The sequence below is a fragment of the Galleria mellonella genome, unplaced genomic scaffold (assembly GCF_026898425.1).
Source record: "Galleria mellonella isolate WM207_F2 unplaced genomic scaffold, CSIRO_AGI_GalMel_v1 utg23, whole genome shotgun sequence".
NCBI classification, from domain to species: Eukaryota; Metazoa; Arthropoda; class Insecta; order Lepidoptera; family Pyralidae; genus Galleria; species Galleria mellonella.
The window spans coordinates 1,378,217-1,522,395 of NW_026442045.1; the positions used below are offsets into that span (position 1 = coordinate 1,378,217).

The 144,179-nt window shown below is 31.9% G+C and overlaps 5 protein-coding genes across 18 annotated transcripts; 2 read left to right on the forward strand and 3 right to left on the reverse strand.

Annotated features, from left to right (window-relative positions):
- The first annotated feature begins 36,054 nt into the window (after positions 1-36,054).
- LOC113512974 (uncharacterized) lies at positions 36,055-43,664 on the forward strand. 2 transcript variants are annotated; one of them, XM_026896959.3, is made up of 3 exons: positions 36,055-37,315; positions 40,110-40,241; positions 40,528-43,664. In XM_026896959.3, the coding sequence occupies exons 1-3, from the start codon at positions 36,263-36,265 to the stop codon at positions 40,603-40,605; spliced, it is 1,263 nt and encodes a 420-aa protein (XP_026752760.2). In that variant the 5' UTR covers positions 36,055-36,262; the 3' UTR covers positions 40,606-43,664. The 2 variants fall into 2 exon arrangements, with proteins under 2 accessions (XP_026752760.2, XP_031766930.2); XM_031911070.2 differs by having other exon boundaries at positions 40,531-43,664.
- Positions 43,665-44,499: 835 nt separating this feature from the next.
- LOC113511539 (nuclear factor related to kappa-B-binding protein) lies at positions 44,500-62,105 on the reverse strand. 4 transcript variants are annotated; one of them, XM_052894759.1, is made up of 23 exons: positions 61,362-62,105; positions 60,959-61,249; positions 60,758-60,874; positions 59,787-60,163; positions 59,579-59,706; positions 58,953-59,210; positions 58,545-58,657; positions 57,314-57,489; positions 57,048-57,164; positions 56,506-56,712; positions 55,448-55,594; positions 55,002-55,146; positions 53,728-54,489; positions 53,309-53,398; positions 52,723-52,809; positions 52,290-52,383; positions 51,916-51,983; positions 50,855-51,772; positions 50,482-50,655; positions 49,535-49,613; positions 48,998-49,053; positions 48,531-48,578; positions 44,500-47,113 (listed from the first exon to the last, which is right to left on the reverse strand). In XM_052894759.1, the coding sequence occupies exons 1-23, from the start codon at positions 61,791-61,793 to the stop codon at positions 46,988-46,990; spliced, it is 5,010 nt and encodes a 1,669-aa protein (XP_052750719.1). In that variant the 5' UTR covers positions 61,794-62,105; the 3' UTR covers positions 44,500-46,987. The 4 variants fall into 4 exon arrangements, with proteins under 4 accessions (XP_052750719.1, XP_052750718.1, XP_052750721.1 ...); XM_052894758.1 differs by having other exon boundaries at positions 48,998-49,056; XM_052894761.1 differs by lacking the exon at positions 48,531-48,578.
- A 1,656-nt stretch (positions 62,106-63,761) lies between these two features.
- On the forward strand, positions 63,762-83,357 carry LOC113512822 (serine/threonine-protein phosphatase PP1-beta catalytic subunit). Of its 4 annotated transcripts, XM_052894727.1 has the most exons (8): positions 63,775-63,913; positions 64,442-64,507; positions 65,795-65,926; positions 79,185-79,400; positions 79,895-80,086; positions 80,200-80,351; positions 81,463-81,597; positions 81,958-83,357. In XM_052894727.1, exons 1-8 carry the CDS (start codon positions 63,865-63,867, stop codon positions 82,054-82,056), a joined length of 1,041 nt encoding a protein of 346 aa, XP_052750687.1. In that variant the 5' UTR covers positions 63,775-63,864; the 3' UTR covers positions 82,057-83,357. The 4 variants fall into 4 exon arrangements, with proteins under 4 accessions (XP_052750688.1, XP_052750685.1, XP_052750686.1 ...); XM_052894728.1 differs by lacking the exon at positions 64,442-64,507 and having other exon boundaries at positions 63,762-63,913; XM_052894725.1 differs by lacking the exons at positions 79,185-79,400; positions 79,895-80,086; positions 80,200-80,351; positions 81,463-81,597; positions 81,958-83,357 and adding an exon at positions 68,337-72,452 and having other exon boundaries at positions 63,762-63,913.
- Positions 82,696-85,737, reverse strand: LOC113512821 (uncharacterized). The gene is made up of 3 exons (XM_026896750.3): positions 85,515-85,737; positions 85,083-85,292; positions 82,696-84,153 (listed from the first exon to the last, which is right to left on the reverse strand). Exons 1-3 carry the CDS (start codon positions 85,625-85,627, stop codon positions 83,829-83,831), a joined length of 648 nt encoding a protein of 215 aa, XP_026752551.2. The 5' UTR covers positions 85,628-85,737; the 3' UTR covers positions 82,696-83,828.
- A 4,279-nt stretch (positions 85,738-90,016) lies between these two features.
- LOC113512800 (uncharacterized) lies at positions 90,017-101,069 on the reverse strand. Of its 7 annotated transcripts, none has more exons than XM_026896719.3 (8): positions 100,914-101,069; positions 97,439-97,554; positions 96,856-97,092; positions 94,060-94,302; positions 92,784-92,948; positions 91,791-92,021; positions 91,526-91,610; positions 90,264-90,356 (listed from the first exon to the last, which is right to left on the reverse strand). In XM_026896719.3, exons 2-7 carry the CDS (start codon positions 97,527-97,529, stop codon positions 91,540-91,542), a joined length of 1,038 nt encoding a protein of 345 aa, XP_026752520.1. In that variant the 5' UTR covers positions 97,530-97,554; positions 100,914-101,069; the 3' UTR covers positions 90,264-90,356; positions 91,526-91,539. The 7 variants fall into 7 exon arrangements, with proteins under 7 accessions (XP_026752522.1, XP_026752525.1, XP_026752520.1 ...); XM_026896720.3 differs by lacking the exon at positions 100,914-101,069 and adding an exon at positions 100,668-100,892; XM_026896721.3 differs by lacking the exon at positions 91,526-91,610 and having other exon boundaries at positions 90,017-90,356.
- Between the last annotated feature and the right edge of the window lie 43,110 nt (positions 101,070-144,179).

The following is a 144,179-nucleotide window of genomic DNA, read 5'->3' on the forward strand; positions in this document are numbered from 1 at the left end:
CGTATAAATAGTAAAGCATTATAATCCTCAAACCCCAAACTTTATAACAAAGACACAAAACTCAAAATGAACAATTAATAACATAAGTATGAGATATTTCTTGATGATATTAACATTATTTATGCAACTTAGAATAGCAAACAAGCTGACGGCCCACCGGATGGAAAGTGGTAACCGTCGCCTATAGACATGAACAGTACCATGGACGTAACAGAGTATACTGTCTCGCCTATGATATCCCCCATGCGTTGCCATTCCTAAGGACTAAGGTATGCTCTCTACCCTGTAGATTCACTGCCATATCCTACACTTCAAACCGAAACACAGCTATGCAAACACACCTGCTTTATGGTAGAAACTTGAATGAGACAAAGGTACCCAAGCAAATCACTTTTGTACAAAGTCTCTCTTTGGTAACATCAGATTATTGGAATATAAGTATCACCCATAGATGATAATTAAACAAACATTGGATTTGAATAAAACATACATAAAATCGTTATACAAAATTAAATGCAAAAAATAAATTATCTGCAAGTAAAATGTATTTAGACACATAACAGGTATAGGCTGGTGTGTACCTAAGTTGCTGTTGTATGATTCTTTATGAAACAGGTTTCCTGTCCGTAACGCCCGCAAGTCTGTCTCGCCTCGCCCAAATAACGTTCCTGCACATAAACTATGTATATGTATGTATGTATTTTATACACACGTGTCACTTTAAAAGAATAAAATCTCTTATCCTATGATGTTTAATATTTTTTTACAATATTGATTAATACAATCAAATAGTTATTAAAAATACTCTAAATTCTTGCCAATATAAACGATAAATCTATAAATGTCTATAAATAATGTATATTTTTATAATTTGCAAACCAGGAAAGAAAGAGCAAAAAATAGACTAATTAAAATGTGGCAACCTGTCCAATTCACATTAATTTATCCTTTATTATATACTTTGGCATTTGCGTGAATAATAATCACAATAAATACGACTTTGTTTGCATCTATAACAACGTATTAAAGTGTATTTGAATAACCAGATTCTGCTTCATAATAAAATAAAAGCAATCAAATAACAACTGAAGCGAAACAAGCCTTTAAAATATAAATTGAGATAATTAAATGAATATTAATACAATTAAACAATTCGTTTTACGAAAACTACAATTCTATTTCCAACTTACAATTCTATAACTAACTTACTTAACTGTGGTAAAATAAATTCTAAATAAGAATTAAAACATAATGCAAGGACTGTTTTTGAATGGAACATACTAAGTTGCAGGAGCTTTATCTGGATACTCATGTTGTATATATATTTTTTAAGTGACTCATATTAGTGTCTTATTTTAGCAAAAAAAAAACTGGCTCAGCTGATATATATGTCTCAGTGCAAGTATACAGCTGCACAGCGCTGGTTTTCAGATAGTCCCACTCTTAACTTTTTTTTTTATTGTAGTCTTAAATTAGCGGCTTCTTTATACTTATTGGTACATTATCTAATTTCACTGTATCTGCGAAACAATCATCATCAGCCTTTAACTGTCCACTGCTGGACATAAGCCTCTCTCTTAGGGGGTTTTAGCTGTAGCTACTACGCTTGGCAGGCAGATTGGCAACCGCAGTTAAGCTTTGAAAATGTTTTAAGAGGGACGCTGCTTCCCATCCCTCGCCCTCCTTTAGTCGCCTCTTACGGCACTCACCGGAAAAGAAAGGGTGGCCTATTCTATGCTGGGACCACATGGCGAAACAATAGATAGCATATTCCGTATACGTGTTTTATTATTATTATCATCTATTAAACAAGTAACAATAACCACAACAAATTAATTACTCAGAATCTTTTTCGTAGTCTTATGAAATTTTGTAATAAATATATCTATGTATTGAGTAAAGTAAAATACTAATAGCAACGGAACAACGAAACTACGGTGACGTAAGATGACACTAAATGCCAATACATTCACGATTGCAGCTATTGATCGGCGCGCGTCATAAGATACAGGTTTTCATAAGTAGGTTTTTCCCAGACGTTGCGAAGTGAAATTTTTCAGACCTTGACTTTGTGCCTGTTTCTACGGATGGTAGATTACATCACTTGTGTAACACTGTACCATGTACACTGTATCACCTTACAAAACCATAGCTGTGGTGCTTTGGTGTTGTATCGCTGCATGAAACGTGCTTAGAAGGCTAAATTCTGACCCATGGCACAGTACGTGCAATCACTCATAGCGAACGTTACACTGAATGTTTCTTAGTGAATTTAGTACTTGAAAATGATTTAGTTTATATTACAATGTATATTCGATAGATATGACTTGTATCGATTCTACCTTTATAAGTGCCCTTTTTGTTTTTTTTTGCTATGTAATTAATTAATTTTGTAATTTCTTTATTATAGTTTTTAATCTTTTTTTAATCCCTGCGTGGGTGTTGTCGTATATTTTGTAAAATTTCTTTCTTTCAAAGTAACAAAAACTTAATAAATAGTACATTATTTAAATATGTACTATAATATTTAAAACTAGCTTTTTAACTGCTACTTTTGGGGTGGGAAAGAATAACTACTAATGCGGACAACCAGTCCAATTATAGTCATAGTCCCTGTCAGGTCGGCCTACACGCGGTCCCCCCTAGAAACCATCGTGCTGAATGCCAAGAGTATTCTTCACGATGGGCTAACTGACCTATGCTTTCATTCTTACCTATTACCCCTCACTAGTGCCCCGCCAGCGTATGCCGTTAAGGCAGGCGAGGTAACCATTCCATTATTATCTATTAAAAAAAGCCACTACTTCTGCATGTATAATATAGATACTGAATGTCCTCGATTTTTTATCCGACTTCAAAAAGAAGGGGGTTCCCAATTCGATTGCATTTTTTTTTAATGTTTGTTACCTCGTAACCCCGTCAGTTGTATAGCGATTCGAAAAATTCTTTTTTTTTATCTAAAAGGATATAGCCACCTCTGTGGAATAAAAAAAGCCTCATGGAAATATTATCGGTTCAGTAGTGTAGTTTTTTTTAATTAAAGTAACTAAATTTGCCACAATTGAAGTCGGATTTTTTTGCAAAATACAATCTTAATTATCATAACTTGATATATTTTTTTAAGTATTAGCTTTACTTATAAAAAAGTATTAAATTATGGGAAACTGACACGGTGATATACCTATTAATTATTGTATTAAACATTTGCTAATTTATTTATTACTAACAACGTTCATTTCATAAATATTGTGTCGGTTACTCCAAATAGTCGGTATCAAAAATAAAAAAAAAAAGATTAAACACGCCAGAGAGTTATGCCATAGTTAGATAATGCAATGGGGGCAACGATAATGAAGTGAACTAATGTCACTATGTTACTAACTGACATTTTCTCGCATTGCCACATAATTGTATTCGTATTATACAACTTCAACATATCTAGGTTTTTTTAATGAATTAAAATGTAATGGTAACCTCGCCTGCGCGGGGGGAAAGGGATTGTTAGTAATGGAGACTAAGAAACTCATTGCTAGCAATATACCCAACGTATAGTGTCGACCTCCTCGCGATCTCTTCCCCCTGGAAACTATCATGGTTAATTCCTGATGAATTCATCATGATGGGCTAACTGGCTTGTTTTCATTCTCATCAATCACCCTTCACTGGTGTTCCGCCAGCGTATCCCGTTAGCGCAGGCGGGGTTACCATTCCATTTTCACCTATAAAAAAAAACGCCTGCGCTATCGGTATACGCTGGCGGGGCACCAGTGAGGGATGAAAGGTGAGAATGAAAAGGCAGGTCACTTAGCCCATCGTGATTAATACACCTGGAATTTAACACGATAGTTTCCAGGGGACCACGTGGAAGTCGACCTGTCAGGGTATATTGCAAGCAATGAAACTGGTAGTCCGTATTACTAACAATCCTTTCCCTCCACTTCAATATATCAGCACTGTTACTGAATATAGGCCTCGTCCATAAGAGGGGTTTTACCAACAGTTACTACACTTGGCAGACGGGTTGGTAACCGAAGTTAGACTTCTAGTGATGTTTTAAGAGAGACGCTGCTGCCCATTCCTCGACCATTAAGTTCGCTTAGTCGCCTTCTACGACATTCACTGGAAAGGAAGGGGTATAATATACCTTATTTTAGGAGAATTTGCGCTAAAAACTGTAATTAACTCGCGAGAAGTTAATTAAAATTACTAATTATCTATATATTTTAAAGCGATTTAAAAAAAGAGATTAGTATTCACCTAATTTTTTGTAAGTTTTTTGTTTTGTTCTCAAATATGAATTAATTTTTATAATTTTCTGATTGCTTCAGATAAGATTTGCTCCCTCTGTTAATCAATGTCTTAAAACATAATCGTAATAGTGTTTACGAATCATACAAAGAAAAGATAGTAATGTTCTAAGTAGGTAATATACGAACAATGATTCCTCATAACATAGTGTATCATAGAACAAAGATATTAAAGACCGGACAATTGATGTGTGTAGCATAAAAAAATTATGGATGATAATGTAATGGTAGCCTACGCTATTGGTAAACGCTGGCGGGACATCAGCGATAGATAATAGATAAGGATATAAGTAGGTTAGTGAGCCTATAGTGACGAATTTAATAAGTTTAATAAGAATTAACCACGATAGTTTCCAGGGGGAACAGCGTGGAGGTCGACCTGATAAAGTATGTTGCTACCAATGGGGCTGGTTACTAAAAATTCCTTCCCCCCCCCCCCTAAAATAAATACATAAAAAATGTTGATAATAAATAAATACTGTCCACTTAAAAGTCTTATCTGCCATCGATAGCTGCCTATTGCCACAGTAACTTACAGGAAAACTCTGTCTTATGTTACCGCGATTTTTTAAACACACAACGTGAACCTTTAAACATATTATTCATTCAATAGTGCCTAATACAACAAAGCATGCTTTGATGAATGGTTCATACAATTAAGGACCCAGACTCTAAAGTGTAAATACTTGTTACAATGTTTCAAAAAATAAGCACCTATTCAAGTCCGAACTGGTTTGTTCGGAGAATCAATTAGAAAAAAAAAATATATCGCGTCTACATATCAACTACATATGTATGATATCAAAATGTATTAACAGTATTAAATACATTTTGGTTCTACTAATTACAAATAGGTACCAATACCACGTTCTAGCTTTTTCTCAAGAAGATAACTTATTATTTCTGTTCTGTAACTAATGCTGATTACATTATGCCCAGGATAGTAAATAACCAGCTGATGCGGCAAAACGTTTACGCAAACAACCGTATTAGCTTTCCTGCTTAGATTGTTATACTGCACAGAGCCGTAATTCAAAGAAGTTAGGCAGGTAATACTTTTTAGATGAAGTAAAAAATACTATAAATAATTATTTATAATTTTTAATTCATTAGACACTTAGCAAGTATATTTATTGAAAATTCTTTAATAAATATTATTATATATATTTTTTTTTTTTATTTTATACTTTATTGTACACACTGAAATCCGTTTGTACCTACAAAAATATGACAGAGGTAGTAAATGTATAAAGTTTACCTTTAAAAGAATTATTATGAAAGTATCTTCTATCTAGCATATTACGTATTAGAAATATATACTCGTGACATTACTAATAGAAACATATTTTGTTTAGAACATGAAATATATTTTACTAATATATATATTCCTCAATGGTCTAGAGAGACTGACTATACAAAACGAACAGCCTCTGACATGTTTGTACTGATTTCTTTTATTAATTTTTAATTCTAAATGATTTACTAACTGTATCTCGTGGCTTTTCCTGATGAATTAAGATAAAAACACACTATTTTAATTTAAAATATGGCCTGTCTGTACTAAATCTAATTTGAATCCATTTACCCGAATCATCATCATCATATCGGCTTTTAACTGTCTACTGCTGATCATAAGCCTCCTCCTTGAGAATTTGCCAGTAGTTGCTATGCTTGGTAGACGAATTAGCAACCGAAGTTAGGCTTAGGACATGTTTTAAGAGGGCGCTGCTGCCCATCCCTCACCCTTCCTTAGTCGCCTCTTTACCCGATTATCACGCATAAATAAATAACAAACATCTAAATATTTTTACTTATCTTCACATTTATAGTAGGTATTATGTTTCTTAATTAAGATTTATTAAAATATATTGAATTCAAAGTGAAATTACAAAATAAAATGTTGTTTAAACATGTTACTGAATACGAGCCTGTACATCGTTGAGCTGACACCTGGGGACCGGTCGCACTCGTTTTGCGAGCCCACGCACCGCCTCAACCTCTACCAAAACACCTGACACTTCACACGACTTACCCACAAACGGAACGACAACCATTACATGTAAACTGTTCATTACACTTTTTACATTGTAACATTATGTATAATAGTATTGAAAAGTAGCGATGGATACTCTTTTATTTGTTTCAACATTATAGGATAGGACTTTAAAATGCAGGTTTTCGAGGGGATACCTAATAACCGCATGTTAGATATCAAATTTACATCTGATGGTATTTTTCCATGAAATATCAAACATGCAAATTGTATTGTGAGCTGGAAATCTATTACTAAAGTGTATATAGGAGATCTACGTAATATTATTACAATAAATGGAGTAATGTTCAGCAGTGGACAAGTAATGGTTGAGATAATGATAATAAAACAGAGTAGGCCGATATACGAGTATAATATTTTGCATACCAATTTGTACCAGCTGAGCTTCTTAATCTAATATTTGTAGCAGGTATTTGTAAGGACTTTGAGTAGATTAAATCTACTTAAAAGCACTATGCTTATTGAAATATTACATACGATCCGCCAAACTACAAATAAATTAATATCCTTTATAATGAAAGGTAAACGACTTTATCAGATAAAAATATTCCTTTTTCTAATAATATTTGCAATACTCTAGCCCTTGATAGGGTGAACAAAGGCAATATCGTCAAGCGACCGTGGTGAACGTAACATTCCAATTGTCCACATTTATTTATTAAAAAATATCACAGAAGAGGGCGAGCATACTATCATTTCGTGTATGAAATAGGTTCATTAAAGGTATTCATATCACAAGAGAGTATATATTATAGACGAAATATAGTTACACAAAGCTTGATTTGTCAGCTAAATTAAATAACGTTTTAAGATTCTCAATTTTAAGCCCTTGACAAGATTTATTTTAAATTAATACACAAATTTTTAAAAAACTACTTATGCTCGAGGGGTCGAACCGTATGTAATAACTTCATTCCATTAGCTACGTCAAAGGGATTCATGCTGGAAGCGAAGAACGCCATTCTTTCATGAATTGTAATACATATGATGTTTGTATATTACAAAGCTATAACATACTGTCCAACATATTAATACAAAATTATTTATATTTTAAGTACTTAAATAAAAGCCATTTCTTAAAGTTAGTAAACGTTGTATTTTGTTATTCAATCTTGTTTCAAAAAAGACTGAATGTATTTAAATGAAATGCACTTGGACAAACTTCGGGATAGCAGCTAGTAGAACATAAAGTTATAAAAACATAAGTAAGATATTAACATGTTTGTAAACAAGAGCGTGTCTGCCTGCATGCCATCACAATTAACATTATTTACAACAAAACTATGCAGGATGCACTACCAACGCCAGTAATTGGTGCATAAATCAACTACCACCATCAGCTTTGCTGGTGGCTAGTTATAATAACAATTCTTGATTAGGTTACAATTCATTAAATAGATTAAAAAATATTTTATTATTTATTGTTGGTAGTCTTGATGTTATATCTGTTAATGAAGTAGATGGAGAGAATAAACATTACCTTTTATTAGTATTTTTTTTTAGTTGTACGAACATGTTTATTGAATAACATAATTGAGTACCTGTTTCCCGAGTCTTTATCAATGTGAATGTGTATATAATACATTGTATGTGGTAAGGGAGAAACTATCCGTACTGTGTATAAATTTCATTGAAATCTGTTTAGCAAATTAAGAGTGATTGAAACATACATATAAATATCCAAACATCTTTACATACTTTCACATCCTATTATTATTATAAATGTGCAAGTTTGTAAGGATGGATAGATGTATGAATAGATAGTTGTATGGATGTATGTTTGTTACTGATTCACGCAGGTGAAATTGCAGAATACAATTAGATATTTTTTTTTATACCACGATTGTGGCAAATAAGCATACAGCCCGTCTGATAGTAAACGGTTACTGTAACCTGTGGACTATGTAGTTTATAATATTAGTAGATTAGTAGAATAACCTTAGGTCGTATTATAACAAAATAATGTAAAAAAATACTTAACACAAATATGCCTGTAACATCTGGATACTACACTTTTTGCATAAATTTAAATCATTTTAATTACAATTATTATCGTCACTTTCAACAAAAAACAATGGAAATCTATGCAACCAATTTGTAAATTTTACACAATAAAGTAACTATATCTTTTATGATGCTTATCAATATTGATTTTCTGAACACAAGCGTATTATAAATAGCTGTACCACACTATAAATATTCATTTATTGTGTTGCTACGTCTAGGTAGTTGCATAAATTAATAATTTTCTAGTTTCGGAAATATAGAAGCAATGCCAACTCTTAAAAAACTAAGTATTTACTTGCTCTGCGATTACATAAATAAAGATCATAGATTTTTAATAATACCCGGCATCTCTTTCAATTATAAATATAAACGCCTACAACTTTACAATTGTTCAAAGAGATATCTAGTCCATGTCTAAAAAAGAGCTTCAATATTTATTACCTACACATAAAATAAAAAATAAGAAGACACGGAAATGTCCAGTAAAATATAAATGACTCTTATTTTAAACGATCTGCCATACACATAAGGCATAGTGCACAGAGGCCGGTCGGAAGTGCGCGCGTCGTCTTCCGGGCGGAAGCACCCAGCTTCCTGACGATGACTGACTCCCGAGGTCTCTGTTCCGCATTTGTCACACCCATTCCATTTTAATCATAGACATTATATAGATGGTGCAACTGCATGTACTTTAATTGGCAGTTTTGACTCTAACTAAATTACGTTTTGTACAATATAGCTCACTATATTTGGATTCGAAATTACAACATAAAAGGTTATAACAAAGTAGGTATACATAATTAAATAAATCAATGATATATTTGGTAATAAGATCAGGAGAAAAAAAAATCAATGCAGCAAACTAACATATACTTAGAAGCTAGAATCATTACTAATTTAAAATAAAAATCAATTCCTATAATGATCAGAACGATAATTGATTTAACACTTAATTAAAAATAAATACAAATAAACAAAGACCTGTGGTCTTCCCCGAATATGTAGGTACCTACGTATTTTATATCGGACAATACTCGTGCCATAAACATTGACGTAGAATTAAAATTTACAAAAATATGAAGTCGAACACCTTGAAATTAAACGGACGCATGCACTATAATCGTAACGTAAGCTAAATGCGTCATATTTTTAGTTCGACCGCCCGCCGACCGCTCACAAATATTTATCAGATATTTCTGGTAAATCGACAAAGACGCACATACCTATTCCGCAAAACTATAAGTGCAATGAACTTTCATAACCGAAATGCTCTTTTGATATTTAATAATGTTGCGCATTATGTTACTACCGTCATATAAATTTGTCAAACTGGCAAAACTACATAATTCTACTAACAAGAGTAGTCTTCTTAATTCTTATATTCATATTATTAAAAAAAATAGGTTATTCCTCTTAAAAATAGTTAAATGTATTTTTTTTATTTAATAGATACCACAAATGAGTATCAAATTACATTAAATTTTATTATATTATAGAAAAGCTTATGCATTCCTATCCAATTTGACTATAAGTTATATAATATTAAATTTCACAAAATTACAGAAAATTGTTTCCGTGAAATATTTCGTCTTCCAAGAAATGACGGTTCGAATTGTGGCGGGTAGGTATTTGTATTAGTGTACTAAAAGTTTGTTATTCAAGATTCACCACAAACGATTTACAATTACGACAATTTACGATCACAACGACTCAAAAACAAAGTGCTCCGTCCTCTCAATTCGGACCAAGTTCTACTTCGGCCTTTTTAAAATTCTAATCAGAACTACCGTATACTTTTGTTACATTATAAATTACAAACGAACCTAATAAGCATTTTGCTTTAATACTGTTGCCATTTATTGTAAAATAAGTGTAGTTATTGTATTGAAGCAGAAATATAAAAATAATTCTCATATTAATTAATTTAATTTTAATAATAAATCCTTTTTAATATATATATATATATATATATATATATATATATATATATATATATATATATATATATATATATATAATTTATGACTTTCATCTGAAAGTTTCAATAATATTTTTACAGAATCTCTTCACTTTACACATTTGCATAATAATAAATAAAATGAACAAACATTCCGTTTTATTTCTCTTGGAAAAAAGAAACAGTATTTATACGTCATATCCGTCTATATGAAATATTATAACAAAAATATAAATCAATTATTTTGTTATGAGTACACATCAATAATTAAAAATCTAGTATTAATGTTATGTATTCATGTACATAAATTCATATATTATGTATTCATATATTAGTAAATTGTAACACAGTTTTGAAAGCCTTATCAGACTATAAAATAAAATCAATTTTATATATATTATTATTATATATATATATATATATATATATATATATATATATATATATATATATATATATATATATATAAAATAATGATAATTATCTGTGCTATTGGTAAGAGTATAGGTTGTGAGGGTATGTTAGGTGAAGATGCAAGCAGATCAGTTATAAGAGTTTCAACCACGATAATTTCAAGGGAGAACCGCGTGATGGTCCACCCGATAGGGTATATTGCTAGTAAAGAGCCTGTTTGATCCAAATATTAATAAACTCTTTCCTAGACATACACAAATTTCCTTAATGTTTACTAATTTCACATAAATTCTACGTAATAACTTTAGCCAGTAAAGCGAAGCAAGCGCAGATCAAGTTTCATATTATACAGGAAATCGTGTCATGACGCAGCATTCACCATTTGACTGAGTATACGATACAATCTACAATGCAAGCTTTAATCTTATCGACCACGTGTAATGTAAAGAATACGCATCGAATTCTATCAGAGAAGTCGATTTTATGTCACCCACGTTCGGTTACATTCGATTCGACGAATTTATTTGCATAAGCTTGTTACAAATAATTAATCGTATTACAATCGTGGAATTTGGCGCTGATTGTATGTATCAAATTTGAATATATCTGTGCCTCTAGTGAGAAAGGGTTCAATTCAAAATGGTCACTTTTCAGGAGAGCCAAAAAACTATTTTAAATAAAGAAAAAAAATTCTGCTGCTTTTATTATTTGCTAATTGAACAAGTCAATGATTGCATTTATAGTAATTTTTCTCCTCTTTCTTATGAAATTGTGTTTTTGTGTAAAACCTATAGTTTTAAAAATAATTCTATTATACCTAATCACACTTAAGAAAAATATTAAAATTATGATGTGAAAATAGTTTTAAGTTGAATTAAAACTATTTTATTGAAGTATTGAAGAAAAACAATGTTGTGTATTTTACGCTATAAAAAATAATCGCTATTAAATGGTATAAAAGGGTTCAAATCGAACTGATTCATTTTACAAAAATAATTTTTGTAAAATATTGTAGTTTTATTTCTAATTATGACTTTTTTACCACAAATATTTTGTTAATTGTAGCCTTTTACATGTTTACTATCTCTATTGTTTTTATTCTTATACCATTCGAAAGAGAAAAATTTGCTTATTTAAATAAGTTACTTTCTCACTGAAGATATTTCATAAATATAAACTTGAAAATATTCTGTGAGGTGCATGGTGTTGTTCATGTATATATAGACGACGGTTACCACTTTTTATCAGGCAGGTCATCAAATTTCATTTGCCATTCTAAGTACATATCATATAAAAAAATATATTGATGTCAAATTGTAAGTAAATTAAATTGCACAAGTCTATAAATGCAAGTCAGATCCATATTTTGACAATCTGTTGTAGTTTAAAACTATGCAGGTTGAAACACCTCTTTACACGAAATTAATACGATTCATATCGTAAAACCCACCAAGTGTAATAGGTATCTCGCGCCGAAGGCGTAATATTAACATGGCTGTACAGTTTCGTTGGTAGATTATACGAAATTCAAGGTACTTGTTTATTATGATTCGTTTAAAGCGGCTTATTTATTCCCTATTTTCAGCAATGGACAATGAATAACTAAAATGAAAATAATGCTAAATTTGGTAAAAAATATTTTCAATAAAGTACGTAAGAGCGACTAAAGGAAAGGCTAATATATAAAAAAAATATAACTAATTATTAAAAATGGTACTTCAAATATATCTTTTTGAACGGTAAACAAAGTAAGAAAAGAAATTTATATGAATAAATCGTTTAAGATTTATAACAGATACTTTGCTGCAATATTAAATTTATCGTCGCAGTCTTAACAGATCTCCATCAAATACAGTAATAAAAAATAATGTTGGATCACGACCATATGGAATCATTACCACATTACCACAGACATATTTAGGCAGCAACAAAATAATTAATTGAACGTATGGATTGAACAGACTAGAGTACAGCTCAATAAATCCATATGTTTAGTTTGCACACTCTATTTTAGTGTTCCAGAGAGCTCAGTCAGATAAGACGGCCATTTGCCACATCCTTATTCCAAGGACAGACAACTCGCTGTCGGCGAATCGCCAACGAAATGCTAATTCGTTCGCTACGGTGAATACCTTATGCGATCTTAAAAAACTGCTATACCTACAAGCCGAGTTGCTAAGTTGCTGTAGGAAAATGCCGCAGATAAATGCGTTATGATCACATACTGTAACTGTATGATACAGGTTACTATTGCGAATTTTGCAAGATTTTCTATACTACTATAGTGGCAAACAAACATATAATCCGTCTGATGGTAAACGGTTGCAATAGCTTACGAACGCCTACAATGCTAGGGATGTCATGCCAACGTTACTAATCCTGAAGAAACCTTATTACGTCATTTTTTAAATAAACTAAGTAGGTAAATATATTTTATCCAAGAAAATTTTAAGTCTATTTATAGTATTTATCTAAATTATGAATAAATTTGTAATAAACCGTCGAATCAAAGACAAAGGAATAGTTATGAATGATTTAGCTACTATACGAGCAATGTTTACTACAAAGTGTAATCCATTAATATCTATCGTCTGACTTCGCTCCCAGAAACATAAACAAGACTCGGAAACTTTAAAAGCAGGTCGTTGGCAACAACAGCGGACGGGATCCGCCAAAAATAAAGTCCTTGACCTTCGTGGTCCGAGTTTATCTCGTACGAAAATAAGACTAGCCATGAACTTCTTAAATGAATTATACTAGTACATTGCTTGTGTATGTAGGAAACACGCTGTCGCCGATCCGGTCGACCTTCGGTGGTTCACGAACAAGGCTCCTTTGTGTCAGCTTCTTATAGGCTCAGCGATTCAGGGCACCTCAACTACACTACGAGTATACGCTAAGCACGCATGTTTGTAGCTTTTAATAGTACAATGAAAAATATTGTTGTAAAACTCACATACCTACATGTTTCATTATTTGTATCAACATTTCTCTATACATACAGACAAATGCGATGTGTTACGACCGACTGAAGATACAACTTCAGGGAGTTGACTAATGTGGATTGCAATTGATTCGATTTTGAGTGGAAGTCTATGAGAACATCTATCTTTAGCATTGACTTTAGCAGAACACTCAGTGTATAACTAAATTAAATGACTAAAGAAATACTAGATTTTTTTTAAATAGTCACTATTACTTACATATACAAAAATGAATGGCCGGGGGATGGACAGCAGCGTCTCTCTTTAAACATCACCAAAGCCTAACTGCGGCTACCAACTTGCTTGCCAACGCAACTGCCACGCAGTTACTGGCAAAACCCCTCTTAATGGGGGAAGCCTATGACAGATAATTTAAATATACAAATTTACCGGTCATATAGCATTAAACATGCATTCAATATTATTGAAATCTAAGAAGTATTAATATATAATAATGTATATAAATTTCTAGGGCATAATATCAAGCTTGCACAAAATACGCAATACCGTCAATCTATTCTAAGATAAACAGATATATTAAAGCAATAAATATTGCGTTGAACTATGCTGCATAAACTATCCAATCTGAATATATTCATTCGATAATGTCATTTAACAAGTTATACTGGACAAGTCCCAGTAATCAGTGAAAATGTTTCAATAGTGGACATTGTCCGAACAAGTCCTAAAGAGCAAGACGACTTACCTCATACTTATTTAAAACCAATTAACGATGAAAAATGTTCGTCCACTTATAATGTTCTTGGAAGCTGGCGGCACCAATTAACTTTTGAGCTTCGTCTCTACTCACAGACAGTCGGGCTTTTGTTCCCAAACATTTGGCACGAGTCAGCTATTTACGTAAATACTCGTATAATACAATCTTGAAACTTTAAAGTTTTTCTTTTATTATATCATAATTTTAATAGTAAGATATGAAAATATGTATGTATGTATAGTTATATACCCATATTAAGTAATACTTGCCTGAATTTTGTCTTACACAAACAGGCTAAAGGCTAATTGCATTACAGAATCTAATATACTTACTCATACTTCAGCAAAGAATGACTGCACAAAAGTCATCTACTTGGATATCTCTATTTCTATTATAATTCTACCGCTAAGTAGCTGCACTTCAATGACTGTGTTTTGGTTAGAAGGGTGAAATTATAGCAGTTCCGAAGACCATTCTTCAGGACTGAAAAAAATGTTTCATGCGTTGCCATCAATTCATTCAAGTATGAAGTTTTTTTAATAGACGCTAAATTGAATAGTAACTCCGCCGATGCTATTGACTTATGCTGGTAGGGGATCAGTGAAGAATTATAGGTGAGAATGAAAGCAGGTTAGTTGACCCATCGTGACTAAATATTATTAATTTCTATAGATGACGGGAACCACGTTCCATCAGGTGGACTGACAGCTTATCTGTCATCCGATTTCATAAAAAATTATACCGAGAAAACCAATTACGTAGCATTCGTAAATATACCCTGCTGTAACAAAAGAGTATATAGATGATCCAATAGCTTCAACTTGAGACATCGTTGAAATGCTCGTTTAAATCTATAGCTATCTCATTATTGTGTACTATAGATACTATACTTCAATGTTTGCTTTTTGATGGCATTACTTGGGTATGTGAAATCTACTGCATTCGACAAACAATGATTGTGCCAAATATATATCATTACGCAATGATTTCACTAGAACGTTTAATTAATTTAAAATTAGATAAATTGTTACTTTTACTATTACTTAAGTGCAACCAGATTACTATTTTTATAGAAAAATTACCAACGTAAAACGAGAAACTCCAGAGATAACTAAGCAGTTTAACTTATTAGCTAAGTGGAATCCGCAGTTTTCGAGCTTGCACACTCTTGGCCGGCATCAAAGAGTGCCGCCAGTTGTGAAACCGGTTAATGGGTCCTTCTCGCCTTGAATAGTACATAATGCCTAATAGTCTTTAACAACAACGCCTAAGGCTGACTCCGCTACATTAGAAAATAGGCAATTCCTAAAAACGCTTCCTCTATGAATAATTTTTTTAGGAATATAATCCTGGTTTTTAAAACAGGAAGGAGGGAGGATATTCTTCAATAAAACAGCAATAATAAAAACCTATTTTTGTTAAGTGACTTTTTTAAAGTCATATCAAAAACAGTTAAACATACTGGTTATACTTAATCAGCTGAGGTCCTTAATAAACTCTAGTCGTTTACTAAAGCCACTCCCATGACATTGATACTGGCCACACTTCTGTTGAAATTTCCAACTAAATCTCTGAGGGTATACATCCTTGAAACTTTACTTTTAAGTGGTCTTATATATTCTTAAAGTTTTAAATATAATTATCTAAAAAAAGTCGAAAATTAAATTCGTTACTACAATAACAGTTCTGACAAAATGTCTTAGACAATCTCAACTGGGAATACTGTTGGAAGAAATATTCACTTTAAGTGACAAATAATTTTTACGGAATTAAAACTAATAAGTACAGTAGCTATCACTCTTCCTCATATATAATTATACGAGGCCGTCCGCTCTTCCTGATCAGTGAATAATAAGCTACCTGTCTATATAATGTAACAACTACTTGCTAAGTAGCCACTTATTTATTTTACGTCATCCGAAGTTGCAATCGGCAATTCAGAAACAGCATTATAAAGTCTGATTGAATTTCTATATCAATCATCAATCAATTACTATATCAATAATCAAATCAATCATTATTTTTTACATAAAGGCGTAAAAAAGTAGAATATTATTATTTTTAGGATGCGTATTTCTATTATGGATTTAACTCTGTAATCATCATCATAATCTTTTTCGTATCTTAAGTGTCTTATAGTAAACGACGTCATAAAACAAAAATATAACAAAAATAAAAGAATCCAAAACTAAAGTCTGACAATTTGTAAAGATTTTTATATCCCAGAATGTAAAATTTACTTGTACAATAAAATGTTACAAACTAATAAAATTTTTAGGTTAAACAAGAAAAAGACAATGTACATGGCCATATATACAATATATTCAAATAAAACAAGTTAAATAATGGGTTAATAAATAATTTTAAACTATGTAAACATAAATACGAAGACCGACAGGTCTATTTTGATGGCACGGTGTCAATGATTCTGCCTTGACATTTTCGATTATGAATACAGATTCAATCTATTGAAAATTATGAGATAATTTACCTTATATCGAATAGAATTTAATACATGGTTAATTTAATTTCTGCGAAATAACACAATAGAATAAATTGATGATATCTTTAGAGTAAAAAAATCTGGTTGCGAGTTCGATTCTTGATTAAATAAATCTATTAATCAATCTGTTTTGTACTGTCCTGGGTCTGCATATTGTGAGCACTAAATTTGATCGTAACATAGAGTACATAAATACAATGTTATTTTAGAAATTTATTTGCAGATCAGTTGAAAGAAAGACGGTTACTGAAAGTTTTATATATAAACAAACATCTTTAAATAACAAGTTAGAAAATTTACATTTTTATTTTACACCTTACTTATATTGGTTCATTAATTATGCCTTTATCTTAATTTTTATTATCTACTTGTCTTAACTTCTTTACATATACATATGTATGAGTATATTTAATACAAGCACTGAACAAAGGCAATAAATCTACTACTACCTAATTATCATTTGTATACAAACTCATATTATGTCAAAAACACTAGTTTTTTTTTTGTTTTTTACATAAACGTAGATACATTCAGAAGATGCTCCGTCGTCTCGTCTGGTCGAGACTCGAGACAATACAATGGGACGTGTTTAGGGAAGTGCGTGACCAGCTTCACAATTTCCAGTGTCAGATAGTGCAGGCTTTGTGTCACCCACGATGTTCCTTATTTTCTTAAGGAATTGACTATTTTATATATACCTATGTATGGAATTTTTGACAATTCTACATATTGTATATGTACTACCTACCATAAAGACCCAAATAGCAAAATAGCATTTTAAAACTGATTGATATATACCATATTAAAAAAAAAAACTATTTATGATTTATTATGCTCATGCATGAAATACTAAGCCCGTATAAATAGTACTGGTTTTATAGTCACCTATGTCAACTACACGGATAGTTCGGAACACTCTATACAACTGTCAATTCGATTGTACATCAGCCCTTTTTAAAAGAGCAAATATATAAATATAAACCTAATACTATAATAATAACCATTATTAACATTTCAAATATGAAATTGAAATTAGAATGCCCATGGGATAATGGTGTTTAATACTCTTGACGGCTACAGTTTACTTCTTTTGAAAATTGACGCTCTTACCCTTCAGACAGAAATATAATGCGAGCATTGTCTTGTACGACAAAAATAGGTAAGATTTACTTACAGCGATTCATAATCAAATATATTGAAATAACTAAATAATATAAGGGAAACGATACCTTGAAATCCAAAAATGCAATGATAACTCTAATATTAGATACTATCGTATCCATGTATATGAAGTAAGAGTCCTATTATAAGGATGAAGTTTGACATTCGGTTTTATCTATCTAGCCTGCTTTGTAATGAGACCTAACTATGGGTTGTAAACTCATAGTAAAATTTTATAAAATCAAAAATTTTTATCTAGCATGCGCTAAAAACTTTGAATACTTCTTAATATAGATGGCAGGTAACAAAATATCGTCCTCATAAAACATTCAACACGATGAATAAGAATCCGACACAGATGTAATAAACTTTATGATTATTTTATTATTTATTAAACTAATTATATCGTAAGTGACAAATCGACTGCTAACATCACTTGCAATAGATAAACTTTACGTGCGTGCATAAAGGTAGGTTCTGCATGTACTGCTCCTGGAAGTCATTCTACGTCATTGGACAGTAAAGCTCAACTCGTTTTCTAGCGTTAAAGAACTATAATAAAAACATTGTTTACATATCTACTAGATTAAAATTAAAAAAAAATTGAGACATAACCGTAAAGTAGACTGTGTAGAAGGAAAATAGTTATTTATTATGAACTTTTTTTTTCTCTTACTAACAACCATACCCAATGTTGTAAGCTAGTAGGTAACATTAATCAAATAAAAAGACGATAATAATGTAAAAAGTCTGTAAATCTACAAGATAGAAAGAAATGTTTTAAAATAATAAATAATAATAGTATTTTCTGACAAGCTGTATCCCGCGGCTTATGTGCTAAATGTCCTATGTGCTAAGATAGGATATTACCTACCCGTGTACCAAATTTCATTCAAATCCGTTCAGTAGTTTTTGAGTAAGAAAGTACCAAATATCCATCCAATTCATCCATCGTTACAAACTTTCGCATTTATAATATTAATAAGATTAATACTGTATTTGTAATAAATTTAACAAAACCTGCTTATCTTTTCATTTAATAAATTATTGATTGATGTAATAAGTTCCATTGAAGCGGACTATACCTATTGATTGTTGTTTACTAAACCAACAAAAGTTGCGTAAAACATTATTGCAGGAATAAAGACATCCGGTGTCTATATTGTCAAGTTAATTTAAGTAAATACGCACACAACTAGGTACTTTGTATGAATAGCAAAATAAATAATTTATTTTCAAAGCGTCGCTGGGCTTGTCTCTTGTCATGCGCGAGCTCGTGTTTTACATGCGAGTCGCGACCTCTGTGCTTCTCCGAAATAAAACAAAGGTTTCATATACATACTCGTAAAATACTATGTGTATGAAGATGACATATGAAGTACATTATAGGAATTAGTAAGATGGATTAAAATTATCGTAATTATTACAACTGCATAGTTCAACAGCACCCTTATTTAAATAATGTTATCGATTGAAATTAGTAATATAATACAGTTACGTAACAGATATTCCATAACTTTAACTTTATTCCGTATTGTATAATGTATTTAAAAAAGAAAAAACGAACAGAGTTTCGTATCTCTACTCAAACTGTTTATAATACCTCTTCTCCAACTGTTGGTTGCCTGAAAGAGATCGCTCTTAGTGATAAAGCCGCCCATTGTTTTCTTTGTGTAATATTTTCTTGGAATTGTTTGTATTTATAATAAATTTTCTATTGTAATCTTATTAAGGAAACAATAAAGAGTATCTATCTATCTATCCTTATTTAAATAAAAAAGGATATTGCGAAAAAGGCTTTAGTGCTAATAGTCCTTACTAATATTATAAATATGAAAGTGAGTTCGTTTGTTACCTTATAGCGCCTTAACAGCTAAACCAATGAAATGAAATTTGGTATACACTTAAACTTGGTAACACTTAAACTTTTACTTGGTTAAAGGTAGCATAATATAAAAAAAAATTATAAACTACAAAGTGAAAAAGCAAATAAGCTCTGAAAATGATAACGGTCGCCTATATACTCGTACATACATGAACATCACAGAATACTACTTACACAGTATACTACTTATACGATATTCCTAAGTACTAAACTAAGGTGTTATGCCGCCGTACCGTGTATTTTAAACTTAGATTATATAGATAGAGCATCGAACCTCAAAACGTGTCAACTTTTTGTCTGCAAATTTTTCAATTAGCTGACTCATTTTTTTAATTAATGTTCTATATATTTACGCATTGATAGGCATCTTGACGTATTTCTATTTAATTATTTAATAAATAAAATGAGATTTTGCGCATTAATAAGTTGCGGAATTTATAAGATAGAATAAATATAAAAGATATAAAGGAATAAAAATAAAAAGTTGACCCGCGTTTCTCGAAGCATTTGTATGGAGACACTCTATATACGTGTATATAATCTAATACTTTAAAACACAGCGAATGGCAATACAAGCACAGATGCTTGGAAGTGGAAACATAAGTGGTACAGAGATTCTCTCTAATAAACTCTGCATATACGAGTAGATATATGTATTACTAGCTGTATCCCGCATCGTCACCTACATGAATCAGTATATAAAGTGTCCTATGTACTAAGTATATAACGTTCAATATTTGTGTAACAAAAGCACACCTGTTCAAAATTAACCTTTTTATATACATTGGCAATTGTAGATTTTTATAAAAAATAAAATTTATAAACAATAGAACAAAAATATACATACAATACATCAAGTCAACAGACAGCAATTTTATTACAATTAACATAATGTAATTAATGAATATGTAATATATAATAACAAGAACCAGCATATTTTACAAACAACACCCATCAATCGTTACAAACTTTGGCATTTATTATATTAATAGGATAATGTTCATGAGTTTGCAGAACTGTCATTTGGACTTTATATCATTACGAAAATATTTAGAGTAGGTATATGGAAATGCAACTGTATTATGTACTTATAGTTTCCTTAAGTTACATAATTATTGATCATGTCGATCGGATTATTTTGAGAGAAATTTCCGAATTCTCAATACGATCACGATGAAATAGAGTTACCAAATACTTTTCCGTGGATTTATACACCTCATTATGTTCTGACATAAAGCCAAACCACGTACAAACATAATCAAAGAGATCCGCTTGCAAATACGTGATCGCATTTCACAAAAGAACTTATTTATTCCCTTGTAACAATATGTCGTGGATGTACGACAAATTGTTCCTTGTTTTTGTTAAGGACTATGACATCGTTGGCATGACTAGAGCTTTGGACAATTAACAAGGTAAAAATTAACCTATATATGTTCCATGCCAAATACTATGTTACATGACAATTGGCTAACCTGTTAAGGCGACAAAAGGTTGCAAACTAATAAACAAACTTAAATATATATTCATACTTAAAATATTATAAGTATATAAGAACTTTAAGAATCATTCACTTGTTACTTTTACAATTGAATCCCAGTATTAAATGAATGTATGTATTTACTTAATACTTTAGAGTTCTCTTTTATTTAATCTATATACTTTGTAAAAGTAGATTATATCTTAATCATAAAGAAATAAAGCCTTCATAGCTCAATTACGCTCTTTTTTATCGTTAATCATCGATGTTTAGTAGTGTTAACTGTAGTTATCTCCTAAATGGGTAACCAACCATATACATATATATAAACTTTAACGTTTTCATGCGTCTAAACGCAAGTCAATATGACATCTTTGGCCAATATCTAGGGATACTTATCTATCGTAAAAACAAATCAGAGAATACTGACAAATGTAAAACGACAAGGAATACAAGCTCTTTGTATGTACTTAAAAATTACAAAAAATATTGAACTTCTTAACTTATTACATACACGTGTATATAAAATGGAACTTTCCTTAATTGCCAATACAAAATAGCAAGAAACCATTTCTTTCTGTCAAGTGGTTATTTATTAGAAACCACGCAGCCATATTTATGGACCATTAGGAGTCCCAAGCGCACTCAACAGCGAGAAATTTCAAAAGTTGTTCTTAAGAAGGGATTTTGAAGTTTTTTCGTTGTCACCACATCAATGCCGTATTTTTTGTTGAACCCGTCAACCCCACTCATTTCAAAACAAAACACGACTAGTGTTGGGATCTAGTCTTGTAGGCAAAAGGAAGAGTAGAATAGTTTAAATAAAAAACTTTAATGAATTGTGTTTAAAAAAGTATTTGAATATTACTTTACCTATTAATGTAAGTACCACAATGTATATATATTATTAAAATTATTAATAAATACGTTCGGTGTATGTCCATGAGGACTATTTTAAAATATTATGCGTTATACATATATATTAAATATTAACACTTCAAACAGGCAACATCAAGGGCATTACCTATTACAAAATAATAAACTTCAGTACCCACCTACACAATATTTCATATTCATCATCTTATACCAAATATGGAAATAACTTACGATAGATACGCAACCTCAGATAATAACAATTTTTGTTTGCTAACGTCGATGTGTGATTACCCAATCACATTAATTATTTTATTGATGATAAATAAATTTATGATATTTATATTACTGAAATTAAAATCTACTATCAAAATTTTTAGTGCATACTTGTACAGACAGTTAGTAGAATTCTTCACTGTTTTTAAGTCGCGTTAATACAAAAAGTATACACTTTTAGTATTAACGCGATAATAGTATTTTCGCAATATATATGAAAATAAATATAAATAAAACCAACTGACATAAACAAAGGCACTAAAATAAGTTTCTACAGGTTATGGCTAACATATTTATTTTACACTATCACTGCTGTGTGCCTAAAGCAATCTCACTAAAATTCCATCTAACGACACCACATTTATAGATATTTCCTTTTTTGAGCAACTGAGTAAAATATTTAAGTCATCACAATTTAGTCACATTTAAAATAAAACTTATTTAGACTTTGTTTAATAAATTAAACATAATACCATTTTACTAAAATACTTATGTATCGATAAGGATATATGTATAAATCGAGCACAACACTATGTGTCGGCGGGAGACAAGTCACAAGTGCAGAGTTGGGTTAGGTCAGGTGCCACGCTGCTGCACATATACGGAACCCAACATACAAACAATACGTTACGACCTGACTTGTTTGTAGTGTATTTTTAGCTACTACAAATTTTTCAAAAGGAATACTGACAAACAAATCCAAGTCATATGATCTTAAATGCTACTGAATAAACAGCTAAATGAAAAGAGGGTTCGCTAACGTATCGTATTTCAAAAAGCGAATGAAGTAGAGAATCTGGACGAAGCCGTATAAACGTCGTGTCGAGATTTTCGATACTCTGCAATTTTAGATCGACCTCTTAATTGCGGAGGGAAGCATGCATCGATAGATTTTAATTAAACAATTTTAGGTATTTGTTTATAAAATGATTAACAAATTAAAATCTAGATTGTACTATAAATAATGTATAAGTATTGTAATGGTAAAGATTAATTAGCATTATTTTATTATAACGTTTAATTGTTCTCTAATGCCGATACATATGGAATGAAGGGTGACCATCTACGAAGTGGAAAACACCAACCTAAAATTCATTGCGTCCACCCATCGACTATCTACAAAACTGCTCAATTTTCAACTATGGATGACTGAAATAATGATGATTTTGATTAGTGGATGATGTAAGATGTGAAAGTTTCTCTGAATAGTATTTTTTTTAATAGTAGATAATGTAATGGTAACCCTACTTATGCTAATAGTACATATATGCTAGCGGGTGCCCTGAAGGATGATAGATGAGGATGAAAAAACAGATCAGTTAGCCCATCGTGATAAATAAATAATCTGGGATAAAGCATGATGGTTTCCAATGGAGATCATGTGGAGGTCGACCTGACAGGGTATATTGCTAGCAATGGAACTAACTGTTATTCCGCATTACTAACAATCCCTTCCCCGCCAATAATATTATATTAAGTATTCCCTAACACAGTATGAACTATAACTTAAACTTTGTGGTAAGTAATACCGACGTAACAAGTGCGTGCGTGCATTGTACGCCACATATTCTATTTAATATTTCATTAATCAATTATACATCGCTCAATTAGCGTTAAGCCGTCACTCCTGAAGCCCTAAGCGTGAACATGGCGCACGAAAACCCGGGAGGTAAATAATCACCAGCGAAACTTGAGCTACACAATCTAGTATTGTTATGTATTAGCAGATAATGCTAATGGAAATGGACGGTTCAACTTACAATGGGCAACACCACATGGTGTACCGTCAAGGGGGCAAAGGGGAGGAGGCGTACGTGGGAACATCGCCGGCGCACATATGGAGCGCAGCTTTATCTTACGCGTGTAATAATAAAAACATAGTTAACACAATCTGCATATAACTCATAATTATCCAGTTATACTATTTAGATTTTAAAGTTACATTTTTTAGAAACAAAACTGTGATGTCGCCAGTCCTTTGATCAGTTTTATCATTACTTTGAATACTCTTGCAGCAGCAGAACTTTTGGGTAATAACCCAAGAGTTCTGCTTACTTATACTACTATATAATAGGGAATGAAATAAATTCTATGTTTCTTTAACTTTTTTAAACTTTAATATATAAAATATGGGACACAATATCCCATATTTTTTTATATTAATTTATTTATCAACTTACGAAATGTATGCAAAATATAATGGCATTATCAGTCAAACAAAATACTTAATTGGCGAATTTTGATTATATCCTCTTTAAAAAATAAACTTTTATACATATGTGTATATACTCGTAATTGAATAGTAAAATATAAAATAAATATTAGATAACTTACTATAAATTTAATATTATACAAATATTTACAATATTTGTAGAGATAGTCCATAGACATTAAAATCTAAAGCACAAACGTACAGACAATATCGATGGGGCAACATATATTTTTTTAATTTGTTTTTTATGGTTCTATGGTATATTCAAAATAAAACACATGCTTTCTCTATATCGAGACGTCATATCATTTACGATATGAAACTTTATGTTTAAGTATAAAATAGTAGCCCTCATAAAGAGGTATACGACAATATTTTTACGGACCTTCACTGAACTTTAGTAATTCAGATGAAATAAAAATATAACCATCCAATTTCATATCAAACTGCACGTAACTCTTTCACGAAATATAAGTACTAGATATATTAACGCCTCCATATTTTGGGCTTTGAGTATGAAAATCGCAAGATCATTTCAGTCCTTTTGTCATTGACACTTAATTTACAAATATAACTATTACAATGAGCGATCAATTCTAATTCTTATTATTAATGCTTATACAATACTTTCTTGGTAGTCTTTTAAGTCTCAACGTATATTTATAATAAATGAAAGTGATTATCCTTACTTATAAATAACATCACATATCGTAGCGTTAACCTACAGATTGATGTGATATCTGCCGACCCTGAACTTTTCCCTTGAGGTGCTTTGATAGCTTAGACCCACAAAAATACAACTTTACAATAACTAAAGGATAAAATGAAAACACACTATGTATTTCAAGCAGTTTTTTAACTGTTACAATTCTGTGCAGAGATAGAATTTTTGTTTACAGCGAACGATACTATGTATTACTTACTACACAATTATTAATTACTACTACTAATGTAATAAATGCTGTGTAGTCCTGGCATATAATAAGCTACCCTTTCCTTTCCCATGGGTGTCATAAGAGACAACTAAGAGAACTTAATGTTCGAGGGATAAGCAGCAGTGTGCCCCTTAAAACATCACCAAAGTCTAACTGCGGTTGCCAACCTACCAGCATGGCAACTACTGGCAATACCCCTCAATAGGGGGAGGCCTATGTACAACAGTGAACAGTTAACGACTGATATGGTATGGCGTCAAGTTTCTATCGCTGTAATTCCTTTACATTGACACGCTTTTTGATGTGGGTATAACTACTACGCATATTTGTCTACTATAACTCACTGAATAAATTTTGAAATAAAAGTCACGACTTCGTGACTAGGGTCTTAATTAATCTTAATTATAGAAGGGCCTCGTGGAAAAATATCTTAGTATTTTTAAACATGAAAGTCAAATGCGACTTTACTTGCTGTTGTGTATGACATAGATTGTTCTTAAGGTTGTGCTTCATATTTTTACTTAGTAGAGACATACAACACAGAAGAAACAAACTGACCGTCATAGTCAATGTAACTGAAAGACAAGATTTCTCCAATAACTACCCAGTAGAGGCAAATATAGTGTAGATCTATATGGGAAGATGATCTCAAAGTGAGAGTCATTAGATGCAGATCTTTTATGATAGTCGGTTATAATTTCGGTTGCTTGTTAATTTTACAACAGTTAACAAGTAATGGATAAAAATATGAATATTGTTTCCAAAAATTTAAATCTTTGATTAGTTTCACTACTCCATAAATCTCATTTCTCGTAAATTACAATAATAGCGTTGCGCCAATTCACAGAAATAAGCCAATATTTCTAGTCTACTCTGTCAGTAGTGAAGACATAAATTTATATCTTATATCAATGTCAATTAACAATGTTAAAAAGTATACAAATAGAAGTTTGACATTATGTCTACTTACAGTGTTTTTAGGATGTCAGTCACATTTCACAAGTCCTACGTTTTTACGTCAAAATGTCAATGAACGAAGTCAAGTCCAAGGTAGAATAATTCGAATGATCTCACCTAAATGCCTGGCTGTATTCCAACATATTTTTTTGGACTTTTTATTTTACTAGATTTTACAATAATGCAGCTACTTGATCGTAGAGGCCCATTCAATTCATAACAGAGATTGTACAAAATCATCTAAATAAGTACCATTATTGTACCGTGTCATGGCTGCAGACGCCAAACTACAGTCGTTTGGGGAGGAAGGGATTGTTAATAATGCGGACTACTAGTCCCATTGCTAGCAATATACCTTGTCGGGACGACCTCCACGTGGCCCCCCTTGGAAACCATCATGCTGAATTTCAGATGCATTCATCACGATGGGCCAACTGATATTCCTTTTTATTCTCACCTATCATACCTCACTGATGCCATGGTTACTATTTCATTATCACCAATTAAAAAAAGACTGCGCTTCCAGCACAAAGAAAGAATATAATTATAATTTATAATGGCATCACATGAAAAAGTACGGTTGGTCGTCACAGTGTAATCTGCAATGACAACGGTACTATTATTTACTCTTAATAATGTTATTCTTTTCTATAAATAGATCAATAGCTCGTATGCCATTCCATGTCATCTCTACTAAAAAAAATATGAAGGAAATAAAAAACAAATGAAAATTTTATAACCCAAATAAAATTACTAGATAAATATATATATTTACATAGATGTAATTTCTCCTTTAAAACAATTTACATAATGACTTTAGTATAATCAATAGCTAATGGTGAGAATAAAGAACAAAGAAAAACATAATGAAAACAAATACATTGGTGATGGATGTGGGGATGTTTTGCTTATTATTGTTAACTGACTTTGGTTCAGATCTATATACCTTAATTTATTTTTCTTTCTCTCTATTCAAGATATCTAATGCCTTTGCTGTTACTAAAGCTGTTTTTTTTTTAATGTATCCTTAACTTTAAAAACGCATTAACATATCGCTCTTAGGCACAAGTCTGCAAGCTAAGCATGTTGGTATATTTATTAATTTATTTGCAGTATCTTGGAAATGAAAAATGTGGTAATACATTGTTATTTTTTATATACTTACATTAATTTCAGGCATTTATATATTTGACAACCAATTTAAGCTCTACGGGAAATATTAAACAGTTCAATGCAGTACAATGCACTTGCACTTTCGATCACTTCCGTTACACATCGGTTCAACGTCCTGATTCCTGAACCTATGCCAATGTCAAACTCCTAGGCTGCCAATATCAATCAATTTGCTATAAGATAGTTCGTGCACTATACTGTTTTGACTGCGCATTACTTATTTAAGGCATTCCATATAATTCTATTAAAGTTGAAGTATTGTCTATCTTCATACCAAATCCTTGGCGGGACAGACAGAGAGCATCAAGTGGCAAAGACCTCATCCTTATATACATATCTTGCATTAAGCACTTTGATAACTTGTTTCATGTACACAGGCCCGTTCAGAAGACTGTTCCATCAAACTGACTGACTGTTCTTGCCTGTTCCATTAAATAGAACGCGGTAAGTTAGTCTAGGTCTTCGCCGGTACCTACATCTATCCATTTTAAGTTATATGATTACTATATTAAAAGTTAAACTGTCTATGTAAATAACGGAAACTTGTTAATTAGAAATTCAAATTCCGCATCTCAAAATTTTAAGATAAAATTATTGCGAGCCGTGAAAATTAGATAGATATTTCTGGCAATATCCATCAGAATGTACTCATAAGTACAGTTTTCGGAGAATGATGATGTGGGAACGATGCGGAAGGGTCTAAATCTTGGCTGGGTGCCCGTTGTATGGCAGATATATCGTGGCATTGGGCCAGCCAGGGTCAGGAGCGGCCGATGCACTCACATGCGTCACCGTCAATCATCAAAATAATGGATCCATGCTATTTTATTTCTTCCGTCACCGAAATCTTCAATATAATAGACACGTTTAAGGGAAACTCATTTTAAAAAATTTATGACGTATATATTAAACTTTGCATCAATTTTTTCTATTGTATGATAAACTCAAACGATACGCACAGACCATAACATACTGATAATATTTTCCTGTTTTTGTTATTAACTATAGAGTTATATGAACGTGTGAATCCTTTTAACATAAATTACAAATAATATACTAGAAACAGCCAAAGTCTGATATTATCTCGAGCATACTCCGAAAGTTGACTCCTTTGTAGATAAGATAAATGGAGAGGGTTTGTTTAAAGTCCCCAGGGATGAAGTAGGCAATTAATATTTAGAAAGCGCTGTTTGGCCAAAACAAAAAAAAAAACAAAAACCATGCCTTTTATAACGCAACAGGTAGTAAAGTTTCTCTCAAATAAATTGTCTTGTTAGAAGATGAAAGAACAATATTCTTTTGGCAATAATAGCGCTTTTATGACGAGAAGGTTCGGTCGCTGCAATCCGGCGGACGATGGCTTGCTACATTACCGGCCTCAACACGTGTTCGTCCAAATGTTTATTTAAGCAAAGTCGTAAACGAGAAATGACAGGATGTGCTTTGAACCCTCAAGGTTGTGAAGGTTATTTCGAATAGTTATTGTTTTGGGTAAATGTCCTCGGTTGAAATTGGCGACATTTTTTATTAAAAAAAAAAAACATTTACGTAGACTACATTTTAAAACCTGTTAATGTTTACGATTATGACGTTGATTTCATACACATTTTACAATGTTGTTGTAATCACGCGATCACGATGTTAAACCGGACAGCTCAAGAGTCACCATCTATCAGCACATTTTATACGACTCCTACCAGTTTTGTGCTAGCGATATTATCCGTACATAGCTTCCTACCGTGGGGCAATACTAAATTAGTCGAAATGGGTCCGAAGAGAGCGCAGCGTGCATTTGTCATGTGCGTTTATTTACGCGATGCCCCGCGGCGCTGGCCGTGTTCCAGGAGCTCACGAAAATAGCACCTTTGTCGATGTCATTGTACTAGGCAGACGAAGCCCTACTACACACAAACGATACTGCATTGTCCACTCCAGTCCATCGGCACATACACAAGATTGTATTAAAGTGTTTACTACAGGTCTCTGCCGCCCATTACGATGCGATACTTGACTCTCCATACAACAATAACAACATGAACCCGTTTTGCCGGCTTTTAATTAACATCGTTCATATTAGTTTATTTTTAATTTCTCATCCATTTGTTGGATTCCTTTCCATTTTTATTCACTTTTTAATTTTATCAAGTAAAGGTGAAGTAGAAGTACCTAGGTCCTTACTATTTTTTTTATGATGAACTAACTTTTTGCCTATTACTTGATATGAATGGATTTCAGAAGTAGGAAAACCAATAAAATATACGACTTCCAGCATATCAGAATAAAATATACACCAGCTTTTAAGTTAGGCCTTCAGAACTACACACACGAACGTACGAACACGACTGTAAATATCGCATTTAATTTGATACATAATGTCGAAACAAACATAGGTACGGACAAATGGAAAGCAGACAGGCAAAGTTTCTAAAAATTATTATTTTGGTATCTACTGGTCTTACCTATTAAGATGTTAATTTTTATAAAATATCTCCAAACATCGTTCAGTTACAATTATATTATATTAGTAAGATAAAATAAGTATTTTGTATACCTAATATAAATTATATTAATATTATCTTTAAAGGCATTCCGCTAAAATTAGTAATTACAATTAAAATTTTGTCAATATAACTTTTCGGTACGTATTCAACAAAGGTTTATTCTTTACGTTTGTTGCTTTCATTCTCCGGACACTAATCTTACAGTTCTTTTACAATACAAAAATCAATTGTCACCCGCACAATATTACAATGCGCAAACGCTATCCGATTCTAGTCATAATGACAAATGCAAGAGATAAATGTGAATAATATACTTAAACGAGAATTGTAATTTCATTGTGGTAAAGCGGCGAGTAAAAAAGTAAGTGAATAATATATTTCCTGATCAATTCTTACTTGAACATAAAAGGCCGACTACGTAAATGAGCAAAACATTAGATTCCGGAAGACGGAAATGTGTCTCTATGGTTCCGATTTCCTTACCTATACTATTTAAAATCTGTACTAATATTATAAATGTGAAAGTGAATGAGTTCCTTTGTTATCTCTTAGTGCCCTAACGGTTGAACCAATCAGCATGAAATTTGGTATACACATACTATATGGTACGAAGAACAATATTAACCTTATATCCCGCTTACGCAAACTAAGTCGCTAAAAGCTAGTAACATGTACATATAATTGTATGTAATTCTCAATTAAAACATCAAAGCTTGTAGGAGTGCCGGTTGTATTATTTATAATTTAGTAACATTATTTATGAATAATAATATATTATTTTTTTGTAATTTTAAGTAGACAACAATTTTGAAGAAAGAAGGAGTAAAATAGCATAAATCATAGCAACATTATCATCGTTAACACGTGGTAGTGATTTCATTACACCTAAAAAACAAAAGTTGACTCCTTAATTCGAAAAGACTAAAAATATAATTAAGGGGTTAAAATAATCACATCTTGTACTTGCTTTTCCATTATTATTATTTTTTTATGTTATTTTCGTACAAACAATCATTACAAAAAAATTATAATTACATTTTGTTATGTTATATAAAAAGGAAATATATACAATAGTAGAAGTTTATGTAGGTAATTGACAAAATTGAAACATACACGTATAAAGTAAGTATATACAGGAATGAAAAAAGAATAAAACTTACAAAAAAGTAATACAGTAAAAACGGATACATACAGAGTTGTAGAGAATTGGCATATATGGTATAACAACAAAAAAATTCTTGAAACATAATAACTAAATATAATATCAAAGTGAGAACAGGAAAAGAAAAAGTCTTAACTACTAAAAAATGTCAAGACAATCCATACAGACATTAGAAAAAAATTAACGTTTAAATAGTTTCCAACAAGATCCAGATAGAAACATGTGATGATGTCAACAGAAAAAAAGAAATATGCAAAGAACCAAAGAAGAATACAAATTTTATTTTATTACTGCATTAAAGGCTTTACTTAATGCCAAATCTCGCTAAAATTTTAGTTAGTAATACAGCCAGTATTATTTGCAAATGAATTATGTAGATATTTTATACAATGTGCATGTTATTTCCATATTTATATTTAAAGAAAATAAAAAATATATATCATATAACTACATTTTATTTGGCATATACAAAATATTTTTCATATTGTTTGCACAGCTATTATAGTTAACTTATAGTCTTATTATAAACTACATTAATCACTTACTTTGACAAAAGGAAACTATAAAAAGTTGCGAAGAAAAAAAAAAAAAGTAAATAACACTAAACCTATTAGACAGCGCCATCTAGTGGTGATGTACACAAAACAATTATAGAGCAAAAGTCATTTTTTATCATATAATAAGATAAAACTTATATTATTTAAGAACATAGTTCATAAAATGCATAAAAACCTTCCAAAATATAGAAACAGAAGAATTTACAATAAAAATTTTTATTGTACGAGAATCGAACTCACAGCCATCAGAATGTCACTAAGGTCGACATAAATATGTTATATTATAAAACAATTACAATTAATTCATAAATAAATGTTACTACATCAACGTAATATTAGCCAAATGCTTTATAACTCGTGAAGTCTCAAATTGAAAGTAGAAAAAAGTGGGTAACCGATAAAAAACGGGACGATTCGTTCGAGCAACCCTTTTATTTTGTTCGGCCGTTCTCTTTTTACTTTTATTCTAAAAATATCGCATTCACGAACCAATTTCGAAAGGAAACGTGATTTTGTTCAAGGTCAAGTGAATTAGTATTCGTGTAGTGTATTCGCTGTTTGACCGGACGCAAAAAAACTAGTTAATACTCTCAAGTTTTTTCCCCATCTTGATTAGGAAAGCTAGCCAGTCTTTGTGGCTGATTTAATAATATGCGCTTAGGAAGTTTATCAAATTCGGAAATATATACATATTTTTATGGAATAACTAGGTACTGATCTTACTTACGTGTAATTAGATTGAAAAAGCTCGATTAGTTATAGAATCAATTCGTAATCCTTAGTCATGAGCTACTGTGACACTAGCATAGGCCTGACTGCATTACATTACATTAAAATATAATGTGTGCTTACGAAATTTTTAACAATAAAATATACACATAGGAAAAAAATTTGTTTGTTGTTGATATTTGTTGTAATAGCTACTGGAAATCACAAACAGTGGATGCCTACACGGTATATGTGCCTAATGGCAAACGCAGCGGAGCGGTCTAGAAATTTTTAATACCAGAGGGTGACACCTTCACACAATTTATCTTCTATTAATATCCTTACAGTGAAAGTAAGTTTCATTGTTAACTTGACGACTTAATCGGTTATGAGATTTATCCATCTATTTAGCAAGAAAGAGGATACAGTGTCCCAGTTAGGACCGTCTAGAATTATACCAAATGAGAAGAAGCTATGTACGAAAAGCGATTGCATTTATAATTTATACCTTTCAGCCAATCCTGACTTCACCTTAGATTATAAATAGACATTTATAGTCACATTTTTTTTTTTTCTCATACCGTCCTCATACAGCCCATATACCACATTAATATAATAAATACTTACTAATATTATAAATGTGAAAGTAAGTTTGTCTGTTTATTACAACTTAGAGACTTAATGGTTTAACCAATTTGAATAAAAGTAAACGTAATTTTTATATCTACTCTAATATGAACGTTAAAGTAATATGTACTATAAATATAACTAGACTTCAAGAAGGTTCCTAGACGACTTACCTTACAATGCTACAGACAGACATACAGTACTATAGTACTTATAACCTTCCTTTTGCGACAGAGAGGAGGAAAAACAGGCAGACGTCTCAATTAAAAAGAATGCATTGTAGCATTGTCACAGAATAGTATCTAATAGCAGGTGCGTACTATTTTTTAATATTTAAAATTATATATATAAAGGAAAATACCTGTGTAATCAATGTTAAACGTGCATTATTACCGTAACTGCACATGCATCAATCCTGTAGGTAATCATATTACATAGTTCCTGTCATATTACAAAGCATTATGTAGCTTGGAGAACAAAATTAGCAGTCAATTGTACCTAAGTAAAAAAAAAAAATTATGGTATATTTAAGAATAGAAAAATAAAGATAGATTCATAAAAATAACAAAATTGTCACAAACCTATTTTACTGTTTTCTTACCTTTTTTACTTTCCTATTGTATTATTTACTTATTCTTTTGAGTTAAATTCTCAATTTGAATGAAAGTGACAAAACACTGTAATAGTCAAAGTTTGTAATAGTTTTGGTTTGTAGGAGGTTTTAGTTTTTTTTTATGAATAAGGAAAATAAATATATTATATTAAAAAAAAACATGCTTTTCAATAATAGGTACATATTTTTTTCATTTATTTTTATGGAATTAAACATTACTACATATCTCATTATTTATTGAAGAAGTTTGTCGAAACAGGTTTTATATCTTTGTTTATTTACAAATTTGTCCGAAAACTTTATCCTCCTACTAATCCTTTCCTTATTTATAATAAACGGGAAAATGAGTTTGTTTGTTTGTTACTTATATCGCCTTAACTAATTACTATGAAAATTGATGTTGAAAGATTGAATATGAAAATATATACGTTCTAAATGGAAGGAAGGAAGGATATAGACTACTTTTTATCCCGGTCAATCAACAGTTTTTGGTCACGCGGATGAAATCGCGGGCAAAAGCTAGTATTATATGTACGAGTATAAGTAAGTTTGTAACTCAATACCTCTTACACGATTGAATGTGTTTGAAAGAAGTTTAATACACACATAGGTTATATTCTACTTTTTCTATTTTTTTTTTATAGAAGTTGGTCATAGTGACCACACCCCACCTGATGGTAAACAGGTAAGGTTATTCAAATATGAGAGATGTATTATAGTGTATTATATATAGGTGTATGTATGAATGAGAGAGTATGCAAATCATACTGTGTTGACAATCGTCATATTGACAGCCTGCATATATCTCTTTACGCTCCACTTAAATTATAGATAGGAGGCTAAAGACATAAACGGGAAGAGAATTCCAAAATATAAATAATAATTCGACAGAGGTATGAACTCGCGAATCTTTTAGTACGCACAGTCAACGTTTATTTAACACATAATCCTATGTGTTGAATGAATGTTTAAAACTTTATAAGATTCACGCGGGTAAAGCCACAGTAAACAACTAAGAAGTAATATTTATGGATACTTCCATAGATATAATAAGTTTATGTTAATGCTTATTTTTTATATCATAAACAATTTATAAATAAATCCATATTTGTATTGGATGCAATTTATAATCTAAGGTCAATTATGAGTTTTATGAAGAAAACTTTTCCGCTTTATTTTAAATATTTTATTAACTATCGCATTTTATGGGCTTTTACTTACCAAGAAATGTGAGTCATGTAACAGATAGTATTTTATGCAGAAACTTAAACCCAGACATGAGTTGATTCACTCCCTATTAGAAGTACTTGCCTACCTACTTTTAATTTCATTTTTGAACGAGTTATATTACCTTAAATGAGAATTTAAAAAGTTAATTACGTAGCATCATCGTAAAATTTCGATAATTTAAAGTAAATAATTTGTTTTTTTATAATATTATTACTTAAAGTTAATACATTGTAGTGAGGGGGTCGCGACACTAAAAAGGTTAAGATGCTCTACGCAATCTTTTAACCTCCTGTTTACATTCACAAATGCCCTTCCTTAATGAATGTCTATTTTACGAAATTATTTGTCAATTTTCATAAATAAATTTCAAAGAGGTCATAGGTTTTTATTTTACATAAATATAAATCAAAATTAATACATAAATGAGTGTTATTTAACCCGAGGCTATTTTACTGCCGTAAATAAACCTACTACGTATAATCTCTAGTAAACGTGTCTCGTGTTCCTTCTTTGTAATCAGTTATTTTCTCTAATTAATTTTCTTTAAGAGTTAACTTGTTTAAAGACTACTTATATTACATATACATAACCTTCTTATATATAAAAATATTATTCAATTCACTAGTAGTTGATTGTTATTAACATGATACAATAAAGTGAAGCCGGTACTGTAATCATAACCTCAAAGCTTGGGGTCGCCTATCGGCTGGGCTATAGGGAAGCGCGCAGCCGCTCAATGTTGTCACGCATGCGCAATGACACTACCTACCACCAAATAGCGAACTAACAACGCTTTTCACAACCAGAGAAATAACGATGTCTCGTATTCAACCATATCGGTATTAATGGTCCGCGTAACTGAGACAAGTCCGCATTTGTGTGATATTTGAATGCATGCGAGCATGCTATCAGAACACGTGTGACTAAAAAACGTAGTGATATTTTTCGTGATATCTAGCATCAACTAACATGTACAAGACAGTGAGACACGGTGAGAACAGTCTCCAATACACCATCCTTCCGCAAACGGAGGAGGTGCTCAATAACAGTGGCCTAAAAGGTAAAGGTAGAGACTACAGCCCGTCGATCCATGTGCGACGGTCTCGAAGGAAATCTACAGTTAAATATGTATTGCTGATAATATTTGGAATAGTTGTTGCACTCGCGCTAGCTTCCGTTCCATTATATGTTATGAATGGAGCATTATATACTCGAAGGAGTCAAAGAGAGCAACATGAAATTGTTACTACAGCCCCCTTAGCACCAACAGGACGTGAAATAGCAAAATCTAGGAAAAAGGAATTAAAGATTTCACCCGGAATTTCATCAGTTCTTGTATCAAAGTTGGAAAAGATCAAAGATACATCTTCAGTTGCACCCACAACCACTTCTTCAACTGCTTCCACAGTAATAAATGAGAGAACAACGACTCTGCCATGGATTGTTCCTGCTTTGAATTCTTGGAAAGGTTTAATTTCTTCCACTACGATCCAACCAATTCCAACAGAAGGAAATGAAAAGATACCACTTATCGGTACACCGTCTGGCAGCATACGATTACTTGACAACTACATGTCAATGAAACCTTGGGATAAAGATATAATAATACGACCAAGCATTACACCCGAGGCCGTCACTCTTCGTAATATCTTCAGATATTATTCACGCTCATTTCCACCTTCTGAAAAATTAACTACTGCCAGTACAAAGTTATTTGAAGACGTTTTAATAACCACTAAAGCGACTACTACAACAAGACCTTCAGTTACTACAGAATTTGCGACAACTAGCGAAAAATCAAACCTCAAAGATTTAAAAGATACTATTCTTTCAGTAGATGATGATGACGAATTTAAAGAATCGTTGGAAGTGGATGAAGTTTTCTCACTACCGCCTTCGAAGCCCGATTCTTCATCATCAGGCACTGATTCTGATGAAGTCACCATTTCAAAAGCTGGTGATAGTGAATGGTACGGAGCTAGGTGGCCTTTCGTTGACACTTCTTCATACTTCCAATGGACGGTAAGCAAAACACTCATTTTATCCAGCTTATGTAATAAATAAATACGTAATATTCTGCGACTTAGCTTACGAATAAGATACAAATATAAATCTTTAAGAATATGTACATTCATTATTACTTATATAATTAAAGACTGTTTCCCACATAAAAAGCCGACTTCAATTGTGACAATACCAGTTATTAATTTAAATACTGAACCAATTTTGATAACATTTCTATTGAATCAATCTGTAATTATATCCTTTAAGATAAAAGAAATATTTTTCCAGATCGATTTAGAACTGACGAAGTTATGTGGTAACAAACATAAAAAAATACAACCGAATTGAAAACCTCCTTAGTTTTGAAGTCCATTAAAATGCAATATAATTATGTCAATTTTAAAAACCCACATAGCTTATGTAATCTAAGTATGCATATAAAATTATCTACTGATCAATATACAACCGAAACTTTACATAATGTAAATTATGCATTAACACAAAACTTCCCGAAATTCTTGCGGAAGTGGCAGATACAGGCTTTTACGCATGTAAATCCCCAGAATATGGTGATACTTTAATAAACAGGATTAAACTTGGTTGGACAAGATCCGTGAAGCCACGTCACATTTTCTCAACTAAACTCTTAAAGTTTGAAAATAAAATTCTAACCAATGCGTTTTACTGTTAATGACACCTACTGGCTGCTATCTTACTTATCGAAACTAAAATACAATCTACGCTGCTTACCATATGAGGAAGTTTCAAAAGATGAAAATGTTTGCTGAAAATCCAAAGTGAAACAAACGCAATAAGCATTCTGTTCTCAAACAACATTTAAAGTGGGAAGCCTATTTCAGGAGTAGACATTTTAAAAATGATGATTATGAAGATACAAAATTGTATGGTCTAAACTCTCATTCCGTTACATACATACATACCAAAGTCGTGTATCAAACTTTACACATACGAGTACTGTCTACAATAAAATGAAAAATAATTTTCTAACAAGATCCAATATTCAAATTAAAACATTTCCATCAGTTACCTATAAAGGTGAGGGTTACATTGCTACTTATTCAACATCCATTATTTATCTTCTTCTTCCAACCCTTAATCTCAAGACTGTTTAGGGTCGGATCTTCTTGTACTGCGCTGCCAGGATGCTCCATTCTGGATTGTTGTTAGAAGCTAAATTCTGTGCTTTCGTCACCTTCTCAGTATTGAAATACCATGTAGCGGGAGGGAAACTGATGTATATTATACCCTCTTTTAATAATAATGTAGCATAATTATATCTACCTACATATATATTAGTAACGGGAGACTTGATGCGCTATCAGTAATAAACCAGTATTCTTTCATACCAGTTGTTATCACTTCGCGGACCATCCTTAAAACATATCAGAAACCCTTTTTTTATATGGTCATACCATCGAAACTTCTTTCTTTTAGTTTATTCATTATTCGTGTAACTCTGAAAGATCCTTGCATACATTACATTACATGCTTGTTACATATTTTGTCCATACCGCCCATCCAATGTAACATCTTCATTTCAGCTGTGTGATATTGCTATTCAGGCTTCTTTGTTGTTGTCCAGCATTTTACTCCAAACATCATTGCGGGTCGAACAGTCAACTTGTAGACTTTGCCTTTATTATTATTATTACATACATTGTACATAGATGAAAACATTATTGAATTGACAACATAGAATCTCCCTCTTTTCATAGTCGATTCGAAAACAGAAATACTGGCCCGCTTTGAATAGTATTATACAGGTCGCGGGGAAAATAGCAATTAACGCCGTCGTTTGTTTAAAAAGGACTTTAAAATCACTTGGAAAGCACTCGACTTCGCCTTGTCATTTTAAATTACCTACTCGACCGTCAATTGCATTATTTCCGGCCTCGGCCCTAATGTATTATAAACCTACCTACCTATTAATAAATATTGTGAACACTAATGATGTGACTGAGAATATGACTCACCATGCAAATGTAGATAAATTAGTATAGACAAATGTAGATAAATTTGCCATCTACTAAAAGAAATAATATCACGTCAAGTTTTATTAACAGTTTTTAAGAATATTTGAATAGTCGTTACATAATTACGTTTAAACTACTGTTGCGACTACTAACTTACAACTACTGCGGAAATAAATAGATAGAAATGATAAATACTCTTTATTAAAATAATAGATAGATAGATAATCTTTATTGAAATTATAGATAGATAGATACTCTTTATTGAATGCCGCGTGCTGTTATCAATGTAAACTTAAAATGCAAAATCGAACACCAAACACTGCAATAAGAATGGTGAAAATTGATGCAGGATGCGCGACGCAATGACGTAACATAATCGTAAAAAAACAGAACGTATTAAGAATCCGTTACTTAAAAAATGGCACTAAAATACTAACTACTCTGTACATGATATAAATCATAATAATGAGTCCACAGACCGCTTTTATAACTGTATCATATTTTGTAATCAACGTGCCAAAATGATCTTACAAATTTAGTACAAAATTTGATGTAAATAATCAATTCCACTCATGTTCTGTCCTACGGTAATGAGTTTTTTTTTTTATTTATGTTCTGGAAATATTTATTTATATATTTTTTATTCACCACATAACAAAGAAATGTTTGGTACAGACGACACACGTAATATTAATACATTTAATATATTTTAGGTGTAATTTTTTAATGAAAATGTGAATTTAGATTTTTTTATTATCTATATACAGAATATTATATTATCTATAGTTATAGCTAATAAATATTTTTGTTATATTCAGGGTTACTCACCGGGAGACAACCTCCTCTTGCCACTGTTGGTGGCAGCTCTATCGTCGATCGCGTTGGTACTGCTTCTAGCATTAGCCGTGAAACGCCGCAAAAGGACACATGTCGCGTCCGCACAAATAGGGGTATGTTATAAATAATTACACACATAATTACCGGTACTATTACGATATGCACCACAGCGGCATGGGACCACAGTACCCAAAAAAGAGAAACAGGCAAACATTAGTCATATTATGTAGATAAAATACTTACCAATACTTTACAAAGACAGTTTGTCTATAGAAAAGTATGCATTGGTGCTGTTCTCTTGGCCTGTTTTCTTCGACATCTTACTCCTTATTCATTTCTTTCTTACTTAATAACATACCACACATAACAGCCGCATAATTCATACACCCATTGTTCCAGAAGTTGACTGCCGATCTTCAAGCCGACGACAACACTAACTTGTTAACAGCCGAGAATCCTGAAGATGGGGAAGAGTGAGCTACCGCGCTTATAGCTTGTTCAAGAGCCCAACGCAGAATGTCTGATGTGCACGCGTTATGTTGCTCTCTTGTGAAAGGAATACGGGGTACCTACTATTATATTCTATGCTGATCCAATGCTTGCACTTAACAAATACTCGCCACCAAACATATAAATAAAAAATTCGCCCAGATGTATTGAATTAGGTAATATCTTTGAAGGAATAACATGAACGCACATTAGGCATTCCATGCACCTTGTAATGATTTAGCATCCAATTGTAGTTTCTTGAATGCAACCACATTACAAGACCTGTGTGTTCGTCATGTAAAACAAGTACCCATCATATTTCAAACTTTCAGTGCCTATTGTTTGTATATAATGTACGATTTGGTAGCCCTCTAGCCGCGAGAGCGCCGGCCTATAGAAGGATTCCTGATGTTCAGAGATACGATATAATATGTAAGTGTATTTTGTAAACGCAATAGAAGATCGACTGTAAATTAGATATTATATTCGTTAAATGCCAAATTCGCCAAAATTATTTTTGTTACATAAAATTAGTCTACAACGTATTTACAATTGTCATATACCGTCGCAATGTGACATATAATTAGATAGTAGTGCCCTAATGAGCTTGCTAGTAACGAAGACATCGTGAATTGTTTTCAAATATAAAACTAGATCATTTATAAAACAGTACCTACATATGTTTTTGTAAGTAGGTGCCCGCGGACGTCATTCACGAACAGATACTAAATCCAATCAAAACATTGCACCATATGGCACATAATTGGTCTGGTCGATTAAGGTCTGTGCATACGGGGCCGTCTGGTGACGAAATAAGAATACAATGTGCGACCACTACTTTTTATTCCTGGGATATTCCCAGGATAAAGCATAATACCTGGGTATCGTACTCTATCCCGCAAGATGAGTACTAAGTCGCCTTGCCTGCATAGTAATTGCAGTTTTTTTTTAATGGGTGAGAACGAAATTGTAACCCCGCGTGTGCTATCTGTATACGCTGGCGAGGCACCACTGAAAGATGATAGGTAAGGATGAAAGCTGATCAGTTAGCCCATCGTGACGAATGTCACAAGAATCAACCACAATGGTTTCCAGGAGGAACTGCGTAGAGGTGATAGGGTATATTGCTAGTAATGGGACTATTAGACCCCACTGCTAACAATGCCTTTCTCCAAGCATAGTAGTGGTAAATTATATCATCCTTTTAAAAAGAGATATACGTACCCACTTGTGTGTAACAGTAAAAGGTCGTTACGATGATGAGACGAGGGACAGTGTTCGGATTATTCTATGCTCGTCAAATATACAGAATAGATTATAAATATAATAGATGACTGCATTATATAACAAGAACGAGTTAAAGTTATCGTGCGAATCATAGTAAATTTTATCCTCCGTCCCTCGTCTAGGAAAGTTTTCAATGTTACGTGGTGGTAGGTACGTCGGTTATAAATGTTCATGAAATGTAGATACCTATATCATATCTCTGAAAATTCGATATTATGACTCGTCAGTATTAACAAACCCTGTGGTATAAATCATCATAATAGACTTATTTATTTTTGTTGGTGTAGTCTGAATAGGATAAGATGAAATATCAATCTCTGTGTAATGTACTATATGTTTGGACGTAATTGAAATTTATTATAACTTGAGCTATTCTCTTTAATTACATATTTAAATCATTTAAATATAGATATAAGACTGAAGTAGGATTGGGTTGTTATGGATCCACACAGATGGATATGTAACAATTTGCATTTATTAGCTTTACACTCAACGCAAAGCAACGAGTGTCATAAATTAATGTTTAGTGATTGTAATAGAAATCTGTTAGAAAACTAAAGCTACCAGATCAATATAAATTTGAATTTTTGGGAATCTAACACTGTCAAATAAAACGTATAAACTTTTTAATTAATATTCAATGTCCTGATTTGAAATACGATTTAATTTATTATATAAAAAAATCATATTAATGATATATATATATACAAAATATATAATGAACCTAAGTTGCAATGGAATATCCAACAGTTTTTTTTTTTTGAGAGGCCAATCTTGAATTACTTGGCGAGATATCGTGTCAAATTTTGTGATGTTTCAATTATCTATTACTTCTGTATTTTATACTTATGTACTCAAAACATTTCAAAATAAATCACGATTTTAATACGATGGTAAGACAAATATACAGCTGCTAATTAAGGCTCCCGGATGGTCGCGAAACTAGTCGAACTTTCACGACTATAATACACGTAAGATAATCTGGTAATTATTATTTTAAATTCATATGCAAGAATTGTTATTTTTATTACTGATCTCTATTAAATCACTAATTACTATTTTGTGACACTGGTTATTCTGCAATGAAATATATTCTTTCGTAACGGCACTATTCATTTGAAATTATATTGATACCGCCAGTCTCTGTGTGCTATTATACCTAGATATCCATATTAATTACTATGTATTTCAATGTTAGCTATATGAATGTACAACAAATGAACAGTGGGGAATTATAACGACGGTAAAATATTAAATTGTGATACTTCCGTAGTATTATCCAAGTTATAATTCCCCTTTATTTAATGGAATTGTATGACAATGTCATGGGAGAATATTTAATCAGGATAAACTTGTGTGATATAGGGAAGCTTCAGCAAAGTTCTGAGAAGGTGGCGCCACTGGAAAAATCGCACAGACTGATTCAGGAAACTTTCAAAACATTAGAAAGAAAAATATTTTGCCTTTCACTACAGACTAAAACAGAGATGAAATTCGATTATGTTACAATATAAAGGCGCCACCATCGGGACAAATTGGCAGTAAGCTTCCCTATTGAAAATGTAATTGGATTATACAGATGGATGTACATTTTATTTCATGCGAAGTCGAAGCACAGTGTGTAACAGTAGAGATAAGTTTTAGTTAGCTTTTACGATAAACGTTAGTCGCTCTGTGGATGCCTTGAGCGGTGTGATTATTTCATATTTGCTGTTAACAACACCATGTAAATACGTAATAAATTATGTTTTCCCACCCAATATACTTATTATTTCACATTTAAAGTGTCTAAACTGAGTAAATTAATGAAAGTTATTGATCCCCTAAAAAAAATTCAATAATATAAAGAGTATAGATATACAATGATGATCAAAGATTACAACTACGTTCGTGGTTACAAATAGATAATTTGTATTGAAAATGTCAGGCATAGTTACCTCTAGTAGACGATTTGAAACTCAAAATTTCACATAATAAGTTAATTTTTCAATAATTAAGTTTCACCATTTCAATTCCAATAAAAAATCATAATAATTTTAGATTATTTTCACAAAACGACATCAACCTGGATAAAATGAAAAGGGGACTAACATAGAAGTAAATTATAGTAAAGATTTCCAATTAAAAAAGAAGTAACCATGCACATCATAAAATCATATCGAATTGTGAATTAAATTTTTAATCAGTTTAAAAAAAAATCATTTTTTTAAACATAAAAGCGTGTGCACCGATTATTACGCGTGACTATAAAACTGACTCCGATATGTATCTACTTAAAAGGCGAATGACCAATATGACCTGTTTATAATGCAAAAGAAACGATTAATTTAATAATACAATGGTTGTACAACATAGAAATTAAAGTTCTTTGTTAAATCGTCAAATAATTAATATAAGGAAGTAAGCCTTATCGATCGTAAAAAGAATCATTAAAATCTGTTTTTACGTATACACAAAAAAATCCGCCTAATTTGAGTAGCTCCTATTTGAAGTTTCTTAATTAATGATATATGTAGTATAACATACTAGGAATTAGCAATAACTACCTACTATAACCAAGTAATAAAATTAATAGATATGAAATAAAACAAGGTATTATATCAATTGACTTAGGTATATTTCAGTGTTCATCAGACCTATGTAACAATTATATACAATTAAACATTGAACAGAACATAATATGTCAATAATTATTTTTTCCTTTGATTTATTGCATCTAACATAAATTTAAAAATAATAATTGTTTCACGTTACAATGTCTGTGTCATACACATGAATATCTAGATACAAAAATTCAGTATTATAATTAATGCCCCTTCCAGCCCCTCTCAGAATTTTATGTCAATAAACAATTCTAAAAGAGCGCACCTGTAGACTAGTGACGTTTGTCGCTAATACAATCTGTTAAATTTAAAAAACAATTGTGGTTCTGTAGTATATTAAATCGTAATAAGTCAAAATTCTCGTGATTATAACACCAAAACAATATTTGATGGTAAAAATATAATTGAAAATTTAAAAAGTATTTAATTAGCTTTTAAATAATCTCAAATCTCTCAATTTTCTTTTAAGAATAATAGGAGCTTATTATTCAGTATTTCAAAATTTGGTCCCACAATCGACTTCAATCTTGACAAATGTGATAAGGGTTTAAAAAATCGCACGATATAAAAAAATCCTGAAAATAAAGTCAAATAAAATGTCGAATCTGTTACAAAAAATAATATATTCTTTTAAGAATATTTTCCTTTTTTGAGACAATTGAAATTAATGCTAAAAAAAAGTAGTAGTTCTCATTTTAACAGTATTTTTGTGCAACTTTTTTAATTGAATTTATTTTGTTGAAATCTTGAGGAACCATTTATACTACTTTTATTAAAAAGGAAATAAAGACAATGTGTAATTATGTATAGTATAATAACAAATTTGTAAACTGATCACCATTTCAACGCCTCAAAGAGTCATTTTAACAAACATTTTAAATTATTTGCATGAATTGAATAAAACATCACGTCCATGTTGCCAGTACTAAAAAATGCACTCTCATAAATAAAAAAAAAAGATTCTTCAATTTCAATAAAAATACTCTTTTTTTTTTAAATCAAATTCTTATTTTGTTGTCAATGTACATCGAATTTCAGTACAACGCCTATTGCATAATACATTTTCTACTCACACGTTATGATTATCGATTTCGTAATAACCACCCAACTTATTTATTTATATTATGTTTTAGTGAATTAGGGCTATCTCTCAATGAGACATGTCCAAATACAAATGACTGTTAAAAAATGCTTTATATACAATAATGCTGCTAATACTAATTGAGTACCGCATATATGTACATAAACATTATTGCAAAATATACACAAGAGTTATAAAACTTACACTAATATTTTTTCTAGTCTATGCTAGTTTTAGAAATTAGTATTTTTATACCCCGACTTTTATAAATACAAACTCAGATAGCACTAACATGCCGAAGTTCTTGCAATTTTTATAAAAATTTACTGTGTAATGTGTATATTAGTACACGGAGATATGTGAAGGGGTTTAAGACGAAAATTATTCGAGGTACATATTATGTATATTATAGTTATGAATATTTTATATATTCTATAAAAAAAATCCACTACATTCATGCCTCGTCTTAGGATAAATACTTTTTTATTTTAATTAATGATAGTTTTAAATAAAGTGCGACTGTTGGTGGATTTATTTTTTCCTAAATTTATGAGTTTAAAACCTTATGAAATTTTCAACAAAATAATAATAACGTTAACTGTACAATTGCATCAGCATATAAATTTTCCATTACTGTGATGTGTAAAGGAAAAAAAAAATACTAGTACATACTTTGTTACCATGACATTATTCAGTGACAGTTCAAATTTTTAAAACAATACAAACTATAAATATATATAATGCAACAAAATACAGAAGCAACACATTACTACACATGACTATACTGTAATTATGTAATTACCTACAACGTATACTATATAAATAAGCTGAATTGATAAGTTATTTTTTTCTTTATGCATCACTACTTCTGCATTGCAGAATACTTTGTACAAATACAGTTCATCTGCCCCGGAGACAGATATAACAAAATGCCAACAAAATTAATATCTTCTTTTATTGAACAAGTGTTCACATTTAAATACATCACCGATACCGTCGCAAAATAATGAGTATCGAATCCTATATCTCATGCTGTCATAAGAACTTATTACACTATAAAATATATGGGACCTTACAATTTATGACTCAAGTAGGAGAATTATTACGTATATTTATGAGTCATAAATACAGGGTGGAGATGATAAGTGATTCCTAAAATACTTATACACATCAAAACATTTTACTATCATTGAAGTATTGGGTCAGTAAAATTATTATAGATACTATATATGTGATAGTGTAATAAACTTTACAGACAACGAAATACCAACAAATACATACATTTTCATTTAAATACAGAGGCGACTTTGCAAAATATTAACTTTGCAAAACAGTCGAGTATCAAAATGCCTTTGCAGACATAGTTAAAAAAAAAACCTTTATAAATAAAGTGTTATCTTCAGTGTGGCGGATGAGCGGGCCGCAGTATTCTAGCGAGCACGTGGCGACCGCCAACAAGCTTCAACTGCTGGCCATCCATTAATACACTGCGGACGGTGGATGTGGGTACAGTCGAACTCGCCCCCTGAGTACATTCAATAATAAATACATTATCAAACCAAACCAACATTATAAAAAAAATTATGAGTCTTATATAAAGTATAAAATATTACTTATATGGCATAATTAAAGGAAAAGTAAAAACAAAGTTTGTTTAGAGAAATTATTAGAAAAAAATATAAGATTTATCGCATATTAAGATAAAGCTCTGAACGCTCACAAATTCACATAATCATTTCACACAAGAACATATCATTTCTTTTAATGTTTGGCGTATTTCTTTTTCGATTTTAGCTCAGTTAATAATATTTGTAGTCATTAAGTATGTCAATATGTCGTAGAATACTTATGTATGAAACCGATTATAAACTTTCGAATAGTTATGATCGTAAACTTATATACATCCCATAAATTTTGCATTCTCCCATCATCGAAATCAATAATAAAATTTTAAAAGATACCTATATAAATTATATTGTTTTTAAATTTTATTAGCATCTAATAAAACCCACCATAATGTAATGTCAACCTATCAAATCTTCACACCAGATCCTTGGCGACGTAGGCAGAGTCCCAAAGGTCTATCCCTTCATCTACTTTCATAATACGTCTCATGCCTTCATGCCGATTTCAAAGACTTGACGCCTTCGGATCGCACCCTGTCCAGTTAATAATCCCCCCTCCCCCGCTCCATGCCTATAGCATGCCATTCCTCATTTTTATTCTAATACATTATTTCAATTATATTTCGTACTACTATAAATCTTACGAGTGTCTCAGATTTCAGTTACAGTTTAAAAATCGAGGATAGCTCAAGAAATACTAAATATGATCTTAGATTGTTCTTATTTCTACGATTACTTTCAGTCATCACAATATAGAATCATATAATTATTTATACATATCTTAAACACAAAGCAAAAATACTTCCAAATTAATGGTAAAAAACAGATAATACATACATACATACATACATATACATATATATATATATATATATATATATATATATATATATATATATATCTATATATATATATATATATATATATATATATATATAGATAGATAGATAGAGTTAGTATGTAGGTAGATATATCATTCATTGTTAATAGTACCACTCGTTAAACTTACGTAAGGTTATATCAAAGTATCATATATTTATTAATCGACGCACATTTTATTGTGATTACGCAATAAAATATTGAATGAAAGTCATTTTTCTATACTAAAGTAATTAAATATAGAGGGAGCGTCAATCAATAAATAATATCGTATAATGCATTTTATTATATTGTTTATGGTTCTAATAAAAATATTGGTCCTTTTCCAGAAAAATCTCATTCTCATGCAATCAGTGTAGTAAAGATTAGGTCTAGTATAATCAATTTCACACGTTAAATGCAACAATTTATTCTCAAAGCATGCGCACTCAAATTCACCTGTATTTTAATTCCCTGCGCGAGTTTAACCTGTTGTATGGGATTCACCTAAAACGTAACGAGAATGATAGTTTGAAATGATATTTCAACCCAATAATACAAATGAATATAAAATTTTATACAATAATTTCCCTTAGGTTCACAAAAAAAATATTTATTTTGACCAAATTAGTATGAAACACGGAGATGAAAATATTCAATTAAACATAGAATAATCAAAATCAATTCAGAATTGTGAATATCCATGTATTCGTTATATTATCCCATAATAAAATACAAATCCGTTAAATTCTTAGCCTGTCAAAAATACTTTCAACTCCAAAAATATAACTGCTTTAGATTTAGTTTTTTTTTTTTTTGTAATCAGTAAAAAGCAGCTTTTTTGCAGTTAAAAATATTTAAGACCGTGTAGGATGCTTGACCGCAACATACGTATATAATACATCTTTTAAAATAATGGACATTACCTGTTGTAATTTTAGAACTGGTGTAGTTGTGGTGGAAGTTGTGACAGCTTGTGCTCCTGCTAACAATATTTAATTACGTTATGACATTTTCTTTAAAACTTAAACTATATTAGAAATAATAAAACGAGGATGCTCAATATTGACTGTCCAATGTTACAATGGATAACGGTATGCACTCTTTTGTAAAAAATTATTTTAAAAATTTCGAATATTATTTTAAAAATTTTTAATTATAGTAATATATTTTAGCCACGACAAATTTATATCGCTAAGTCAGTGAAAACCTGTTATTGGCTTTTTATATGGATAAGTTGTTATTGTTTTAAGCTATAAATTGTAAGCTGTTGGTTTTCCAATAAATAAATACATTCGTCAGAGCTGTATAGTTAGCTTATTATTTATTTTAAAATATATCAATTTATACAATTTTTATGATAGTAGTAAAAGTTAAACTTCATAAACATCAAAATGAAACTCGAAGAGTTGAAATATACAAATTGTTAACAATTAATTAATTTAAAAATAAATTCTACTTACCGATATTACTTAATACTATAGTTTGTGAAGTAGTGGCACCACCACTAGATGTCACCCGTATAGCGCTGCCATCGCTTTGCTGTAAGTGAACAAAATGTAATGTTAAATTTTATTTTATATTTAGTATTTATTATCTGAAGGGGCTTCGCCTCTTATAATGCCAATGCAATAAGCGCAATGTCTCATTATAAAAGTCGACAGACATTCAACACTATTAGCCATGCAAGATATTTGACAAAAGCATAGCATTAAATTTAAACGAACACTTGAGTCTTTTTCGCGGCCCATCTTTCTACTAACATCTGTTTATATACTAAGTACGAAAAAATGAATGACGAAAATAAATAAACGGTAACATAAAGAATTGAATTCTAAAGCTAAAAGAAGATTGCTAATTGAGCAAATAGAGAAACGGACTAAGGAGCTACGAGCTACTTTTAGATACAAAATAGCAAAATAATTATACATTGTTGTGCATGAGCCAAACTCGTCGTGTCAAAATTTGAAAGCTAATTTAATATCCATTTTAGACACATTTGTTAGAAAAAAAAATATTTAGTTTTCAACCAACTTCAAAAAGGAGGTTCTCTATTACTTTTTTTTTTTATATTTATAGCTCCGTCAATTGTAAACCAATTTAGATAATTCTTTTATATCTGAAAGGTTAAATATACTTACAGATTGGTTTCATAGAAATTTTATCAATCAATCGGTTCAGTAATTTAGTATTGAAATGAAAATAACTTTTTGCCACAATTAAAGTCGGTTTTTTTTCTGTGAAACAAAATCTTCATATATATCATTGGTAGAATATTTCCTTAAAAGGATGCTAATTCATTTCTTTATTTATATACTTAATGATAGTAGAAAACAAATATGCAAAAGCCAGACATATTTCTTTCTCTTAATACAAATGAGATAATTAAACAGATATATTTAGGTGTGACCTGCAATATAATGTTGTGCAATGGCTTATGAGCGAGCAGCAGCGGCCGCGCCGGCGACAGCACCCGCACGGCGCCGCGAGCTCGCCCGCCCGCAGCCAACTGCTGCAGCTGTTGCAGCTGCTGCAGCTGCTGTAAGCGCGGCCCCACCACGCCCTCCAGCGAGATCATCTGACCCTGCACCGCACGGCCAATATAATATATATATTTTGCTCTCTATGAATTTTTTTTTTCATTTTCTGTTTCTTTGTAAAATAACCTAACTATTGAAATCAATATTCGAAAATTGTTCACTAATGATATTTATATAGAAAAAAGTTTAAGACTTTTGTTAAATTCAATTCGTGAGAATTTTAAATAATTTTTTTTAGCTTACCTGAGCATTAGTTAACAATTTGGCAACGATAGGTTGCGCTGGCTTCTCAGTTGATGTTTGACTTCTAACAACTTGGGCTATTGGTTTCGTAGTCTGTTGATTAGCTAGTTGCACTGTTTGACCACTAGCTAATTGTAAAGTTTGTCCACTGGACAATTGAACAGTTTGGCCACTCGATAACTGCAGAGTCTGCCCACTTGGCAACTGAACTGTTTGCCCGCCAGCCAATTGCACAGTCTGACTAGACAATTGCACAGTTTGAGACCCTAATTGCACACTTTGTGCATTCGACGTTTGAACACTTTGACCACTTGATAATTGCACATTTGAACCTAACTGAACAGTCTGTACATTACCACTTGCTAATTGCACTGTTTGGCCACTGGGTAATTGAACACTTTGTGATGGTAATACACCTTGGCTAGCCACTTGAACAGTTTGTCCACTAGGTAATTTCACTGTGTGACCAGTTAACTGAACACTTTGACCGGCTAGTTGAACAGTTTGCCCTGCAATCTGTACAGTTTGGCCGGCCAACTGAACTGTAGAAACAGGTATTTGGACAGTAGACTGGCTGGTTTGAATATTCTTAACAGGTAAGGAGGTTTGTTGGACACGAGGGCTTTGGCTCTTACTCGTCGTGGATATAGCTCGTACTGTTTGTACTGTTGGAGGTGATGCTAATTGTACAGTTTGTCCACTCGGGAGACGAACACTATGTGTAGGCAGTTGTAAAGAAGATAATTGAAGAGTATGTCCAGCACTTAGTTGGACTGATTGACCACCTGGAAGGTGGACAGTTTGGTTGGAAGCCAGCTGTACTGTCCGCCCACCCGCTAATTGCACTGTCCGCGTTGTGACAGAAGAAGTCACCACAGTAGGCACACTGCTTACTACATTAGTTGTACTTGTTGTGCTCTGTAAAAATTATATATATAGGCTCTTAAACTTCATTAATAAAATAGTGTAATATTATTACAGAGATCTCACTGAGATAAAAGATAAATTGTTTGTGATATTTAAATACTAAAATAAATAATCAAATGGATTATATTACAAACCTGGGCTATTGTTGTAACAGAAGCGGTACTTGGTATCGTCGTACGTTTCTTGTTAGCTGTTGTAGTGCCTAATTGTAGGGTAAACAAAATTATTTATATTAACAAGAATGTAACTGTGAACACATTTGTTTATTTTATTTTTATAACATTGGGGGGCAAACGAGCATGCAGCTTACCTAATGATAAGTGATGTAATATATAAAAATAATAAATACAGGAATAACATTTTGTATTTTTCCGCACATTCTCATGTTTCTTTTCTTTATGTAAAATACTAGCTCAATCCCGTGGATTTGCCCATATGAATCAATGTTTAAAATATCCTATGTGTTATATTAGGAAATAACATCTGAAAAATAGTTAAGATGGTATACCTTGCTGCATGAGCGCCCGGGGTGATATGAGCGACTTCCCTGCCGATGTGGCCGGGCTCAGCACGCGTACCACACCGCGCCTACATGCTGCACTCTATAAAAGACATAAAAGTGTAAGAATTTATATCGATAACAAAAATATGGTCACAATTCACAATTTAGTATCTAAACGTATTATGTAAAAAATCCCAGATTTATCTGAAACTAAAAGTAGCAATTTAATATTTTGCATATTTAACAAAATGAACACACCCAATTCTTATACTTGAAAATAAAGTAATTAAATTTACGAAATTAATTTACCTTAAAATTCCGAGAAAACATTTGTAATATTTAACTTTTTATGTATGATATTACAAAATATCAGTAAAATGCAATTATTAGCAGAAATGCATTACTGATTGAAATTCTGACGATGACAAAATAAACCAACCTGTGTTGTAGAAGTAGTAATAGTGGCAGTAACAGTGGATTGCACACCCGGTGGTCTAATTAACAAAGAACGTGTGACTGGTGCAGTCTGAAAATAAATTTATTACTGTTTAGATAATAAACAACAGTAGATATACAGAAATACAAATAAAAGACAATCATTGCCATCAATATAATTGCTTAGAGTCCAAGCATTCCAATAATTCTAATAAATTTCAGAAGAATTTTATTAGAACAAAGTTTTGTCAATTTATGGCACTTGAAAATTTGTTACAAACTATATGTTTATAATATAATAGAAACAATTGAAATCACAATAACAAAAGTCTGTTGCTTTAGGCTTCGTTAAGTCTTGACGACCTAATACATATTTGATGTTGTAAGGAACTATAAAACACATTAGGAACAGATTTTTGCTTGTTGTAAATACGCATTCCTCAATCGCAATCTAACACGTGTTTAATCTGTTCTGAAATTAAAGTCTGTATTATTACTAAAGTATTGTTTACAATATATATATATATATATATATATATATATATATATATATATATATATATAAACAAAATAAAATTTATGTATAATACCTTATTTTGAGTTTGTAGTACAGACACAGGTATAGTAGGTTGTAACACAACTGGCGCTGTCGTTTGTTGACTAACGCTAGTCGCAGGTATCTGCAACAAACATTATGTCAATAAGAGATCAAACTTATATATTTATTATAAAAATGGAATACAAAATATGAACAAATCCAAAATCAAGTTTGGTTCCAAAACCACAATGGAACCTGAGGAACATAAATATGAAAACTGCAACCAATTTGGTGCAATATCTTTTACATGACAGCAGAACAAACATACAAAATATGACAGAAAAAATATCTAAAAATATTGTCTAGATTTCTATTGCTCTCATATGATTCCTTAAATATCTTTTTATTACAATTTTACTACATTAATAAGATACAATTAATAAAATTTTATAAAAAAAAAATTATACATACCGGTGATTGTGTCACCTCTGTCTTTTGCAATGGCCGTTGTTTAAGCAGTGGCGACTTTTGTGGCGTGGATATAACTGGCAGTATAGTCTTGGTCACAGTAGAAGCGGGTTGCGTATTTGTCTGAGTGGATTGCACTACTACAGCCTGCTTCACAGGCAATTGAACAATGCCCGGCTTCACAACTTGACCTCCAAACGTACTTTTTGGTGACTGTCCTGCTTGTTTCGCCACATTCACTTGCTTCGACTGGGCAACAGATGCTGATTTTACCACATTTTGTTTCAACGTTTGAGCGACATGACCCTTTGTCGCTTGAGCCATCAAACTAGCTTGCTTCACAGACTGAGCCATTAAACTAGTTTGCTTTGGCGTTGATGCGATCAATGCGGACTGTTTCGATTGTGCTGACAAAGCAGGTGTTAGCCTGACAGACTGAGAAGTACCTGCTTGCTTAGATTGAACTAAACTAGCTTGTTTCACTTGACTTAGGAGAGTCGCTTGCTTAACGGATTGCGACATCAAATTACTCTGTTTGGGAGTCTGTTTTGCTGTGAGAGTCAACTTCGCTTTGGGGGGTGTGGCGACTAGTTTTCCCTTCGCTTTGGGTGGCAGAGGCTGCTTCGCCTGAGAAGCCTGCGCCTGCATAAGAAGTTGCGCGGAAGACAGCTGGTGAGCTGGCGAAGCACCCGAGTCCTCCACATCTACGTCGCTGTCGGACGCATTTTCAGCTACATCTTCCGCCGGGTCTATGTCTATATCGGCCTGCAAATATAAAAACAAATTATTATTTTGTGCCATAAAAGAATTTGGGCAAAACTATGAAACCAACAAATGGGAATTGCTTTTAATTAAAATAAAAACCTTCAATCGACTCAGAATTGCCGAAAAATATGATGCAATACAAAAAAGTTGAATTAGACACCTCTCTCTCTGCTCTTTTTTATTTTTTTGTAAAAGCTAATGCTAATATGTAGTCATAACAGTTTCTCTTCTTGGAAAAGAGAGAAGTAGGTACCATGGGTATCTTAAGTGGCGACTAAAGGAACTTAATAGTCTAGAGATGGGCAGCAGCATCCCTCTTAAAACATCATCAAAACCTAACTGTGATTACCAACCCGCTTTTCAAACATGGCAACTACCGGCAAACTCTCCCTTATAGCAGAGGCTTGTGTTCAGTAGTGAACAATTTATATATAGGCTGATATAATGGTGATGATGACTGTTTTAAAAATTATGTTTTATTAGATACTGTATAGGCTGGAAATTGCACTCACTAGTTGCGGTATGGTCCGAGCGCGAGCGGAAGCGGAGGCGGCGGCGGCGGGCCGCTCGGACCGCGAGCCTCGAGCTGGCCGCGCTTCCTTGGGCGCGCCGCGCCGGCCGCGCCCGCTTCCCAACTTCAGCCAATCCTCTTCACTCCTACATTCAATGATATTTAATAACATAGGTTCCTAATTTAATACATTGAAAGAAGGCAATACACCCTTATTAAGTCGACCTCCACACTTCCCTAGGAAACCACCATGATTAATGATAAATCTCACATATCACATACACAACATATCCCCTTACTGACACCCCCTCAGCATAAACCATAATACATGCATGGGTAGCATTTCATTTTCATCCATAAAACCTGTAAGTATTTGCCTTATTTTTTAAATAAATTATAAAATAAAAATTCCAATTATTAAAAAAGAAAATCAATTATTTTTCTCACCTATGCCTGTATAAGTATGTCCAAATACCCGTTCTTTGGTCGTATTTAACAATTGGATCACGTTTGACGGATTGCAGTCTGTCCAATATAGGCGACACCGCGCTCAGTAGAGCCTGATCACTACATGGCGTAATCCACTGCGACATTCTAGAATTTACGAAAAAAAAAAATTTAAAAACAAAAATTAGTCACAATTGAAGTTAGAAAATGTATAGAAAATAAATTAGGACCTATACAGATGTATAACATAGTGCCCAGCGTTTCTAATGTATGGAAATTAATAGTCATTCTTTTCTGTTTGTAGTAGTGAATCTTCTAGATACCTAACATAGACGCGAATAAGCAGGGACAATTCCTTGCCAATGCTTGCAATTCATGGCCGTAATTTGGGACGAGGGGGGCATTAAGGGCTTAAAAGGTCGAATGATCCATCTTAAGGCCCCAAGAAAATTAAATAGATTCACTTTTTAGAAGTCAATTGTGGCTTCTGTCTTACCAGAGTTATTTTGCCCTACCTCAAACTCGGGTTTAGTTGCAACACGATCTTGTAGTCACTACATCAAGCTTTCAAAATTGACATAATCAGGGTGTTTATGTATATATGTTAAAGTATTCCAATAGATATTATTACTTATTTACCAGAGGGAGACTTTGTACAAAAGTCGATTGCTTGGGTACCTCTGTTCCATTCGTGTTTTAACCGTGAAACAGTTGTGTTTGCATGACTGTGTTTCAGTTTGAAGGGTGGGATATGGTGTGAATTTACTGGGTACAGAGGAATAACACCTGAGTCCTTAGGAATGGCAACGCATGGGAGGTATCATGGGCGAAACAGTATACTCTGTTATGTCCATGGTACTGCTCATGTCTATAGGCGACGGTTACCACTTTTATCAGGTGGGCCGTCAGCTTGTTTGCCATTCTAAGTTGTATAAAACAAATACCATTTAAATTCTTCAAAAAGTCAAAACTTATACTAAGAGAATCACATCTGCGAATTGAAACCCTTATTCATAGTAATAACCTTTTCTTAAACCCGTTACTACCCCTCCACTGACCTGAGCAGGGTGAGCAGGTGGTGTCGCGTGCCCTCGCCGTTGGGAAGCCGCGCGGCCGCGTCGCGCAGCAGCGCCGCCAGCGACACGCCCCGCGGCCGCTCGCCCGCCGCCACCACGCCACCGCCGCCACCGCCGCCGCCACCGCCGCCGCCGCCGCCGCCCTCCCAGCCCCACGAGCGGCACACGGGGCCCACCACGCTCTTATACCTGTGCGATCACAATATGTTCACATTTCATTATTATAATGTCTAAAGCAGTTCCTGAATATCAGTTTTATTCTTAGACTTACATTTGACTTTTTACAAAAAGGGGCTATTTACTGTATTAAATCCGTATTAATTAATCCATAATCTGCAGTGTTATCTAAGCGAATATGAAAAGAAATATCCAATGTGTTAATTTAAATATGTAATTCTTTCGACGTAAATGTTTCGTATTAAACAAATTTAATTAATTAACACCCATAAACTGTATTACTTAAGTACGTCACATTTATAACATTAGAAACGTTATAAACTTTATATAGCAAATGTAATGCATACCCGTGTTGTACATATGTAAATGGTTTTGCAGCCGATGCAAATCTTCGTCGTTCTTGTGCCCTAAATTCTGCAATCTCCGCATTCGTCGGGGGACGCACTACCCATGATGTAGGATATCTATAATGTACACAGAATATATTCAAATACATCAGTAAAAGAATAACATTCTTTATATCGCTACACTTGCCAAGGCACGGCAGATTTAACTATAACTATGTAATACATTAATTCTAAATTAAGAATGGTAATGTTTGGGGTATTAGTACCTAGGCGGCGGGGGATCAGCGGTAGCCGAAGCAGAAACGGGCGCGGTAGTGGTCGGCGGAGCTGAGACAGCAGGCGAGGCGGAGGATGGTGGCGGCGGAGCGGTTCGCAGCCATCGCTCGCATAACCGCCCCAATATCGCGTCACAATCACGCCCTGCACCTATCCACTGGTACATCTGTACAGAGATTCAGATATACAATACATATATAAAACATACTATTATTTTCATAGTTATTTTTCATAATGTTGGGTTAAAAGAACAGTGTTTCTTGTACCAGCCACTGTCATCTGAAACTTGTTTTCTCTCCGTAAATTATTCTAGTGATAAAATACATTAGATACATAAAATACTGTCCTTTCTACCTACTTAAAGTATTTTTATTTTTTCTATTTCAATATACATGGTGTATAATAAAAGATTGTGCCCACAAAAAAGCCAGCTTCTATTGTGGCAAATAAGAGCAGTTATTTTCAATTCAAAACTAAACTACTAAACCGATATTTATAAGATTTCTATAGCACCAATCTGTAAGTATATCCTTTTAAATAAAAATAGAATTTTCCAAATCGATTTAGAACTAATTGTGTTATAAGGTACCACAAAAAAATAAAATATAATCAAATTGAGAATCTTCTTTCTGAAATTGGCTAAATATAACCAAAAAATTCTTAGTGTATTTATATTTATATTAAAAAAAACTTAAAAAAATAAAGAACAAAATTTTAATAATTTTGCCTAAATCAACCTTAATACATTAATTAAGCTATTTAATTTAACTTAAGTTTTTAAGAGATACCCGATTTTTTTAAGAGCATAATAGAAAGAAAGATAGAGGGCAAAAGAGGAAGAGGAAGACCGAGGATTAACTACATGGGACAGATAAAGGAAACACTAGGCGTCATGTCGTATAGGGAGATAAAGGATATGGCTTGGGATAGAGCTGGCTGGAGGAAGATGCATGAATTAGTTGCACCGACAAGAAGAAACTCTTAAATTAAAATGAAAAGCTATTTAATATGTATTCAAATATTGGAATCATGATTTAGAAAAAAAATTCAGATAAACTCTCAACAGTACAATAAATATGCTTAATATAAGACTAACAAAAATTGCCTTCTAAAGAATAAATCTGTAAAAGGTATAAATTTTATATTGTAATATAAAATAATATAATAATAATATAATTAATTTATTCTATAGTAAAAATCTAGTTTAATATTTCAACTAACTTGTGTTTCTGGCATAAACTGCAAATATGGCACAAAATCATCAGGATGTGGCCCTCTTTCTCCAGCAAGGAAATCCAAAGCTGAATCTAATTCGGCACACCAATCATCGGACACTACAAAGAATAATAACAGATAATTAGTTCACAGTAGATAAAAAATAAATACAGCCTTATTTCATAAATACAGATGCTACAAGCACCTTTTAGTCTATAATAATATAATTATAATATAAATCTCTGTAAATTTATATGTATTTGAATAATTAAATCCATATAGGGATGAAAAAACCCTATTTTAACCCACATACATAAACATTGCTAATATAAATTTACCTTAATTACACATTAGATTAATTCTATGGTACTATATTTTCCCTTATTACATAAATAATTACATGTTATTACTTACAACTATACCATGTATTTAAGGGTGCAATAGGCGACCGCATAACAGCCGCGCATCTTGCATGTAACTGCTGTTTAGATGCGCGGTGTGCCGCCCTAGCGGGAAATAACGCGCGCACTAAAGAGAGGAAGTTGGCATGTGTTATCTCCGTTAATGACTCATCAGTATCCATAAGAGGCTCCTCTGTTTCCCCGCCAGTAGAATCTACAGGTATGACTTCACCAGAATCATCTGCTATTTCCACTGGTAGGGCCATCATATCTGTAAAGTACAAGATACTCATTAAACAAATTCAAAATTTTATTAAAAAATATTGTTTTATGTAGTTTTTTTCTAATGGATGAAAATGGAATGGTAATCCCGCCTGTACCATCAATATACACTGTCGGGACACCAGAGAGAGATGATAAGTGAAGATGGAGCAGGTCAGCTGACCCAATATGATAAATTAATCATCAAAATTAATTATGAAGGCTTCCAGGAAGAACAGCATGGAGGTCAACCTGTTTCATGTTACTATGGTATAGCTAATCCTTGGAAACTTATTTATTATTTGGTCTATAGGTTACCATTTGTAAAAAAACATAACATGAATTTTAATAATATTGAAAATATTAAAGAATACATACCAATACCATCCAGATCCTCAAGTTTTATTGGAACTGCCTGATTTATTTTTGAACTATGAACTGGCAATATAGAATCTTGTGATTCTTGTTTTACCTTATTCTCTAAGTTACTTTCATTGTAGTTAATACTGAAAATTTGAAAATTATGTATACCAAACATTTAAAAAACAAGTGTGACATTATTGATGAAAATAAACACAGTACTAACTTTGTAATATTAGAATATTTGAGATCTATTTCTTGCTTAATATCTATATTTTCTACAGACTTGTTTGATTGTTTAGGACTTGTCACTGGATCCACAAATGAGGAACTTTCAGAATCAGATTCTTCCTGTTCACATTTAATTTTAATATTTGGTAACAGAGGTCTATTTTCCACATTATCTTGCTGTTCTTCCTTGTTTCTCTTTACTGATTTAAAGTCTTGCTTGACTTTATCCTTTTTAGATGCTCTTCTTAATTTCTGTATTGGTGTCTCTGTTTTTTGACCACCAAACATTATTTTCTTAGCACCATTAACTAAAGCTACTCTTTGCTTTATATCTTCTAATGTTATTCCAGCAGTATTGAGTTCAGGATGATTCTATCACAAAAATATATTGAGTAAGCATCACAAAATGTATTATTTGTATATTACATTTATGTATGCCCCTTATTTGAATCTTAAGATGTAATTAAAATTATAGAATTTTGATTAGCATAAACTACACATTGATATTCTTTTTTTATTGTAATGTAAGTGCCAGATAATTAATAAACTTAAAAATGCTACCATTATACTTGATAGAACTATTCCCAATTCTATTTGAATAGAGTGTTAACAGTGTTAACACTTTATTCAAATAAGATGTAGAAGTTATATAAGAACAGATTTTTTATTTTATTTATTAAGTTCATTGAGTATTCTTGTCGTATGGTCCTGACATAGAATAGATCACCACTTCCTTTTCCGTGGGTGACATAAGACAACTAAGGGAACTTAATAGTCAAGGGATGGACCAGCAGCGTCCCTTTTAAGACATCAAAGCCTAACTGTATTTGCCTACCAATACACCAAGTATAGCAACTACTGGCAAAACCCTCTTATAGAAGAGGCCAACATTCAGCAGTGGTAGTAGAACCACTGATATAATAAAAAAAATGTAATATTCAAATTGAAACCACAAATAAATTTTACCTCTCTATGTGTTCTACGCATATGATGAGCAGCAAGAATATTCTTTAAACAGTCTAATGATGTTGGTTGTGCTGAGTCTGATGCACCAAGAGTTCCAGACACATTACTGTCGCTAGTCTGGAATGTCAATCAATATTATGGTATTATGTTTTTAATAAGTATAACATACAAACATAACCTTTATATTAAAATCTTATTTACCTGTCCACTAATTTGCTTTCTCTTTTTAGTAGTTTGCTCAGGGGGTCCATCTGGATAGTTCTCATCATCTGATTCTTCACCACCCACCTCACTACGAATTGCTGCTAACTCTTCAAAATACCTTTGTCTAGCTCTTAAATACAAAGGTTTGTAATTACTTTTGGATGAAGGCTTTGAAGGTAAAAGAGGCAGACGAGGTACAGGACCTGGTGGTGCAGCCTTAGCTGCTGCTAATAAACGCTCACGTGATAACAACACTTCTGGCAACAACTTGGCATAATAAGATTTGATCTGAAATAGAGCCATTATTCATCATTAATTTGCTATTCATCAACAATTTAATAAATGATAACTAAACATTTTTACTTCTTCTTAATATCTATACAAAATTTAAAATAATTACCTTATGTTTTTGTTGTTTAGTTCTTGCTTTCTTTAAAAACTTTCTCATTTTTGCAATATCAGGCCTATAGTTTCCCTGCTTTAAATTGTTATAAAAGTCAGTAAAAGGTGATGTAAAATGAAATGGTTCATGATTAAAAAGCATTTTTATGGTTTTCTCCTTTTCTTCTTCATCGTTTTCAGAAAATTTTGGCAAATACTGCATTAAATGTTGTTTATGCTCATCTTCCAAAGCCTCCCATGTCTTCATTGAAAAGAATTCTTTGAAAACTGTGTAGTCCTCGCATAGCTCCTGTGGTAATTCTAGAGTCTGACCCAGGATACGAACTGATTCCAACAACTCTTCATCTCCATCTGAACTCCCGCTAGAAGTATCAGAAGAGCTACTACTGGCCCCACTTATACTTTGTTCACTCTCCATCTTCTCTTCCATCGGTGACAAAATAAAAAAAACTTTACAAGTCCCGTGATGCAACCAACAATTTTCACTGCTTCGCGATGTAATTTTTCATTTTCTAGCTTGGATTTTCGTTTTGTGTAGTACGTGTTGTTTACCAAAAACCGAAGCAATGGTATACGAAAGTTGAAATTAGAGTCATGAAGTTTTTGTGACCAGCCGTCAAGTGTTGTCTAAAATAAAATAGAACGCACACGACAAAGCACACTGTTTCATACATACTATGCGCCAGAACGGCACATTACGATGAGAAAATAGCTTGACAATCACGAACAGCGACATTTTGACCGTACTCGAATAAGAATTTAAAATAAAAAATATTTGTTTATGAATATATTCTTGTCTATGGTTATCAAAGATCGTTATTTTGACGTAAGATAGTAGGTCGGCAGGTAGATTTTTTTTTGTTAAAGATTTCGGAATACAAGTAGATATTACAAGGCAGGTATTCAGTATTATATTGAAGATAAATAAAATAAATATATAAGAAATGAAATCCTATTTTTACCTATATTAGGATTTCATTTCGAAAAGAACAAATCTAAACAATAGTATTACTTATATGTATATATACATTATTTTTAGATTTGTTTTATCAAGATTTTTGTTCAATTTAAGTTTACATAATTTTGATATTTTTTCTTGTAGTTAATCATTTCTTACTAATTAGGTAGATAGGTATTTTGTTACATTGGCCGTTGTTTATAATCAGATGCCGCCACTTGCGCTTCTTAAGTTTGACATGTTTTTAAATATATAGCTGCATATCAACATTGCCGTTTATAGGACAAACTGAAATGTAAGATTAATTATATTATAGTATATAGATCGAGTGTTTCCATACAAATACTTCATTTGTATAGAAAAACAGAGCTACTACTATGCAATATTTTCCGAAATTTCGAGGCCGAAGAAAACACAAATTTAATTTTAAAATGTCATAATTTATATCGTTTAAAAATATTAAACATTGAAAAATCTCATTCATTTGGACTATTATGGTAAGATTTATAATGAACGAAGTGTTAAGTCAAAACAAAAGGAGGTTCATAATTCGTCAGAAGAGATTTGACTGAAAAGAAGTTTTTTTTAAATTGTTACAGAAAGATTTTAAATTAAATTACTAATAACACAGATTAGGAATAGTTACCTGCAAAATAACAACTTAGTAACAAAGTTCAACAGTAATTAATCATGCGTAATTTCTTGCTTATAACTACCAGAATTGCATTATCCTAATCACTACTTCTCCCAATTCTTGATTGTACACTTGTTACCTTGATCTTACGCAAGATTAGCTTAATAAATTTGAGCGTCTTTAAAATGTTTTTATTAGGTTTATTTTCGGTCTTAGAAAATTTGATCATAATTCTCTGTTTCGTGCTAAGCTCATCTGGCTTCCCATGTATTTTCGCTGGTAAATTTACATTCTTTCTCTGCTCCACAACATCCTTTTTAATCCCTTTTTCTTCTGCTACCTAAAGAAGTGGTTTGACTTTCTCCATACGATTTTTTGTCTTAATCTGGGTCATCAAGAAGCCTCCACCTCAAGATACCAGTACATTTCAAAAATTTTTATGACAAATCGTTAAATGTTCGACTGTGTTAGTCTAGCATCCTCTATACAAAGTATATATTACCTACCATATTTAAAAAAAAATGTAAGGACTTCTATCTGAGCAAATTGGCATATTTGTAATTTGTGTTTGATTAGAATACTCACATATTTTTTTGTAACTATACATATATGTATATGTATTCATATTCAATTGTCCATAAAATAGTAATGTTGTGGAATCATTAAATTAAAGTATTAAGTTAAGAGATAAGTTTAGAGAAATGAGGTCTCAGAATCAACCTTAATATGAATAATAATATTGACTATGTACGGAGGCTATTAACTAGGTGTGGCACAATAGTGACACTTGTAATAACAAAACGCTCTTTCGAATGATTGGAAAACCAAAAACAACACTCGGCGCAGTAGATGATGGTGGTTTGTCTTCAAGAATTTGACTTTTTGACGTAAATTATTCGTGTGGTAAATATGGCTGACGAACTCAATGTTGACAGTCTAATTCACAGGCTTTTAGAAGGTAAAGATAATTTTAATACGTATTTTAATGTGCATTATATTTGTTATATTCTTAACTGTTGTAATGGATTTAAATGGGACCAAGCTCATTGTTCTCAGTTGCGTAATTATCACTCTGTATGTAGAGGTAGAGGAACGTCAAACTCATAAATAAATCGATTATCCTCAATTCTTAGCTGGTTCTACATTAGAGTATCTTTCGAAAATATTCGAATGTATACTTATAAATTAGAATAAAATTGAAAATAATAGTAGTTATAAGAAAGCTTTCTATCTATAATACGATGTCAGGTCTTACACACGCAACACTTATTTATTTATTTATTTTTAGAGGGAAGCTTACGGCTATAACTTAATAATTAAATATGTATATATATATATATATATATATATATATAACATCAGTAATATAATTAAAAGGTATATCATATTGTATGGGTTTATTGTTGTTTTATACTCATTAAACATTGGATTGATTTAAACATTTTTATTTCACTTTATTACGCTGCTTATTGACGGGTTACAACAGTATACAGACTGCAGCAGGAAACCGCAAGGAGAAAAGGGAAATTGAAAGACATCTTTTCAGGAGAATGTATGGTCACTTAAAAAATTCTTGTGGAAGTATTCAGCTAGATTGTATTTTATTCTTCCTTTAGTAATCAGTCATAAAAGATATTCAAATCCAATTTTTACAGTTTTTCCTTTGTTGTTTATTCTTGTCCACATTTCTGACATACAATATGAAATGTTTTGCAGGCTGAACCCTTATTGATGAAATTCAATATATTTATAATAATTAAGTATCCTACTTGTTTATTGCCTGCCTCTAAGTCCACAACCTTATTTGGAATGTAAATACAATAATAATTGGGGTTCTATAAGTGACATTATAATGTCTCTTACTGGTATCATAAAAACTGAACATCTCTGGTGATTTCATATCTGATATTTTGCAATTATAGAAAGTTTTTATTTTTTTATTAATTCTATAATAATATAAAAATTACAAAAAATCTGCACAAATTTATAACAGTTTGCTTTTGGCAATGTGCCTGATAGTCTATGTAAACAATTAATAGGCTAATTACTCTTGACTGTTGAATGTTTATCTGTTTATTGTATATTACAATATAAATTTATTTAAATAATAAATTGAAAAGAAACCTGTCCTATTCATTAATATTTTGATATTTATGCTTTTGAACCCATATGTGAATAAGTTGCTTGTAAAGTGTTAAAGTGTATGTGTTAAATATAGTACTGGTTAAATATGATTGTAACATGTCTTTAGTTGCTACCTTGGCATGCATTACAATTGTTTGTCATTATAAATGAAGTGTATTCACTGAATACTAAAAACTCTGCCTTAAATTATGAGTTATCATAATGGAATATAATTTATTCAATTAAAGAATTATTTTAAGATTTTGTTGCCTGTTATAAGTTTGTTATTTGAGAAATTACTTCTGTGAATCCACTTCTCATTTAGGCAAGTAATTATACTTTATTTATTTGTAATGATTGATGTTTATTAAAAGTGCATTACTTTTATTGAACGTTATTATATAGATTTGTATTTAATGTATATTGAATGTAGAAACTATATAACAGTCAAGTTGTTCTATATCTACATATATTTTTATTCCAATATGTTAGTTAAATGCATTGTTTATGGCTTGAGGCAACTTTATTATTCTTATTATGCTTGCTTATTATGATTAAATATAAATAAACTGCATTATAAGACAGTATTTCTCATTATAGTAAGTACAAAGAGGTAGGAATATAGTTGATGATACAGAAAATAATGTTTAAATAACTTTTCACTATTTAATGTTTAAATAATTTTTAAAAATAAATTGTTAAAATATTGTTTTAGTTCGAGGATGCAGGCCCGGCAAGACAGTGCAGATGTCAGAGTCAGAGGTCCGCGGCCTCTGCACCAAATCCAGGGAAATATTCCTGCAACAGCCCATATTATTGGAATTAGAGGCACCACTTAAAATTTGTGGTAATGGACTATTACTTATATATAACACAAATTATATATATCTTTATGACCACTACATTATATGCATGGTTTTCAGAACTAGTAAATTCAATGAAATAGACAATTTTTAAGGGGATATCAAATAAAGTATACACCAGATTTTTAATTAGACGTTCAGGAACACAACTGTGAATTCCAAATCCAATTTGATACAATAGTTTTTGTGTGATGCTGGAACAAACATACAAACAAAATTTCAAAGTAAACCACTTTCAACATCTATTAGCTATATTAAGACCCCTCATTAATTTTTCTCGAAATGTCTCCCATGTTATCCCAAGGACATTATCTAGTTAGAATTTTATTCTTATATTAATAAGATTAAGTAAAACACTTTCAGTATGTCTCTGTTTTTTTAATTTAAATGAAATGGCACATTCTACATCAAAAATGGTCCTAGTTTGATACATTCTATTTTGTTAATACATGTAAAAAGATGATCACTGATAGATAGATAGATACTCTTTATTGTTTCCTCCAAAAGATTACAATAGTAAACTTATTATGAATATAAATAATTACAAGAAATAATCACAATGAGAAAACAATGGGCGACCTTATCGCTAAGAGCGATCTCTTCCAGGCAACCTTTGGATGGAGAGGATAATTATAAACAATTTGGTAGGAGGCATGATGAAAAATTTTGTTAGTTCTAGATATGGGAGATGTAATACATATAATAATATAAAAATTATCCCTACTCATTATATATATATATATATATATATATATATATATATATATATATATATATATATATATATATATATATATATATATATATATATACATACACACACACACACACACAGATAGATATACTTACATACATATACACATATACATACATGCATATAAACGCCTACACAAATACATAAAAATATATAAATACTGTTCACGAAAAGTATAATAATAAGTAAGAAATAAGTATGCTAACCAGACATATAAACATATTAAGGAGATGACAACTTGCTCAAATAAAAGTCCTTAAGTTTTGTTTTAAAAGTAACCAGACATTTTATATTTCGTATGGAAACTGGTATAGCATTCCATAGCCGTACAGCTTGCACCATAAACGATTTGTCATAAAAATTTGAGAAATGTACCGGAGTCTTCAGCTGGAGGCCCTCAGAATTTATTTACATAATTTACTTACATAAACATTGAATATACAACTGCTATTTTATATACCACTAGAGGCCTGCCCTGGCTCACATAGTTAAAAATAAAATGCAGTCCATTATTGACCATTATTGGCTACTAGTGTAGCTTCCTATAGATGAAAGAATGTTTAAAATCTGTTAATTATTTTTTGAATTTATCCTTACAAAAATCATGCTTTTATTTTTATAATGTTACTTTATAAAGATTTTAAAACTTAAGAGCAAATGCATATTAACTAAAATTGATTAAATTAATATATTCACATCATTCCAAGTCTATTTTTATATATATCTCTTGCTTTTGCATTTTCATAACCCATGTCATGAATGTCCATTCTTAAGATCTGACTACTATTTATGATCAATACAGAACAGAATACATTGTATGAATGTCCTTATTATTAAAATAATAATTAGTTGTTGTCTGTTGTCATTGACGGAGAAAGTTCCTTAAGACATTGCAATACGAAGTTTTATACATGTCCTTTTTATTACTATTAAAATTATAAGAAGTGGTGGATCAGAATGGTGGTGGTACATCGGTAATATAATTTAGTTTCTCTATAATTACTGTTCATGAGTTTTTGATATTTTGTACATGTGTGTTTACATACTAATTGCAATAAGATTTTACTAGAATTCATAATAACAATCTTAGATAAAACGGCGGAAAGCCGCCATCAAGAATAACCCGTAACGTCACAAATGACTCCAATGAAAATTTTGACGTAATATGTCGAGATTTGAGCTAAATGTTACAAATACATTGCAAGTTCAGCCATGAATGCAGTGTAGATAATATAAAAAGTAATATTACAATTTTGTCATAATTCCCAAAATCTGACTGGGTGCTTTGACCCAATTGTACAAATACACAAGTAGGGAAGAACAAGATATTTTTTTAACTACTGGCCAGTTGCGCAAAGTACTAGCAGAGCGTCATTCGGCCGTCAATGTTGGTGTGAAGATAATGTACAATAAAAATAATATCAAAGACATGTTTGTCAAAAACATGCAGCTTCTTATGTACCTTTTATTGTGCCTGCGACGAATGCGCGTCCACTTCCACCACCGCTATAAGTGGGGAAATAAACTGCCAATTTGTACCCTTAATTAATCCGGTAGTACCACCGCCAATACCACCGCGAACCACCTCCGTGTGCAGTACCACGTGTTAGTCCCGTCAGCACAACCTCTTCAACTTTCAGTAGACACGAGCAAACCTCCACCACCTTTGCCCGCTTCCATCAAGGCGCCTAATAGTGTAAAAAGAACTGCGTCGGAACCATTAGCTGGACCATCTAAAGTGAGAAAAATTACGCCCAACTGTACTGGCTGTGCCCAGTGGAAAGTGAAAAGCACCATATTAAACGAAGATATCCAGACATTGGCTGCTACTGAAAAATCAAAAAACAATATTGTAAAACAATTCAAGAAGCATTTGGATGAACTAACAAATGTATTGGAAACATTCAACTCGTTAAACCTGCTGGAAATGGACCTAGAGATTGAGAAAGAATTACCGAATTCTTTCGCAAGTTTTCCTAATGACGACATATTGGTAAATATTTTGAAAGCGTTGTCTCAGCCGAGTTTGCTCTCGACGAATGATAAGAGAAACTTGAAAAATATTTTTAAAACGTGGCAGTCGAAGGAAAATGGGTTTAGTTTTCCGCCGGCTAAAAGTGGGCTTGCGGACCCCAGTAGGACGGAGAGCGTGGCGGGTCCGTCGACATCATTCGTGACATCATTGCCGCACGCGCGACTACCCTCAGTCTTGCCTCTGCCACCACCTCCGCCTCCGCTTACGCAGCTGCCGCCGCCGCCGCCACCACCGCCACCACCGCCGCCCCCACCCCTTACGGCTTCCGTTATCGCCCCTCTACCGCCCACTGGCACCTTCATTCAGCCTCCACCGCCGCCTCCCACGTCTCTTGATGTCGCTGTTCCATCGCCCGCCACCGCCTTCACTCAGGCTCCACCGTCAGCTGTATACCCGGGCTGGCCGCCTGTCGCGCCGCCACACTACAACTACATGCCACAACCAAATTTTCCCAATTACAATTGGTGGTAGGGAGACAATTCAATACCGAACAGGACGTATTACAGTGAACCGGCTGCGCAGTTAGCCGTGCCTACCACCTCTACGGACTTATAATCAACATCACAAAATATCACATATTACCATAATAGACAGTTTTAGTGAAATAGTGTGGAGTTTGTAAATAATTTACATGAGGTATGTAGACACCAGTCAGGTGCTGTGCGAAATATAATAGTTTTAAAAGTAACCTGTACATTATCACTATACATTTAACAAGAAAAATGTTCTGTACGCTTTTAAAAAAAGGAAATTTAATTTATACGGTATTATGTGTCTATTTTTAAATCTAATAATTTTAAAATACTTATTATAATATTAATACTTCAGTATAAAGTATATCATGCTGTATCATTATGTATTGTAAAACCTTATGTCCTTAAATAGTTCCTAGCTTTATAAGCTAAGAGATAAGATCCCGGAATATAACTTGTCAATATCATACCCCAGAGACTTCATTCAAAAAATACCAAGATCTGTGATTGTCATAACTACAGAAACACGTAACGTATGTACATGTGACAGTGTGTGCGTTTGTACTTTGTTAGTGCTTGAATAAGCGCGCGCTTTAATGTATAATGTAGACTTACATTATATAGGTAGATAAAGCCTCGAATCTTAAAAACGGTTTAACTTTTTGTCAGTCATTTGTAAAATCAGCTGACTTGTTTTTTTTTTATTTGTATTTTGTATACTTACGTGCACAACATATCTTGACATATCAATATTTAATTATTTAATAAATAAAATGAGTTTTTGCGTATTAAAAAGGAGCAAAAATTATAAAACAAAAATAAATCAAATGAAATTAAAACTTTTAACCATAAATATAAATTTAAATGCTCACGTTATTTTAATAAAAAAACTGCATAATTTTTTTTTTTGTGTTGCAAGTTTTTGAAAATACGAGGATGGTCTGAAAAGATTCCGACCTAACAATGATACATTTTTTTTTTCTTAAATTTTTTATTTATTTTTCTCCGTAGTCTCCTTGTAACACATTACGCTACGCTGGGAGCAGCGATGTTCTCATCTCTAATTCGTTGAAATAGCACTCGGCGCAGTTTTTAGATGAGGGAACAAAAAGAAGAAGCCTGGGGCCAGATCTGGAGAGTAGGTAAGGCAGATGGTAATTGGTGGATTTTTGCCACGGCAAGCGGTGAGGTGTTAGACTACGCGTTGTCTTGGTGAAACAGGATTTTCTTTTTCTGCAAATGTGTCCGTTTTTCCGCAATTTCTGCCTTCAGCTTGTCCAGTAAAGATGCGTAGTATTCTCCTGTAATGGTTTTTCCTTTTTGAAGATAATTAATTAAGAGAACTCCATGGCTATCCCAAAAAACAATCGACATCACTTTCCCAGCCGGAAAAAACAGTTTTTGCTTTTTTAGAGCCGGTTCCCCCTTTGAAGTCCACTGTTTTGACTGTACTTTTGTTTTGGACGTATAATGATGTATCCAAGTTTTATGTACATATTTAATAATCGGCGCCAAAACTTGAATTTATTGCGCTAACAAAGCGTTGGAAATGTTCATTCGAACACGTTTTTGGTCTAGACGCGGCACCCAACGCCCGGACAGTTTTCTCATGTTTAAATCTTGATTTAATATGTGACATACACGTTATTTGGACATTTTCATTACCTCTGCTATCTCTCTCTCACTCCAATTCAGCGGTTGTCTAACACTATTTAGTGAACTTTAGCAATGTTATCGTCAGTAGTTCCAATTTTTGGACGTCCCGAACGTACAGCAACAAAATTTCACTGTGGTAAATGATGGTGCAGAGTTCCCATACACCGAGTCCATCTTATCTTTGATTTGCGTAGGCGTATTACTTTTTCAAAAACAAAAATTTAATAACAGGTCGGTACTCAATTTTTTCCATTCCAAAAATCGTCTCACTCAACTGAAAACTGCGCGTCCAAAATGGCCAAAACTTTGGTGAGTAACTGTCAAAATATGCATACCTACGTTCACCAGCTTTTATTACGAGTGCCGACATCTTTGGCGTAAGGTCGGAAATTTTTCAGACTACCCTCGTATTCCCTATAAATGGATTAAAATTGTCGATATGAGGTGTTTTTTTTTATTGAATTATTTTTAATTGTTGTATTCTGTGCTATTTTCTTGCATAATATATATATAGGATATTTATATTGCTATGTACATAGAGATATTATTGAGTATTATGCAAACTATTTAAAGTGCATTGTTATGACACAATTATTTCAATTATTAACAAAATAGTCATTATTCTCAAGTGACTTCAAAATGGAGATTTTAAATTAGACTATATACGTATATTATATCCAAAGGATCTGTGTTATATGATCTATTCCTTTTAAAATCAAAATCTGAAGTTCCGTGTACATTTATAGTATAGATATCGGTACGAATTAATCAAAATGATCTTCATTTTTATTTAAAGTGGTAAAAGTATTTATATTAAGGATTAAGAAACAATAGCATTAAGAACAAAATAGTATTAAGAATTTAAACTTAAGGTAAAATACAATTCAGTTTTTACATTAAGTCAATTGTAATTAATTAACTCATATTTCCATTCCCATGCGTAAGTAAAAATAAAAAAAATATATATATAATATACGGGATATACCCGTATAAAATTAAAATGAGAAGATTTTGAGATATTCTTATTTAAAGAAATCGGTTAAGTAAAAATTAATTCAAAATTCAATTTCTCGCCTATAACCCTGTGTACCTATGATAAAGTTCTTTTTTTCCTTATACCGTAGTAATCATCTATCTGAGATTGAGTATACATACATACATAGATCCACAAATACCGATTTTCAACTTTCACAATTTTAATAATTTTTAAATCAATATGAAAGAATTACAAAGTTCTATATGTCGCATTCTTATTCTTTATGTACGCATTATTATTAATAAATAAATAATATAATTTATTGTATAAATGAAATTAAATGTAATAAAGGATTATTTAATCGACGACCTTGCCTATTTACCTTAATCTAAAGTAATAATTTCTAGTCTGGTAGCCCAGTCACGAACACAATTGTAAGTGTTGAGATGGTTGGATGGAAAAATAGACGATAAATTTTAATATTTCTTATATTTTATTTTATTATATATGCTAGACATGTAACGCAAGTGACAGAGGAAATCAGAGAACGAAATACAATATGGCGTGCGCCGAGTTATTCTCAGAGCGATAATAGATGGCGCTACGTGTCTCCTTTACATAAATATGATTAATAAATTTAACATAATTACAACACGCCTGCTTAAATTTATAATCTTTTACATAATCTAAATTAATCTTAACTCTAACCTGTTCCTCAAAAATTTTATTTTATCTAGACTTTTAGTTAACATGTCTGCTAAGTTAAATTTTGTATCAATTTTTATAATATCAATTAATTTCTTTTCATAGTTCTCATTTATATAATGATACTGAACTTTGATATGCTTTGAATTTTTTGTAAAATTTCCGTATTTAGCAATTGTAATTGCACCTGAGTTATCTTCATATAATTTTATTGGTTGACTAAATTTTACATCAAATGATTTACTTAGCAAGTTTCTAATAAAAAGTACTTCTGTCACTGCCTCTGACATAGCAATATATTCTGCAAAAGTTGAACATTTAGCTACTGTATTTTGTTTACGTGTTTTCCAGAAAATTAAGTTTCCAAACAATCTAATAATAAAACCGGTTGATTTACATATACTTCTGACGTTACATAACCATTTAAAAAACTGTCTCTACATCCATCTGTTCAATAAATAAATTATTTTTACAACTATATGACAATAAAATTTTTAAAGTTTGCATTTTTCCTACTGGTGAGTAAGCATTATCAATGAATTCCTTTTGCTGGAATTCTCTTACAACTAATCTAGCTTTATAATTATTGCTTTTCCTTTTAAAAACCCACTTAACATCAATAACTTTTTTATCTTTTGGCTTATCAACAATTTGCCATGTATTTTTTTTATTTAAGCTATTTATTTCTGAGTCCATTGCTATTTGCCATTGCTTATAATCATTGGAGTTCATCGCCTCCTCAAATGTACATTTGCATCAATATTATTAACATATATAAAATGTGAAACTGGATTACCATATCTAGAAATTGGAGTTATGTTTCTTTTTTTCCGATCCTACCACTACATCCTTGTCTCTATTATTATTTAAATTATCATCATTTACAAGATCTTTCAAGGCATTATTAGAATTTGTATCATCAGTATCCACATAATTTTCATCACTTTCATAATCAGTTTTTACTATATCTTTTGAAGTTTGGTTTTTGAAGTTTGGTCAATTTCTAATTCTTTATCTTTCTGATCATCTAGTTTTTCTAAGCAAATCAGTTCAGTATTTTCTTCAACTACCTGTACATGCCTAGTATTAATTATTCTATTATTTAACAAAACTCTATAACTATTTTCATTATAACCTACTAAAATTCCTTCTTGTGCTTTATCATCCCATTTACTTTTTCTTAAAACTTCAGGAACCTTGACAAAAACTCTACTTCCATAAATTTTTAAATGCTCTACATTAGGTTTTATCCCAAAAAATATCTCATAAGGTGTTTTATTTTCTACAGTATTTGCAATTGTTCGATTTTTTAAATATGCTGCTGTTTTTATTGCTTCAGGCCAATACCTTCTATGAATTTTAGCTTCTCTCATTAAACACCTACCTATATCCATAGCAGACCTATTGTATTTTTCCGCTACTCCATTTAGTTCATGAACGTAGGGTGGACATGGTAATAACTCTATATCCTTTTGCCTTATAAAATTATAAATATCCTTATTTAAATATTCTTTGCCATTATCGCACTGTATTTTCTTAACTTTTTTATTGAATTTATTTTCTACTAAATTTACAAATTCTATGAAACAACTAGCAACTTCAGCTTTACTTTTAATACAAAATATCCTTGTACATTTACTATAGTCGTCGATAAATGTCATAAAGTATTTTTCTCCACAATAACCAGTTGTGTTATGTGGACCGTTTAAATCAGTGTGAATTAAATCTAAAATTTCAGTAGTCTTAGTTCTATTATTTTCAAAAGGTACATTTGTTATTTTACTTTTAATACAATTTGAACATTTCATTTTTGTGCTTTCAATCTTATCAGGCAAACCGTGTACTAATTTATTATTTATTAATTTATTTAAATATTGAAAATTTACATGACCAAGTGCTCTATGCCATTTCTCTTTCTGAGTTAAATTTTATTGAATATGCAAACATCTCATTTTTTAATACAAAACTTTTTATACAATACAAATTATTTATTTTATCAGCAACAATTATTAATTCTCTAGCTTTATTATAAATTTTTGCATTTGCATGTTTAGCTACTATTGTACAAGTTTTAGTTATTTTTAAAAAAACTTAACAAATTTTGCTTAATACCTTCGACAAAATAAACATTTTTCAAATCCACATGTTTTTGATTATAATAATTCATGAAATAGATTTTAACAGTACCTATTTTAGTAGATTTTAACATTTTGCCATCTGGCAATTTCACATAGACAGTATTTTTCAAATTTATAAAATTATAAAAATATGTATCGTTATTTATTATATGGTCGGTACATCCACTATCTAAAAGCCAATTAATTTCACTGTTATTATTTTAATATTATATATTATTTTTATTATATTATGTTATTATTTTTCATTACCGAGTCGCTATTGGCAATATTTTTCTCTTTTATTTTAGAACATACATAATCAACTGTTCTTTGTTCTTCTGGAATTATATCAAGAAAATCTCCTATATAACTATAGCTTGGTGGAAGAGCTTTAAGCAAGTATCTTAACTTCTCCACTTCATCTATTTTTCCTCCAGCCGCTTTGAACTCATTTATTGTTTTCTCGAAAGAAACAAAAAAATCTTCTAATGTTTAGTCTTATCTCTTCAATTTTTCCTCTACATATTATCTGCATAGCTGTAGACTGTGTTAAATACATCTTGTCAAACTTCTTTATCATTTCATATGCTGTTTTGCATTCACTAATATATTTTAATTGTTTATCTGAAATTGTACTCATTATTATAGTCCTTGCTTTTAAATCCTTCTTTTTCCATTCCGCTTCTGCATTTTCATTTTGGCATCTTGTTAATGGCGGCCTCGTGGCATTCTTTGTATTCCAACAAAGTTACTAACCTTAATTTCCAGCTTGAATAGTTTGCACCATCAAAAATAGGTATCATAATATCTTCTATTTTCTTATTAATATAAATTTATATACTTTCACGATAATTTTTTTTTTCGTTGCGTGTCACTATAACCTCAAACTTGAATAGCACTTTTAAACTTTTATACTTTGTATTTCACTTATATCAATCAGTTTTTCTTTTTAAACGACGCTCTGCTTCCATGTTGAGATGGTTGGATGGAAAAATAAACGATAACTTTTAATATTTCTTATATTTTATTTTATTATATATGCTAGACATGCGACGCAAGTGACAGAGGAAATCATAGAGCAAAATACAATATGGCGTGCGCCGAGTTATTCTCAGAGCGATAACGGATGGCGCTACGTGTCTCCTTTACATAAATATGATTAATAAATTTAACATAATTGCAACAGTAAGAAAAAGAAAAACAGAAAAAGTTGACCCGCTTTTTTCGAAGCATTTGTATAGAGACACTATCTATATAATAAGAATGTAGATTTTGCTGTGACTTTGAGAAAGTTGCGCAGCGTTAATTGTAAAGTTAATTGTTAAACGAATATTTAGAGAATAACAATGTTGCATCAATGTTGTATCACTTAGTAATAATATGATATTAATATTTAAACAAATTTATTTTCACATATTTACTATATATAATTATTAATACAGATCGAAGTACAAAAGTTTTCATTTATCTACTGCAACAATAAGTAAATATAATGACATTATCAATATTACACTTTTTCTTAGTACAATACTGTAACTTTTCACTATTATGAATATTTATATAAAAAAGGGCTTTAAATTACCATTTACGTATGCACCATAGTTCTCAGTAATAGCAATGCATGAGTGAAATCATAGGTGTCAAAGTATATTCTAGAATATACATATTAATTTTAATGTTTATAAAACAGTCATCTTTTTTTATTAAGTGGGATAATATATTTTATTATTTTGTTAGTTGTCTAAATGATCACCCAAGTATAGTCAACCTCAAATTTTAAATAACAATTAAATAATTTGGATTTCTGTCAAAATTAAGCCTAGCTGCTTATCATACCTCGTAAATATGCAATCCTCTATCTTTCTTTGAATAAAGACATCTATTAGACTTTGGGTGCCGACGCGTGTTTGAGAGTGTTAAGTTAGATCGCAGCGGGCGACTGGGTGTTCATACTGAACTTTAGTACTATTGTTTATCTTGTGTCAATATATATAGTCAAGTAACTTGATGCAGTGTTGTCCGTGTGTTTCCTACATTGAATAGGCCACCGCTTCCTTTCCAGTACCTGTCATAAGAGGCGAATAAATGAACTTAATGCTTGAGGAATGGGCAGCACCGTCCATTTTAAAACATTACTAATGGCCTAACTACAGTTACCAACTCGCTTGTCATCGTGGCAACTACTGGCAAAATCCTCCCAATGCTAAACACTACAAAGAAATGACCACCAATACTCGGCAGCTGCACTATTCCTGACCAAGATAGCAGTCATGGTAACAGTAGAGCAGGGGGTGCGAAGAATTTTTGGAGGAGATTAGTCTACAAACAAAAACGACTGGATCTGGCAACATATAACGCACGAATTTTAATGAGATGAGGATCAGAACATTATTGAATTGAAAAGAAATGTGAACAAGTTTCACTGGAATATTAAAGGATTAAGTACCTGAAATACAAATACATGGGGAGGATACGTAACATTTCATTATATTAGTTTTTAACCGTACACTGCTGAACACAGGCCTCCCCTTATTGGCAGATTTTTCCAGTGGTTGCCATGCTTGACAGGAGAGTTGACAACCGCAGTTAGTCTTTATTAATGTTTTACGACGCTGCTATCCCATCTCCATCATCATCTATTACGTTCATCTATCACCATTCCTCGACTATTACGTTCCCTTAATCGCATCTTACGACACCCACAGGAAAGAAAATGGTTGCTTATTATATACCGAGATTACATGGCGATTTTTGGAATCTACTGGAGGATGTTACTGATGATCCTCAAATCCGGTAATTTGTTCCACTACCGGGAGATCCACCATCTGATCCATGGTGGTTTCGGATTCGAAGTCCACAAGTCTCTCATTAATAATGTCTTTAAAGATCGAGAGTGTGTCGGCAAAGGCATATCTGGTACTCAGAATTAACCAAAAGGTATTCGCTGAAGGTTATACAGGTATACGCGCCAGCCGTAATAGACTGATCATCATGATGTGGAGGGTATGAGGACATTTCAATAATCATACATTCCTCTAAATTTCAATACACTGTTGATAAAGGATTGCAACGCTAAATTGGGGGAAAGGAAAGAAAACAAGACGAGAATGGGAAACTGGCATCGGGCGGTGAAATCCTAGGGGACAACAATTAGTTAATTAGTTGATTTCATGGAGAAGGAAGGACTCTGTGATGAAATACTTCTTCCAAAAGCGGTCACACAAGAAATGAACCTGGGCTAGCTCTGATGGATGCACAAGAAATGATATAGACTTCATCTTGACATTTAATCATCATTTGTTCAATCATGTCTCAGCGATCAATAGAAGTGATCACTGAATGGTAAGAGGCATATTAAATCTGAATATTAGGCTGAAATGGTTTCATCTGATGAAGCCTACGTTTCTTATCCAGAGCCCCGAAGTGTTAAATCGTTATCAGTACCTGGTAAATTGTGAAACAACGGACGATATCAACAAGTCAGTAAAAACTGTCCAAACAGTGAAGCTTTATATGCCCCAACGTTCAAAAAAAATCCAAAAACTAACTAACATAACGGTGTTAAGCTCGAAACGTAAATCAGAAAGTGCGGTAGTTCTGTTCTTCAAGAAATGTGACAATACCCTATTAAAAAAATATACACCGATATCCTTACTGAATTGTGACTATCACCAATCAAACTCGACGATTTCTTGCCACCCGAACAAGCTGGTTTCCAAAAAGGTTATCATCTCGGCCATTGTCTACCCACTGCTGAACACAGGCCTCCCCCATAGACTGCTAATGGTTCTGAGCCACCTGCATCCACTGACTCTTTGCAATGCATTTGAGGACGTCACTCCATTTATTGGGGGATTGTCCTACACTGCGTTTGCTCGTACGGAGTCGCCACTTCCTTCCCCAACGGTTATCGGTTTTTCGAGCTATGTGACCAGTCCATTGCCACTAAGTTGCTTAATCACTATAATTCTTTGCGTGATAGAATCTGCTGAATTAGGTTATTTGCTGAAGAACCAAAGTGACCGACATAGCCCGAAAGACGAGCAAGCTGAAGTGATAATATGCTGGTCACATAATTCGAAGAAACAACTGATGGGGAAGAAATATTCTTGAGTGTCGGCCCCATATAGACAAATGCAATGACAACCCCAAATGTATCGCAGTGAGTTAGTGAATGCAGGTAACTCAGAACCGTTTCTTACAGCGGTCTATGGGGGAGGCCTATGTTCATTAGTGGTCAGATAACGGCTGATATGATGATAAGAATAATCTTTGCTTTTATCTAGAATTTTATTTAGATTTTTATTCCCCCTCCCCCACATGATCTATTGAAATTGGTTACGATATTTAGCTGTGAAAACTGAAACAACAGAGACTCAATTTCAAATTACATAAATATGGATTCACATTATATATACATACACATAAAAATTGTACTTACTGAACAAGTTAGAATATTTTCATATATTATACTGAATATCTGTTATTATTATCATTGTTATTTAAGATACGTGTTGTAATTTCAGGTGATATACACGGACAATATACAGACCTACTACGTTTATTTGAATATGGCGGCTTTCCACCAGAAGCTAATTACTTGTTTCTTGGCGACTATGTGGATCGCGGCAAGCAATCTCTTGAAACAATATGCCTCTTACTTGCTTACAAAATTAAGTATCCAGAAAATTTCTTTCTTCTTCGTGGCAACCATGAATGTGCCAGCATAAATCGTATTTATGGTAAGTAATAATTTTCAATTTTTTTTAAATGATAACAGTGATCACAATCAAAAATTTCACACATTCCTGTAAAATTATTTATTTGTTACTATTCATACTCATATTTTATTCTATTATTTTGTAATAACATACAAATAACATACATCTATATCATACAAATGAACCGCTGAATGTGTTGCTAAGCGCAAATATCGAGAACAGCTTAACCGATTTCGCTAATTCTTTTTTTAGAATATTTCTGTAAGTACAAGGATGGTTCTTACGGAGAGAAAAAATTAAAAAAATGCTTGAAAAAGTCTAAAACAACACTTTTCTATACTCTCATACAAACGATTCGTAATAATACTTGAAATTTCGGAAAGGCAATACAATTGAGTGACGTTAGTATCGGGCGTCCCGAATAGCAGAATAAGAAAATAGAGTCAGCTAGTTTTAAATAATATCCTGGATGTACTTAAAACTCATTTTCACTCAGTGACCATATTAATTTACAGGCTTTTATGATGAATGCAAACGTCGATACAACATCAAGTTGTGGAAGACTTTCACTGATTGTTTCAATTGTCTTCCCATTGCCGCCATTATTGACGAGAAAATATTTTGCTGCCATGGAGGCCTATCACCAGACTTGCAGGGTATGGAACAAATCAGGCGGATAATGAGACCTACTGATGTTCCCGATACAGGTAAATATGTCATCAGCTCTCACATATCACATCCAACAGGTTTAATTAAATTAACTTCTTAATATGTACATAATTAAAAATAATAATTTCTACTAATTATTGTATTTTTGTAGGTTTACTTTGTGATCTACTGTGGTCAGATCCAGACAAAGATGTCCAAGGTTGGGGGGAGAATGATCGCGGCGTGTCTTTCACCTTTGGCCCAGATGTTGTCAGCAAATTCCTAAACAGACATGATTTGGACTTGATTTGTCGTGCTCATCAGGTAACTAATTTAATTCATTCAAAACGTACCAATGCCATCACATGGCAGATGTAACAATCATCTGTTCTTCGCATGAAGTACCTTACTGGGTAGATGTAATTTAAAAAAATGAGGCTCTTTTTCTACACACCTTGAATTAATATAAATGACGATTACATCCCTATAGGAAAATAATTTAGGTACTTACATTCTCGAGGTATATATCTGTGCTATGGCCAGCAAATCTTAACATTAAACCAAAAATAATTTTTTTTTTTGTTAAAATGTTTATTATTGATTAATTAGCGATAAAAGCAAATATAAGTGTCAAAGGGATTTCAGTGGAATTTTAGCTTTCATCACCTTTCTCTCATAGCTAAGGTTGCTGGTTCAGGGCTTCCGAAATTTGCATTGTCATATTGTTGTGTATATGTACAGAAAATAAATAATAAATCATCCCCAGACTCGCCCTAAATAAGCCGAGGATTTCCGAATACTTGCACCAATTTCTAAAAATATAGTGCATGCCGGCTTATTTGCTCTCCCGCGAAAAATTACACTAACAGAACTAGGACAGAAGCCTCCATACACCCCTGTAGTTTTTTTTTTATACAACTTAGAATGTCAAACAAGCTGACGGTCCACCTGATGGAAAGTGGTAACCGTCGCCTATAGTCATGAGCAGTACCATGGACATAACAGGGTATACTGTTTCGCCCATGATACCCCCCATGCGTTGCCATTCCTGAGGACTCAGGTGTTATTCCTCCGTACCCAGTAAATTCACGCCATATCCCACTCTTCAAACCGAAACACAGCCATGCAAACACAACTGCTTTACGGTTGAAACACGAATGGGACAGAGGTACCCAAGCAATCGACTTTTGTACAAAGTCTCCCTGTGGTGTGTTATATTATAATAAGGACCGATTTGTATAATGTGTGTGTGTGTGGTGGTAATGTAAGAGTGTAGTGCCACCAAAGTATTACAAATATTGCAGATAAACTAAAGAATAAATATATTTCCATTCTCATTTATTGTATGTCATGTATTAACATTCTCATTTATTGTTTGTCTCAGTCATGTATTAACAAGTCTGATATTATAATGGTACTCTTCATTTTGTAACAGGTAGTAGAAGATGGCTACGAGTTTTTCGCGAAACGACAACTTGTAACGCTGTTTTCCGCTCCTAACTACTGCGGAGAGTTCGATAACGCAGGTGGTATGATGTCTGTGGACGAAACGCTCATGTGTTCCTTCCAGGTAACATAATGTTCATAATGCCTTATTATAATCAAATATTATGCATATTTTTTTAGTTCAAAAACGACAAAATACTAAAATTGCATTAGTATGTTATACAAAATGTTGTAAAACTTTTAATTAAGTGTGGAAACAATTTTATAAATGATTTAGTTATGCTCCTATATATGTAACACTTGCAATGCCTGTGGTATTGCGGGTGATCATGGGCGGTGGTAGTCATTTACCATCAGCTAAGCTTCATACTCGTTTGCCCCGTGTTATATAAAAAGTTTTGTATGGCCCTACCTTTCCATAAAATATAATTGTACCTACTTTGCTATTTTTTTGAACAGATGAAAACTTTCATATTCTTTATAGATATTAAAACCGTCAGAAAAGAAAGCAAAATACCAATACAATGGCATCAATAGTGGGAGGCCAGCTACGCCTCAACGATCACCGCCGAAGAAGAAATAACTGACGTTTGGGATCCAGTGTGCTGCACAGTGAGAGGAATGCTACAAATAATTAATTATATTATGTACTATAATTATTATGTTTAGTGTGGTCATTGGACATAGCCGAATAATATGTCATGTATTGTTAAAATTATTTATCAATTTGCTTGTGCCTTCTTATTTTTAATTTTTATTATTATTAATGTGAGTGATATTAATTTATGAATTTAGTTCTACATTTTGTCGATATTGAGCAGACATGAGCTATTCGGCGATGCCTCGGTGACTTGCTTTTTCGATCCCTGATAAAACACAGCCTTTAGATCGTATTTGTACCTTGTTGTGTTATTCTAACATGTTGATGTTGTAGTAAAATTATTTCGTTAATTTTAAAGAGTTTGAAGAATACTGAGCGATCTTAAAGATGCGGGCATTGGACTAAAGCGTCGTTACATTTTCATAATTAAATATATATTAAGTTGTAGTGGATCGGAAGCACATTTGCTTTGTTTATTCTATAACTAATGTGCCTATAAATGTAAAGTATGTATAGGTCGTATAGGTGACGATGATTGGTTAATTTGAAAATTTTAGTTTTTATTAGGCAAAAATTATCAAAACAAACAACTATGAAGTCTCTCATTGTTGTGACTTTAAATTATAACTATTTCACTGACATTTATTTTCTTGAAGTAAAATAATCTTCTTGTAGGGCTGGCCTAAACAAAAAAAATCACTGTCACTTACTTAAAAAATGTTCATCACTTCTAAATGTATAGAAATAAAAAGGATGGCTTAATAAAATAGAACTAACATGCCCTTCAGGAAACTTTTCTGTGAATGTCTTGTTTCATGTAAAATGATTATGGTGCCACATTACCTTGCATCATATAACTAAATCCACATGCTTGACTTGTATATAAATATTTAGGTATGTTAGTTCATTGCCTCCTTCCTGTTTCAGTAATATGTTTTTAAGATCAAATTGGAAACAGTTGTTTAGGGAGTGAGTAATCAATTAATGTTATTTTGCACTCAGTATTATTCTTAAAAAATAAGTAAATAATGATGAAATTATATATTTGGCATGATCTCCTATGTGAGGCTTTGACAGTTTGCAATAACAAGTCATAGAATGGAATAATTTCAATGATTGAAGGTGGTAGAAACAGTATAGTCCTCGCAACAATAGTGCAATTGCTGTAATTATAAAATAATATAAAATTATATGCAGATTTTGCATTGTACAATTTTATTTTTAGCTATGTTAACATTGTCCAATGATTTTCATTAATAAATATAACTATTTAAAGTAAGAGATTTATTTTTGTTTTATTTTAATTTGCATTTATAATAAAGCATAAAATTCTGTAATTTCTTATGCTATTGTACTATTTTTGATGTATTTTGCTAATAGGGTATCATTTTCTCTATATATTTTATCAATATTAATTCATATTTAAACAAATTTATAATTTATCTGTTTATATGGTAAGTTTGTTGCTTACAATTACTTATTAAAAATCTTTTATCTGTTTGAACAATCCAAATGTATAGTGAAATTAGGTATAGTTGAACAGAATGCTGCTAAATTAGATTTCTATGTGGTTTACTGTCAGTATCACTTTAAAATGAACACTAACATTTTATTATCTCCTTTTATCTACACTAGTAAACAGTAAGTTTCTGAAAAAATTGAGTTCAAAATATGATATTTCGTTGTACTTTTCTCAGGTGTGTACAATTTTCTGAAATATATAAATTTTATTCAAATGACTGTGCATTATCAATTTACTCCTTACTCTCCAACTCAATATCTGTCCAAATAATTTCATGAACTGGCATCTTATTTGGTATTAATGATTTGATTAAATTCTCATGATTTTCCAATCTGTCACCAATTTTAGTGATAAAATCTTCATTTTTTCTTTGATATTTTTGCATATCCATTTGCAAAGCCTTGAGATATCCTCTTTTTGCTAAAATTGTTTTCTTCAGTTGGGCAACTCTTGCTTCATATTCCTTAGCAAGTGATTCTAATAAAACCTTCTGTTTTTGTAGATTGACACAATCACTGGCTTTTAACTGTGCTTTAACATCACCTAATTGTGGCCTCCTGAATAAACATTAAAAATATATTGGTATTAAGTACATAGAGGTACAAAAAAAATCCTGTATAGTTCTTTTAATAAAACTTAATTAAATATTATGAATAAATGTGAAATTGAGTTTGTTTGTTATGTTATAACACCTTAACGGCTTAACCAATCTCTATGAAATATGGTATACACATCCTATATAGGATGGAAATAGAATCTTAAATGATTTTCCCAATCTAAAAACATTACTTGGGACCGGTCACATAGATGAATCTGCAGGTAAAAACTAATATAATTAATTTAATGAAGTTTTGTTAAAATTATAACAGATATTTTCAGACTATCCTATGGTCAGGTCAATTATTTGCCAAGGTCACCAGACCACTAGTGATCCTTGCAAACACTTGAAGTAGTCAGTGAAACCATTTATAAAAGGGGCGGGGGGAGGAAGGGGTTGTTAGTAATGGAGACTGAGAATCCCATTTCTAGCAATATACCCAACCAGGTCGACCTCCCTGCGGTTCCCCCTGGAAACTATCATGGTTAATTCCTGATGAATTTATCATGATGGGCTAACTGGCCTGTTTTCATTCTCATCTATCACCCTTCACTGGTGCTCCGCCAGCATATCCCATTAGCGCAGGCAGAGTTACCATTACCATATCATTTTCACTCATAAAAAAAAACCATTTAAAAAATGATAAACAAGAAAACAAGTGGAAACAAAAAATGTATATACTAGATGTGCTACCATTTGAAAAATATATGTAAGCATATTCCATTTTTAGACATATTTACATTTACTGTATATATACCCTTCAGGTTAAAATAAATAAAAGTAGAAATAAAGTTGTGTGAACTGTTTGAAGTCCAAATAGCTTGCAGTGTTTGACAAAACAGAAATTGGGTCAAATGGTACCTCATCACTAAAAAAAGTTGTGCTTACCACATTTTTTTGTCTGAATTAATTTCTGCAAACTTTTCCTTTTGTTTTTCTAGTATTTCCAACTTTGCTGGTATATTCTCATATCTCCACATTGTGCTAAGTTCTTGTACCATTTCATCTAAAATGCCCTGTTTCAAACAGTTAAACATAGGTACCCATTTTACTCGTCGAAGCTTTGCTTTAGGAACCGTTTCCAAGAAGTCTTCATTTCTATAAGACATTATGAACAGTAAGTAAATTATATTACTTAAAAAAAAAAATAGTCATCATATAGCTAACACCCATAAAATGCTCCAAAGAGGCGAAAGCAGTATCATCATATGCCCCCTTTATATATGTTTTAAATAAATTTAGCATTATGAAATGCCTTTTCAAAGCCATTAGTTTATTTAAACGAGTTGAAAACAATAGATGTATTAAAACATATCGTACTTTACAAGATTTGCAATGTTGCTGAATTCTTTTAAAATGGTTAAGTTATCAAAGGAAACTTCAGTGTTATTTAAATCAACGTCACTATTTTCGTCTTGGACTTGTTCTCCCATTATGTTCAAATATAAATAAACTTTAAGAAACAAATTAGAAATAAGTGAGTAAACAAATGATTAAATTAAACCAAACGTTAAAAATTTAAATTGAGTTAACTGAACGTACTGACATTTATACTGACAGCTAATTTGAAGGTTGATTGATGTCGTCGTCGTTGTCGTCCAGTATTAAGACCTTTGTCGATGATCCATAGATAAATAATATTTTGCAACTATCGGTTTAAATTATTCTTGTTATTTTTTTTAATAGGGCGTGAAATCTATGTGAATTCTCTCCCACGGATCAATAGGGATAGACCATGAGTAAACCGATAACTCTATCACGATAGGGCGGTTTTTTTGACAATTGCTGCAATTTTTTACCCACATGTCAATATCCTCGTTGATTGAGGGCCACCAAACATAATAACGAGCAAGAGCTCTCATAGTGAAGAAATAATAGTGAAGAAATTTCATTACAGAGTTCTTCAATGAATAGGGAACAATTATTCGACCATGACACATTAGAACTTTGTTTTCTAATAATAATTCACTACATTTTTTTAAATATGGTCTCAATTTTTCTAACAAATTATCTAGACGCCAACCAGTTTTTAAAAATTCATTCACCTTTTTAAGAATAGTATCTTTCTTAATTTCGTTTTTCAGAATGTCTTCAGATATAGCTAAGCCACGTAGCTTACCCATTTGGTGACGTGTGTCTATTTTATGAACCAAAACTTCTGATAATGAGGGTTTTTCGCGAGGGTTGGGCATTCGTGAGAGAGCCATGATATTAAGTTTGCCTTTTGTAAATATGACATCATTGTTATAGCTGCCAATCAGAAGGGCTCAACGCACTAGTCAGTTCTTACACAACTACATACACGTAAATATTGATAAAATTTCTTAATCCCAAAGAAAATGGCAAGCACCTTACGATGGATAACGGAATATTTAACCTCTGCTGGTTTTAATTTTCGCAAAGCAAACGCAATTGACTGCACAATATAATTATTTTTATGGTAAAGGTAACACTATCCCCTTTTTCAGACGCTTTACAAGCTAAAAAAACTAGTTGACTTTGAATAAAGCAATTAGGAGTATGGAGCGCAAAATTATTTTTTTGTTTGCTTTATTAAATATTTTATCCTCTGTTTCCAACCATTGCCTTTTGCGGCGATTTTCCGTCAAAGTATGTAAATTTGTGCATATACTATGTAAATGTGGAATGAAACGTTTGTAAAAGTTAACTAACCCAAGAAATGATCTGAGTTCTTGGGCGTTTCTAGGTAGAGCTGCTTTCTAAATGGTTTCTAGTTTTTATTTTGTTGGGCATTCAATATAATAGAATACACGGTTGAGCAAACACCTCGACTACGCCTCGGCCCACATTTGCACGTTCATCCATCAATGCCTCAGTTGCTGGCGGCTGCAGTAATGTACTATAAAACGTCCCTCCACATTTTTTTGCGAGCTAATTAAAATTACCATGTCTCATGGAAAATAGATTTGCGTCGAGAACGTTTTCGCGCTATGATTTTTTATAATTTTAAGTGTCGCCTGAAACCGGACAAATCGTATGATAGACTTCAAATGACATTAATGAATGAAGGCCCTTCTAAGATAACCGTGTATCGTTGGTATAATGAATTTAAGCACGGTAAACTAATTTTGGGGGCTGAAGAAAGAAGTGGTCCCTCTTTGACGGCTGTTACGAAGAAAACGTGCTTGCAGTGAAAAATTTGATCCAAGACAATAGACGAGTTACATACCAAGAGATTCAGCATATACTGAAGATTGAATTAGGCAACCTTCACGAGATTCTACATGTGCATCTACGGGTGCGGAAGATAGTTTCAGGCTTGGTGCCGCACAACCTCACTGATGTTCAGAAGCTGGCAAGGGTGAAATGATGCCATGATATGATAGACAAATTTGAAGCAGGCTCGTCTCAGCGTGTTTACAACATCATTATAGGTGATAAATCCTGGATTTATCAATACGATCCAGAAACAAAGCGCCAGTCGACGGTTTGGGTGTTTCAAAACGAATCAACGCCTACCAAAGTAAAGCGACCTAGATGCGGGGGGAAGATGTTGATCGCAAGCTTTTTCAATTTGACTGGCTACTTGGTGTCAATTCCTTTACTAAATCAAAGAAACATTAACGCCGAATGGTATACTACCAAATGCTTGGCAGAAGTTTTCTCTGTTGTGAACAACAAGCGACCAAACACAGGGCTCCGCGGGCTACTGCTCCACCACAATAATGCGCCCGCCCACACCGCAATCAAAACGAGAGACTTCTTAGACAGCACACCGGTCAACTCCTAGGTCACCCTCCTTACACCCCTGACCTAGCATGGTGTGACTTCTTCTTATTCCCAAAAATAAAAAATCAGCTCAAAGGGATACAATTTTCGTCGCCGGATGATGCGCTCTCAGCGTTCGAGCAGGCTGTAAACTAGGTGTCTGCGGCGGATTGGAAAAAGTGTTTCGAAAACTGGTTCAGATGCATGAAACTTTATATAGAGGCTGGTGGAGAGTACTTTAAAAAGATGTAATAAAAATATATATTCTATTGGTAAGAAAATTTTTTTAGTGTCGCAAAACTTTCTGAGTATCACACGTATATTATACAATATCTTTGCTAATTGTGAGCCGATTTCGATATATATTTTATTAATCGAAAGGGATATACTTCTCTATTTGTTTTATTATTTGTACTTCGGTTTTAAGGGTGGGATATTAGATTTAATTCTTTTACGCAACTTAAAATGGCAAACAAACTGACGGCCCACCTGATGAAAAGTAGTAACCGTTGCCTATACTCGTAGATATGACCAGTCCCACGGGTATAACACAGTATACTGTGTCGCCCATAATAGCCTTCATGTGTTGTCATTTCTGAGGATAAATCTAATAAATATAAATGTCGTTCCTTATGTACCTTGTAATTCACTACCATTTCCCATCCTTCAAACAGAAACACAACCATATAAACATAATTGCTTCGCGGTAGAAACATGAATGGACAGAAGTACCCAAGCAGATGACTTTTGTACAGTCTTCCTCTGGTTAAAACAAATTATAAATTATGAAAGTATCTCACATCAGTCTTTAACAATGGCAGTATAAAATAAATGTGACAAAATTAGTTATTTTGATTTAAAAACTAAATTATTGAGTCCATTTCAATTAAAATTTTATGAGACTATATATATTTCAGATAAAAAAAAGAAATTGCCAAATTGGTTTATATAGACGGACGGACGGAGTTCAGACATAAGAAAACATAATGGAATTGAGACCGTCCTCCTTTTTTTGAAGTCGCTTAAAAGCAAAGTCATATGTAATACTTATATAAATTTACATAAAGATTTTTTTCTAAAAATGTTAATTTTACAACATGATTAGTACTTAACCTGTACATACTATTTTTACCAATATTTGCTACGATTGACAGGCGTTTTCCGCCTATTGTACAGACTAAAGCATATATAAAATTTGTTATAATATAATGGCTCACAATAATGAATAAAATTGTCAGTAATATGGTAATGTGAAAAACTTAATTACTTAAAAAACAAATAAACATAGAGACTTATACATTAAAGAAAGATAAACAGAGAAATCACGTAGTAAACAGTGAAATCGATTCTGAGGCGCTATTTCTCTAAACCTCTTTACCTAATATTTTGATTTAATAGTTTCATGAAATGACTGTTTTATCAACATCACAAACTAAAATTTATAATTATTTTTACATAAATGTATTAAAAATTAAGAACATATTGATCCTTAAAATGAAGATTTCGCTGTGTTATTAAAATCAATTTTTAAAGGATTTGATGGGGGTGTGAATAAAATATATAATATCAGTTTTATATATTAATGTATATTTAGTTTTAAGTGAATGTAGATATTTAAGTTATCCTACCAAGGTGTAATATAAATTTTATAAAAAAGAACCTCAAAATATTATCACGGAAAAAGTCTTAAACAGATATTGGTAGAAAATGTCTATTTACATGCCAAAAAAGTTCTTTAATATAAAGGCCGTGTGGCCCCGGCATTCAATAGGTGACGCATCTTTTTCCGTAGGTGTTGCAAGAGGCGACAAAGGGAATTTAATGACCGAGGAATTGGTAGCAGTTTTCCTCTTAAGACACCACTAAATGCTAACTGCGATTGCCAACCCGTCTGCCAAGCGTAGTAACTACTAGCAAAACCCCCCAATGGGAGGTTTATATGTTTTAATAGGTAACACTATCCCTTTGATATTCCACTTGGTTCCGGCATAGAATAGGCCACCCCTTCCTTTCCCGTGGGTGTCGCAAGTGGCGACTAAGAGAGGGCGAAGGATTTAGATGGATAATATATCCGTTTAAGAATAAACATAAAATCGTTTTTTATATGGTTTTATTGATTTTTTTTTATTTTGTAATACATAAAAATATTTTAATAAAAACAAAGTTCACATAATGTATAACAAGAGTGTTTATTACCATGGCAGTGACTATGTTATTGCAGTCTTTGAGATCTTGCATGAAAGTACAACAATGATCCAAAATATGAAGTATTCATTTGTTTCATAATTTTATCTTATCAGTTTATTAATATATTCTTTAACATAGTCAGTGTTTTGACAGATAAATATAAATTTATAAATAATAAATTAGGGGTAATAATGTACATAACTTAACATAAAGTGACTTCGATGACTGGCCCTTAGAAAGCAGCAGCTGAAAAAGAGATAAAATCATTTAATAGCTGATAACATTAAAATTTTAACCTATCTACTTACCTAATATTTTAAAGCTTTTAAAGTATATACACATAAATATATCAATAATGAAGTAATATATTTGTTTATTTAGTTAACGTTAAAAAGTAGATGTATAGATAGGTATCAACTTGCATTTTGCAATACATACAAATAATAAAAACGTATCTATTTAATTATGAAACGTTCGTTAAAATATTTTGTTTAAAGTATAAGAATATTATTTAGATCATTTACATTGCGTACCTACATATCCTACTCGTATTAGATATATAGGACATTGTATTTCATTGGAAATTTGATTATACCAAATTTTATTCTTCTGTACTTTTATTACAAAAGGAATGTGTAGACGTTACAATGCATATTTAGATAATTTAAAAGAGAATAAGAAGTAAACATTAAGATTTACCAATTTCTAACCCTGAAAGATGAAAAAAGAGCATAAACATTTATTTGGTAATTTAAAAATATTTTATTTATGTAGGCACCTCATAGATATATTAATATCCGTACTAATTAATAGTTATACCCGTCTAAAATTTAATTGGTAGTGCATAATTTCAAACAAAACTGCATGGCTGGTGTCCAAGATTACATAAAAAGTAGGATACAATTTATTCCATGCTTACTGGGTCATGAAATATTAATAAGTAGTACACGATGGACATATGAATGGATTATATCATCTACAAGTGTCGTGTTGATGCGTCATTTAAAATGTACCATAATATTATTAGATATGAATAATGAATGTGTTTAAAAACAATTATTATTTAATAACAAATTATGGAAACAACTGTTCAAGTAGATGTAGGTATTATAGAGTTACCAGTGGCTTAATGTTTTATGAGCACCTAAGAGGTCATCGTCACATGGTTATAGAAATGAAATGGACAATTTATATTTTATGAAATTAATAAGCAATCCGTTTGTACAATAAATACAATAATGAAGTTAAATATTTAGAGTTTTTGAACGATTTTTTCTAATCATCAGTAGGTAGTAAGTATTCACGTGACACAACTTTTACTACCCTGTAGGATCTACAAAATACAAGGAATACAGAACAAACTCACATGAGGAGAAAAAGGATTCTATCTACATATTGATACGATATTCAGATACCTGATATTTTCATTTTATAGACTACGAATAAACGGTAAAGTCTTGCTTAGATCATCCACGGTCAGAGCGTCTGCCACCATTAAATCTGTTATAATTAGAGAACAATTAAAATATATGATTATAAAATATATCACGGTAAGCAAAGAATATACCTGTTAGGATTTGACAACGTTAATTGAATGATTGCGAAAGTAATATTTAGGCCGATTTACAGCTTAAAGAGCGAAGCTGCTGCTCGTTGGCGTATTTACAGCGTCCGACTAACCTAAAGGCCTGATCGGATGCTTGTCCCAGAGGAAGGTGCGTTTGACCGGAGACAGGTACGAGTTGCGGATGTAGGATGGGCTGCGGTCCCATCTTGCTAGGGGCTTCAGCTCCGGCCAGTCATACCAAAAGGGGTCCCGAGTGATCGCCGATATAGGCAGGGACGGGCTCGGGTTGAAAATATCAGCCCAGGGCCGGCGTCCCAGTCCTCCAGCGTTCCACAGCGGAGCACCTATATTCCATAATTATTAATGCCGGGACAACAGACACGCAAACACACGTGTGATTGCATACAGACAACTCTGCACTTCGTCATCTCCCAAATAATGATAAGCATCAAGCTATAATGAGTACCAATGCAAAATTAATATTGAAAGCTGAAATGATGTTTTAAAATGTTAACGAAAGCCTTGTGAAGTACATAGTTCAAACGAGCAGTTCTCTCATTTATATAATATAAAATGTATTTATAAATCTTTGTATATCAGTAAATAATTTAAAATTTAAAAAGTAATGTCTCTAATTACCATTACAATGTTATTAAAATTACGAATATTATAAAAAATAATATAAAATTAGAAGTTATTTTACTTATAATAATAATCAAACACGGGTTCTTCATGCTGGTTGTTGCTTTTGGTTACATTATGGATTAGTTATGTAAAAGAACACATACACTCTTTTGTCACAATGTTATGCTACCTACGATACGAGGAAATAAGGGACTTGTGAATAAAGATGTCTCAAATTCTCATTCACGCTCAACTACAAATAGGTAATAGATGTCTGTCTACCTACGTAAAATGCACTATAGTCACAAAATTAGATCATACTTTAAAAAGACATAAGTAACAACACACAGTGTGATATGTCTGCACTTGACAGGAAACACTGGCCTGAGCTTGGGAGCTTGGTTCTAGTACCTATGCAGAAGGGACGTGACGAAGATACAGGGTGCCATAAGGTTTGTCATATAGGGGTCTGTTGCCCTTACCGTCGGCATCGAAAGCCACCTCGCAATCACGAGGCGGGCTTATTCTTGGCTTCACCGGTGTTGGAGACTTCCCTCGGAGAGAGCGGTCAAAATCTGCCCATTTTTCAGCTTCAGCGAAAAATGGATCCTTTTTGAACACGTCCGATATCCTCGCCGGCCACGCTCCTTCACGGCAAGTCTTATAGTCAATAGCAATCTCAAATAGAAAATATGACGCTCAACTCAATGGGACCCCTATACTATACTTTTTATATGCATTTTTGACGGATTGTCTTTTTATGAAATTTATGTTTATTATGTTGAGTGTAGTGTTCTTACAAGTATGAATATGTAGTGAACATTCGAGAATGAATGTTGCTTTGCACGCGCAATTATTTACAATGCAGCCTCCATGCACATGTCCTGAAGTCATCAGGTGTGAAAAAAATTGCATTGCTGTTGATAAATGATGAAAGTATTCTTTGAAACTTATTAATTTATCAAATATTAAATTGCAATAAAAAAATCAGGTTCTAAGCTACTAAATCAAAACACGAGTTGGTCTTTTATATTTTAATATAAAAATATATAAGTTAGTTAATGTAAAAGTTTGTAATATTAATTAGAATTGTATTCTTTTTGTTTAAAACATTAAAAAATTTAAAAATGTACAAATATAAAATATTTATAATTATTTTGAAGATATATCATGGATGTGTTTACATAGGTACAATGTTATTAATTAATTTATCGTTAAACAGAGGCCAAACTGATACATGTACAAATTTAGAATTTTGATGTAAACTATTCTATTTTACAGTGTATATATTGTATAAATATAATATACAGAATAAGATGGGATCTTATAAATATTGAAATCAAACTTCTTAGATATAATAAAATTGTTTTATAAAATCTATTGAATAATTCAATAGATTTTTAAAATATGTGGACTAATTTAGATCACACAAATCAGATTCAATTGGAATAGAATCTAATAGGTAAGTAATGTCCTAATATGATTTACAAATTATTAAATCCAAATAATTTGACAAGTACGAATTACTTAGTAATAACATTACAGAATATATAACCATCATAAATAAATTTACTGTTACAATCTAATCTGAAGTATTTCGCACTTAAGTTGTTCTTAATTTATGTAAAATATGTATTATTGTCATGATTCACCTTTTTGTCTATCTTTTGGAGACACCACATAAATGGTAGACGAAATGGGTAATCACGGCCCTAAAACTAACTTAGTCTAGACGTGCATATAGGTGTTAGTAGTTACCTGTTCCCCAGTGCGGCTTATTGTCGGGTTCATATTCGATGCCTTTTAGGCTCTTGGGCTCGAAACGGTCAATAATGGGTGCGTTGAGGTCGGTGATGGGGTACGCCCGGTCCTTCAGGTAGAGTCCATAGCGAGAAGGATAAAGCCTGTCAATAGCTGCTAGTCTGTCCAGATGGTCCTGCCACGCCTTGTGTGCATCGAAGGGATCCACTCCTCGTCGGATACGTCTTGGTACATGGTATACTATTAGAGGAAAATACTTTATTAAAATATATGACAATTAAATAAAGATAGGGAGTTAGGTTCGTCTGTGGAACCCTTTATTTAGAAGAATAAAAAAAGATATAGTAAATATGTATATATGTATGTACATATACATATATAACAGGATTTTTTTTAATTATATCTATCGTTTTCGACAATTATTTCAATTTCATCCGGAAGTCTTCTTCAAGGGGAGTACAGGACTTTGTCACGTCACAGTGTCTCGCCGTTGTCCCTGAAGAAGATTCGGATGAAGTCTAAACAATTGTTGAAAATGTAAACATATTATGTTCATAAAATTCCCGTTTTACACATAAATGTATTTTACATATGTATATACACATAACATACAGTAAAAATAGTTTTAAAAGAGAACTATAGATTCAGGAAATGACTATTATAATTTTTCTACCATTTCTGTATGGACATATAATTACAAGTGAAAATTAACTATAACAAGATACAAATACACATCCTTTATTATTCTATAGAATAAATACAAATTGCAAATAAATACAGATTGCACAAGATTAGTATTTAACAAAATATTTTATTGAGCTTAAGCGTTATTCGGAATGATAATGATGTTAGAAAAAATATTTCCCTTACTTATAATCGATTTTTTTTATCAATTAATAATATGAGAATATATTAATCCTTTTTTGTGCGTAATATACAGATTTAGCCTTTAATCATGGAGTTTTTATAAGTAAGGGTTTATATACATAATAAAGCGATAGAACTCACCTCTTATATTCCTGGGGAGACTCGATAAAATATGTTGGGATGTATAAAAAAATATCATATAATACAGGGAAATAAATAATGTGTCACCTGACAAATGCTAGAAGATTTGAAAAATTAGATGTAAACAATGAAATCGATGTAACATCCATGGGTTTAACAGTGTGAAGTGCTGTTATGTAAAAGAGGTGATTTCTATTGAATGATACATGCGATTATAATTATTAGCGATGAATATATAAAAGTTGGACTTGCACAAGCATCAACGTGCGTATACAATAAATATGCAATTTTATGATTTAGGTGTAATACATTTAAGTACACAGAAGCGACAACATCGAGACAACAAAATTTTACTATACACAAGTTCGTTAGACAATGATGTTTCTAAGAAACTTCACTATTGAATATTTTTTAAATAAATATAGTCATATATGTACAGCTCGATATAATAAATGAGAAACATTGAAAATAGATTATTTATGAACATGAAATATGTTCAACTAAATATACATACTTATAAAGTGGTAATTTAATATTTGAAAACTAAATATATTGTTTGTGATTGTGTGTATTGCCATGTAAATGTTAAATCGATTCATCGCATGGAATCTCCGAGCTTATGACAGGATTCACATAAACTCCAATAAAATTTTTGTATTTATTTAAAATTAAAAAAGTTTAATACAAAGTTAAATATTAACATTTTTAATGAAGCCCGTAAAGATAGAATAGGCATAGGTATTTAAACAATTTTTACAACTGTTTCCTTGATCTCTATTATGAAACAATCACTTGACCCTAAAATAAGAGTTCAATAGAACAATAATCAAATTATTGCGGCAATTGATGTCGAGCATAATAATTTAAACTCTTCCGGTGACGTTTGGTGCTGAAACAATCGAAATACCTATACAGTGCCAATGTTATTTTGATATTACGAAGAAACGACGGTCCATAATAAGTACATATCTAATTGTAAACAAAATTTAGTGACAAAGCAGTGAAGCCAGTCATGTTAATTAACCAACCTTTTTGTACATTATATACCTAATATATACAACAAAATTATAACAGAGTTATTATTGTGTTTTTGATGTACAAAATTTATAAATTACAATGATAATTGAATAAAATAAAAAGCCTTTTAATGATATTGAGTACCAGCGTAGCGTGTAACAGTCTTATACAGCACTTGCCAATAATTTCTGACAATGTATAATTACTCAATGACAATAATTAATTTTATAACAGACACATTCAACCGTATTAATTAAATGTGAGACAAGTCAATATTCATTGGCAAGATGAATCGTGTTAGTGATGTATGTATAGATCATAGGTTTACAAATAAAAAACCAAGATACGCATTCAGGGATAAAAAGCAATATTGCAAATACACCGTATCTAATCAAATTACGTATTAATTTCTAGTAAGTGATATTTGTTGATAAATATACCAAAGAGGTCATATAAATAAATAACATCAGCAAAAATATAACATTTCTATAAAGCTAAAAAGATACGAATAGATACATTAACACAATGTTTTATTAACAAGACCTGTGATAATCATAGGCTTGCCCACCTCAAAGTTGTTTGGTGCCCACCCCATAAAGAGAACGAAGCCTTCAGCTATACGCAAAGTCATATTAGGATTATTTTCTAGGTGCCCTTAAAAATATGTCTATCTTTTTTAAGTAAAGTGAAGTATAATTTTCATACGTGAATGTTAATCTTGGGTTTTTGTAAATCTATGGTGTAGTAAATATATTTAATTGTACTGACCTGGCCTGTACCGATCGAGAGAGCGCGCGTAGTTGTGAGCGTAGATGGGACGAGGGGAGTATCCGTAGACCTCACGGTGAACTGGCAAATAACGGTATCCGGGGACAGTGATCCTCTCAGCGGCAGCGACGGGGTCGTCATAGATGGATTTGGAGTAAGGATATGTGGTCAGCAGTTCAGGGAACACGCTGCGACGTGTCGGCCTGTACCTCTCCTCGGCTCTGATGTCTTCCGATCCTAAACGTACCAAATGTTTATTAAAATTTGTTACGATATTCCTTATACTTTTTAACTTTGACATAAAAAGATATTCATAATGTGTAAATATTTTTATGTAAGCATTAAGAAAGTAAATTTAATTGTAAACATATACTGTATTCCAAAAAAGATTTAATAATAATTAGACGGGATAACTTTATGCTAGCTTAAATTATATAGTTAAAAGTATTCTAGAAACCTTAAATTAAAGATATGGCATATTCAAGTACCAAATTGTACTCAAATACGTCCAGCTATAGCTTACATTGTTTAAAATATTTATAATTCGGGTAAGCTAGTAGTGGCACTAGTAATTGTTCTTTACCTTTGAGAGATCGCACAAAAGATTGCCAAAATCTGGCTTTCTTTGATGGCGTCTCGTTTCTGCCAATCATTTCTAAATGACTTTTAAACATTTTGGCTGTTTATGTCGTGCTCGTTCTGTAACAAAATTATTACTGTATATAATAACTGCTTACTCGAAAAGGTTACACTTACACTTCAATCTTCCCAGTCATTTATACGCAACTGACTCGGACATTCAGAGATATTTAAAAACTTTTACATCTATACTAATATTATAAAGAGAAAAGATTTATTTATTTGTTTGTAATGAATAAACTCAAAAACTAGTTAGTCGATTTTAAAAATTCCTTCACCTATAGAGAGCTACATTATTAATGAGTGACATAGGGCATATATTATTTTATAAAATTCTATTTACTCGTGTGAAACTAGGTCAGATCACTAGTTTCTAATATACTAGTAAGATTATGGAATAGATGTACAACATTTTTAAGTAAATAAATCAAAGCTATGTTTTTAAGCGCATTCGAAAAGACGTATTCGTCTCGTCTGTAATTTTTTTTTTGTGTAGATACTTTACGTGTTAATTCTAAACCGAATTTAATGATTCCTATTTTTTGTTAACATAGGAGATGTTAGTCTCGTATTATGATATAACTAAAGTCGCTGTTTACTGTTTCAGTTCACTATGTAACAATTTTGTAAAGGTATCATTTAAAAATAGCTTAAACATGTAACATTATTTGTTTGAATTTCTACAGTCGTGAGGGTAAATACATGTTTACCCTGATGTCAAGTGTTAACCTTGAGTTTGGCATCATTTACGGTTGAAAACTATCTCCAGGTGACACAATAGCGTGCTCGTTTCTCGTAAATAGAACAATGACGTATGCAGAGTTAGCAGCAAGGCCAGAAATAGTCGTCTCGGTGGCTGGCCGTCGTGTCGAATAGCCAGCTCTTTGGATGCTTGCCAATCTAACCGGTGTCGGGGGGGAAGCTCTAAAACAGCGATTTTTACGAATGTCTGCTGCTCATTGCTCAGCTATTTTCGAGTTTCTGACGACCTTGCGGGTTTCATCGCCGATAGTTCAACGGTTTACTATTATTTCTTATTATATAAGTGTGAAAAGATAAACTTGAAACGGTTTATAATTTGACCTCAAAATTTTAAATCCTGACCATATGAACTTTTATTACAACTTAAACATTAATGTTCTCACCAAGAAAGTCGTATTAGGTACAAAAAAAAATTATAATTTTGATAAATTTTAACAATCTCCATTCTTTATAATTGTTAAAACTGGAGATGATAACGATAAAGTTAGCTGCAAAGTGACGGTATATTAAACTGAAATATAGAGCAAACACTTCTTTTTTACTTTTCAGTATATTCACCGATATGAGTTAAGTGTAGAGTTTATTATATTAGGATATATATATATATATATATATATATATATATATATATATATATATATATACTTTACACGTAAAATTAAATTTCAGTGTAACTATAAAATTACGAAGCCATTATTTTTCTTGAATGTAAATTATCGCCTACGCTAACTTTTCTTACAGGAATGACGTAATGTGTAAGTTTATTCTTTTTACCTACTATTCGTGGATTTGCGTCATAAGATTATATTTAAACTAGAAATACCTAATAGTTTTATCAGTTTGCAATTAAGATTGATGCTTGACAGAATAAATATTTCACTCGATTGGAACGTACTCATCAAATGATTAAACTGATTGTCAGATCAGTGATATACAAAGGATCAATGTTTAATTCGACCATTAGGAACGCATCCAAGGTTTGAAACACTGCGCTTCTGTTAGTAATGAAATAAAATTTAGCACGGTTACGCCAGAATGCAGTCGAGAGTGGTTGCAGCTTTATCTTTTATTGCATTTACAAAGCTTTTCGCATACAAATAGTTATTATATATATATATATATATATATATATATATATATATATATATATATATATATATATATATATATATATATATATATATATATATATATATATATATATATCATAAAATAATTAAAAAATTCAGTAATGCTTGTGACTGTAAAACCCCAGTAATTAATGGGGTAGTTATACTGAGACACTTGTATATTTATCACGACTGTGAATGTAAATTAATCGATTTAAATAAATACTCGTATAATTTTCCCCATCTGTACGCCTCGGAATATTTTAGAAATTCTAAAAGCTGCAGCTATTTATCAATAATTTTTAACATATAAGTATTAAGCCATACTATAGTGATTTATATATTTTAGGCATAGAAAATAAATGTATTTCTTTTGTAACAAAATTTCATTTTTTGTCTCTGTTTAGTCTGTCTTTACAAATCGATGAATATCCAAATATTATCAAACATTGTCCAAATTTATAAAATTAATTAATTAAATTTATTTATTGCTTACTCTATACAACATCGTTTTAGGTCAAGTTGAAGGCCAATGTCAATTTTGTTTTGTATTATAAATAATTTTTGAATTTGATTTATTAGTATAGTATAATAATTTTAATTCCATTACATATATTATGTTATACGGAACCGACATTTTTAACAAATGGTAACACGATAGATATTAATGATGTTTTTTTAATTCTACCCAATTACCTGTCTGATGTTACCTGTACCATATATAAAAAAAGTTATTTCTGTGAACCAGGCATTACGTTTGGATGTAACGTTACAAAACCGTGTCATTGCGAAATTGTAACGAAAATATACGTAGGCGTGTCGATTTAGAGGGATTGCAAATTTGGCGCGAGATGAGACCGGACGAAAATAGGCGCGCAGGCGGTGCGGATCGGATTCATAGCATTCCCCGATCCCGCGCATTGTCGCACGCAGGTGTATCTGACACGATGATACGATGTGCGGATATGCTCTATCTATAATTCAGACATAAACAACGATGTGCCAGTTTTTTTTTACAGATTTACTTTAGCTATAATCCGAATTACACATACTTATTTAAAACTATCAAGATTGGTTCTCACTTCCAGAGATCTAAATTTACATTAACAAATCAGATAATTAAATTAGAACTGTTATAAAAACTTGATTATAAGTATGTACTTGATGTTTAAATAACTGCTATAAAAAAAACTATTTCATATGCTTGAACTAATTGCTTGATAGTATAATTTTAAAATTTTACTTTCACTTTGTTTCACCAACAGTTTGCTTTTGAACACTAAAACATAAGAGTTGACTTACGTGCAGTTGAACCAAAGTTACCCGGTTAAGATGTCAGCTTATGTCGACTAAACACGCGTAAAAATGCCAACTAAATTTTCAACCGCTAGTCAAGACTGGTCGAGCGAGACAACGATACGATTGCGCAATATAGAGAGGGACAGCGCTACGCACTGGGGTTGCTGAAACGTACGCGTCGACGTGATACACTTTTGGCACAACCCTGACAACCCTTGGGGTCGTATGTTTAGAGCACTGATTTCTTACCGATTAAAATATTGGTCGTATAATAACAGTGTAGTGTTGTTTCGTGGACGAGCCGACGTCGAGTGTCGGACCGGGGCGGGCGCGCACTGGCCGTCGGAACACGCGTGGCGGCCGCCCGCCCGCCCACCGCCGCACCGCGCCGCCACCCGTCGCCCGCCCGCCCTAGCATTCAATAAACATTATATTTTGTTCAGATTTTACAATTTTACATACCTTACTGTTCCGAGAATATATCAAGCGTTTTGCACTCGAGCTTTTACTCATCAATATTCATTACTGATACGCACGTATCGAGTAGACTCTGCATTACTGAAGTAATTACCACGGTATTTACAATAAATAGACTATAAACAATCACTGTTGGCTGAAGCCTTAATACGTTGTAAAACAAGATATTTACGCGATCATATTTTTGTGAGCTCTCGATGTTTTGATGTTGTTTTATAATGTATAAAGTTGTAAACAACCGTAATGGAAGTTTAAAACTGTGTTTAATAAATAAATCATTCGTTCTGTCATTTATGGTTATTTCACCATTTGTAAGTTTCATTTGATTGTGAGTATTATGAAATTACAATATATTTATTCTTTAGAATTTCAACATAAAAGACAAACTTCAAGATAAACATAATATTGTATAATTTCGATACAAAAGTAGCAATAGATAGGTTTAAAATTTTCGAATGTCGAAGTTCAATTCGACAGGATTCAAATAATTCAAACTTTCATTCGGATTCAGTATGTATGTCAAATTTGCACATTTGTTTTTCGAATGTAATAAACCCCGACGTAGGTATATCCTGACAAGGTTTAACAAAAAGCTCCTTTAATACCTAAGTTTCCTTCATTCATTATTTAAAAAACGCGCTAATGTCGTAGAGTTATTCTCACGCATTACGGTTTTCAATGAATTTTCACATCTTAATACAACATGATTACGGTACGAATTACATGACGACGTAATGAATGTCGGAAAAGAAGGAAGCAAAGCAGATGAAGCTGTCAACTGAACCTTTAAAACTTTAAAATAGAAACAGTTCATGATCCAAATTAATCATGATGTAATTTATCACAGACGATATAACATAGGTACTACGTAAACGTAGTTATGTAGATGCTTTTTAAGAAAACTAAACAACTAGTTTATTAAAAAAAATTTTTCGTATCGTCAATTTAATATTATTAATGTATAAATAATAAATAAATAAGCTGAACACGATCACAAATCTTCAAGCTAGATTTTAAAGCTTACAGGTATACTATGTTTATGATATCTAACGACTAACGTTCACAACCACATCTCAGAACACCTAGACCCGACTCAATTTAGAAAAGTTCATTTTCTAAATTGACGGAGACGGAAAATTGAATCCAGTAACTTATTATTCAAAACAGTGTACCAACTGCTATACCACGGAAGTCTCTTTTTTATGGATGATAATGCTTGCGTTAACGGTATACAATTGAGGGGCACCAGTGAGGGATGACAGGTGAGAATGCAAAGTCAGATCTAATCCATCATGATGAATACACCAGGTATTCAGCACGATGATTTCCAGGGGGATGTGGAGCATGTGGAGTATGAGGGGCATGTAGAGGTTGACCTGATAGGAAATATTATCAGTAATGGGACTGGTAGTCCGCATTACTAACAATCCCTTTCCCCCATGCCAGGGAGGTCGTCAAAATGAAATGTCTAATTCTCTTTATTTGCAAAATGAGGCCTTGCTTTACAGTGAGTTTCAATTCAAGATTCTATTTTGGTGAACAGGAAATATAAGTTGTGATCAATCAAGTAGTGCGTCAATTAGTAGTAAGACACTTGGTTAAAGGCCAATATTGTTTTTAACCTATAAATTAGATTTTTTCAATGTTTATAAAATTAGGTATTTGTAGAATATAATGTATACACATTTATTATTTTAATGTTGCAATCAATAGACCAATCAATAATTTATTTGTGATAAAAATTAATAAAAATAGATTTTTATAGCAGAATCGCTATATCTGTATGGGTTCTTCCTGTGATGCCGGACTAAAAACACAATATTTCATAACTTTTTTTATATTCCATACATCGTAAGAGGCAAAAAGTTAAACAAAACACAATACATATGCTATATACAGCACAACAAAAGAAAGAAAGCTAAAAATAATACCCCATACGAATTTTTCCGATCAGAGTACTTACCGTAATAACTTAATATTCAGAATATTATATTACTGGATAAGACCAGCAGTAATACGCTATTGAGTTGTAGTAAGGTAATGTGATGATATTTTTAATATAATTTTATCTTACTATAGGACTTAATCGTGAGTATACACTTGTAACATTTAGAACACGTCATAAAATTTAAGAAGCAAAGCAATGCAACAAGAAGCGCAATAAAAAATGCTTCTGTTTTGATTTGATTGCGGTAGAAACTAGCGGTCTAAGTGAATAGTTACAATCCATATTGCCATACTTGTGATTGAGTGCTATCTGTCTGGGATGTAACACTACAATTTTTTTATGCAGTATTTAAATATACTTACAGGTTGGAAAATATTCGAAATATAGATTATGTATATATATGTATGTATATGGATGGACTGATTCGAATTCTCTTCTGGTTTTTGTATTTTCCGACTGTTATAACCTATCGTCTTTCAAGGGTAGATAGTAGGTGAATAGACATTATTTTTCTTATTTATTTATTCACAAAATATACTATTTTAACATAAATTATTTTAATCTGCCAAACAAACAACAGTTTGTTGGCAATTAAATTGTTCCTTCGTAGACCACGTTATCACTTAACATTAGGCAAGTTTACAGTCATAGGTGCTCGAATTTTATAATTAAAAAATAAGGCAAACTGCAGTCAAAGCACTACTTAAATCAGAAATAAAAATGAAATTAAAAAATAAGCACTTTCTTTATTGTAAGTATCTAAGAAACTAAGGACGAATTCTCTAAACTAAATTACAAATATTGTATATTGAGGCACAAAATAATGATGATGTCGACTAAAGTTAACCAGTACTCCACCCAGTTTGCATTATATTTACACATAGGATAACAGAAATTTTTCCAATTTTCTTTTTTTACTACTGTCTGATCGTGATACTTCTGCCTACTCTCAAGTACCTAAGTCTAAATAACACTAGTTTATTCAATTTGAAATAGAATCACGAGGTAGAAACGATTAAACCCACATGCACACTTGAAATTCAGTGTGTATATAAATAGAAACACATCCCACCTGCAATTATCCAAGTTCAGATGATTCAAAGACATTCTTTCACACTCAGTATGATTTGTTTTGTTTATTTTATACTAGCTGTAATTCACGGCATTGTCCGCGTAAACTTCCAAACTTCTATTCTCCCGACAGCGTTTAAAAGTCTCTTCTTAGAGCTTCGAATCAATATTATTTATGGAAATTGTACAAAATTTTCAGTTTCTACGCTCAATTTTTACGTCGTTTGTTAGTCGGTATTACAAAGTAATTGAGAATAGAATTTTAGTCAGTTTAGATCCAGCAATTTGCAAATATAATACTTGCAAATTGCTTGATTTGGAACATAAATTCACATCGTAAGTTTCTTTTACCACTAGAGTGGGCAAACAACTATACAGTCGCTTTATGATATATGATTACCATGGCATAGTATTGTATTATCTATGCTATAGTCTAGTGCGTACAATATCAATCTATTAAATACTATACTAGTAACAATACAATCTGCATGTGCGTTGCCAACCCTGAAGAAATCCTCACACCGTAGAATTATAATGATCACGCACAGAGGAAAGGAGGAGGCCTTCCTCCCGCGAACGCTCAGGTAGTGGAATTATTTTCCTGCCCAGGCTTTTCTTAAAAATTACGCAATGGGGTTCAGAAAGCTTTCTTAAGGGTTGAGAACACGCGCGTGACATCCCTGGTGTTACTGGCGTCCATACGCTACAGTAACTTTGTTTAGCGTCAAACGAGCTATGCTTGTTTTGCCACCATAATTGTATATAAAAAAAATCTCGTCACATATTGAATATAAGATTCATATTCGATCTTAATCAAGTCATTGTAAACTTTTATTTCATGGCTCTGTCCCAACTAATATAGAATATTATAGGTTTTTATGAACAGTTTTTTCACTATGTAACTTTACATAAAACTGCGAGCGACTTTAATATCATCATTTCAGCTATAAATTGTCCGTAGACTTTTGAACATAATAGGTATGTGTATTTCTTTCATATAAGAAGGGTTTTGAGCCACCTGCACCTGCATTATACAACAGAATGTAATTAGAGACTTTCTGTAGTACGTGAGATTGTCGCTTATCTCATACTAGGTCATCTTATGCTATGTATATTTATTTGGGATCGTCACTAAGGAAAAATATATCTTCTATGTCGGTTGTCGATTAATTAATTAATGTATATGGTGAATTCATTATTACTTCAGCTTCTTTATTTTTATATTTTGTCTATATCAATTATTTTGCTTTTATGAATAAGTGTGATGTACAGTGATGAGAAAAGCTTATAATTCTATCATATTCTATAAATAAGTACTTTTGTAATTTCTAAAATAACTCTTAGCACATCGTTACGTCTTATTTATGGGCGGATGTTTATATATTTAAGCTTTTTAATGTATGTACAGTATTACACAAAAAACCGTTTGAAACATTCGCTATAAGTAATTTATTTTTGTAAAAAGACAAACGACCTTGTTTGTCTTTTTTACTAAAATAATGTAGTTGAAGACGTGCGACCTTTACTGTATATTTTTAATAGGAACGCAACAAAATCTGGAAAAGAGGCAGAACCTAAGTGTGAACAATTGCCTAACATGGCCACTCGAATTTGTAGAAGACTGGCGTGAAAGAATTTAGTAGGTACTACCCGTAGAGTACAGGTCACATGTATTATTTATAGTTTTTATATTATAATTTACCAAATTCCAAATTGACACATCTTTCTTATTATTCCTTTTTGCCTCCTCTTCACGACCCTAGTCTACGAAGTTCCTTCTTATACATATATATCCAATTTCCATTCGTAATTTCCTTGTCGCCCTCACTACCTAATATTGACTGTATTTCGCAGCGTGACATTGTTCGCATTAATTTAAATAAAAAATAAGAATTTTAATTCAAGATATAGTCTATATAGCAAATATATTAAATTTCATTTAAATCCCGATAAGATATCTACAATAAAAATAACACATACCCAAACATCTTTCAAAAATATCACGTTTATTTTATGAAACTGATACATTTGTGATATATATTTAATATCTGTAATAGGTAAATATAAACAAGACAAATAATTATTTATTTATACTTTTGTACACATTAAAACATGTTTACGAGGCGGACTTAATGCCTGATGACATTCTCCACTAGTCAACTGTTACGCTAAACAGAAAGTAAATGGCGGTGCATTGATTTAACAATTTGTATTATATATTAAATAAATATTTTGAGAGATAACAACATTAATATGTTTTAAGATAAATAAACATACAATCATATAGAATAATATACTTACAAAAATTATCATTTCTTCATTATCATATCAGCCTTTAACTGTACACTGCTGAACATAAGCCTCCCCTTGGGGGATTTTGCCTATATTTGGCATGCTTGGCAGGTGGATTTGGTAACCGCGGTTTTTGAAGATGTTTTAAGAGGGACGCTGCTACCCATACCTTCCTCCTCTTACAATACCCACGGGAAAGGAAGGAGTGACCTATTTTATCAAGGTTTATGTCCAACAGTAGACAGTTAATGGCTGAAATAATAATAAAAGATGAATAATCAAATCGTATAATCTCGAATTCAGTTCAAGAGTAATAAAACGATGTTAGAAAGTTATAATTAATTACAACGCGACACATTTATCTAATTCGAATACAGAGATTTAGAATAAATTTACTTCTAGCAGGTACTTTTAGTAATTTGACATTAACAAACTAGTCGGTCAGTCTATTGTTCATATTGTTTTTCATTATATTTTATTACAGAAAATATATATAAAAATAAAGATAATACATGAATGAATAAAATGTCGTGTCTTTACTTACTAATTTATTGACTTACAACCTAAACCGATTAAGTGAGAATCCTGAAAATGTATACCTAGCAGAACTACAAATAAAGTAAGTACAGGTTTTTAAAAATTCCAAAGAAGGGGTTTCGCTCGATCGAAACTGTGGAGAAAGAGTGGTCTCTTTTGGTGATGATAATAAGTAAAATTTATTTTTACATGCCAAAATTGTCTTTTTAGTTGTCATACGTCGTTAGAATTCCCACATCCCACGTGCCGATCACGTATTATTGAGATTTGGCTCATTATCAAATATTATATAAATAGCCCTACGGAGCTGAAAACCAGACCTAACTTCCGATGATACAACATTATTTCCGTAGTTTTACGTACTACTGCTGAATGCTAGTCGCGAATAATTTGTTACATTTTACGTCTTGGAAACGAAAGTTACTCGTGTAAGATTTCAATATTGAAATCGCATCTACTGGAAGAGAGGACGCCCTACACTACGTTTCTATGCTACAAGGTCTCAAGAGAACTCGAGAATCTTCGATTATCGATTAAAAACAGCGAGATCTATTTTTCATCATATTATATCCAGGACAATTTCAGTGATTAAAAGATAAGACAGATACCTAGTTCTATTATCTTTCTACGGGTATTGTGAGTTATTATTTTGTCAATGCAATAGTTAGAATGATGATCTGTTGAAAAATAAAACCATAACTATTATTTTTGCTATTATTAAAAGTCTTAGGTTTTCGTGAAAAAAAAACCAATAATTAAATACGAATATGTTGTCTTTATATTTTATATGTTTAGCTTTATTTTTACAATATATATGTATTTGGAGAATATTTTATTATTAAATTAAATTATACCATTAAAAAAAATATAATTCATTGGTATTGAAAAAAATGTTGGCCAATTCTCAGACCTCCAATATGTTTTATAAAAACTATATTGACACGAGAATTTTATATATAAGATATTTACGATAACAACTGGCAACAATTTATATATACACGATAAATAAATATTTACATTGTCGCAGACATTACGATGGTCAGTGAACATAATTTATCATTTGAACTGACATAGTAATAATTTAAAATTTACTATCAATAAAACTGTTAAATCTAAACTAGCATGCCGAAACAAAATGATTTACTTATCTAAACAAAAGTATGCACAATGTCTATTATAAATCTACCGCACATGGCTGCATACAATTTGACTACAATGCGATAGTCTTAGGAATGAAATATCGTTACAAGTAGTACATACATAAAAAAACTGCCCTTTTTAGTATTTCACCATTTTCATCGAATTTAATGTTGATTAATTAGAATTGGAACGATAGTCCCATTTTACAAGAGTAAATAACTCCGACTACCTTTATGGATTATAGTCATAAGCATTTTTATTTTAATTAACTCGACTAGAAGAATAATGCTAATTTACAAACACACATGACAAGAGATTAGCAACTGGATTAAATTCTTACTATTTACAGTCAAATTAAACGATGTATTTTTAAAGTCGGTTAAAAAAGGTGGCTTGGTGCCTTGTAGAGTTTTCCTGCTATATTCTTGTAGTTGCTTGTATAAACAATATCATGGAAGATGAGAAGGAAATGTGTCATCGTCACGAAATATACATAACACGAAAGATATCAAATGCTTCCTGTAGTATTTTCTATTGGTTGTTTTTCAAATTGTTGGATGATTGTTGTTCCCTATAATCATTTCATTACAGAATTGCAGACTAAAAGAATAAAGCTCATCTAACTTAGACCAAATCAAGAGTTCAGGAGCTAGAATTTAGTAGCCGTTAGAACTTGATTAAAGGAATAACTTAGAAATCAAATTCTTCACCTGTGTAGTCATTTATTCGTAAACACCGAAATAATGCACTTCGTACGCTTTGAAATAATAGAATGAATAAATATCAAGTAAATAGAGTAGAAATAAAGATTTATTCGCAGTTCCTAGCTTCACTAATCTATTCCATCTATGTGATTTCTATATAGAACCAAATAGTTTAGCGTTTCGCGTATATCACTATCATTATCAAGTTATAATATACCTAATTTGCCACCTTCTGTACATAGTATCAATATAACCTTCAATAGAGGTGAAAAATATTTTATGATACCTACATGTAGAAGCGACAAATCTGATGATAATCCCACGTTAAATTTGTGCCAATGTACTAATGTATCTACATAATCGCCAAATCACTACAGTAAAAACCTGCTAAGTGGACTATAAGAACCCATCTGCAGTGGAACAGATTCCAAAATTAGACATTGCTACGAGAAACGTTTGAGATTCGAATACAGTGTTGATGCATATTTCACCAAAAATACCGAGTCGTGTTTTTCTTATACAAAACCAAGAGCCAATTTGACGTCAGTGCAGCGATTACGATTCGGATTACGTACGACTTAGGAACGTTGTTTTCGGCCCTAGCCTTTGACAATCAATGAAAGTACACCACATGTGTTTTTGTTTGTTTTTGGCAACAACACTGAGCTTCGTCACGTGTATATCAGAATAGCGATGACGGGCGCGATTCATGTTTTGTATAGTCTCATGGCATCTGGACTTACGTACGTAAGTACGTGTATGGCTAATGTGAATGTGAACAGGGTTGCCGTCTTTGAAAAGACGTATAAATTAGTATAAAATGAAAATATCATAATGATAATTTATTACCTACAATAATATGGTGATAGGCAGCAGCGTCTCTCTTGAAAGGTCTCTGAAAGCCTAACTGCGATTGCCAACCTGCCTGCCAAGCGTGGCAACTATTGGCAAAACTCTCCTTATAGAGAAGGCTTATGTTCAGCAGTGGACAATTAACATTTGAAATAATAATAAGGCCCGCCTGCGACCAGAAAACTTATCTATTTACTACTATATTAAGTATGTTTAGGTACAAATGTTAAAATTAAATGTGTCTCGCTTATATCCATGTATATTCAATTAATTGTACTACTATATGCGACACGTGTATTGTTTATTATTGTCTATTGGTATAAAGGTTAAAAAATACATAGCTGATATTGCACCAACTTATTGATAAGGACTTCTATAATATTTGTGTCAAAACAATCTTTGACACAGATAAAAGACCTCATCAAAAAAATATAAAACAGTATGTTATGATGGTTTCATTTATATCTACAAATAACTATAACCAGTTTTAATCGGGTAAATTAATATGAACCAATGTACAATTAGTTTATCTGGATAGATTATTTTTATACTTACTGTGATAAACAGAAGTCTTAAAATTAACCCAAAAAAGAATAAAATATAATATAATTTTAAAATTAAGATCAAGTTGCAAGATTGCCAACCCTTTTAAGGAACTAACTACACCACTGCACCAGATGCTTTATTTCATAATATTTATACTTATGCAAGTAGTTGATGTTTAAATTGGCAGAGTGCTATGTGATATATGATCAATCGCCCAACAACAGATATTTTAGTGCAATGATAATTTATAACCTAAGTATATAATATATGCATGCACTCCATCAATCACCACCATCATGATGATACATGAGTAGATGCAATATTCAATGATGAACGCAAGTCACTTCAACGAGGAAATATATATAATATTTGGCAAGAACTTTTGTGAATGCAATGTCTATATATATATATAAAGAAATGATATGTGACAGCATCTATTTATATTAAAATTGATCTTAAAAAATATTGGTTTACAATATGCTCATGACGCAATTTCCCTATGAAAAGGTCGTACTACTCCATAAAATGTGATGGAAAATTATTATCTAAAATATTAATAGAAATGACATCTGACATAAACAGAAAGGAAAATTGTTTCAAAATGCGTAAGGTATAAATACATAAGAAATAATTTTAGACGACTAAAAAAGTTAAAAGTGGTTAGATTGAGAATCTACTGAATAGCAAATGGTTTCCAAGTTTTGTGTAAACAACAACAGACAACTGCTTAGTGGTATACTTTGGAAATGAGTGTTAAGATTTCAGCAGGAATTACACCTGCTGTTACTTAAAAACTGAAACTTTCCGCAACAATAATAATAATATTTATTTGTCAGATTTTACCTGTCATATTGTAATAACTTATTTTGGGATTTGAACAACTTTTGCAAAAGAAAATTTTAAATTCAAATAAGTTAAAATATTGACTACAAACTGTGTTTAATAATATCAGATATACAACCAACATATTTTTAGCTGAATGTACAAAATTAAAGTAATTTCAGGACATTAATAATATTGACTATTACTCGAATATACAACGAAAAAATTCACTCCAAAAGTTAAATCAAACGATCCGTTTTTTTATCCAAAACATGGCCATTTCGTAGATAAAATCCTTACTATTATGATTCTTTATGGTGTGTTAATATTATAAATTTAAAAATGAGTTTGTATATATATATATATATATATATATATATATATATATATATATATATATATATATATATATATATATATATATATATATATTATCTCTTAGTACTTTAACTGTTTAACTAATCGTCATAAAATTTTGTATACATTTAGAAGAGAAGTGTATCGGCTACTTTTTATGCCGATCAATCTACATTATCCATTTAACTGTATCATTACATTTATTAATTATCTTGTTTCTTTCGTACATTCATTCATTCATTATTCCGATTACGCGAAAGCAGTGTGGGTAAAACTAGTAAGCTAATATTTAACACTGATCGCAGGTAGATATTATTGCATTATCAGGCCTTATTCTGCATCTTTGCATCGATCTTTAATTATGATACGGGTATTCTAATAAGTCATAATGAAAAACATGTATTTATCCAGAATAGGATGACGCGTGTCGATATGCGTAGGCGAACAATACACAACGGCTATCACTACGTATACCCACCAGAATATGTTGACCTCTATAAATTTGTTCGTATCCCATTTGCCTAATCTAATAATAGAAGACCAGAGAAACATGAAAGGTCTAGGATAAATGGCGGTTAGTTGTAATACAATATCATACGACCTTGCTACGAATAGTGCCCGCCTACGGACGCTTCATAAAGCCGTGTTAGCATAGCAGTTAATAAGTTTTTCCTAATAATTAAATAATAATAAGTGATATAATATTAAAAATCATACGCGCTCTCTTTTGCGTTGACTTAGATATTGTTTACTGAATTTTATTCACTCGTTTGCAGATTGAGGTGTCGAAGCAAAGTATATTTATATACATATATAAAGGTACAAAAATATTTTTTTCCAGATTCTGATAATTTTAATTTTTTTTTTATCACTTAGAATGGCTAACAATGACGGCCCACCTGATGGAAAGTGGCGTCGTCTATAGATATGCAGTACCATGGACATAACAGTACACACACATACTGTTTCGCCCATGATACATGCGTTGCCATTCCTGAGGACTCAGGTGTTATTCCTCTGTACCCTGTATCACATATCACTTCAGAAACACAATGCAAACACAACTGCTTCACGGTAGAAACACGAATGGGACAGAAGTTTTCTCATAAATTTGTTCGTAGTCGACGGTGCATTTGATTTAAAACCTTTGAATGCTGGTGTAATCTCCGACTCTGTTTCTTCTGCATATCAATGATATGTTACAGATAAGAATGCGGACGACAGAGAGATACATTATATACCGGTCTGCAAAGATCTCGCGGGCACATAAATGGCGGAATAGTTAGTTGAAATCGAAAATCCATCAAGTTTCGATGAACAAAATCTTGTCCAATTTACCCCAAAAAGACACAAGTCTGCGCGTTTACGCAAAATAGACGCCGTTTGTCGTATCTCCTCACTTTCAGGGGATAAAAAGTCAAGTCTAGGAATTCTCGTTGATATATCTTGCGACGTCCAGTTTTGTCATTAGCTAAGATAGCTTCCAAAAAGTTAGGAGTTATAGGGTGAGACGATATTTCATGCCAGAACATATTATTAAAGCCCAATAATAAATGATGGGCAGGAGCGCCACATAATATTAAAAAGTCAATACTGTCCGACTTGACCTATTGAAACTGCGCAGAGATGTTGCGTCTCTGTGCATCTTCTACCGAATTTATCAGATATTGTTGATACCTGCTGCTGATTTTATTCTAAACTACAGTCTAAAGTTTCATCCCAATCATTGACGAGTGGCGGTCTTGTGCGTTTTTCAAGGCACTTTCTTCCACGCACAACCATATATTTATATACATATATACCTTCAAGAAAAGAGTATATTCCTTTTTAAAAAAATATGCCGCTGGTTTTTGATCATGGGCCAGATACCATCAGGTGATTTTTTACCCAAGCAATGAATATTAATTATGTTTTCATAGATAAATTACTACATCTAAAGTCATACAGATTAAAGTTATTCACAACAATATGTTTTTATAAAAATTAATTCGCTACATTAACTTCATCTTTTTCATTAAATAAATTAATCGTGTTATCTAAGCACTTACTTTATGTAAATGATTCACTCTCAGGTCAAGTTAGAAAAATAACTTTTCAAAATGACCCAGATCTAGGTATTCGAGTTATACTTACCCAAATGTTCACCGTGTGATTTTTCGTAATCGAAGTAAACTTTTTCAAAGTAACAAATTTAAGAACCAGATTTGATGTATTTATTTGAGTCAGAATGAATATTTTATAAAAAAATATATTTTTTTACAAATATTTGATTACCTTATGTATAAAATAAATTGAATCATACACTTAACTCGTGAGTAAATTGGGTCAGATCACGTTTACACTCACCGTTGACCATGGCCTAAACACTCAAGTGGGTTATTGCAAATAATCGTGTCTCTAAAATCTCATTTATTAATCAAAGTAGTCAGTACGATAATTAAATCTTACATATGAATTGAAGAAAGTAGGTCCGATATAAATAATTTGATTCAAAGAAATATTCATTGAATTAATATTGCCTTGAAATACTCGTGTATGTCTATTAGTTTACTCTTATTTTGGTGACAAAAAAATGTCGTCCATCAATTACCAATTTTAACGCATCTCAGAGCACTTCCGCGACTTGTTATCGTAAGCAAATAAATCTTCAAAGAATCGAATTAATAAAAAGCCCCTCAAGAAAACTTCTAGGAATCTCCTCGAGCTGACAGCTCAAGACTCTTTGAAGAGAAGCCGGAAACGTGTCAGTGGATCGGACAGTGCAGATGGCGCCACAATAGGAAAGTTGTACGGATCCGCTGAAGACGTGAACGTTCTGTCACTTCCGTGTGGGACTTTTCGCATACGAATAGCAACATTATCTATTGTTATACAAAAGTTTCCCAGCGTAATGTGCCGCTATACAGACGTACTTCAACAGTAATTCACTGGGTGCTTCCTGTCGGACGTACTGTTCGATAAACAGTGAAGTTTTCATCTGTTTACCTACGTTACGTCTGTGATAGTGAATTTAAAAAATATTAAAAATCAAATAGATTTTGAGAACTTTACGACTGAAGGTCTGTTCTCTTCTAATTTTAACGTAATTATTTGGATATAAATATAATGCATGTATATTTAATTTTACATTAAAGTTAATGCCTTATTTTTAAGTACGACTTCAAAATTTGTGGTAAACATGATATGACCAGAATGGAAGTGAATACAGAAATGTCTGCAAATAGAGAAGAATGGAAGAGAAAAACATTACGCCGACTCCAAATATTAATTGGGACAAGGGATAACATAATATTTATTTAAAATTAATTCCCCATCGGTTGTCGGTTCTTCGAGTTATGTGAGCAGTTCATTGCCACTTCAGCTTGTTTATCCTTACTTATAACTAGTGTAAAATTAAAACCATCAGAAGTAAAATCTTATAATTGTACTCGCATTTAGTAAACAAACACACCAATAGAGTCCCCAGGGTGCGCCACGGCAAATGTTTGCTACGACACACGAGCGACGCCTGCCCCTGTTGGCTCAAGTAACGTTTGCCAGCTCGTTTGGCATTCTCACATCAATGTTTGCTCTATTTGTTACGGTAATGGTCGCTTTAATTGCTTCCCGTAAGGTCAAATATTGTTTGACTTTAATGTTTGCAATTGCATGATTGCTATCATGATGTGCGTATTGGTTTTGCTTTTATTGGATAGATATAATGTAACTTTTTTGTATAGTGAATTAGTAATATTTTCTTTTGTACGATATATAATGTAACCGATACATATAAACATGAACAGTACCAACACTATCCATGATAGATATTGTTTGTTTATAATGAAGATTCTTATTGATATTATAAATGTAAAAGTGGATTTATTTGTTTATTTTTTACACTTTAAAGTCTTAACGACTTAACCAATCGCAATCAAATTTGCTACACATGTACTATATAGGATAGAGAAGGATATAGACTACTTTATGGCCTGGTTAGTGAATTTATTCCGGTCGGTAACATTTTTTCAATACTACTATTATCGTAAACCGTTAGTTAACTAAATATATTCACATTCAGTTGTTGACGTGACTTTTATTTTAAATTATACAGGCCGTATACATTTACTACACGAAACATGTTTCTGATAATTATTAAACAACATTAACGCAATAGATAAAACAATTACAATTTTAAATGTAAATCAAAAAGTCATATGTAACTATAATATAATTAAAGTAAAAAACATCTAATGACACATAAAATAAGGTTGGGAATCAATTCTAAATTACCCATGAAGTGGGGTTTGTTTTTCGTTCTGGCAACGGCATTTGTTGTAGGGTGTAATTCAAAGATGGCGGCACGCGTCGCGCTCGTGTCGGAAGCTACATCCGGAAGCGCGGGAATGCCGCCCTCGCCCAACGAAACAATAGTATCGTGTAAATTGAAATAAATTGATGCACTCACATTGTTTTGCTACACAATACCTTTCATAGAATGCAAACCATCGTTAAAGATGTTTTAGGTGCTTACAATGAAAGTACTTACTCGAACTTAGGTACCTACTTGTGTAAGCTCAATACAAAATAACACGAATTAATAAATTGATAAATAAGCATTATGCTAAAGGAATACAATGTCTTGCAAAATTATTTTATGTAACTTAAAAAACGAGAAGATTTTTTTTATACAACTTAGAATGGCAAACAAGCTGACGGTCCACCTGATGTAAAGTGGTAACCGTCGTCTATAGACATGAGCAGTAGTGTACTGTTTCGCCCATGATACTCCCCATACGTTGCCATTCCTGAGGACTCAGGTGTTATTCCTCTGTACCCAGTAAATTCACGCCATATTCCACCGTTCAAACCGAAACACAGCCATGCAAACACAACTGCTTCACGATTGAAACATGAATGGGAAGATTCTCATCGTAGGTAAAAAATTTTGTTATTAGTAACTCGTCTATATTACGTGTACATTTTTCGATGTTTTCACTAATATTAAATCTATTTTGAATTTTTTATCTTGCAATCAATGTATTTGTAATATATATCAATGCTTTTAGCCACTATTGAAACTATTGTTACTTCGTGGAAACAAATCTTTAAATATTTATTAGATAACATTGTAAACTGGAGTTCCAATCATTAGTATTTATTCAGTATTAAACAATCAATATGCAACCTGATAGTAAAAAAAAAATATTTCTAAAATAAACATTAGTAATTAAAAGGTCCCACGGGTATGATAAAAAATAGGGTGACGCTTTCCCGCGCCCCCGTGACTCGTCGCGCTAATTACGCAATCAGTTCTCACAATTACCTACGCATTACATCGACGCCTCTGCAGCCTTAATGTTTTAACTTAGTGACAATTAGATTTTTTAATAAAAACTCTGAAATAAAAACACAAAAAAGGAACAAAAACAAATTGAAGCGATTGTGACAAATTAAGAACCACTCATTCTGACTATTGATTTTTTGATGCAACTTAGAATAGGCTATGGACATGAACAGTACCATGGACATAACAGAGTATACTGTGTCGCCCATAATATCCTTCATGTGTTGCCATTCTTGAGGACTAAGGTATTATGCCTCTGTACCTTGTAATTTCATATGATGATTAAAATGCAAACTTTTTTAAGTTTAAAAAAGATTGTATTTTAAAATTATTCAGAAGCATGTATGTTTTTAAGTAAGTTTAGCACGCAGGCTGTTATATTTTTAAGATATGATTTATTTAATAAATTATTTGTGTACGAATTGTATAACCAATGTAATATTAAAAAACAATACTGCATATTGATAAATGTAATCATTAAAAGTGACCTGAGAATGCTCTTTACAGAAGTATGATAGACACAAGGGTGCGGCCCTCGTATAATTTATTAATCGTTGCAAAGATACACCGCAATGTCAGTAACGACGTGCTTATTGCAAACAAACGGATTAGGAGCTCATGGAAAATAAAAACTATGGATACAGTACATTCAGAAAAAAAATCTGTTGATTGTAATGTCGCGTAGAACGTAAAGCTCTTTACGAATGGCCATAATTTTTGAAAGACCGCCTTAAATTTATATTAGTATCAAATAGTCACGTTATGATTTTACAATTTAGTGAGCTAATTTCAACTACCACGTAGGTGAAGCGGACATTGTTTTAAATAAAGAAATTATTATAATTATATAGGTGTTTTCATTATTATAATTTAAATTTCTGCTATTTGATAGCTAATTTAAACTTCGTCTTTTCTATCATGGAAAATAAAATAGCATAGAAGCTACTCCTTGGAATTATGTGTTAAAGAGATGACAAATACATACCGGAAGCGATCCATTTTGTCGGGAAACGGTACGCAGGAAGTCGATTCGTAGACCACGAATGGTGGCGCCACTGTCGACAGATTCCCATTTTTTGTTTTATCCTTTATACGGTTAACGATACGAAAACAATTTTTGCAAAATAATGGACTTTACAATTTTTTTAAAAATATTATTATATTTCATTTAGAATCTTTTTATAAACAAATATTAAGAAAAATTTTTAAAAATCCTTTGTTCTAAATGTTTACAAAAAAAAAAAAATATTTATCTCTATCACAGCGTTTGTAACATCCGTCACGTTTACATTACAAAATCATAGATGCAGTATCATGTACTAATGTATATAAGTAAACAAATGAAAGCTAACATTTACAAGATAGTTTTACTTATTTCATTTGTGATGCGTTTCTTATAATATTCACACTAGAATCTCTTTTTTTTTGCATAGTAAGGGAAACGCTCAAAGCATTTTGATATCCTAACGATCAATTAACTTTAGTAACCAGGTGATTTGAAGGCTACGGAACATAATTATTGATTCTCTGAGAATCATGTTATTAATAATTATTTTTGAGAGTGCATATGAACTTAAAACTTATAGAATATGAACTCTGTTGACCTGAATATAAAAGTTTCACTAAATTATTTCATATCAAAGGTGATTTTATAAAATACTTCGATTCCTCGATAAAAGTGTTAAACACCAGCTTATCGCATATTGTTAGGTTTTGTAAAGATTAAAATAAAGAAATGAGCCTTTAGGTGAAACAAATTCTTAAATTATTATTTCTTAAATAAAATAATAAGTTTTACCGTAGTCACATTATAAACAATACATTTTTTTTTCTAATTACACTTTTACACTAAGCTCATATTTTAAAATTTCCATTACAATTTTATTTTACTGATTTTATTTTGATACGCTCATACATTATATTTGCATATTTTATTATATTAATCTGAATTAGTTCAACGATACTGTTCATGTAATTGAATGACTTTCTTCAAAAAACCTTCAAAACATGTATAGAAACTTCAAAACTTATTTCCATATTTACGATTTTTCATTTATCTATACATGATTACTACCGCTATATTCGACTTTTTATACCAATCCCATTAGATTTTGTATAAAAATAATGTTAATACAATTATTATGAAAATCAGGAAACCACATTCTTCCGCGTTACCAACTACATAAACCACGGGGGGATGCGCACATCTGCTATACACCGCCCCGCCCTGACATCTGCACAATGTTTAAAGAACTACTTAAATAAAATTTGAAGATCACATAATATAAATTAAACAGTCATATTGACAAAGTAGGTGCGTTGCGAATTATATAGATACGAACCAACCATTATAGAGACCTATACCGTTTTGGGGGTCGCGTGAGGCCAGGTGCTTTTTAAAGTCATTCTACGATGACAAATTATCATTGTGTTCTTTAAAGGATGGCTTGTATATTGAAGTATTACAATGGCGATAAAATGATGACACTTTTAGTAGAACCTTTGTAATATTTTTGACTTTTGATGTAAAAAAAACTAATAGATACTTGTTCATTGTTTGAAAGTTTAGTTTTTATTTATGTAAAATGAAATTGGCCGTGTGGTCCCGGCATAGAGTAGGCCAGCTCTTCCTTTCTCGTGAGTATCGTAAAAGCCGACTAAGGAAGGGCGAGGGATGGGCAGCAAGGTCCTTCTTAAAACAACTCTAAAGCCCGACTGCGGTTGCCAATCTGCCTGCTAAGCGTGACATCTACTGACAAAACCCCCCAAAGGAAAGGCTTATGTTTAGCAGTAGATAGTTAAAAACTGATATGATGAAAAAGAAGTTATGTACCTATAGGTACATATGTATTTATTTAGTTGACTAGTAATAATCATTATCTTTTGTTATTTTTCTATCCAATTATTCTACGCAAATGATCAATAAAGTGGAGCGTAATATACCTAAAATATAAACATGAACAGCACCACGAAAAAATAATTGAGATGGTAATAACAACTTTTGTGTTGTTGCTATTATAAAAACTAAAATATTATGACTATTATCTAAAAAAGCAGTTGCAATATAGTACATAATATCTATATATTTGTAAAATATTCCAACTGAATTACGGCTCTAACTCATCGAGTAATCAAACCGAGTGAGGCTCTAAGTCTAATTAACTGCTATGCAGTTTAATTGTATGTATTCCGGTTTTAAAGGTTGTTTGTGAGATGTGAAATAATATTAACAGGTATTGTAACTCGAGATCTTCATGTCATAAGAATTAGTGGTATATTAAATGTCTTGGTATTTGGAACGTTCATGGCCGTCCAAATTTCCATCCCATTTTAAAAATAATCAATTTCTTGGTACAATTCGATTTGCATATTCCTATATTCATGAAGGATTCGTGTCGCGGTCGCTTATGTACCTCGTTTTCCTTTTCAATTACGTGTACACTGTGTAGTTAATTAACATTGCCTGGAAGTCTATTAGTTTCCTGGTCTCGTCAGACGTCGTTTTGCGTCGGCTCGGCAGCCCGAGCGGTTTGACAGCCACCTAGTTACCGTGTTACTTACAAACAATTACCTGCCTTTGTTGGTCGATTCATCACGCCGATGTTTTCTTACGATAGTTGCCTACATTACTTTGTATTATGTATGCATAAATTCCACATTCAATTAAGTTTAATACAAATGATGGACAGTTGAATGTTGTCTATTATAATAATTATATTAAGTAGTTCAAATAGAAATAAGGTAATATCAATACATGAAATTGTCTCTACTTTGGGAATTACAACTTCCTATTTATTTTTTATCCCAGTCCCAGTCCCAGAATAGAATAGGCAACCCTTTTTACCATTGAGTGTCGGAAGAGACGACTAAAGGAACTTAACGGTCAAGAAATGGTCAGCAGCATCCCTCTTAAAAAATCATCAAAAGCCTGATTGCGGTAGCCAACCTGCCTGCCAAGTGTGGCATCTACTGGCAAAACCCCATTTATGGGGTGACTTGTTTTTCGCAATGAACAGCTGATACGAGTATGATGATTTATTTTTCACCTATTAAAACAAGTTTACTGGCCGAGCATGATATTCATGATTGTTTGAGATCGTAATTTCTAATTCAAAAACGTTAGTTCTCTAGGTAGTATATTAACGTATATTGTACCCATGATGTATTAAAGTAACTTAAGATGCTTAAAAAAATCAAGACTGGTAGCGGCGTATTGAGCCGGACTGTTGAGCTCCCTAAAATATAGTTGAGCGCAATTATGCCTCGCTCATCCGTCATACTCGTGAACGGATGCTACTTCTGCTGGTCTATTCATGTTTGCTTATTTATTTCATAGCTAGCGACCCTCCCCCTGATTCATACGGGTATCTAGGTAGTATCGCTCTACGTATCTATCTAGAGCGATAAATTTGTATTTAAATTGGTACTTTACTTAAACCAATAGACAACAACATTAAGCGTGAGGCTTCATATCGTTTTTATCTTTTTTTCGGAAAAAAGTTATTATGACTTAACTATTGTAGTTAGAAAAATTGCCTCGCGAGCTTTTTTATAGGAAATAATCAGTAGCATAAATGTATATTATTTAATGTATTATTAATAATTTTGACAGTGCATGTCAAATAAAGACTTTTATAGGCAAGCTTTTGGTTTCCAATTTCAAAATTTTTTTGTCAATAATATATAGTCTATATTACCCACTGATAATAAAAACAAACAAAATAAACAGCTTTCTATAAGTGAAGAATTTTTAAAATTGGTTTAATAGTTTTTTGAGTATATCCATTAGCAACAAACAAACAATGAAGTCTTTATAATATTATATTAGTATAGATACTGTAGACTGAATAATACATATAAATAGATTTAAAAGACCTTGTAAACAAGTTTGCTTGAATAAATATTATTTCTATTTCAAACAAAAACAAACATTTGTATAAGGACAGAATATGTATTGGATTAAATCCTGTATAGTGTGTCACTTTATTACTTTAAAGTAAGAATTGTAATTACTTAATTTCTAACTCAGTTTTAAGTATGCGTGAAAGAAAATAATTCAATACATTTATTGTAATTATTCATGTCAGCTTTACTTACTTCTTAAATTCGGTAATGCCTGACTAGTTTAATTTTTAAAAGAAGTCCATGAGTGCACTTAAGTAATTTCTTTATTTTTAACTTTTCGACATTTTTCTTCGGATATTATTCAATTTCACCGGTTAAACTCTTTTTAAGATATCGTTCATAGTGTCTACCGCACTTTGAAAATATAATCTGCCTACATGTGATGTGATTGTATAATAATACGGACACGATTGTACAGTAATATTACATTTCTAATAATTGGTAATTCTTTTACTCTTTACAGAAAAAAACTGACTTAGTAAGTAATATTTTCTGTCCAATGTGCCTATTTAAATTCAAACGATTGTGCTACGGTAGCATCTTATTGTGTCCCGCTCTTTGTAGATCGCCGTCCGGCCAATACTAATCGAATAAAGATTATTCACTTCCTTCCTTTTGCAGACGAATGAAGAGAACGTCTATTGTTAGTATACTTCGACCAGCGAGAGGGCGTAAGTCTGGTAACCAAGGTGATGCCGACTTCGCCATTGTATTATTTAAATCTCCCCGTGAAAGGTTAATGACTTTTTTTGTAAATCTAGTCCTTCGTAAGATTTTTATATAAATTGGATTAGTAACTAGTAATACCTATGTATTTTGTATAAGAAATTTATAATAAGATAGTAATTGTGCATAAGGCTACTCCACAAATTTATCTCTGATTAATTGGATCTCTCGTTGAACCACCTAAATACTGTCGCCTATTGTATTAACCGCCATTACTTCACTGTCAGTCTAATCATAAAATTCTTTATTTATTTACTTTTAATCTTAATAATCGTTCTAATATAATAATAATGAATTATACTGGAATCATAATTAAAACAAATTATAAAATTCAGTTAATGTGAATTGGAATCAAATAAATAAATAAATAAATAAATAAAGACAGTTTGTTTGATTATTAAGTACTATATTGATGTGAGACCCCGTCTGTACGTATCATCATAACATCGTTATAGAGTTTCGTCTTAGTTTAATTATAGGGTTCTTATCTTCACCATCATTTCAGCCTTTCAGTGTCAGTGTTAAACAACCATTATACAAAGACTATATTATTTTGACTTCGTACCTTTATTAGATATCATATATATTATTTTAGATATTATTTTTAGACAAAAATCATATATATAATCGACAGCCTTCATAGTAAAATTTCATAGTTATACACCCTAACTTATAACTTCATAATAGCTAGCTATAACACAGAGTTAAATAACAGGCCAAAAAATCAATTGTTATATCTTGACATACGCATCGCATTGTTGCAATGACTAAAGTGCCGCCTTTGTCTGCTGACCCATCATGAAATTAGGGGTGCACGTAAACTCGTTCGCGTTAAAATCTTCTACTACACCATTCATTGTTATATTCATTCGTTTTTTACAGATTTGATGTCATATAAAATTGTCAATGGACACAAAACTAGAGAATAGTATACGCAGATAGTATAGTCAATGTAATAGCCATGGTAATAAGCCTGTTTCCCATTGTCAACTAATTACACGGTACGCAATGAGCGACGTTACGATATGCGATAACAGTAAAAGTCTCATAATGGCACCGGCGACGTCGATTGTGTCAATTTGGCCACGCTTTCTTAATGATCCAACCCATAGGATTAACTGGTGGACTAGCTATAAATTCTGGTCCGATTTTATAGCGAGTGAGGTAAGCTATCAAAAGGGTTTGGCAGACCGACTTGCAAACTGGTAAAGGTTCTTTGAATGATGTATATAAGAAAGGGTCGCATATTCTTTTAAGGATTTTAATGTCCATAGATACTTACTCATTCTCAAATTGAGATAGCCTAAATTCTATTACATATAAGTAAGAATATAATTACATATATAAATATGAATAATGTCGCCATTCTTTTTCATCTCCAGAATATTATATCAAACGATTAATGGAACCAATCAAAATAAAACAGTACAAGAGATGGAAGTTTGAAATAAAATCTATATCGAGCTCCTTTGCTAACATCGTAATAGTAGACAATCTTATCCTATAATAAAAGAGAGTCATACTCAGCTGACGCTGAAGTCATTAAATGTACTGATAGAATAACAATAATAACGCCCATGATGGTTACTAACGGGGTAAGTAAAGATAATAATAAATAAAGATAAGGATAATGGCTACTATCCTTATACATTTCTCATAACGTCTAATGAATGGAATAAACGAGTCTGAATAAAGGTTCTCTTTCCATCTAGAGTTGTGCATTATTATACGTCATAATGTTTTGAGACATTAAAAGACAAAGGACATGACACAACCCCTGATCTATATCTATGACTCGTATCATCTTCATACTACGAAGGAGTACTATTACACTATTGTTACTAGCTTTTATCCGCGACTTTGTTCGCCTGCCCTGGATATGTTCACTGACCAGAACAAAAAGTAGCCCATACCCTTCTTCAGCATGTATATACCAAATTTCATAGTGATAAGTTTAACTGTTAAGGCGCTATAAGGTCACTTTTATCAAACACACATATTATAATAAGGATGCCTATATATAATCAATGCCTATATTTATCTTTTTATAATAAAAAATATATAAACATGGAACACCTGTGTACACGACACGTATTTTGAATAACTTCAAAGATCATTGCGTGATAATATAAAAAAAAAAAAATTACAAGTGGCTCAAAAGTTCCGAAGCTCTTGGAGTCATTTCCGATTGTACTACGCAATGACTGATGAGCTCCTACTGATGACTTGTGGGTGGAAACATCCTACAACGACAATGCGATTCCTTTTGTCGTCGGTGTCGCATAAAAACTGTTGGATTTTGGCCGCGAGACGACGCGAATCGCATCCGCTCTTCCGACTTTTGTCGGCGTCGTATCTTATTGTCCGAACTGATATTTTTGATAAAATTACGTCACACAATGATACAAACGCACCATCGGCTTGTTGTTCGATTGTTGTACCCTCATTGAGCAAATGATGAATGGACGGTTCCATTCTGTACGCGCTGTTCCTTCCGATTTTATTTGGCTTGTAATGTTATTGCACAATACACCGGTATTTACAGAACATTACTATTTATTACAGAATAGGACAGAATTAATTGTAAGTCATCAAATAAATGTCTGTCGTAATGTATGTACTGTGTTTAATATGTTAAGGACAAAACGTGGCTTTCAGCTTAGTCCAATTATAAATAAAAAAAAAAAAACAATAATTCTGTGAGAAACGGAACGTCACAATATTTTAGTGAACCGTACTCATAGCAACCCTTTCGACAGCACGACCAGCACTTTGTCAGAATTAATAACCCGTAAATGCAGCCCGGGTTTCGCAGCGCTACAACTTTTCTGATTTTGGGATTGTTTTACGCATTATTAACCTAGCAATTCAATTAGGTAAATAAGATTGAAGAGGAGATACTGTTTACATTACAATAAAATTTACCGCTACTTTTGAATAAGAATTAAGACTGTCTGTGAGGAAATACAAACGTAAATTCACTGTTAAAATATACATTTTAATTAGTTATAGGTAGTATATAATTTACTTCTATTCTGTACCTATTAATGAAACTATTCAGGTTGTCTATTTTCACAACATATTACTGAAGGGATTTTATTGTAACTTCACCTATAATCTAGATTCTAAAAGGATAATTGGGATTAAATATGTTACAAACTTTTTCCAATATATATGGTACTAACAGTTTATGTTAAGTTCACAGCTTGCTTTTATTTAACACTAAACAGACAACATAAATCTCTTTTTAGTAAATCATTTGCGCTTACAACAATGGGGAATCAATCTCGGCGTGGCGGGGTGCGGGATGCGTATAAAACGATGAATGCTAAAACAACTGGCAGTTAGTAGGGTGTGAAGGCAGGAATGATTAGGCAATATCCTGCGGAACCCTCCGACCGGCCTCGCCCTACAACCCCTGCTGTTACATCTTACTTAATGCGCCAGAATTTGATCGGACATCTGATTTTGAAACTTTTAGTGAGTATATGTTCGAAGTTTATTTGAAATAAATTATAAAATTTCTTTTATACCTAGATATATACATTGACTTAAAAATAGTGCATTATTATTTGCACAAAAAAAAAAACATACAATAGAATTTAGAAATAAACAAGTAAACCTAGAGTTAATTTATGAATTGCAACAACAAAGACACCAAAAGACACGACAATTTACTAGTAGGTACCTAGCTTTATTATCGAGCATGTATTATGTATGAAATTTTTACATAGCAGGAGGTGTTTTGTAATTTGGGTATGTAAGATACGATTTCATCTTTATTGATAAATAGATACATAAAAACAAAACAAATTAATATAATAGAATAAATGATACAATATAAAAACGGCACTAAATAAACATGTAACTATCCCGCATAAAAAGTACCTACATATTCTAAAAGTACTTATACTAGTTTGAAAAATTTTTAGTATAGACTGGACTTATTTAAAACAAATGGTTATTCCCTTTTCTTTTTTTAAATAATGTGACTCAAATCAGTCGGAAATTTGATTCATACTTGTTTTGTTTTATAATAATATAGCAAAGAGAAAAAGACAGAAAATGGACACTAGAATTAGACCCAATGTATGTAGGTATACTTGTATATGTTACAGTTAAATACAGAAAAATACATTACACAAACATTTGAATGTTTTCACGATAAGAATATTATATGAACTAGCTATAGATATTATCTTTACACAAAAATAAAATCTTTCTACACAATAATGGAAACATAAAGAATAAAAGTGTGTGAAAATAAATTAACGTAACAATTATAGAGAGTATATAGGGTCAAAGTTGCGGGCATTACTGGTATAGAAATGAAATTTACGAAATAAATAATAAGGTAGTAATAAGTACATGTGGTTCACAGTAAATGAAATTTTAAATGTAAACTAGGGTCACTATCCTAATCTGAATGTCGTGAAACAGAGCACGATATTAAATGGATCCATCACAGCAGCTTTGTGGTGTCATCCCTTATTCGCTTAATTACACCGTCATTGTCGCCATCCCCTGAGGGTTAACTGATCCTGTTAGGTTTTTTAATCAGGTTTCCTTAAACAAAACTTTTAATCCCAATTGTAATAAATACAAGTACCAGTAATGTTTAAAACATATACAATAACAAAGTGTTGCTACTCTTTTCAATTTGTATATTAAAAATATATCTCTTTTATGCCTTATTTAGTTGGTTTTCTTTTTTTCCACATCTTTTTCTCTTATTTTTTATTATTACAACAATGCTAATAAAAATACTCATATTTACCTTATTTATTACACATTATACGACCATGTTGTAAATTGATCTAGGGGTACAAAAATGAAAGATTTAAGTAGAATTTTGTTATTAATATTACTAATTATTATTTTAAATGTAAATATACTGTAAAATTAAATTTTATTTTAAAAAATTTTTGTTTGCTGACCTATATTGATGGTGCGTCAACATTTGTTTGCATATAAGAAGTAAAGAAAAAAACTGGTCAGGTTCGAGTGGAAATCACGCTCCGAGGGTTCCTTACATAAATATAAGATAGAATTACCTTCAATATATTTCAAATATGAAATAGACAATATTTATTATTATGGATACTACAATTCGTTAATTAAAATACTAAATAAATAAATAAATAATTCGTAATTTCTTACTTTAAGCCATAAATATGATTATGAACTGGACTTTAAGTTTGTTTTTAGAGGTTTTTTGATAATTTCTTAAAAATTTGAATCATAACTAAAAACTACAGAGCATAAAAATAAATAAAAATTAGGTTTAAAATACCAACTTCCAAAAGCAGTATTAGTACCGAACAGACACGACATTGACACCTTACAAAAATAGTGTAAAAGATTTTAGAACATCGTTATTTAAAGGCAACGAGTTCAATTCTCGCCTCGTTTGAATTTTTTTATCAATACATTGGTAGGTAGATACATTTGGTAGGTAACCATAAATATTTGTAGACTGCTACGTTTGTAATATCCATTTTAGAATATAAATTAATATAGAGATAAAATTGAAAAATAGCATTTCAAAATCAATAACATTATATCTTAAAAAAAAAATATGTTAATTGCAATTACCCATAATGAATAAATTATCTACTATTTATATACTATCTATGTACTATTTCAAATTTTGAACATAAATATATACATAAAGTTAATACAATGTCACACATATAGGCAGAATATTGGAGAACAATGAATATAGTTTGGATTACTGATAAATCCTTGCATGGGTTCGCATACAATAAGGGTGTTGTAGTTGTTACTTGATGGTTGGGAACAAAATGTAAGAGCAAGCGGAATATGAAAATATACATTATTAGAATTCACTATCATTCTAAGCCATATATTTGAATATATTATAAACATGTGACCTTTAATTTTATATTTAAAATTTTATATGTTGAAATTAAAACAACTAAAAGTAAGATGAAATATCTTATTAATAATAATATTAATCATATTCACTATCATATTCAATATATTTTTTTAAATATATTTTAATAACAATAAAAAATATAGATAAATAAACTATTGCTACTAAAGCTGCTGATGTAACATTTAATTAAGATAAATTAAATATGTAAATAGAAACTTTTTTAAGTGTTAACTCTACGATGGGGCCATTTAAATGAACATAAAATAAACTTAATATAAAATACCGAAAACACTGTATATGTCAAAGTAAACCTTGTAACATGCACATACTGTAGGTTAGTTTATTTTACATAAAAGTATACTCATTAGTACTAATAAGTAAAGTAAATAATAAATTTAACTGACAACATAAGTTATTATAAAAAATGCAATAGCATAAACGATAATAGTTGCGGCATTTCGTTTATGCTAAATTTGAAGGAATTTTAACATAAAATACAGTTTTTATGATATAGTCCTAAAAAACGCTACTAGGTTCATTTATTAGTCATTGACATCTCCTATGATTTAAACCAACCAACAGAATAGTAGGGGTGCCCACGACACAGCAATCAAAATGTACTGGCGGTTTTAATATTGTCAACGATTTATAAGGATAAGTCAGTAAGAGTAAATATTAAATTTGTTAGTGATACTTGGAGATTAAGTGGGAGGGACTGGTGGTGCGCTTATTGGTTCCGGGGGTGAATCTAATTCGAACATGAATATTTGTTTTTGAGACACAGAACAAAACTAGCAACATACACACATTTACAAGATTATGTATGAATTATAATAATAAGTAATACTAATAAATATTAGAATGTAATGAATTTGATTTCACTTGTCTTCAGTAATATTATCACGTTTTACTATCATTAGTCCATAACGCTTCTTAAAACTGTTTTTTTTTTAATGGGTGAAAATGGAATGGTAGCCCCGCCTGCGCTATCGATATACGCTGACGGGGCACCAGTGAGAGGTGATAGGTGAAGATGAAAGCAGGTCAGTTAGCCCATCGTGAAGAATTCCGTGAGAATTAACCACGATGGTTTCCAGGGGGAACCGGGTGGAGGTTGACCTGATAGGGTATGTTGCTAGCAATGGAACTTTTAGATCCCATTACTAACAATCCCTGTCCCCCCAATTGAACTTAAAACTGATTTGTTGTCTCCTACTAACTTGTAACTTTAGCTAAATGTTCAGACATAATTTACCTTTGTCATAAAAATATACTAAAGAATGCAAAAGATGCAAAGAATATACTAAAGAGTAAATAAACAAATAATACTCGTATAGTCTTTTTTGGTATACCCCAAATATTATGTACATTCCTACATACATATACAGTCTGTTAATTCTTAAAATGTAAGTTAATAAATATTAAATAAAATAACTAAATTTGTTGAATTTAATTATTTTATTAATAAATTTAACAAATTTATAAATACAGCAGTAAAACGGCATAATTATTATGCTTTACAGCAAGTGTAGATAAATGACGGTACTTACTCTAGCAAATCCCAAAAAACTCTGCACGTTGTAACATAATGTGAGTAGCAGTGGATATTTTAACAGTTTTCATGGCTGTAAAATGGCTGTAAAATGGCTGTTTTGAACGAAATCTTTGGAATCATATCAATGTATGTAATAGTAACTAATTTAATAACATCTATCCTCAAATCCATAAGTTACGTTTCTTAATTTTTTTTTTTCTATAATTTTAGTGACTTGTACCTATCCCATACAGTATTATATTATCTGTGCCCATACTATAGTTATTGTTGAAATGGTAAATAAGATCTTGTAATCACTTGTCCTAGAGCTGAGACTTGCTAAAATGGGCGTAGATAATTTAAGTCCGTAGAGACAGGTCTAGCGAATATGGGCGTGCAATATCCAGCGTCATCCATCCTCATTAAGGAGACAGTGGCGCCCTCCCGTCTCAGTCTGACGCCTCACGCCTTAACACCTACCAACTCGTGATTGACTGTAATCTATTCAAGATGGGATATCAAAACATAGCATATGCAGATAGTTTAAATTTCAATTACATTTTGATTGTTTAATCTACAATCTTGGAGCGTAGTAGCTTTATGGTGTAAATCTAAAATTCGTCCGATGGCTGAGGCAAAAAAGTTTGTGGGTCAGTTTAAACTTTCAACTGATTCTGCAGTGATAAACAAAACGGCTACATTGCTAGCAATACATCCTATCAGGTCGACCTTCACGCGGTTTCCCCTGGAAACCATCGTGACGAATTGTTACGATAGGCCAACTGACCTGCTTACATCGTCATCTAACGTTTCTCACAGGTGCCCGACCAGTGTATACCGGTAACACAAATGGGGTTACTATTCCATTTTCATCCATAAAAAAATATGCTCGGCAAAATGGAAATAGTCAATAAACGCTTTTGGCTACTTCATTAGAAATTACTGTCATGTTTTTTTTTATTCCATCTTTGTATTAGCTGAATGTGTATTTTATTTTTACCTTCTCTTGTATATTTAAACATTTTTATAGTTTTTTTTTTTTTTTAAAGTAGTAGTATGTAAATACTTTAAAACCACTACATACTCCTACTATTTTGTTTTTTAATAAATTTAATATGAGAATCTTCATGAATATGTAGCACACAGAAAACCTGCAATACATTGACGAGTATTTTGGTGTTAATAAAATATTTTTTGATTAAAGGTTTTAATGATCGCCAAGCTAGTTTGTCCCCTCTCCTATAAAAGAAACTATAAAATATTATTATATTTCCTATATTATTATACTGCATATACTGACATGGTTCTATAGGATATTAATATTGAAGGAAAGTAGACAACAACAATGGAAACAAGTTGCGTCGTAAGACTCCTCGTAAGTATTCCCGTGGATGGCGGGACGTACATAAATCTTCACATATTGCTTCGCCGAGTACGCCAGCCTGTAAGAGAAACAGCCAACCCTTGGCTGCCTCGTTATTGAGCTCTCACTCCAAATGGTGTCGTCCTTTTCGCGCCAAAAGACAAAAGCCAAAGCCTCCTCCCATGCCGTCTCCCTCCAATTTCAATTTACTCGAGACGGATTTTCAAGACTTTATGGGATCGTATACTACAGACAACGTGAAAAATTAAGACAATATTTATTTTTATATTTTCTCCGCTGATCAGGAATTAAACTTAAAACACAAAAGTGGTTAAATGGAAGTAAAAGTAGTGATGTAGTAATAGGAAAAGCAGAGGAGTGGTAATAAAAGTGGTAGTAAGCAACGCGTGAAATTGTCATGGGTGACGAATGACGAATATTCATATCTGTAAAAGGCTTTTCATCAGATGGGTCATCAACTTCTTTGGCATCTCAAGTAATATCAATATTATAATAGTATAAAAATCTAAAAAAAATTATACCGTTAAAGTTATAAGTAAAATAAAGTAACATCTATTATATTTCCGTTTACTACATGTGCTGTATATGGCACGATTCGTTAGATAACTAATAGAGACGGCAGTATTTTGTGCTTGTTAAGTGCTTTGTTTAGTAACAAAGGTAAAGTTCAGTATATATGGATGCCCGGTCTATATGAATGAAGTAGAATATATACGAAATAATAAATTTAAATAAATTAACATGACTTTTTCTATTCTTTATAATAGAAGAGGCAAAATGCTGGGCCACCTTATACGACATGACGATTTTTTTAAGAGCATAGTAGAAGGAAAGATAGAGGGCAAAAGAGGAAGAGGAAGACCGAGGAATAACTACATGGGACAGATAAAGGAAACACTAGGCGTCATGTCGTATAGGGAGATAAAGGATATGACCTGGGATAGAGCTGACTGGAGGAAGATGCATAAATTAGTTGCACCGACAAGAGGAAACTCTTAAATGATAAAAAAAAACATAATATCACTACCTATATTAATTTGTGTTAATTTTTTATCTTAATTTCTTAATCAAAATTGGACTATGAAGTCTCTAATATCAAATAGATTAGAATACTAACATACTATTTAGTTTAGCATTATCATCGGCGTTTAAAAAATCAACAATTAAAAGAAGGTTTTCTGTCAATAAATAGCTTTTGTAACATATGCTTAATTTTCAAGTAAATTAAGCTGTGTATTTGCAGTGTCTATCTCTGTGAACATATTAGTCTATTTAACATCTGTATCATCGATTTTAAAACATTTATATATTTTTTATACAATACAAACTGAAGCTTCCAACTGAAATATAGCTGAAAATATATATTTTTTAAATTGATTTTACCCATGAGTAAACGAAATTATCTCTTTGAGAAAAAAATAATATCTTAAAATGTATTTTCATAACTACCTATAGTGACAAACAAGATGATGGTCCACCTTTTTCGGCACAAGCCCATAAACTCTTCCATCATACACGCCCACGACGGATCAAGATGATAAGAATGATTTCGATTTTGTAATTTCGTTCAATAGTGTACCGCTACCAGAACGAAGGTAGGCGGGGAACTTATCATCGACGAGTGGGTGTGATACCTTTTTTCCATCGCGGTTTTTATTGTAATAATGTTAAGAATAAATAAAAATTACAAAGATACTTTGCAGCATCTGTCTTCTTTTACAATGCCGAATATACATTTACAGAATACAAGAAGTATTCATTAAAACAGGGTTTTTTTACAACTCATCTTGACATTGGTTTGTTATCTTTACTAATGCAAGCATATAATTGAAAGACTAGGTATTAACAATTTGAAATACAACGTTCTTATTAATGATACTAAAAGTTTTCCTAAAAATACATAATTAGAAATTAAAACATAATTTTCTAAATCCAATATGTGATCGTGCGGTTTGTATGAAAAGTTCAAATGTTTTCATATTTCAATATTCACCTTTTATTGAGTTTCATTATAATTTTATAAATATGATCGCCAAATTTTAGCTGTATTATGTTATTATTATGTTAACTTTTAGAAGGAAAGGGATTGTTAGTAATAGGGTCTAACTGCCCCATTACTATCAATATCATCTGGTCGACTTCCACGTGGTTTCCTCTGGAAACCATCATTATTAATTATTGTAGAGTTCGTCACGATGGACCGACTGACCTGCTTCATCCTCACTTTTCGTCCCCCACCGGTGGCCTCGCCGGTATACACCGATGGCGCAGGCATGTTACAAGCAGCGCAGGTATTTCCTTTTCACTCATTAAAAAAAATATGTATACTAGTTATTAGTAGGTATTATATTATTGAGGAATATCAGATTTAGTTTATTTTATTACTTATATTTATAACTACTGTACACAGGTTATCGTTTTCAGCTATTAAATCAATTATTTAATATTGTCTTTGACTAGATAGAAAGGTACCTATCTCTGGTCAATGCAATTTGTCTGCGTACTCCCAAGTGTTCAGTGGGTGTGTGGGTACGAGCGAGTGTGCGGTCGCCATTCAAGATCATCCCTTATTGTGCCATTGTCCGTCTGTCACTGTAGGCCCAAACATTCATTCTCTCTGCAAGTCGAAAAAAATCAATGTTTACCTTTATACTCGAGCACATATTTTTATACAAAGTGTGGTTTTATAATGAGGAGCATTTACAGAATAACGCCTGTTCACAATAGCATAATGTGTGCTGGAATTAAAGGTGCCGGCCGTGATAAATGGACTCCAGTGCAGTAATTATGGTATAGCAACTATAAAGTGTCGGACATGGTATACATACCTATCAAAATTATGACAGATTTTTTCTTCTCATAAATAATAGGTATTGCAGTAAAAGATTTTGTCGACAACGCCGTTACGTCGTAATTTTTATATTTTTGCTATCTGCAATCCGCGATTTGTCTACAAGAATTAGGATGTATGTATAATAATCGAATAAATAGTACATGTATTAATCCAGTATAATATATTTTAATTTGAAATTCTTTAGCCGTATAAACATTTTTAATATATATCAAATTGTCTTTAAAACTTTTTTATTTAAGTATATGAGTACAATATCCTCGTAGTTTAGATATCAACAATGTAATCAACAAAATAAAATCCTATAATAAAATTCCATAAATAGCTCTAATTAGGCAACAAACATTATCTATCACTTTCTTAAAATAACATTTTTTTAATATAAATATAACACTATTTTTACTAAAAAATGAAAATATCTGCAGTATTGTATAGATACTTTTCTATATCCAAATTCCAATAAACGTTATATGATATATTACGATAAAGAATGTACAATGTCAATAAGAAATTTAAAAATAAATTTGACCGTCAAGAAACGGGAACAGCAACGAAAGGTCGGAGAAATGTTGGCACGCATCAACGACACTGCCGAACGCACGAATACGTAAGTCACTGAAATATGTTTCTGTCATTGAAACGATCAATTAAAACAAAACTGGCTTTTCCGACAAATTTTTCTGTCGATATGCCAACAATGTATACCAATCAGCGCACACGACTCTCGGGCCTCGATGATCTCTCCTAATTTTATTAGGTACTTGAAGTTGTTAACAATCAAATGTGTAAATAAATGGCTAGATAATACTTTTAAACACTATCTTCGTACAACACAATTATAAATTGAAATTTTAAATTGAAAAAAAATCGAAGAATAATTATTATTCACAAAAGTGAACGAAGGTAAAGAAAATTTTGTTTTTACTTAAACTTGTAAGTTAAAAACACCTTTTTGGTAGACAATGTGTTCTAGAATATATTATTTTAATGTATATTATTTTAGGTCACAATAAAAATATCTATACATAAAGAACTATTTATTTATATAAATTTTATTAAAAATTATAAATAATACGCGATTAAGTTTCTTTTGTTAGTATCTAAATATTATTATTTCTATTCGCACTATGCCTTCTTTCATTAATTCTAAACTACTAAGTTCAGAATATTAGGAATCATTTCATAATTAATTATCTGTTATTTCCTATAATAACCTCTTACACTCTTCTGACCAGTTCTCATCTGTTAAGTACTGGACAAGTACGGTTGAGTACTTTCGCTCGTCAATACAGAACGTCACGAGTGGCTACTTGGCCATACACTATGGGTGGTCGGCCACATTTCGTTCATTCATCAGTACTGTGTCTGTGTAAACAGCCCACCGCGCACCACCAGATTATGGGTCGCTTTACTCACTGGACACTTCCGAACGGATGTACTCACTGCTTATAACAATCAATGGAATTCTGACTGTGACGATGAATTAAATCTTTTTATTCTGGTATGTGAGTAAAGATTAATATTACCACTACAATTTTTTTTTTGTAACTGAGAATGGCAAACAAGCTGACGGCCTGTCTGATAGAAAAGTAAACGTTACCTATAGACATAAACAGTATGAACTATGTCTCCCATGATACCCTTCATTTAATCAATTAATTGTTTTCACAGTATTCTTGGACTGTATTAAAAATAACAATTCTTTTTCACAACATGCAATCGTATAATATAAAGCAACTTTAGAGAGCAAGATATAAAATATTTATTTTCACAACATTCAATGGTTTCGAAAAACTATTGTAAATTTCGGATCTAAAGCAAAAGTAGAGACGAGGTTAAAAATTAATTGTATGATTGTTAATCTACGTGCAATACAAAATTCTGTAAACATTTGTAAAAAATACTCAGTAACAATTTTATTTTCACGTTACTGTAGTATTATTAGTATTAGTAATAATATAGAAATAAATGCCACAAAAACATATCAAATCAAATATAAAAAAAAAAAAACATAAAAAGGCCCGTTGACTTAGTTGCCAGCAACACAGCGATATACACATTTTTTTGATTTGATTTATTATTAAAAAGAATTCAATAAAGCAAAAAATAATTAAATTTACGCACATAGAGAGCAATATTGATCACACATTAGTATGGTACATAATTTAGATTGTAGTCACGTTATTATTATCTCTAACGATAAATGTAAGGAAATTTTTTTGTCAATAAGAAGGACGTGATGACACTACTAGAGCAGCTAAATCTATCAAGTGCTTGTACTAAGTTGCACAAATTTCACTGAAGAAACGTACATACTTAGTATGTAATAAGTATAAAGTTTTTAAACATTTTATTTATATAAGACAAATGTACATACACTTTTAATTCATAAATTAAAAAATTGAGGACGATTACACAAAAACAAAAATTAATAAGAGAAATACGTAGACACAAAAATTTGAAATCAATATTACAGACGTTATAATATTTCGCCAAAACAAAAACTTTTTGTCTCTCTAATTTTATAAAAACTATTACAATCCATACATTTCAAAACCACACTAACAAAGTGAACTTCGTGAAACATAGTCTTAACTTGAAGTATTTCTTTAAAAGTCCGTGCACATGTGGCGCTTTGTTCTTAACGAGACCTTCTAACAAACAATACTACAATAGAATGAAGACTATAACCCTTAGTATAGACAAGTGCCGAGATTGTCACTTCATAAAGCAAAACTGTCCAGTACGCTCGTGGGAACTCAACCTCAGATGCATTCGCATCCGGACCAGAGAAGACTTAACTTTTTTTGCGTTGTAAAACACTCGTAATACTAAATGGGTGCCCATAGAAATGTACTGTTTGGACCACTCGCCTTTTGATCTGCATGAAAGATGCTAAAATTACTCATCCTCACCCTGTCGAATGAATAAAAAAAAAAATAACAACTACTTTAGTAAGTATTAGTGATAAAAACACAGGCTAAATACAATATTTTATTTAACTTTTTTTTTATAATTATTAATATAAAAATTAAAACAAATATTTTACTCACCCGACAATACCTACACGATGCAGGTATTATCTTCGGTTTTATACTGAAATTAATCAAAGAATACCTTCATTTAAATCATGTAAGTACCTAGTTTTTATGGTTTTGTGCCCAAAAAAAAAAAAAAGAAGAAAAATATTCGAAATATATTTATGTATAAGTATTTATTAACATATGTTTTCTGACATTGATCTCTTTATAGAATCGAAAATAAAGTTTGAAAATGAGATAAAACAGTATGTAGTATGCGTTGCTGTGCAATTAACGTTTTTGGTTTGTTGTCAAAGATTTGTTTTTATATAATTTTTCTTTAATATAGAGTTAGAGATCTTAATTTTCTTAAATTATGTTTTTTTTTTTAATTTAAATGTATTTTCAAATTTTACTTTTTTAAATAGTTATGCAGGTATTATTCTTAAATAATGTGTTGTTCTCAAAAATTGGATGGCTTTGTTACATCCGAGCTTTATTATTGACAATGTTGCTGTAGTAGTCAACAGTATTGTTTAATTTTGTGTTTTCTTCACTTGTATTATACATTTGTGCAAACTTTAGTAGCTGTTAAATTACTATTTGTGTAATTATATACTGTTATAGCTGTCTGTTTGTCCTAAATAAGTAAATAAATATTTAGGTAAACCGTATATATAGACAAAATTAGGTACCTATTATATCGTATATATCATCATTCGTTTAGCACTTATTGCCAATATAAATAAATATTGAACTGCCATGAATGAGTAAATATGAAATGCAAAATTCATTCATAAATAGGTCTAACCTGCGAGTCGACGATCTCACTACGACTGTGAGTTGTAAAATTATATGAATGAACAGTTATATGAATGAAAGCAAACCGAGCCTTCCGTCTTTCAATACCATGGATTCGAATCAATTTTACGCTCCTGCGCTGTTGCATAAAACTAAATTCAAACATAACACTCCCCACAATAGCAAAACTCAGTAAATTTCGCAGTGCCACAGCGCGACTTACAGCATCAACAAATAACATGAATGAACGCCTCTGGAGAATAAACTGTATCCAGAATTTGGCATTCGATCAATGATAGTGAGTCTATTTAACTGAATAAACTGTCATTTGAGATTATGTACGTGTGTGAATTTATTGTTGTTATTGTTACAAACCCAGCATCTAATATGGCCGTTTAATTCCTATTGAAACTTTTAATTTTTCAATATTAAATTGATGGAATGTTGATGTGGTAGTAATAAAAAGAAGATACATTAACACTCGTACACTAATTTGTATCTTAGTCGGTATTACATACTTTCAAACAAAATAATATCCATTTGCAATTATTATGATAATGTTATCAAACAATACAAATAGAAAGATATTAAATTATTCTTATCAATATTGTCTATTATCTTTATTATTGTAAAAGTACTTCGATGTAAAGATAAAATCATTATTACTTATCGAAACAATATCTACATGCCTCCTTAGGATGCTTTCTTACTTATATAGTCTTGAATTACATATTATGTGGATAAGCAATTAGTAATTTTTTCTGATATATTTTGTTCGATCCACAGACCTCCAACGATTGAGCGTTAGTTATCCTATAGAATGTTTATTAAATCGACTCGAGGCGACATACTGTCTGCCAGACAGAATGGCTACTATAATACAAGCACACAAAATATTCTCGCCACATTTTCGTCATTATAAATCCCTTTATGGGCGCGTTGGCTTGACGTGGGTCTTCTTTCCGGTCGCATGTTACATAAAGGAGCCAATTATAAGAATTGCCAACGTTACTGTCCTCTTACAAGACACACGGCGGCTTCCGAATTTCAAAGAAACGGGTAAAAGGATAAGGGATTAGCGTAATTTAGATGATTCAAAAGAATCAATCTTAAATGCGAAGCGTTAATTTGAACCGACGAAGTGTGACATACTCAAAAACTCTAACAGAAATAAGCAGTTTTACTTTTTAGTTCTATAAGCTGGCACACGGAAGTATAAATTTACTCGTGTCTACACAGACAATCAATTTATGGACGCGAAACTTTTTTATTGAGCCGAAGTCCAGCGAATGCTTTTGTCAGAGGACAGAGACCCCCCGTAGCAATCTAATTTTCCTTCGTCAGTTATATTTATCATGGTCGCTCTAAAGCTGTGATCGATGTAGTGAATAATTCATTCGTTTTTTCTCATTAAGAAGCCTTTAGGAACATATTCTGATGGACAGAGGTTATACTTACAGTAGCATTAAAAGTATTTAACTAATAGAGAATCACTTTAATGTATCTTTGAATGTATCACTAAAGATCGCCATTAGAAAGAGAGATGTGAATGTGAACTAATTTAAGGTTATGAATAGATGTTTATGATTAGCTAGATCCTTGTTATGGATGTGAAAGATAGTACGAGATATACCGAGTATTATGAGAAAAAAAAGGAAGATTATCTAGATATCGTATTTAAATTATTTTTTTTATCATATATTACCAACATAATACATACTTTCCCTTAAGCTGGTAATGACTAACGATTGGTCAGTTTTTTTAACCATCCCATACTTATGATAAGGTGCAATTGAAGCAAGCTAAGTACAGGCGACATCGAGTTATTGTTGTCTGAGACCATAGATAAAGGTTTTGTATTTTATGAACGTCAAAATTATTAATTCACTCTTGCGCTACCTACCCACTTCTATCTGTGCTTCTTTAACCAAAGGTTATCTGTAAGAGATTGCCCTAGCGATAAGATTTTTGTACCTTTATGCTACTGTGTTTCATTAAAATTGTTTGTCATTGTATATTTTTATGTTTCTGGTGTAATAAACAGTTAAATAAATTTCACATTTTATTACTTTGACGACCCCTATGGCGTAGTATTGGGCTTATTGCTTTGCGTAAATGACGTCCCGAGTTTGAATCCCAATCTTCCAAATTTTATAAAATTGACTTTTCTGAATTGGCTTAGGTTTTGGTGAGCTGGGTCTTCAGGTGTTTGTTGGCAGATCGTTCATAACGCAGAATGTAGCAATATAATATTGGATTATTATAATTTTTCAAGACTTCAATGCGTCACACCTGAGCACAGGTTCCTTATAAGAGAAAGATATTAGGGTACTAGGACAACAATAGCTAGACATTTTGGTATAGTGTTTTATTTCGAGTTTTCCTTCTTTGCTGCTTTTTTATACAAAGCGTTTCAATTATCATGATAATGATAAATAAAGCAGTATTTCCAATTATTATACCATTTATATTACCATACCGACAAAAAAAAAATTCACCACAACATGTTATCTTATATTATGAGAAACTTAACTATACTATTACTATCGAAAAATATTCATTATATACTCACAATATCAAAAAAAAAGTATCTTAAATTACAGTGATCTAAAATTGAACCTGGGACTTCAGTTATGTAAAGCACTGCACTACGAGTTCGTCAAATAATAATATTTATTAGATTTGGACTAAGTTAACGCTCATCATTGAATCATCAGCCGTAGCAAGTTGGGAGAGCTTTGATAAGGATGATTAATCATGTCCCATGGATGACCATTAGCCTAGCCGTCCAGAAAGGCTGAGTCACGGCGGCAGAACGCGGTGGTCGCTGAACACCTTCTTATAAACGATTTCTTCAATGCAAGTACTTGTTAAATACTATTTAACGTCATCAGCCTTCTACTGATATAACAAATCATATCTTTAGAAATTGATGGGATAATCATAAAATAAATCATTGACTTGACCAAGAATTTAACCAGAGAGCGCATTGTAATGAAGCAACATCCTTAATAATTACAATAATGATATAATCATTTTATCATGCACCTATTAATTTTATTAAAATATATGTTGCAGGTACTTCCCTATTTCAGTGGTGAATCCACTTTCTGTTGACTAGGTGAAGAATTTTAAATTTTTATGTTAAGCAATTACAAAAATAATAATTCAACAGAATCTGTATATCTTTTTCCAAATAATTAACAAGCGACATAATCATATTTAAATTTAATGCTTTAAAAATTTAACACCAATTATTTATAAATATCAAAGTGTTATGAATAAGCGATAATCATTTAGTTGAACTTACTACTGATAGTAAATTTAGCTAAATATACTTATTGTCCCTTAAGAAATAGTAGTCAAGATAAATCTTGTCTTGGTGTTCTGAATCAAGTGAGCCTCAAGCCTCAAACAGCTGTCACTTGGTCATTATACGTAGACCAAATAATTTGTTGTTATTCTTATGAAAGCATTTAGCCAAATTAAGTCGTCAGCTGTTCTTTTTTCATGCGACGCGTGTGTTCAATTAATTGTCATTTTATTTATTGCCAATAAATCGCCAACTACTCGGTGGTCTTGTTGAGGAGTAATGACAAATCTGTGGTTCATTAATCGATGCCATTTGACAGCTCTTTCACAACTAACAGCGGGGTACCAGTTTGCGATAACCGGAAATGTTGCGTAGTGACATCTCTATTTCGTTCTTCCTATTTGTACATGAATGTAAAAATAAAAGTTTTCAAGAGACGAGCTTTTTTTTATTCGCAGTAGCTATCGAATTTTTAATAACCTGAAATAGGATAAAAATATACTTCATCTTTACAAACTGTCACATTCGTATCTAATATTATGCAAAATCTACTACACACATACCTAGATCAATTTTAATTTTTCATTTCCTAATTTAAATTATATTATTAAAATGGTATAGGTAAATAATTGTTTTTTAATAAAATAAGGCAAGTTGCTAACTAATTTGACATTTAGTTTTACTTTTTGTTATTATATTTTACTGGCTATTTTAGTGTATTTCTAATTATAAAAGAAATAATATGTAGTATGGAACGTATGTAAACGCTAGTAGCATATTTTCTTCACTACTATAATCCACGGTAATGGAATATAATGGAACATATAATTTGTTTTACAATTTAGCCAAGCAATCTAACTTTTATATAAAAACACATAAGCGACCTGTCAGGTTGGCCTGATGAAGGTATTCCATAGTTGGCGCGAACTTTCAAACTGGGCGCAAAGCGAGTGTAATAAACGCTCGCTGGCAGTTTGCTATCGATTTTCTGATTTAGTCTCCCCTGCAGATAACGAGGACAGGTAACAGAGGTAACAGTGTTCTGTCTACTACTATCCATGAATAATATTAGTGTGTATAGTGAACTGCTACGTAGGTAGATATTTAATAACAGATATAATCAAGGTTTCTATGTGACGTGCATATATATTATTCACGTGGCACATTGTACTAAATATCGATAAATCGGTTATATAATAAAAACGTTTCTCGAAATTGTGAATTAATTTAATAGTACCTTCTAGATAAAGTCTAAAAGTATAAGAATGACACATGACTGACAAGTTCATTAGTCCACAGAAGTGGCAACACATGACGAGTGTAATGAATACGATATCTTCTGTGATGTTCTAAGAGTAGCGTTTGTAAATTTTCATCAGCTCGATTACTATTCTAAGTTGTATAAAAAACCTATCGAAGTCAATCTCAATAATAATGTCAAATTCACATAAATAAAATAACTTATATCTATGGAACTAATGTATACCGTTTCTTAATAAATATTCTTACTTAGGTACTTAATATACTTTTTCGTCGATTAAAATAATAAATATTGTGTCACAATCATAATAATTTATAAGTAGGTATGCCTTTTCAATTTGATCCTTTCAAGTTTGTATCTATTGTGCAAAAAGTAGACAGGCTTCGTCTGGAGCTCATCAATTAAACTAAACACAACAACAATACAACAATGCAGCCGATAAAAAAGCCCAATAAAATAAAGTGTAGCATTAATAAAGAAATACGACGGGCCACGGTGCCGAGTTTCCTTTGATTGGAGGGCGATTTATTGTGCGGAAATGCCGTTACTCCGTAATATTTCCGCCCGACGCTATTCATTTTCCCTTTTTTACAGAAAAAAGGGCGCGAGACGTCTTAATCGAACTTAACGTACGGACTTGCTGCCCCCGCGACTGGAAACACGCTCAAGTTATTTTTTTCAATCAATAAAAAGTATTGTTGCATATATGAACATCGTAACGGCCACCCCGATACCAAAACATTTGATTGTCGTTTCTAATTTCCAACTAAGTCTTTCATAATATTGGGTGAATGCAATCTCCAATGTGTGCAAACTAGTTTAATTCAAAAAATGATGGTAGTTCACAGGTTTATACGTTAGATTAAAATGACTATAGTCAGTAAAATGTGAACTTTTTACGTTACTCGTATGTCAATAGTGAACAAATATCAAACTATTACCGTATAACTGTCGTGCCTGAGATAATAATTATGAGTATATATTTTTTTTGTTACAATATACGCATCCTATGTGTCTACTAAATGCAGATATTTATGCACATGATAAATTGAAGGTAATGTGAGCGCACCTATCTATCACTATCTTACGCCTAGTTTGCTTTAGACAACAAAGCGCATGATATACATTTAATACAGTTTGATAGTGAGTTTCTAAAGAAAAAAAAAGAAACATTTCCATGGTATGATTCAATAGTGAATAATAAAATTACCAGTTGGTAGTACAATCGATAAGACAAATGGTTGCAAAACGGGCTCGCCCTACGGAATCGAGATATAACCCCAAAATGCTCGCATCCGCCAACTATGATATATGCGAGGGTATTTCCTGACACCGGCCAGTAGCTACTTGATTTAGCGGAAAGTCAGATAAAACCTAATGCGCACAACAAAAAATATATCACAATACGAGCCCATAAATATGACGGCCTGTCGTAAACCTTTATGTCTGTGCGTTGTAGCTGCCACGTGAAAAATGGCTCCAACGATAGGTATAAGCAGAAAAACTAAAATATATTCGCCAAAATAAAGCAAAAGCGTTGGTATGTCTACAAAATATGATCTAAGTGACATATTCTTACTAAATATTCAGAGTATTTAAATTATATTCATATTGTCTGTAGAACAAAAACTTTAATACAAATAAATACAATGTATATATATTCTGTTGTTAGCACACATAGTGTTGTGTAATAAATGGACAATCTTGAAAATCGTTATTTTTTATTCGTGTGTCACATATATAGTTACAAAT

Coding starts and splice junctions, on each gene's coding strand:
- LOC113511539 (XM_052894758.1), bottom strand. CDS start 61,793: ATGGAAGAGAAGATGGAGAGTGAACAAAGTATAAGTGGGGCCAGTAGT. Junction 59,707..59,786: donor AAATATTCTAATATTACAAA/GTTAGTACTGTG, acceptor TCAAATTTTCAG/TATTAACTACAATGAAAGTA. Junction 59,211..59,578: donor TGAGGATCTGGATGGTATTG/GTATGTATTCTT, acceptor TGTACTTTACAG/ATATGATGGCCCTACCAGTG.
- LOC113512821 (XM_026896750.3), bottom strand. CDS start 85,627: ATGGGAGAACAAGTCCAAGACGAAAATAGTGACGTTGATTTAAATAAC. Junction 85,293..85,514: donor AACATTGCAAATCTTGTAAA/GTACGATATGTT, acceptor AATGTCTTATAG/AAATGAAGACTTCTTGGAAA. Junction 84,154..85,082: donor AATTCAGACAAAAAAATGTG/GTAAGCACAACT, acceptor ATGTTTATTCAG/GAGGCCACAATTAGGTGATG.
- LOC113512822 (XM_052894725.1), top strand. CDS start 63,865: ATGGCTGACGAACTCAATGTTGACAGTCTAATTCACAGGCTTTTAGAA. Junction 63,914..64,441: donor AATTCACAGGCTTTTAGAAG/GTAAAGATAATT, acceptor GGGTTACAACAG/TATACAGACTGCAGCAGGAA. Junction 64,508..65,794: donor AGACATCTTTTCAGGAGAAT/GTATGGTCACTT, acceptor ATATTGTTTTAG/TTCGAGGATGCAGGCCCGGC.
- LOC113512974 (XM_026896959.3), top strand. CDS start 36,263: ATGTACAAGACAGTGAGACACGGTGAGAACAGTCTCCAATACACCATC. Junction 37,316..40,109: donor CTTCATACTTCCAATGGACG/GTAAGCAAAACA, acceptor TGTTATATTCAG/GGTTACTCACCGGGAGACAA. Junction 40,242..40,527: donor TCGCGTCCGCACAAATAGGG/GTATGTTATAAA, acceptor CCATTGTTCCAG/AAGTTGACTGCCGATCTTCA.
- LOC113512800 (XM_026896719.3), bottom strand. CDS start 97,529: ATGTTTAAAAGTCATTTAGAAATGATTGGCAGAAACGAGACGCCATCA. Junction 97,093..97,438: donor TTTTGTGCGATCTCTCAAAG/GTAAAGAACAAT, acceptor TGGTACGTTTAG/GATCGGAAGACATCAGAGCC. Junction 92,022..92,783: donor GGTGGCTTTCGATGCCGACG/GTAAGGGCAACA, acceptor TATGGAATATAG/GTGCTCCGCTGTGGAACGCT.